Consider the following 122,081-nt stretch of genomic DNA (forward strand, 5'->3'; position numbering starts at 1 on the left):
GCTATATAGGTCTTACCTAGAGCACCTGCAAGAAGTGGCTACCTTTCCTTTACTTGTGACTCAACAGATGGTGACTTGGCTGGGTCACTCACCCTTCTACCATAGGCAAGCTGAGGAAGGTAGCCTCAGGGGTTCAGGGAAAGTAGATTTTTATTAGACACTGTCATTCACTGTAAGGTGGGGTCTGTTTTAAATATGACAGACAGCTCTTTCAAAACAGCTGGAGGTGGAGAGGAAGGTGGAGGAGTACAGGATGAGCTTCTTTCTTCAACAAGAGAGAGGGAGGTGCATGACACTGAATCATATCTACACTCTTTTTGTATTGAAAAATAGACTGAGGAGAGGCTCTTCTACTGACACAGGCCTTCAGCCAGCAGATGCCTGTGGATGTTTAGAGACCATGAAACCACCTCGTGTGACTTGCTGCCATTAGGAGCCTCTCATGAAGCACTTCTGCTGGGTATGTCTGTGTTACATTTTTTTGCTTATTTCAGGTTTAGGAATTGACGCCAGTGAAGACAAGCTGCACTATAATAGGCCTGGGATATACAGGGCTGCTTCACAGCTTTGGTACGTGGCACCTCAGCATTGCAGAGTCTCTAGAGCTGTGCTTCTTCCTACTCTTCTCCTCAAACCCTTTTGATTTAGTAATTAGATTTGAAAATTTTATATCCTTCATATTTATTTTTTGTAGAAATAATCATGAACCAACACAACACTATATCTAACTTTGCCAAGTGTCTGTTGGAGGTGCCTACCAGCTCATTTCTGTTTTCACCCTCCCTCTGATGCATTGTTTAAAGGAGAGATGGCTGGTGTCAATCACCAAGCCCCATCTGATTGAGGGTGTTGTGCTCATATTTTGTTACAACATGTTGGTAAGTGGTTTTTGACCTTTGGGAGGATGCAACTTTTTCTGTTAACAGTATTTAGCAATAAAATGAAGTTTTCTTTACCCTTATCTCATCTCAGGGCAGTCTTTACATTTACTAAGGTAATTATTTAACATAAGAATCTTCAATTAATAAAATCCCAAACAATGCCAAAGCAAACTTTTTTATATTGTGGACTAATGTAACCTCAAAGGGTCAAAAAGGAGCTTTCAGAGGGAAGTCCTGCAGTCACTAGCTGGGGTATAGTGACAAATTAACTCAAAATATATGTGAATTGTATATTGATATTCTGAGAAAACTTCTCTCCATCTCTCATTTCAACCCCTGAATGCTGCCTATTAAACTTCTCTGATTGTCTTGGGAAAGCTGATGGTGCTTGATTCCCTTCCAAGGCCTAATGCAAGGGCTGCAGCAAAGGACCAGAATGGATCAGCAAGGTTCCAAATGGTGCTCTGGTTGATGTGGACATGGGTAGCCTAAAAGGGGCTGCAGAGTCAAGAGGACACAGTTACATTACTGAAATCACAATAGACATTTTGCCTGATGAGCTCTGCACTGGAAGGAAGGAAATCATGAATGCCACACATATCCTTCACTTCCTAGGCCTTGCATATACAATTATCTTTCTTACTACATTTCTTTCACTTGCTTTACTGACCTCTGCTTCAGTTTTCCTAAAAATGTTTTATTCATTACAAATGCCAAAATTTCAAAAGATAGTTTTTGTGGAGGGAGATGAAGGTTAAATAAAGCTTGTTTATATCTTTATTACAAGGGAACTAGAATGCTGCATTTGTGAATAGAGAATACTCATCCAATTATTTAAAATCAAACAGCTTTTGTTCAAGGTGAGAAAATGTAATTTCTCTATCTTTTTTCCACAGTAGAATTCTGCAGACGTCAGTGGAATTATTCTAGTTTATGGTTACCTAAATTTGGAAAGAACAAGACATCCCTTTTTAATTCTTCATTCTTTCTTTTCTGGTACTTGATTCTCACACTGTTTTTCAGTGCATTCTGAGGATGAAGGAGATCTGTTGTGGTGTGTAATAAATTCTGTGCAACCTCTGCTGTTTGTCTGAAAGCTTGCTGAATACAGCTCTGTAATGTCAAATGTCTTTGATTTGATTTGGCCTGGACCAGATGTCAACAAATTGGAATTTAATGTTGTTGAGATAGAGGACAATGTAGGAAGCATAAAGGGTTTCATTACAAATTACAATTAAAGAAAACATTCAGATGCAGTTGTGCATTTTTTTATATACTGCAACTTAGAGCAATTAGGAAAAAAAATCAGAAATCCTGTTTTTCTTTCATTCCTTATGAAGAAGTGAATGGGAATTTAGGACTTGTATCATAAATCATTATCATTGTGGGTTTTGTTTGTTGTCATCATAATTTTTTACTTTTAAAATAACAATTTGTGGTATATAAGGTGACATTCTTCTTTAGCACTTTTAAATTATACATGCTTTGTTAGTCTGGTAGAATATTAGACAGAAACTCAACAAAAGGCCAGTGTTATGGAGCAAAAACCAGACTTTATTATAGTTGCAGACTGATCTGCAGTAGTATGCATAAATTTGGCAATGATCCTTGCTTTCTTCATGCTGCCAGCAGCAAATATATAAACAATGGCATTTTGCATGCAGAAGTGATTGCAAAGCAAGTTCTAAAACTCAGAAATGTACAGAAATTAACTGTTTAGACTGCTTGTGTGAGCATTTGCCAGATGATTATTGCCTGTTGCTTAAGTATCTAGTAGAAAATACAGAAGAACAATGAAGAGGGTGAATTTCCACTGCAACATGGCATCTGCTTCTCTGCAGGAGAAAGTTCCTTTTCTCCAGGTTGTCTGTGGTGAAATAAAGATTTCTTTTTCTAGTTCTGATTTACCTGTAGCATATGTACCTGGTACCTTAGAGACACCTTTCTTCAGCCCACCAGATGTGTCCTCTGATTTTCTTTAGTAGAGCAGGTGGTCTGGCTTTCAGGAAAATGGTTGTAATGGGATGTGGTATTGACTGGTAAATATCAGGAAATTTGAAGGCGTCAGCAAGGGACTGGGACCAGTTTTCTTCAATCCTGAATGGCCACATCTCCATCCTGGTGCAGGCAGTGTGGTGGGAATGGAGAAAGAGAAATCTCCAAAGAGTGGTTTCATATGCAACTGTATAAATATTTCTAGAGGGGGGTTTTGTTGGTTTTGATTTGGTTTTCTTGTTTGTTTGTTTCTTTGGGGGATGGGGGGGGTGTGTTTGGTTTGGGGGTTTTTTTGGTGTTTCGTTGGTTTTTGATTTTTGTTTTCTTTATTTCTGCAAGCTGTGCATACTTCAGATTGCATTAGTTCTGCACACTCTGTTAGGTGCCTAAGGTTCTATGCCTATTTTTGCTGAATTTATATCTGAACCTTTCTGGAGTCTAACCTTAAAAAAATCAGAAATTCAGATTATCTATGTTGCACCCCATTGATGTTGAGGGAGTTTATAAGAAATATTGCTCCTTGGTGGAGATCTCCATGGATCTTCATATGTCTTCAAGAAAATTATTTTACTAGAAGACCACCTACTTCTTCACTTTTTTTTCTTTCAGATGACTGAAAAAGACATTGGCTGATTATAATTTTGATATTTGTGCATCTTCTAATTTTAACTAAATATTGCAAAGCAGTTGATAAATCCTTTAAGAACTTTGTCAAGAACAAATATGTCTAAAAGTGGTTTTCATCAAATTTTTATGTGAAGGATGGGATAATATTAGTTTATAAGTACAAATCTTCCTGATTTCCATAAAATGCTCATTTACCAGGAGTAGGTTTTTCTCTACCGGCATTATGTCTAGTTCTTCTGTTTTCTAGAAATACAAATCTGGCCTGAGAATGATCTTAAAAGTTGACTAGAATAGTAATAGTATCTATTAAATGTCTCTGGTCTGGTAGAATCCACTGCAGATTGACTTCATATCAGACATAAGTGATAAAATCACATAAGTGATAAAGTCACATAAGTGACATTTTTGAGACTAAACTTCTTGAAGTGCATTACTTTATTCAGTGACTGTGATCCTGAATCTAGGAGCAGCAATGCTTGATTTTGCAAGAAAGAACAGTTCTTCTGATGATCCACAGCTAATTTTCTTCCTCCTCAATCTTTTTTCTTATGTTAAATATAACCAAAATGTCTATCTTGATGTAACTAATTTTAAAGGCAATGTTGAAATGATTTAAAGCATATTCTCTCCGTACCAAGGTACAATAGCACCACAATTTTTCTTGCCAATTAAAACCAAAGTTTGAATTGTCTTTCAGATTCCCTTTTTTTCTTTACCTTCCTTTTATCACATTCCCAATGTTTTACAGTAAAATAAAAAGCACATGTTTTATTATTGTTATGATTATTATGATTATTATTTATCTCATGTACATGGAGCAAGCACGACAGAAGATACTAGAAAGAATACAAATAGAGACAGAAATCTACAAATGAGGCTTCATATATACTTCAGAAGAGTGAATGGCTAAGAAATATAATTTGAAAGGAAGGACACATGGCAGTGGAATCTATTGCTACAATTTAATGTTATTCCTTCTCATGATTGAAGCAAAGGGCAGACTATTACCTACTTTTTTGTAAGAGTCTCACAAGTCTGCTCCACTTTATCAATCCCAGGACAATGTGCTTTGGTAACAGCAAAACATTGGTAACTCATGCTAGTTGTTACCTTTTCCACTCTTCAGCTTCTTTTCTGAGAACGTATGGAATCACAAGATAAATTCATCAGGAAGGGATGTGGAGATGTGGGTGTTCAGTCCAACCTCCTGCTCATGGCAGGGTCAGCTGTGTGCTCATCAGGTTGCTCAGTCTTACTGAATTGCTCTGCCCATTATATCTCACCCTCCTGATGCAAAGAGCCTTACTCCATCTTCTCACTTATTTTCCCAGAGGTGCAGGGGAGCTACAGAAAGAAACCCCAAAAAGGAAAGGAACCATTTCTGCTGCAGGCTGAACCAGCCTTGCTTTCTGAGTTTGCCCTCACAGGGTGAATGCTCTGACCTGACCATCTTGGTGGCCCTCCACTAAATCCATGCTAGTTTATTTATGTCTTTCCTGTACTGGGAAGCAGAAAATTAGATGCAGTACTGTAGAAGCAGTACAAGGAATGTTGTGTAAAGGGAGATTATTACTTTGGTCCATCTCTTCTAGTCACACAGCCAAGAATATTGTTCCTCTTTGCTGCCAAGGCACATTGCTGGCTTCTGCTCACTCTGTGTCTGCCAACACACCTTATGTCTTGCCAGCAGTGCTGCTCTCCTCAGTCAAGCCCAGCTGGCAGAACTGCAAGGAGCTCTTACTTTCCAGGTGAAGATCCTTGCACTTGTCCATTTTTAGTTTGTGCTAAATTCAAGGCTGTTTATTAAACACACCTGCATGAGTCAAAGAAATCCTCACTGCAACTTCAGAGTCTGGGTAGAAATATTCTATAAGGAGCAAAAAGCCTATTACAGTGTTTAGAGAAAGAGAAGAACATCTTCAGTGAGCTGGGCATGTATCTTTCGATTAGTAGAGCAAATTTTTCTCTTTCAGTTATCTTTCTCAGAATAAAATCTATGGTCCAGTTGATATATTCAAAGAAAAAAATAATCTTAGAAACATAGAATTATATAATACGCTGAGTTGGAAGGGACCTGCACAGTACAGTTCTCAATTGAGACAATTTTTTTTGTTCTGTGATTTATTTAAAACCATTATGCTAATACTTTCTGGGTAACAGACTACTACATTGGATCATGCACACCCCAAATATAAGGATTTGCTGCAATCACATCCAAGAAATCAGATCTTGCAAAAACCCCAGGACAAACCGACGTTAACATCTTTCCTTCTGTTGTAGAGGTCATTACTGACTCTCTAGGAGAAGAGAATGTTGTCTGAAGACCCCACAGCAGCCACCCAGTATCTGAAGGGGGCCTACAAGGAAGCTGGAGAAGCACACTTCATCAGGAACTGTAGAAACAGGACAATGGGGAATGGCTTAAAACTGAAAAGAGGCGGATTTAGATTAGGTGTTAGGAAGGAATTCTTTACTGGGAAGGTGGTAAGGCACTGGAAGGCACTGGAACAGGTTGCTCAGAGAAGTTGTGGATGCCCCAAATCTGGATGTGTCAAGGCCAGGCTGGATAGGATTTTGAGCACCCTGGTCTGGTGGAAGGTGTTCCAGTCCATGGCAGAGCTGTAGGAACTAGATGGTCTTTAAGATCCCTTCAGACCCAACCATTCTATGATTCCATGATTCTACTACTCTATGACTCCAAATTGGTGTGCAAGCCTGAAATGCTTTATTGATGTGTAAATTCAGTTCTGTGATAGATGCATGGTTTACTTAATAACACCTTGAAATTATTCTCAGACTAGAAGATATGTTCTGATAGCATGAACTTCTCCCAGAAAATTCCTCTATGTCCCTTTGTGCCTATAGTTCTGCTGAGGTTTGGAAGTTGAAATTTACTGAATTATCTAGTTTGTAAATCTCTTTGACCATGCTCATCACCATGGTTTGAAATTTGTTTGATTACCAAAGCTTTATTGTGTTTCACCAGCATATGATAGGGAGAAAACAAGTTATTTCTTATCATCCAAGCTTTAATCTTCAAACAGGATGATAAAACAAGCTATCTGTCTGTTGCCCATCATCTCAAGCCATGAGTACTATATAATGATACTTCAGCTCTCACACCTTTGTGCAGTGTAATTATAATTATATTACTGGAACCTACACAAATGCATTCTAACCTGCCCAAGACAACAAAAGCTTTAATCTTCAGTTATTATTTCCTGTGCTTGTTGCCTTCACGTTTCTTCTGAAGAGTATATTGGATCATTCCAGTATGAAATTTATCTCTTGAAGAAGATAAATGACTTTTTACTTTCCAGTTAAAATATGTTCTTGCTTTTCTATTAATAAACATCTTATTTTAAAGAGATATGTTTTTGTAGAATGACTGCAAGGATTGAATATTTTCAAATAGCTGCCTTTTACACAGACATGTTGGATTAAATGTGCTTTACGTCCTTCTTTGAGTAAGAAATTGGAGAATTTGAGCTCCCTTCTAACCTAAACAATTATGTGGTTAGCCTGCACATCCTTGTTGCAGGAGATATTGTATTTTCGGCTTCAAGAGATATAATAAATCTTTGTTATAGTACAGGGATAATTTTTATTATGAAATCTCTAGATCAGCTCATTGTTAAATTTTACATTCCTGAAGTCCTCAAGAGTCTTTCAAAACTTCCAGAAAATATTGGAAAACATTGAAAGGGGAGATATGAAAAATTAATCCTAGGGGCTGCAATTTCTTTTTTGACCTAATGTTTTCAAAACTATAACTTCAGATTTAGAAGTTGTTTCTTCTGACTGATAAATACATAAGTATTTAGGTATACAAATATTCAGTCTTGTTTGTTTGTGGAATATTTAACTTTTCATTTGTTTAATGGGTTTTTTTTTCCACCCAGGATGATGTCATTATGGAAAAAACCCAACACCTTGACCAAGTTATTTTATCCTGTTGTTAATCAGAACTATAATAATTAAAAGTTCCAAAAGCTAAGAAGCTAAATGACAACTGCTGCTGTTCTTATTCTAGAAGTTACAAAAATCCAAAAGCTATTATGATCAAGATTTTCCTGCTAATAAAAATGGCTTTATGAAAAAAAAATGGTTTATAGTCTCTGTGGCTAGCTTCTGGGAAAAAACAGATTTTTAAATTTTGATTTAAAATGCAAGAGAATGATAAAACTTTAATATTTAATGTTAGTGGGTTAAATCTGTGCTAACCTTAGTAGGGAGTGACCTATAAGTTCAAATGTTATTATAACAAAAAGTAAAGAAATTTTTTCATTATTTTTCTTTCCTCTTTCATCTTACCTTATCTCTACCCCAGCTAGGAGATGAAAGAGGATTCTGAATACTGATAGGTATTCAGTTCATAAGAGAAATACTTTCCTATGAAAAAATTCCACAATTTTTTTTCCTGTTTTCCTCACTTACTATATGGTTTCTTTAGCATATTCCTAATAAGCCTTAAAAATTTAGCATTGATTTTATACTTTTAAAATATGTTTAACAACCATGTATTTTCTAATGGTCTATTGTGCCAAGAAAATATGTCAGAAAGGAAATTTAAAGCACTAAAACCTAGGCTGGAAGTGCCATAGAAGTTGGGAAAATCATATCCAAATTGTTGTAAAACATAGCTAATCACTGTTTGAAGTATAACATGTTGCATTGTTTCAGAGGAAGTTGCAATAGCGTGATTTCAACATATGTTATACATATGGCAAGAGGAATCAGGCAGCATTTTATAGCTCCATGCTTACATTAAACACTAGGTGCTCAATTCATTTGTGTGGACCCAGGTGTTAGTTCCACTTAGGAGATTCTAGGATATCTCACCCAAGGCCCTGAGGAGACCCAGGTCCTCTTGCAGCGGTTGGAGGGATGTGAGGATGTACAAGGCCATGCCCGATGGCACTACCTGCCTCTCTGGGGGCAGCTGCGTGTGGCTGTGCAGGCTCTCAGCCTCTTCCCTGCGGGGTGTTCTCCCTAAGACATCATCCATATGCCAGGTGTGCATGGAGCTGGCACATCCATGGGAAATACCTGTCATTCTGCAGCAGCAGTTAAGAAGCAAGTGAAGGATTGCAGAGTAGCTGAAAAGGCGCTAAATTACCAAGTCTGAGCAGCTGGAGCCTGCCTCAATGGTGCGAGCAGACAAATAAAACATCATTATTAATTCAAACTGTACTTTAATGGAGAAAAAAAAAAGCGTATTCCCATTGATTATACCTTTGCCTTAATTTAGAATTGCCATAAAATAATTTTGTTTCTGAGAATCCAGAGGATTTTTGACAATGACTTTATGCAATATGGAATGAAAAATTAACAGCAACAGAAATCACCTGGTTTATTTCCATGTCTCCTAAGAAGACACACCTGCACCTAAGCTCCTCCTGATGGACATTTGATCTAAAACTTTAAATGACAGAAATGCCATAGGGTATCTATTCTATTAAAAAGATAAATTTCTCCTGCTATAATTTAAAATATTACTTATTATTATATAGAAGTATTATATTATTAATATATTATTATATTATTCAGATCAAGTTAAAAAAACAAAACAGAACTTTTTTTTCTTTTTGTTTTTTCCCTTGAAAAAAATAGTCTAAATATTTGAAAATCTTTCTTAGTAAATGGCATGCTCCAGATGTTTTATTTTCTTCATCTGGTCACATCTTTCAATAAAGCAAACCATACTCTACACAAAGGCTTTTTCTTCCCTGCTACCCTATCCCATCCCTTTACGATGATGATGGTGAGCACTGAATCAGAGATCATCTACATTTAGGAAGAGGCTTTCTCTGCCTTTGTTTTTGATGAACATTCTATGAGATTAAATTCTGACACCTTCAAATTTTCACAGCAATAATTTGTAGTGAGTTGGGCCAGACTTGTATGAGATGCCATCTTCTTCCTCAGGTATTAATGATATTTTCAAGTTTATATCTTGCCTGTTATTTAACAAGGACTAGAAGTATTTTTATTTGAAACTGTTAGTTGTGAAGGTGCTCTAAGTTTGTAGTGCAGTGAGGGAGCAGCAGACTGAAGCACAATACCTCTCTAAATGCTAAGTAGGTGGCCAACAATTTAGTAGGTTTAACCTGACTCTCTTCAGTGTACATAAAAGTTAACTAAACTTGCCTATACTCTTGTTGTCTTGCATATACTGCTGTTGGACAAATATAAATTGGGAATTTAATAAAAATACCTTTCCAATTAAATAAAGAACTTCCGATGCACCACCTACAGAAATGCATGACAGCAGGGGAGCTTGAAAGTCAAATGCTAATGCATTTTGTCACATCCTGCAGAAAGTTATTCTCTTTGAGCTTCCCTGGTGGCAGGCACAAGAATTTTGGCATGGGTGAGTCTCAGAAATGTACCACAGCTTCATCTGGACAGAGACTGGGTCAGACACTCAGTAATGGAATGAGCTTCCCTGGCTGAGGGGACATACACTGTTCAAACCAGCCAACTGCCTGCTGTTCTATGCCCAAACCCAAGGAAACAATTTTGAGGAAGTCTACACAAATCTTTAAAAAAGTTAAAATTCTTAAATCTTTTTAAAAGTTACTATTTCCCCTCCCTATGCCCCCCCCACCCACCCCCTTCTTTCTTACTTTTTCAGTCTCTGGAGCTTAATGTAGAAGACATGAATAGTAGAATGTCACTACAGGACAAATTGGGGGGATCTTGGCTGTAGGGGTAGGTCTGTCACTGCTTTTAAAGTGATCAGATTCCATCATGACTAAACATGATGGGTTTGGGAATACAGCATCACTTTAACAGCTAAAGTGTAGTTAGTGATTGGATGAAGTATTGAATTAATTTGGTGAGCCTGGAATATATAAATCACAAGGAAAATAGACACTTAAAAATAGTTTGTCAAATTATGGATGAAGATCAGATGAAAGAAATAAAAAATAGAAACAGAACAGCCTTTGGGATGTCAGTGGGATCCATCAAAGTCTAATCATTATACAGCTCTGGCATTTAGCTTCAGTGTAGGGGGTCCCCCAAGCACTTCTGGTTGGTGGCTTGCTGAGTAAATGTCAGTTTAATGCTGTTTTCCTGCTTTCATAGAAAACCCCTGTAGGGTCTCTCATCAGCTAACCAGTTAGATTATGTCCCCAACGCCTTTAGTCAAGCATAAATGTTACTTCTAAAAGTAGCTGCTTTCTTACCTTGTTTCTATTTCACTCAGTGACATCAGAATTTTTAGCCATCAAAGGTCCAAGAGCAGCTATTTTTGAACAATGAAGTAGTGGTGGTTTTGATGCTTCTTGCAAACCACATCCCTGGGTGCATGTAACTGAATTTGACACATACACCATTATGACAGTCAGAGTTATTACATAGAGATGATGTTGCCCAGTGAACACACAGGAGACAGGTTCATCTCTGCTTCTTTGTCATAAGCACCAACAAATAGAAAAGTTTGTGTCTCTTCTTGTGTTACATATGGTATGGGGAGAGTAACTCTTGTCACTTTTCTATTTGCAGGATATGCATCTGATCATGATTGCATGCTATATCTCTTTAAACATGCTTCACACAGAACAGGGGGAAAATATTTTTGTTGGTGCTACTTAATTTAGAAAAACATCATCACCTAATAATGAAAGTAATGCAGTCCATTATTCTGTCTAAACCCTGTAAGCATCCACAGTAATTTAGAGTGCCATACAAACAACATAATCCCTGCATCAGCAGGGCATCACAGTCTAAAGACACCCTGAGCAGGCACAGTATAGTAACCTTCCCTTGTACATCTGTTTCATGGACACTTAATTAGCAACATACATATTATATAAAAAATATATGTAGAAGAATCAATGGCATTAGAGGTGGAAAAACCTAGGGGACAGGGCTCATTTACTGCCCTTCTGTTATAATTACTGTTTAATTTGGGGTCAGAGTGGGAACTTTTTCATGGGGCTGTGCAGTCTTTCTGAGATAGAGCATTTAGAGTGGAGAGAGTTTGAGTAATGTTGCCAGACCTGGTAGTTTATATAGTTTATAGCCTCTTTCATGTTTGTTTTCTTGGTTTTTTTAAGAAGTCCCTTGCTAAGGCAAGGCATAGGTATGGCCATGCTTTGACTGACCTGACATCTGTGCGTAGTTCCCTGTCAGGCACTGTGAAAGGCTGAACTGTAAATCTTGGGACTTCGTCCATCTATGAGTCATGGTGGGAGCAGAAGCTCTACATTTAGACAAGTACCAGGTTAGGAGTTAGTGCTTTCATAGGACATCAGCTCAGAGATTTCTGCTAGCAGTTAGCAGAAGCTCAAGTTGCCATAAAATTTCTCCCTTTGCCAAAGAGTGAATCTGATAAAGCAACAGAGCAGCCATATTTAATTTGCAGCCTAATATCTCACCTGCAGAAATTATTTTCATAGCGTAAGAGAGTAAATTTTTAAAAGATGAGAAAGCATAATCACTTTGCATAACTTTGATTTAGTTACAGTCAGATTAATAATGTTTTTATGCTGGGTTTTTATACATAAAATATAAATGAAATCAGCTATGAAGATTCTGCCTTTTTACTGCATCATAATGTGCTGCTATTTTTATATAATCGTCCCTTAATGCATCACATGCTTCATTTTCATTAAATAAACATTTGGAATGTGTAAAATTCATATTCATTAGTATTTTTTAAAATATAAGGTAATGGACATGCCTCTCTATGAATAGATTATATTTTATCTCCTATTTCATGGAAATAATTAGTTATATTAAAATAATGGTTTTTTTCCCATTTAAAAAAATTTCTTCTTCTCCTTTAGTCTTCCATATATGTTAAAGCAATTCAAATACACTTAGTACTTGTCCTATTCTCTCTGTTTCCTCTTGGCTCTAGGGCTCCAGTGAGCTGATCTCAAGTATAGTTTGATCTATACAAACTATACTTGTCACCACACTGCACTGTATATTCCACTTACAGCTTTGCCCATTTTCCATCCTCTACATTTGTTTTTCTTTATGGTACCAGAACCCATGAAATCCAGGCTTTTTGTGGCTTCAAAATTTCTGTAGAACTTGGCATTGATAGCATGCTGCCACTGGGTCTGAGCCAGATGCCAGTGTAGTTGCTGGAAATGCAATGGGAGTTGAATGAAACCCCTCCATAATAATTTTCTGGCCAATGGACTATGCTTATCAAAGGTCTTTCACAGAGAATCACAGAACTCAGTGACTGAATGGCTGACATGGGAAGGGATCTGTGTTGATTGTGCAGTACAAGCCCCTGCTCAAGCAGGGTTACCTATGCCAGATTTCCCGAGGCTGGGTACAATCAGGGTTCAGATATCTTCAATGATGGAATCTCAACAACCTCTCTGAACATCATGTGGACGAGTGGGAGTAGTCTCATTTGGCCTTTGCTCTTTTTAAAAGTGAGACTTATCCCTTCTGCCTGGGGAAGTCCTGGAGCAGACTGGACATGCAGTCTTTAAATTAGGGGAATTCTAGTAAAACAGTAATTGTACTAGGATGTAGCTCAGCAGGGAGGAGCAGGTCTGTACCCAGTGCATCCCTCTGTCTACTTCCCTAGCATGGGATGAAAGCTCCTGGGGCACACACCAGCTCTCTAGTGATGTTGGTGTCATTGAAAAGCAGAGATTTGTAAAGAGAAGTGGAAAATCCCAACAGCAGCCTCTGATAAGTCCTTGTTCAAAGACATTTAAGAGATGCTCTTAGTACCTTCATGGACAAAGAGTGAAAATGGCACAAGGACAGGATGTCCTAGAAAAGTTGAAACAAATAAGGGAGTGTGCCTGTAGTCTATCAGAGACACAGTTAGACAAAAAATATGCTTGATTTCCATTTACTTGAAAAATTAAAATATTTCCAACTATTGTAGCTGGTCACATGGTGAAGAAATACAATGTAAAAAGATTAAGGCAAGTGCTCTAATGAAAAAAGAATCAGAAGCTACAAAAGTTCAGATTTATTTTGTTCTTTCCATAGTCCTATTTTTTCAGGCTTTTGGGATGCTTAATAACTGAGTATAAAAAAGATGCAATGACTGTATTTAATAGTGGATTAAATTAGAGACTGAATTTTGGCTACTTCTGAATAATTATGCAGTCTGATACATATGTGTATTTTCAGGTACTCTTTTCCCAGTATATCTATTCAAAGTACCATGATGTCCTAAAATTATAACAAAATAATTCTGTGATCACATCTGCCAGGGAGTTAAAAACTCAGTTGTGGTCTGGGCTTTGCAGATTGCTTGCAAGGAAGTTGCTAGAGTAGCAGGTAACAAAGCGATGTATTGTCATGGGAACTAGGAAAGCTTCAGTTCACAAGTTGTCCATTGAAGCAACAGAGAAGGCATTCTTCAGGGTTAAGGGTAGTTTGAAGTAACAAAACTTTCTTGCTTAGAAACTAAACATGATGAGACCATTTTTTTTATAGCCACAGATATGGTAAATTTTCATATAAGCCAAAAGTAACCTGAGGAAAAACCTGAGGAATTGCAGTAGACAGAAGTCATGGCTTGTGCTTGAAAGGAAAACACTTGGGTTCACTCAATATGTACACATGACCAATAAATCACTCCCTTGGAATGTCCTCTAAGTTTTCTGCACAATATTTTCAAAGACAACAGACATTACTCTGAGTAGACTATTAATGCTTTTTGGTTTGGGTTTGGTTTGGTTTGATTTTGGTTCTTGACTTAACCCTATAATTGTACAGTCTTTTTTTTCCTCTTCAAATTTACTTCCATTGTGTTTATGAGATTCTTGAAACTCATACTTTTTTTTTTTTTCCATTTCTGGGGACAGAGAGACACTTACCTAAATCTCTCTGAAATGAGAACAGTGACTCTCAGTAGAAAAGTGACTGGGAATTAGACTAGGAGATTAGAAGCCCTGGGCTCTAATATTACCTGTTTTCTAACTTTTACTATGCTTTGAGTCACTTCTCTATATTCTAATTTTTTCGTCAAGTGAATATTTATTCCATTAACAATTAAAACAAATACACTTCCTCATATTGGGGCAATGGTTATACTAAATGAGCCATGACTAGTTCTTATGGCATTTTCCTTTTCATAATTGTAATTCCTTTGTGTGAGTGAATACATAGTAATCAAAATCTCTCATATTTTGTTCTATCGAAACCTGGAAAAAACAAGAAATGCACAAACAGCTGTTTCTGACCCCACTCTAAATGCTTACAAAATACACTTTATGGAACTGTTTAAAACTCTGAAAAAATGAATTTTTCCATTTCATAGAAACATTTTTTTAAATAACATTGTTTTGAAAGCTGTTGTATTCACACAAAAATAAGGATGATTTTGCATGGAACATCGATGATGTAGAAATCATTTCTTCTCAGTATTAGGAACACCTTTGTAGATCTGTGTAGCTTTCCTGCTGTTATCCCTCTTGAGCTCTTCTCTTGTGTATTGATTGCTGACTGATGAGCACACTGCTTCTCATGCTCCTGAGCAAATCTAAATCTTAAGTTTTATTTCTTCAGCTAGGTGTTTCTCAGAAATGCTTCCATATGCCTTGTTACGGTTTGTTGGAGGTTTTTAAAGTTAATTGACTAAATTTGATGCTTTTACTTTCCCTCTTTTTACAGATTCAATATTTACATTGAGAGAGATTCAAATCTCAGAAGTTGTCAAGGACTTGTATTTAGAGCTGGTATGTCCTGAATGTTCACTGTAATTCTCTCTGGTTAAGGTTAGAGTTGTGATGCCCAGTTACCACGATCTACTTCCGGTTTATGTTTTAACATTTTCTCTGTAATTTTTAAAAAGTCTTTCAGGCTTCTCAGTTTTAAGGAAATCAAATACGAAGGCAGATACAAAAAATGAGAGAAGTTAAGATTCGTGCTCAGTGCTAGTCTCTGAAATTGAGGAAACAGGAAATAAAGGAGGAAACTTCTCAACAGTCATTCCTGCTCTGTTTTCCATAGTCAATAATCTGCTAGTGTGTCTTTACAAACCTCCCCAGGAGAGTGGTCACAGCAGCAAGCCTGACAGAGTCCAGGAGGTCTGGTGAGATTCATGTGTTATCCTGTGCTGATCCAGGAGTTGGACCTGATTACCCTGATGAGTCCCTTTCAACTCAGCATATCCTATGACTATATGATTCCAAGTCCAGACTATAAATCTATATAAAATATCAATTGCTCAGCACTACAGGACTCTACAACGGTTTCTACTGCAAAAGGAAATAAAGCAGAGTTGCATGCTTGTGCAGATTTGTTGAACTGATTTTTATTTCCATGCACAGATCCCAAGTGGCCCTGTCATGAACCTGCAACACTTAATTTGACTGCAGAAATCAGCCAGATGTATCAAATGTCTGTTCTGGATTAGTCTGAAATGGAGACTGACTATTCAGCAAGCAGTGAAATCCACTGTAGTATGATAGAAATACTTTGTATATAAACATGGTCTATCTGAAGTAACTAAGTACTAAATATCAGTTCTATTTTTTAAGTATTAAATCTTTGGGAAAAATGGGCAAATTTAATTTAGTTGTATTAATTTAATTATATTTTTAGTCTTTTTACTACAAAGGGAGGCATGTGAAAAAGAAACCTAAATATGTTAGTAAGCTTGATTATTCAGTTAATATTTCTGTTAATGACCAATATTAAAATATAGTATTAAATTTACTAAAAACAGACAAAGATATTCACATTTCTTTTTTATTTTTATACCTTAAAGGGAATATTTGCTTATAGCATAGATATTAATGATCAGGACAAAGTGATGGTAACAACACAGTGGTTTTTTGATTATTTGCTTATTTTCATTTCTCTATTATTTCTTTAGGAAAACCATCTCACTTGATCTTCTTCAGTTATTTCACCTGTAAGTACAGCATCTTTCAATTGACTTTATTTAAAAGTTAGAGAGCTAGTTTGAGCTGTTTGTTTAATTAAAGCTTAAGCTATGCATCTAGCCAACCTTCTTTAACAAAAAAAAGTTTGATTGCTTGAGGACCAAATTCATATAATAATGGAATAAAATTCAAGTAGGTTATATCTTTTTTCAATATGTATGTGTCTCTTCATTGACAATAGAATCAATTCTCAATTGGCTTACCTTAGGATTTAACTTTTATATGGTTAAAATTAGGAAAAAGAAGCCCACTCTAAAATTCCAAAATCTGGGATTTTGGATGATATCCCTGACAATTTTACAATATAAATTCTTCCTCCTCTCTCATTTCTGGGGCACTTGCTTTGTAGTGCTCCATTTTCTTAATCTCTCTATTATTTTTCATGGAGCTGAAGGATAAGACTGCAGGTTTTACTATTAGCCATAAAGAAAAGCAATAATACCTCAAATAATAGATCTCAAAATCTAAGTTTATCTGATTTCTGAAATTGGAAGCTCTAAAATGTTTCTCCAGAAAATGTTCAGTAGCTGGTCTCCTGTTTCAAATAAACTATTCTAGAGAGTATATTTTGCTAACATTTATAGTTTAAAAATAAGTTATCTGATGATTTATTCAGTTGCTAAAAGTGAACATTTAGTTAAAATGTGGTAAAGGAAATATGTATGTTAAAATTTATCATATACTGTATCATATGAGTAATGCTTCATTTGAGATTGACTGATTTTATTATGCTGTGATGAATAACAATGTTCTATTTTAGTTATGTATTTCTACTCTTAACTATATGAAGTTTAGTCATTCACCTTATGTATTTTTCCTCTCCTCTCCTCTCCTCTCCTCTCCTCTCCTCTCCTCTCCTCTCCTCTCCTCTCCTCTCCTCTCCTCTCCTCTCCTCTCCTCTCCTCTCCTCTCCTCTCCTCTCCTCTCCTCTCCTCTCCTCTCCTCTCCTCTCCTCTCCTCTCCTCTCCTCTCCTCTCCTCTCCTCTCCTCTCCTCTCCTCTCCTCTCCTCTCCTCTCCTCTCCTCTCCTCTCCTCTCCTCTCCTCTCCTCTCCTCTCCTCTCCTCTCCTCTCCTCTCCTCTCCCTCTCCTTTTTCCTTTTTTTTTCTTTTTCTCTATATTTTGATTAATTTCTTTCATAAACATGCAGAGAGTCTTTAGGGTGAGATTTGATAAAAATTAGGAATGATTGTAAAGATCCTTCTTATTTTCTAACTTTCACTAAGGTAAATAAGTTATAAAAACTTATAGAGGGAGAAAGACAAGAAAGTGAAGAGCTGTATTTTCTCAATTTCTGAGATCCATCTTGGTTAGATGTGCTTTGTACAAAGCTGGTAAAAGTTACATAAATGTCTTCTTGCCTTTGGGAGCCATCTCTGTCAAGACAGGCAGGTACTCTACGTCTTGCTGTCTCTTTTCTTGTTTTTATTTGGCACTGCACACACCGAAACTGGCCAGTACAATGTTGCTCATGTTTTCTCTGAAGCCCCTGTGTACAAGGTCTGTTCATGCTGCTTACTGAGACCGCTGGAGCTGATGAGAGGATTTGTCTGCAAGAGAGGGCAGCCAGCTTTCTGCTAAGGCTGCTGACAGAAGGGATTGATTTCATAATTAGAGCTAAATGGCACCTCCCTGGCAACAGACACGTTGAGTCACATCTGCTATGCATGTACCTCTAGGCTGTTCTCCTGGAAACTGTCCTGTATGGGATCTGCCTGCCTCTCAAAACCAAGAACAAAAATGACCTTTTTGAACAGTTCATTTCAGCCAGGTTTTCCAGCTACTGAATTTTTATAGCACCTATTGCGCCACTTATTTTTCATGGTTTCCAGATATTCTGTTTTAAGGCAGGTGTCTTCAGTGCATCCCCTAGGCTGAATGGGATGTCATAAACCACTATAAACTCCACAATGTAAATAAATTTACAAGAACCCGATACAGCTTCCTATGCACCTTTGTGATTAACTAGAGCTAAGTGATTTCCCCAAACTTTTTGAAACAATATTTTGTGACCAATTCTTGTACAAGGTAAGGCAATATCTGCTTTCAAAATTTAATGCATACAGGCACATGAAAAAGGTGGAAATTAGCCAGCCAGCTAGATTGAAACAGCAATTAGCTAAGGAGAATCCTATGAGCTGATCTGAACAGGCAAATCAACCTTCACATGTGTCCCCTACATGAAAAATCACTGAAATTTTGTCACTTACCATAATTCCTTCTCTAGACAAGAGATAATTAATCATCCTCTTGCCCTTTATTAGGTAGATGGAGCTGCGATTGAAATTATGCACTCATCAGAGCAATCAGACCTCAGAAAACACTTGACTTAACAAATTATGTAGCTCAGTAGATAGCTTCACTTTTCAGTAACAAAATGGCACATAGCGTAAGAAATTGCAAAGTAATTACCACCTGTATTTTCTTTCCCTACACTCAGTAATTCCACTTTTTGTCTTTTCTCTGTTTTCTTCATGTAATGAAGGTTCTCTTATCTTCCTAAAGAAATCTGTCAAATTGTTTCATATTCAGCATTTGAAAAAAATGTCAAATTATTTTTCCCAGGAGTATAAACAGTGATAACAAAGGAAAAGAAAAATCAAAAGACATAGCCCTGTAGAATTTTTAGTGATGAGCAATAACAAGCGACTTCATTTATTAAAAGGTAGATTCCAAGTGGTGCGGGAAATTATTTGGTGGTTTAAAACAGCAGTGCAGAATTTCCTGTTATTCATGTATTATTTCCTCTCTCCTTCAAATGTAATATTAGTTAAATGATAGCTTGTTTTTTCATTATGTTCAGGAAATATGATTCAACATTTCTGCAATGTTTCTTGTAAATTGAAGTAACTATACTTCTAGAAATTATAACATTCAATATTAATCCCTGTAGATAGCATTTCACTTGGAAAAGTAAGCACAAATGTAAATGGAAAATACTTCCAGCTGATTAGACAAAATGTGAAATCAAAATATTTCCAAATACAATATAATTGCTTCAACAGAAGATTGAGGATAATGAAAAATAATTTTCTGTGAAAGAAACCAAGAGCTCATATTGATGTTAAGTACAACACAATCCCTAGAATATTATTCCATTTTATTTGTTGAGATCAGTCATTTGTATTTACAAAATCATGCCTTTGAAATAGTGTTTAGATATTGAAAGATGAAAAAAAATCTAATTTTGGCTAGTAAACCTCACTATTTAAAATATGTTCTTTATTTCTGCTCTGTCTTTGATAATCTCAGAACAAGTCCATTGAAAGAAAGTTGCTTAGGACTCCATTCAGCTGAGTCTGGTCTGAATATCTTCAAGCGAATTCTGAGCTTATCCAAGGACAAAGAATCCACAGCCTCACTGGGCAACCTGTTCCAGGGCTTGATTATGCCCAAAGATTCATGGTATCTATGGCCTCTCCAAAACATTTTGAAAATATTTCATTAACAGTTATTTCGGATTACTTGAGAAGAGTTTATTACACACAGAATATTTGTGAACAAGATCCAGTGCTATAGAGGACTTTTCAGAAATCAGAATAAAGATTTTTTTCATTGCAATTCTTAGGATACCACCATTCCATGCATAGTAAAGAGATAACTGTGTTATAAAAATCCTTAATGACAAAATTTGCTTTTGAAAAGAATAGATTGAGCTAAACATATTTTAGTTGAGAGTCATCATGAACCTTATAAATCTTAATAGAAAATGACTTTGGTGTGAATTTTGTATTTATGCTACCTTCCCAGGATTGATTAAAATCACTCCCATTGCATACATAAACATATTTCTGTAAAATTATCAAGGACCAGGACCCTATTAGGCATTATAAAGTGGAAAACCTTTCCCTGCATAATCCATATATGGTTTTGTGAAGCAAAACTGAGATCTTTCATAAAGGGTCAAGAATTTGGAAAGCTGAAGAAAATAACAGGATTGTAACTATGGAATTAAATTCAACTTTTTAAATTTTTCTGGAGACATAAGAATTATCTTCCAACCATTAGGGATGCTATATACTTAAAAATCAAGGCAAGATCTGAAGACAAAAAATTTCCTTTATATTTTTCTCCTCAGTGTCTTTTTCCACAAAAAAAGGCATATAAATGCTACTCAGACAGACAGTGCTGCTAATCTAGTGCAAGTTCCTGAGGGAAAGAAGGCAACTATAAGGTTTATGTTTTCTGAGAGCAGGGGAGAGATTGGAAATTATGGACCAGTTATCTTAACTTCAGTTTATGCAATAGTAGCAATATTAAAAGATACATTTTTGTAAACCCCCCAAAAATAGAGTGAGAATGGGTACAAACACATGTAAATTTGACAGGAACAATCATAGCATCTGCATTTCCTTCACTGTTGGTAGGAATTTCTGAATATGCAGAACAGAATATATTGTATATCTTGACCTCACCACTGTCTCTTGTTTTGTGTGACATTTTCACAAAACGGAGATCTTCATGAAATTGCTATGAGGCAGATACATGTTTAGGAAACCATGTTTAGTAGTTATTAATTGTTCTTTGTTTTCTAGCATTACGTATTGAGCAGTGTTCTGCAGAGATCAGTCTTGTGCCCGGTTCTTATCAATGTTCTCATTAGTGACTTGAGTCATTGAGTAGGTAGTCAATGATTAAATAGTGTAGTGTGCTTATTAAATTTCCAATGACATCAAGCTGTGAGGGTCTGTAAACATATATGAGGACAGACTTAAAAAGATCTTGAAAAATTAGGAAAATCATTTAAATAAACTGGATGCAATTCAGTAACAAGAAATGCAGAACACTAAGTTTAAATTATCAAAAATTTCAAGTCATAATACATGAAACAGTAATTTTGCAGATTAGTATCTGAGGCAAACTGAGTTGACTTTTTCCTTAGCACTAGATATCAAATGTTCCAGACATCTATGTCTGATGTATTTATTTTATTATTCCTTTAGACATTGGGAAGAAATACCTTTTCATGGAACCTTAATTGCTCCAAAAATCTTTTTAAGATTCCTTAGAAATGTATATATGTCTCCAAAATTTTCAAAGAAGACCAGGACAGAAGCTGAGATAATGTCCATGTTGCAGAAAGACAAAAACACATCAAGTGTTAGAAACAGATAATTTTCTCTTAAACCAAATGATAAAAATACTCTTTTTTTGAAGCAATTATAAAGGATTCAAAGTGAGTTAAAACCAGGAAGTCCTATATGTAGGTTTACCAAACATAATGAAGGAGCACCACTGGTTCCTATAATTCATTAACCAGCTCCTCTTCACCTACTCTCTGCCAAAATCATACCACCAAAATCTCACTATTCAAGAAAAAAGTATTTGAAGAGCATATGTTCAAAACATTGAGTCAACAAGTCAAACAATGCAATGTTGGTACCACTCATCTGAAGTCTGGCCCAATGCACCAAAGCACTTCATGCTTCTCCATCTAGATCTTATGTCTGGCTGCTAGAAATCACTGTGATTTCTCAGGTCCCTTGAGTCATGCAAGTGTCCATCCTGGCTACTGGCTTTGACAAAAATTTCTTGAAAGGCCTATCCAAATCCTGCCAATAAGCAGCAAGAGCCCAGCTGCTTGGACAGATACAGCCCAGGTTTTATTTAAAATTGTTTCAGTTCTTGTTCTGATCCATAGAATTATTTCAATTACCTTCCACCAAGACCTAATGAACAAGAACTGGTGATAGCTGTATGCTAATGACTTTTTGCATGTTATTCACAAACAATAACCAGGTGTTCAACAATCTTCTGAAAGATATGGATGACCTTCCTGTCCAGTGTTAGGATTTTGGAGTCACTTACATTGGCCTATGGACTATGGATTTGTAAACTGACAAACCTAAAATTTAAAACCTGGGAATAACTGATAAAGCACTGAGAGTCTCTGCTACCCGTTACATGCAACCAGGCTGATTTCAGTTGACTAAAAATGCCTTTCTGCTTTGTGGGCAGAATGTGACAGCCACTTCTGGCTCCCAGCAGGCAGATTTTTTTTTTTTTAACACAATGTCAAAGAAATTTTTTTGAACTTAGAGAAATCTTTATATAGAGTCCTAGGATTGAGTATTGTGTAGTACACAGAAGTCCCAGTGACAGTTTATTTCTCACAAAAGTTTCAGTTTCCACTCTTTCATCCAGAATAAAATTGGGAATGTGCTACAGCTACAACTGAAATTCTCACATCTTCCATGTTTCTTTCCACAATATCAGAGGAGTTAGACAGATAGAACCTGTCAGCAGGAGTTTGCATATACTATTTAGTCCCAGCAATAAATTGTTTTAAAAAGAAAATGCAGACTCAACCAAAATGAACAATGAAAGCAGCAAAACTCACAGGATTTCTTTCTTTAATCTGTTAGTATTTCTCTTGTGAGGATTTGAGCTGCACTAAGCAGTCATATGGACCATATAAGTCAAGTCTGATACCTGCTGTCACTGTCTGCGTCAATCAAGGGACAGTGTTATTTCCATCAGATTTATTAGAGTTGTGTGTCCCTGGACACTGGCTCTGAGAGCTGAACAGCCAGCAGCCTAAACCAGGAAAAGTTCAGTGACATTTGGATGAGAATGATTCAGTGCCTGTTTCTTTATTGAGGAAGGGGATAGGAACAAATAGGTTTACGCATGCAAGGAGCTCTGTGCTCAAGGTCTGTAAACAATGAGAGTCACTATTTCATAAGTGTTCTGTGACACTTTTGTTATGAAGTGGAGAGCACAAGGATGTCCATAAATCAATAGATATAGATGAGGGGTAAATGTGTTGTGGCCAGCAATAAGCAGAAAGGCAAGCACCTTGTGCCCTGTTACAGCCAAAGCAGGTCTCAGCCTGCCACTGTAAGACTGATTCCTTCCTTTTGACTTCTCTCTTCCTCATGTCCTAACAACTCCTGGGATCTGGTCCCTGTCACCTTGAATGTCTTTTTTACACTCTCCAGCTGCAGTTCTCATGCCTGCTGTGCACCCTCAGCCCACAACTAAGTACTGCTATTGCCCTTCTACTCAGACTTTTCTTGATGGACTTGTTTTCCTCCCTAGAGTGAATTTTCACCTGCTAACTTTCATTCTTTCACAGTTTCTTGAAAACAGTTTGTTAAAGCTTTAGAGCATGATAAAGTTGTGGAAACATGGATTTTGCTGACCTCAGTAAGGATTGCTGTGAGAGTTTTGGCAAATGATCTTTGTAAATTATAAAAACCCTTTGAAAATATGTATAAAAACTTCCAGTGGAATACATCTTGACAGATGTCTTTTCAGCTCAAAGAATATTTTTTGTTTTGATAACGTCAAGCTGTTCTATTCTAAGTTTGACTTTTTATGCCCACAAGCCCAAATAAAAATCAGAATTTCTTTCTGGAAGGGAGAAAGTATTTTATAGAAGGAGTTCAATGCCAAAAAGTGGATTGGCATGAACACCTGGGCAGCCAACTTGGTGATCAAATTTGACGTCACAGAAACTAAAGAAAACACAACATTAGTCAAAGAGCATAAGAAATAACCATAGAGGTGAATAAATCTTCACTGTCACTGCCTCAAAATGGGAATTTACTGCATTGTTATCTGAGGAAAGCTGTCTAGACCTTGGAAATTCTTATTCTTATGGAGATTCTCAGAATGGGACATAAGCAAGCTCTTAATCTGCCCAGGTTATATCCTGACAGGCTAAAATGATATAAACTCAGCAATAGTCTGCTTTGCTATGTACTTTCCTCTTTGGAATTATTTGCATTTGTGTATGAAGAACAGTGTCTGTAGAGTTCTTTTATAGCTGTCCTTTGCAGTGAAAAACATATTTAAAAACTTCCTTTGTGTCTGACTGTTATCGAATGACATCCAATCTGAGAAGCCTAACTGCCCAATTTCTATGTGCAACCTTTATTTTCTCATTGTTCTAGGGTGAATTTATGTTTGTGTCAGCAGTCAAGAGGTTCCATTGTTTAACATTATTAATTTTTCTCTATTTGTGAGTATTTTGCTTGTTAAATAAACAGTTTTTTCCTCTTCTCTCAAAGGAGGTTTATGTCTCCCAAACTGGTGTGGGGAGGAGCCAGTTGAATTTCCTTTCTAGAGGGACCCCATTCAGAGGTTTCCTCCTAGATTTGCCCTAAACCAGGACACTCATGCATCTTCAGCCTTATACTTCCATGTCTTTGTGGAACATTATTTCATGCAACCTTAGATCTCAGTATTATAAGTAAAATGTACTCTGATTCTTCAGTGAGGATCCTCTCCCTCATCACAGTCATTTATTCTAGCATAACATTCTCTAGTGTTTTGCACAGATGCAGCATAAATATGCCCTCAGAAAAGAACCATTACAGCTCCGGCCCTTGATCTCAGATCCTCATTATGCAGTCCACCCTTTAATTCACTTGAGGACTTTCGTGATGTCAATTTGCATAATACTTCATTTTGTTAGCTCAATACACAGTGTATTTCCTATCATGAAACAGAGGCATATACAGGAAGCAAGCTTTTCTGTGTAAAGAACCTTATTTAAATAAGAATATGAACTTGCAAACAAAAGGCTAAGTTAAAATTAGGTCTGTTTCTCTGTGGGTGCAAGTGTCTTGCTGATTAGTGTATACAATCTCACTTTTGTTGGAATTTGGATAACTAATAAAATGAGAATATTTTAAGAGTCCAACACTTAAAACACACACTCCAGACTTTGGAAAATCACCCTCCACATCAAAATATGTTTTTTCAAGGGTCCTAAAATATTGCTCTTTGAAAAAGGAACAAATATTTATTCCATAGTTAGAAGCCTTAATAGATGGTTATTAATTGATGGAGTAAAACCACCCAGCTTCTTATGAACAAATATTTATTCCAAAGTTAGAAGCCTTAATGGATGGTTCTTCATTGATGGAATAAAACCACCCTGCTTCTTATAAACCTGAAAGAGTTCTTCCATGACATAGTCTTTCATAAAATATGACAAAGCTGAGGATAAGATACAGACTTCTTATCTTTGTTAATCTAATTGTTAAACTATTACATTAAGAAATAGCCTATTTTTTATCAGCAGAGTTTTCAGAATGACCCTAAATATATAACATTGATAGACTGCATGACCATACTGTATTTACAGTGTTCACATTGTCAGTATGATGGTTGATAGATTGTTTATACTTTCAGTCTTAATATGAAAACATATGTTGTACTCATATTGGAAAAAAGAAATACTGAGATATATTTGCATCTCTTGTAAGGGACATAATGAAAGCTAATGGTTTATTATATATTTTATATGTCCTAACATAGCTTAATTATAGAAGGCATGCTATAATTTTTTCCTAAAATGGGTCTCCTTCCTTGAGACTTGTGGCTGTTGGCAACTGACTGGCAATAACTTTACACTGATATTACATAAAATCAGCCGCTATCATAAGTGATAGTTCAGCATACTAAGTGCTTGTTTGAACTTCTAGTTCTGATTTCTCAGTACCTTAATTTTACATAGCAATGTGTGGTGTATTCTGGTATACACTGACAAACTTGCCCACCTTTGTGAATTGGGACTGAGGAGCTGCCACCCTCCATCCCTGAGCTGCTCCCTCCTTCTTGATATACTTTTTAAGAAATATCTCTGAGTTCAGTTGTAACATGGACACATTTTTCAATATAAAGATGTATTTAGACATGGACTAGCTATTTCATTGAAAAAAAATCCATTAGAAACAGTGAATAGCCACATTTTCATGTTAGGCTTTCTTTGCTCACAGTGGATTACGAAACAAAGAGGTCTGAGATATATCAAAACTTAGCATTGGATTAAATGTTGTTACAGGAAACAATAAACTCAGTTTTCTCTCAACTTGTCATTTTCTCTTTTGTCTTCGTCCTATTTTTTCCCTACCTCATTCACTTAGCAGCCCTTGTATACTTGTCTCTTTCCGCTGCGAATTACGTCAGACAGCGCGCTGGTGCTCACTGAGATGCTGGGCAGAGGTCTCCGAGGGAATGCTGCTCCCACCTCCAGAGCAAAAGAAGCTCTGCATCACAATGCTGCTGTACCCCAAGACAGAGGAAAAACCCCAAGCATTTTATAATAGCCATAAACAGACTATATGAATGATTTTTCAGGCCTCTCTCCTATTAGCTTGTGGGTCAGATGTGGAGTAGCTTTTTCTTTGTTTTATTCTGCACACAGTGTAGTGGCTCTGTAGACAGCAAACATTTTCTTTGAAAAGATTTTAAGCAGTGCAGTCAGAAGCTTGTCATCTATCTTTAATAGTACAAGGATATGACATTAATCAATTTCCAGTAAATCTCTGTTTCATGTCTGAGCATGCAGGTTTTATTCTTCCTGGTAGTTCTAATTGCCCTGCTAAATGCAGCAAATCTGTACCTCTGGGAGCAGTAACACTCCAACACTCTTTCCACAGCTCTGAAATCAGTCAGTGGTTGAACATACTAACTTTAGATGGCCAGATACTCATTTCCTCAGTGTTTTTAGCCTTCCTTCTTAAGGAAATCAAGTATATGTGAAACCATTGTTTCGCTGGCATTCAGCCCAGCTCTTTCCCTAGTAACTTCTAAATATATTTTTGGGCATTTTCAGCTATACTTGACAGTGCTTAGGTAACTCAAAGCTATTTAATTCCTTTGACTTTCGTGAAAGTAGATGGATGTAAATCAGTTTTATCCCTTCAGTCTGATTTCCTAGCTACAAAAACAGAGAGACCCTAAAGCCAGACAGTAACTCATATAAGACAATCAGTCAATCTCCACCACAGCAAATTTTGCTGATGCCCTTGTGGCAGATCATGTATAGACAGAAAATTGAGGAGGCTGTGGGTGGTTTGAGAGAGCCGTACCTAGAAGTGGAAAAGTTTCAGTGATGGCTGCAGCTGAAAAAATTTAGAACACAGAGAAAATTGAATGTAGTTGTGAAAAAGCAAGACTAGGGCTTGAAAATGTAGAGAAATTCCAGGAACACTGTAGAGACTTACGGCTAATACACTTAATCCAGTGCAAGACATACAACACATAAGTATATTGGAGAAAGAAAGCATGGACCAGAGGAGACACCTACATCCCCATGTTGATTGCTTTATTGGTCCTGCAGCTTACAAAAATATAAATACCTGCTTTTGTTTACTGCAGTGTAAAAGATTTGAAACAACTCCAAAAAGGTACTTTGCAAAATTCAGTACAACTGATTTTTACCTTCAGCTATGGAAATTTCTGCCATTTTTTATAGATCAGAGTGTTTCCTAAGCTGAAAAATCAAATGCATTTTCTTTTGCTCTTGTATCATCCTGTAGTGAAGGTTGGATTGTTTTCTGTGCTCTGTCAGAAAATATAGCAAATTTAGCTCCTAGAGCTATATGAGCATATCTCTCCTAAATTAATCTGCATTCATGTTGCTTTCCTTCACTTCTGTTGGTATATTTACCTTTCAGATTGAAAATAAAGCACTCATTGAGTTCTGAACAGTGAAATGATCATTCTTATATTCCAGTTTTAAAACTTCTCTGTTCATTTGAAAACACAAGTAACATAATAAACGAAAATGCCAAGATATTCTTTTCCTCTTACTACTTGTTCCTTTTAATCTCTCTACTTTCTGTAGTTTTATTTAGGAGAGAGAGGGGTTTTCTTTATTTTGCATTACTGTCATAAACTTGATTGAGGACTCTGGAGACTTCATCAGAGACTTAAAATGCTAACTTAAGAGACTTCACAATTGTCCGGATTTAGTCACTGAAATGCCTCTTCTGAACTACATAGCTATGAATTTTGCTTTTGATTTACGATTGAAACAATATCCATTACTTTGGGGTTTCTTCAGTAACTCTTTCCCCAAACAGCACAAAGTAAAGATTTTATTTTTTTTTTAATTATATGCAACTTGTTATTTGGAGTTTTTTGATCCCAATTAATTCATTAAACTTGTTCATCTTTAAAATGAAAATATACTAAATTAATATTTAGTGGTTTTTTTTACTGTGTTTATCAATATTTATGCAAAATCATGATTTTTTTCCTTAATCCAAACTCTTCCCTAAACACATGATTTTAAAATTATTTTTATTCCTCCAGATGTATATCTTTTGATAGACTACATTAAGAAAAATCATCTTTTTTTTTAACTAATATCTATTTCAATTTTCTCTCTCAAACATAATTAAATGGAGAGCTAATGTTAGTCTATCCTTTGTCCTCTTATAAGTGGAACAACATAAATATATCAGTTTAGAATATTGTCACACATGCTGCAAATTTCATGACTTGTAAGGAGAGATAAAAAGCAATCACTTTTCACAAGCTTAATTTCCAAGTTGTTCTAAGTTGTCTCCCATTTTCCTGCTTGCTACCAATGGCTGCAATTTGGTGACCTAGTGTTATTCAGGTTACATGTATAAGAAAGCTTTCTGTACTGTGAGCAATCAGTTCAAATCCAGCACTAGAAAGAAGAGTGGGAAATCCAAAATCTACCCTGCTCCTCTTCTAGGGCTGTGCAAAGCGACAGCGCATCATTGAGGAGCCATCATTCTTGGAGTCCAAAAAGGAAAAAGGTATTTAAATAGTCTCATATAGTTTATTCTTTAGGCTCTCTCTCAAGGAAGGTGGGTCTTTGTGTAATTGTTGCTATCATCTTGAGTTTGCTAGTGATTCCCTTTGTCCGTGTCAGTGTTTGAGGACTAGCTGCTCTCCGCAGGCAGGTGAGCCAGAAGCTGGACCAGCAGTGGCCAGGGGACTAGTTCTGAAGACCCCAAACACAAGGAGAAAATTTGGGAAAATAGGTCCTTTGACAGTCCTAAGGATGAGATCAGCAAGGTGATGAAATGGAGTCTATTCCAGGCAGGGTCTCCAGCCCTGGGAATGGTGCCAGAGAAAGGGCAGGAGACAAGGGCAGATCCAAGGGGTACCTCCACATGACCCCTCACTCGGGGTGTGAGGCCAAGGCTCATCCAGTAGGCAGGGCCAGAGGCAGGGTTGGAGACCTGACAGCTTTCAGCTGGGCTGAAATATTGAAATTTGCTGAAGAGTTTGTCTCATCAGCAAGGCCATTAATTGGAAACATGGGTGGGTGTTTATTCCCTGAGGGATACTCTCAGTAACCAGCTGCCAGCTGGCTTTGTGCTGCTGATTACCACCCTGGAGACCAGCTAACTCCAGCTAACTTTCCACCCACTTTGCAGTCTGTGTTTCAGCCCATATATCACCAATCTGGATATAGGAGCACAGTGGGCGAGTCCTGGATAAAGTCACAGAGAAGAGCTTTCCGTGCCACCTCCGCCGACACAGCCCTGTCAGTACAGAGGGCAAACTCTTTATGACAGAAACTGCCTCAAGATTGCAAAACAGCTTAATTATTTATTTGGTCTGACCATCCTTTCACTAGGAGCTGGATCAGGGCTTTGGCCAAGAAAACACTTGTCTTGTGTTACCTCTCCTGTAAACTTCTTTTTCTTGTAACATAGTGGTGTTTTTCCTTCATACCAGTCACCTGCCTTACAGAAAATACTTGTATTATACACTTAATATGCTGCATAAATAATATCAGGGTTGCCTTCTCCAGGTTTTTCAGGTCATCAGCTTTCAGTTATGGTCACTAATTTACTGAGGTTATTGTCTTGAATATTCTCTCCAAGAACCAGTAATAACATTCACTTACTTCTCTTTTTTGTCTAAAATGCAGGAAAACAATGTTATGACTATTTTCATACACAGTTCACTACTTATAAAAATATTACTTTTATTCTAGTTTTAGTTTCTTCTTCCCTGGTTAATTAACCTCAGGATATTATATGATTTCTACTTCCTCTTTTCATGACTGAAAATAATATCAAGGAAAAAAAGGCTGAGGAAGGAGCACTTTACTTGCATGAGAAAATGTCAGACCACAGTTTTGTGCAGGAAACCTTCTGTCTGAGGTTCTGCAAATCAAGTGATAACACTAATATCCATAAAACAGTCATGCTGCAAATGATGTACTCGTGACAGAATTCCAGGTTTGCACATTTCTAATTCAAATAACCACACTATAATACTGCAAGCTCATTAAGTGGTTCAAACAAGTTGACATACTACCCAGATTTTGCAACCGTTTAAAAATTTTTATGCTTGTGTCTCAAATGGACCAGTTTCAGTTCATTTCCCTTGCCTTCCCATCCCTTCCTTTCTCCAGATGGTTGATTTTGTTTATCTGCTACTGGATCCTTGTGATGTGTACATAACATGCAGTCTTGTGACATGTTCTAATGAAGTCTAAAGGGTGGAACAGCCATGACAGCTACCTCCTAGGATCACCCAAAGAACTAACATGAAGTTTTGAATCAGAAAAGGTCTCTTTTATCAATTATATTTTGATGTCCCAGCAGTCATATGAAACACAGAGAATCCCAAAAGACTCAAAACTGCAGAAACAGAGTGAAGAAAGCAATTTTGAGAATTTAATTGCCTAGATGATGGTAGAGGATGTTGCATTTTGAAAGAAGAAATGCTTTAAATATTTTTCTTATGTTACTTCTTTTTTCTGATTCTTTTATGTGGGTGAAGGTTAACTTTTTCTTTAATTCTTACCTGAATTAAAGCCAAACATTTTGACCCAAGGTCACAAAGGCCATCTACTCAGATGTCTTTTCAGCTTACCTTCAGTTTCAAGTGTTTTGGCCTGGAGGACAAAATATGAGTCTAATTAAGAAATTCTGTTTGGCAATTGTTTCTTTCATAGTTAGATTGGAAAATAAATTAAATTTATTACCTTTGTTATTTTCTCATTTACTTCAGCAGTGCCTCAATCACTCTTCTAAGCTTAGGTCCAATCACTTTTCAAGCCTTATCTGAGCAACTAATATTGATATTTTTGGTAATCATTTAGATATTCTACATACTACTAAAATCCAAATCTAATTTTAATAGTACTTCCATGAAGGTGACAAAGAGTTAACATGAAATAAGATTAAATTAATATTATTTGCTCTTTAATAGTCAGTAAAATGTAAATCTGAATCTGAGATTGTTCCAGCTTTCTTTCCATAATATATATTTGCATTCATATAATAAACCTTGTTTAAATATCAGTTTCTAGTCACAGTTTTAAAGACTACGGAGCTAAAAACTTACAAGAAAGTAAATTATAAGCTTAGGGACCTGGGGATTTTGGTGCCATTTTAGCAGTCCCAGAGACTGAGAGTAGGTGGATTGAGTATGATTTCAACTTTATCTGATTATTAAAGAATTATTTGCTGGTACGGCAGATACTTTTTCTTCCTCTTTAGTAAACTAATGTTCTTTGAGGCGTTTCTAAATTCACCTTCAGCTAACAAAAATACATCCACTGTGTTGCGTCTTACTAAAACTTACACTAGACTCCCTGCTGTATCTAGTTCTATGAGTTAATAAAAAAGGGGGAAATCATAACATTTTAAGGTTAAATTAAAAAAAAAATAAAAACAAAGAAAGGTATTTTAGAATATCCAAAACAACCAAAATAAGCCATTTTTATTCAAAAAGCATTTTCACGAAGTGACATCTTACATCCAGAAAGAAAATTTTCCAACTGAAATAGCTCCAAATCAGGATTCAATGAGAAGTTTACATTCACTGTTAATAGCCTGAGCCCAATTTTTTTAAAATCGGCTTATTCTATTTGATTGTATAGGATAATACATTTACATTAAAGTGGTATTTGCATGCTTATGCTATTTTCATCTATGTATTTTATCATGTTTTTATTGCTTTTGTATAAAATCATGTAGTTAACCAATTAGTAATCCTTGCCAATATTATTGTGACTCACAACAACAATGTGAATCAGCAGCTCTGACTGTTTCTTGAAAGGGCATCCAGCCAGGCCAAAGACCTACATCCCTGGTTGTACAGATAAGTAAAACTTGAGTTGGATTAACCTTTGACTATTTCCCACAGATTGTTGTTTTCCCACAGATTGTTATTTTCCCCTCATCTTTCCTTTCTTTGCAGCTAGGAGAAATCTGTATCAAAATGTCACCTATGGAAAACTGTCACTACAAAATCACAAGCTGGTTTTCCAAATATTTTCTACATTTTGTTGTTTGACAACTGTCATGCTAAGTAAAACTTAGAGTTCTTTCAATCAATGTTTTTTCAACAGAGGGATATTCTAGATATTTCAGAAAAATAATCAACCCCCATATATTAAGTTTCATCATGTTATTTATTATTAGTGAGATACTGGTTTGAGCCCCAAAGCATGTTTTAATATTTCTTTCAGAATATATTTTTAGCAATAACATTAGTAATTCCGGAATTTTTACTCTATGTGTAAATGTGCAATTTCTTTCTACCTCTCACTATTATTTTTTTTTATTTCAGTGCTTCCTTGGGCAATAAGTCATGCAGACCAATTACTGGTATCTTGAGAATGTATTCACATTTATTGAATTTTGAATATGCTACCTGCTAATTTCATGGTGTAATTCTCTGGGGGTGTTTTTTCTTGCAGCTCAGGATGAACAGTAATTCCCAAGAGAAACTCTTTATAGCATGATGTATCTTCTAGTTTTGCACAAATAATTTAAGCTAATTAATATAGTCCTCAAGTACTACTTAAATTAAATTTGTTTGAACCTTTCCCTCTCCTTTTCAGTTTGCTGAACTGACTTGGAGACGAAAGTCAGACAAAAGTTGCAAAATATGTGGTAGGTTATTTTGTACAGACAGGCTGCTGCAAGATTTTCTAGTGCTGGAAAGATAAAAATCAGAGATTCTTAATAAAAAATCCCAAATCGATGGATCTCTGTTTAAAAACTAGGCTTGATCCAGACCATTGTAAGAGTAAACAAAGTATTTTTATTTCACTAAGTTTCAAAGAAACCAGAATGGACCCCTTGTGAAAGCTGCCCTTTATAATTTGCAGCAGCATGATCATAGGCAACCCCTGTTACTACTCACTTTCTCTTGACTTTGTTTTCACAACCAAAGATAGAGTCCTACATGCCCTTGCCAAATAGATCACTTAGAGATTAGATAATTTTGTGAACTAAAGACGCTTTTGTTCACCATTCTGGCTGACTGATGAGTTGTTTGTCCTATATTTTATGACAACATTTAAAAATACACCTGTAGTACAATCGATGTTCCTAAGGAGCATTTTAAGAAGTTAGTAGATAGAAAGTACCATATGTGCAAACCACTGCAGTGAGTTAAGAAGATTCTTATTGAAGATTCAGTTGAGTCTTTTGAACTGAAAAAAATATTTGTGGGGTTTGTTCTGAAACTTACTAAATTGCTTTCATTATATATCTGCAGCTAAAACAGATGTCTTTTGATATTGTGCTATTCATCTGTTATTAATTATCTACTTAGACATATGAACAAACCATTTGAAAACTACAAGCATTAGCAAGCTGAACTCTTCTGTATGGGATACACTCAAAATTTTCCTCTAAACTAAAATGTCCCTCATTAAAGGAAAATATTTAGGTATTGAGACAATATCCGCTGTATTCATAAGCCTATAGTTGAACTTAATAACTAACTTATTTTCTAATGGAAATCTATGTGTGTGTTGCTTGCATATATTGATGTTGCTAACTTGTCTTTCATGGAGAAATTAATTGTCTGCTCTAACAAGCAGGAAAATCATATATATAACATTCTATATATACAGCAAGACAGACCTCAACCTGGGTTCTTTTACCTCAGGTGGGTTCTTAGACATTGGATTAGATATGCTACGTCAATAAATCATCTCTACAACATGCAGAGTAAATTTGTAAAATATTTTGGGTGCCTTGCAGTGCAATTTAACAAGCCCAATAGGCATTTGAATTCATGGCTCTTTCACTTCTTTGAAATTGCTGAAGATCATCAATAAAACTTCTGAAATGCCCATATACTAATTGAGGGGAAAAGAGGGATGGAAAAAGAGAAAAGCATCTCTACTATGGCTCCAGCCCAGGAAAAGAAAATCATACTGCTGAAAATTTTCTCCAAAGAACAAAAATGAGACAAAAACCCACCCCTCTTCAGAAGAGGAGTAGTGTCCCTCTATACTGGGTTTGACTGTTAAATTTGGGTTAAATTTCTTCATAGTAGCTCATGAGGTGCTATGTTTTGGGTTTGTGACCAAACCTGTGTTGATAACATAGGGCTGTTTTAGCTCTTGCTGAGCAGTGCTTGCACGGTGCCGAGGTCTTTTCTGTTCCATCAGTGAGCAGGCTGCAGTGCTCAAGATTTGGAAGTGAACACAGCTGTGAGAGCTGACCCCAGCTGACCCAAGGAATATCCCATATTACATGACACTCTCTCAGGAGAGAAGCTGATGGAAGGAGGTGGAAGGGAAGGTGGAATTTCGAAGTTATGCCCAAGTCACCATTAACTATCAGGCCCTGCTTTCCTGGATGTGGCTGAACATTAGCCTGCCAATGGGAAAAAGGGAGTAAACTCCATGTTTTGCTTTGCTTCTGTGTGGGGCTTTTGCTTTACCTACTTTATCTCAACTCAAGGGTTTCCTCACTTTTTCCTCCTTCCATTTCTCTCCCAGGTCCTGCTGTGAAGCTGGGTGGGACTGAAGTGGCTCAACACAGCACTCTTGGGAACAGCACCTTAGACATGCTGTAATATGCATTCAGTACAGAAGGTATGCTGTCAGTAATTGCTTTTCAGATTGTCACTTCTGATTCCTTAACTGTAGGTCCCTGCTCCCTAAAAACAAACAACTTTCTTTGTCTGAAAACCCCTTCTTCAGAGATAATCCTTAAAATATATTTTGATATGGAAGAAGAGGTGTAAAGTTGGTGAAATAGGTGATACCTTTAAATCATGCAGGCCTGCACAATTAAGCAAAATGTGTATGAGAGAATATTGGGGGTGCATAATATTTTTGCAAATAAGAGAGATTTAAGTTGGTGGGTTGATGCATATCTTTTTAATGATAGAGAATTATTTTAGTTAAAGAGACCCCTTTTAATTCTTCCTGCTTGCTCACTAAGCCATTGTCCAACGCCACTGATTATCATAACAAAACATCAGAGTCAATTATGAGCATTAAAAAAACTGGTACACAAAACCCACTAAATTCAGTTTTGCGGCCTCTAGGTCTCAAAGTACTTTTATAGTTTTTCTTATTTTTTTTAAATCACCACTACTTGCAATAAAGACAACCCAACCAACCAAACACAGGCCTTTCAAAAGTTGGATTTCTAAGGAAGAAAAACTTAATATTTCATATCACTGTAAGAAAATATAGAAGTATGCCCATACAGAATTAGACCAAAGGTCTGCCTTTCTCTGACACCAGATTTAAGAACTTTGTACATTTTAAGACCAGGGTCACCTGCAGTGGTCATTCTCCAAACTATTTCCTTTTCTTTAAAGACTTGCATTTCAGGTGATGCTTTTGCATTTCGTAGTCTTGATAGATTTATTCTATGAATTTGAACAGTTGCATATTTAACCCATGTAAGATTTTAGCCTCAAAGCATCCCATGGTAAAGACTTTGAAATGTTGTTTGCACAGTGTGTAAAAAGTTCTCTCTTTCTGACTGTTTGGAGCTGTCATTCCCAAGGTTGGATGGCAAATTCACAATAATTGGAAATGCAACACTTGTGAAAACAAGACTGGTGAATAATGTGAAGTGGTGCCGCAGTTTCCTGTGGCAGGTGATATCAGATAAGATTATTAAATGGCACAATTGCTCAGATCTTGGCAATATGAAGATGAAGGAAAAGGGCCCCTGTGCCACTTTGTGTGGCTGAAGCTACTGGGGAAAATCTTCTGGCTCACCAGAAAGATCAGATGAACTTGTGGTGAGGGGTTTGCAGAGGCACAAGGTGAAAAGACTGATAAGGAGAGAGAGCAAAAGCAATTCATACGCCTCACATGTCATTGAAGCTATTACAAACCAGCAGTAACGCACAAAGGTCTGTTGATAAATTAACACTTCTTGTTATGAGGACAAAATATATGAATGATGCAATTGAAGTTCTTTATAACTTAGGAGGGCAGGCTTGCAGAAGTAAAATACCAAAGCAATTAAGTATTGTGTCTAGATGAAACAAAATACTAGGAGCTGGACATGGAATAAAGTTAAAGCATAAAGGGAGCATAGGCTGAATATAGAAAAAAAAAAAAAGAAGAAAAATAAAAGATACAATAATAGTGGAATCAGGTGTATCCATTTATGATAGAATTTTGAATATTTCTTCCCACATCCATCCAGAAGGGATCACAAATCTGAGGGTTTCTTGTGTCCCATAATTGATAAATCCATCTTTTTAGTGTCATTTTTTCAGCAATCTGTGTATGCAACCCATGTATGCAAAAGCAGATAATGTGAATTTATTGTTTGATATGCCAATAAGGATTTGGGAACACTGAGGTGAAGTTCTTGATGTTTTTCACAACTAGACTATACAACATTTCACAACATTTGGTTAATTGGAGTACTCCTTTACAATCAGATGTATAACAAAGTGTTCAGGAGATGCTACTCCTTGCTTGCAAACACTCAAGTTTTCATATCTATCACTACAACTGCATTTTTGGTGCAAAAAGCATTTGTACTACTACCTCAAACAATGTGTTTTCTTAACTTCATGGCTACAGCTTTCCTCTCAGTGCAGCTCCTGCTTCAAACTAGGAAACCAAAGAACACTCCTTATGAACCAGTTGAAGATAACACCCTGCCTCTCCCTCAAATTCTCCTATTTGGTCATGAAAAGGGGCCCCAGTTTCTTCCTTTTGTTGTGTATTCTGCTGCCATCCTGTGGCTATTTCTTTTCATTCACATCAAGATTTAATAAAATACTTGGGTTTGCACCTCATGAAAATTGTAGGTTCCACACTCTGTCCTCAAATTTCTACAAAACTTGTCTCTAAGAAGTACACTCCTTAATTTCTTATTTATTGATAAAGTAGGCATCTGGTTGACACTTGCAGAATAAGCATTTCAGAAGTTTGCAGCTGGATTGTGAAAGTAGTTGGGTAAAAATACACATAATTTTCCACAATAAAGAGTAACATTGAGTGCACATATACTTTTACAGTTCTGTGAAAAAAAAACCCAATTTTTCTCACATGATACTTTCCAGTGAGATGACATAAAGTGAATTATTCATAATGGCATCTTGAGTTATCTCAGACAAATTCTACTTTTTTCAATATACTGGGTTTGATTTTGATGTGCAATCATTGAATCATTGAAGAAACCTTCTGGTTTTTATTTTTTCCCTTGAATTATGCATTTAGAGATAGGAAATATTTTTTTTTTTCTCTGAGCCTTTTTCTTCTGGTTTTAGTCTTGAAGGTCTTATGAAGATGATTTGATGGTGGATATGGTGTGGTTCTAGGTTGACAATTGGACTTGATAATCTTAAATGCATTTTCAAAACTATTTGATTATATTATTTTAGGGTGTAATCAGGGTAGAAAACTCTTCCTAGCCTCTAAGATAGCTCATGTAGCTTGTAACATCATCAGTCTTCCTGAATTTCAAAAAATTACTTTAGTAGCCTAATGGGTTTTGGTTTTATTTGGAATCTCCTTTTTGGGGAAAGAATAGGCTTCTAATCTGACCTGTCTAAACTGGAAATAAAAGAACATAATGAATTGCAGTGGACAAGTTCTCTAGCTGTTGACAAAGTCTGCCTGATAATGTTTCTCAACATACACATATGTATGTGAAGCACAGGCAGCCTTGTATTATTTAGAGTGTGCAGACACCATCCCATCGAGTCTGCTTTGTCTATGATGCCTTTTACACACACACTTTGTGTCTCTTTGATGGTGTCTGACTACTGCCCCCTCATCAGGTCAGACACATACTCTGAAAATCTGTGTGGAGGATCAGTATGTGGCTTCTTTGTGGATAATAGGCTTCCATATCTTAGTTCTGTTTAAAGGGGAAGAGGTTATAGGGGGAATTTTCTAACCTTCTGTAGTTGTCAGATTTTTGCCTTAAGTACCAAATGAAATTTTGTGTTACCAAACTCTTCCTCAAACATGAACATATTATGTAACATATCAGTTTTAAAGAGATAAATGATAGTGGTTTAAGCAAATATTAAGATACATAGGGCTGCTAAGAACAATACTCCATGCTAACAGAATTAATATAAATTCCATCCTCCTCTTAACACACTTGGGTATGCTGTAGTGCCTAAGTTTTAATTTATCAATATGCGTAAATGCAAAAATTTCTGCTGTTCTTTCTGCCTAGGAGCATTGCCATCTTGCTGAAGTTCAGCACTGCAGCACCTACTTCATGTCTAACATATTTGGGAATTACAAATTGCCTGACACTCCCCAAGAGCATTGAATGCAGTACAGATCTGGAGGGGAAAGGATGCTTTTCATAATGTGGTAAGCAGAACTTTATAATCCTTACACGTTTGCAGTTCCTAAATTAAGATATAATTGCCTGTTGCTTTACTGTGTCTGACATCTCTGAAGTGGCAAGCAAAAGGAGTGTTGCAGGTTAAAGCTGAGATGCCTATTTCTGCTGTTGCAATGCAACTGTTTTCCTCCCATTTGCTTATAAATCTGCCACATTCCTTAAAGGCATAAATTTTCCACATTTTATGTTAGTTTAGGTGGGAAATTATTTTAAAACTTTAATTTCACACACTTGTCTATCTATATATATGTGCATGAACCACATGAAGAGAATTTGTCCATTTATCATCAATCAGAAACTGCAAGGCAACAGCTGAACTAAATTTTGACAAACTAGCATCTTTGTAGTATTAGCTTGGAATCTAAAGTTGAGTATGAGGGAAAAAAGTGAAGCTGGCAGAATATTAAAATCATATGCATATACAGCAGGATGTTTTCTCATCACACTTGGGAACAACAGCATAACACTCACTGACACAGGAGAATTTTATGGTTTTTTCTGCTCATTTTTAAGTGACTGCAAGTACTGGCTGCTTTGGGAAACATTTTAACTTCTAAGATCTTAGCTTCAGAGCAGAGGGTAAACAGAAGCAAGAAAAGGGAAAAAACTTGCTCCCAAAATTTGAATTGTAGGCTTCCAATACACACTTAGTAATACTTCTAAAATGTAGAGATACTGTGATACTGATACTTTAATACTGTGATACTGAACTTTGTCTGACACAATGGCCTGTTTTTAGCAAAAGAAGACAGATTTGTGTGGACAGCAAATTTTTTTAGAGTCTGGTGAAGCATTTTGTTTGGTTACCTGTTTATTTTTTCCCAGCAAAGCCAAACTCCTGTGTTCTGTCCAGAATAGGTATATGCTAGACAAGCATGATACGGGAAGCCAACATGTCAGACACTGGCTATAAAAGCTGTGGACAGCATTAGAAGGGGTAGGAAATGAAGCTGATGGGTTTTTAAACAACTTTTTTTTGGAAAAGGTATCTTCAATCATTAATAGTTTTCATCCAGTTTTGTTTTGCTTGCATGTGCATAATTTGGAGTGATGAATTTTTTGATAGTTGGAATCCACCAGTCAAAGAAAATGAAATGTTAGCATCCTGAAAATCACTGAAATTTGATTAATATGGAAGGATGAGAAGCAATCAACTTGCTTGACATGGTACTTATTGAAAAGAAAGCTAAAAAGCCCTGTAATTTTGAGTTGTGTAAACTATTTAACTTTCTACTAAGAATTAATTGAAGGAGCAATAGGAAGATGGGATTTTTCCAGTCAGCAGCTCTTTATAATCACTATGTCTTGATAGGTCACACACAGATTCCGTAACAACTTAACTGTGGTATATTAATTTTCTAGCAAGATACTGACTCAGGCAACATAATATTATGATGTTTTTCTGCCTTGATCATAACTCCTCGGTCAAATTTCTTTCCAGAATATTGCATACAACCATAAACTTTTCTCTCTACTGATAATGTGAAGATGAAGGCTAGTGTGAAGTTGAAAATGTACTCATTATTATAGCTGCAGTTAAACAGGAAAGAATTCAAAATTCTTTTAAACAAAATAAGAATGGAAATTGAACTGGGAAGTATTGCTTTACTTCATCACAGTAATTCTTATTACAATAGTAAAGATATTCAAAAGCTGTTTAGAAAAAGCATTTGTCTAAGTTTAAAATCTGTATGTAAAAAGCTGTGTACAGCATGGGGAAGGCAGTATGCCTAATCCTCAGAAACTCATCTTTGTCTTATCAACTGATACATTGAATTACAGGGTAGGAAACTGAGGGAATTTCTCCAATGAAGAATAGTTTTGCAGAGGAAAACATGAGTTTTATTATTTACTGTGGAGACAAGTTCAAATATTAATTGAGCTAGACTGCAATACTGCTTTACCATAGCCCCTGATGTCTTCATTCGAAGATAAGGAAAATGAAGCAGAGGGAGCCAGGCTGCTTCACTTTAGCAAGACTTGCAAAATCTCAGAATTATGTCATATCAGTCCAAGGTCCCACCACAGCCAGTGCATAACCAGTCTGTGACTGCTGGAGCATGGAAAGCCATCCAGCTGGCCCCCAGCTGTACAGCTTGGAGCAGGATGCATCGCTCCACATGTTCCTTTCTGTTGTGTGAGCAGGAGCAGAATGCATTTGCCATTTTAACCTCTCTCATACTGACACCTATGCACTTTTAACAAAGGATGAGCTGTAGCATCAGGCTACTCAGTAATTCTGTGGCCCGCTGAGTACTGAGTTTTTGAGTTTTGAATTGTAGAGTTCTCAATACAAAACTATCCTTGCCTGCTGTATCCAGTTTGGGTTTAGAGAATTCTTTTTCCACAAAAAACGAAAATTTGTTTTTTCTTCTCCATATGTACCAGAAAAAAAGTTATTATGAAAACATTATGACCAAATATCCGTAGGTCCTGGAACTGCAAATGTGAATTTTAAAAAGAGTTTCACGAGATTATTAGGCCTATTCCTGTCTGCATGGGCAAAAAAGCCAGCCCTGTGTCTCTGAGACAGCACATTATCTCTGCAAACACTTGTGAAACTCTCTTCTTTGTGGAGTATACTGGAAACCCACGAGAAAAACCTGTCCTCATTGCCCTCTTTGCAGAGTTCTCAAAGTTCACATTACAGATGATGAGCCACCACTTATGAATTAGCATATTATATAAATCATGCTTGATTATAAGGGTATATTCCCACTCCTTCACCAGCACAATGAAAATAGAACAGGAAAAAAGAACTGTATGACTGTTTTATTTACGTAAAGACATGTCATTAAAATTCTTTTGATTTTCCTGAAGGCAATTTTTTACATTAGTAGGAATACAGATCTGGCCTAATTTCCTATCTGCAAATTAATGAGGACTGGAGATATTTAAATTACAGTCAGTGAACTCAGATATTTAGAAAAGGGAATATCTCTGGTGAAAGAGATGTGTGAGGAAAAATACTGCAATGAAGATGGAAAAGAGAACTTTTTGTGGATTGGATGTATGACAATTTTCAGTATAGAGTGTTTTTTTATTTGGGGAAGGAATTTAAAATAGGTATTGCAAACATAAATGGATGCTTGTCAAAGCTGGGCAGAGTTGGATTTTTTCCCTGAAAACAAGAAGCTATTCTGCTTTTTCTCTTCTTTTGCCTTCATTGCTGTATGTGCTTTTCAGTCAGGGTTATATATCCACCCTAATCTGAGCTGTCACAGACATCAAATCATATGTTTTAATTCCTCAGTAGGGTACTGGACCTGGTATGGCAGAGCTGCACAGAGAAAAGCAAGCTGGTTCCTAGAGGCAGTGTGCAGGTCACAGTAGGAGGTGGTGGAGTTGCAGATCTTGTACAACAGCTGGATCAAGTGCAGCCTCATGCAGATATAGGCCCCCTCCCTAATAACATCAATGTCTACAAATTCTCTGTGCTCCATGGGGAATCATGGAACACACATGCTGCACAAGCACACTTGTGTATTGTGCTTACTCTATCCTTTTTCCTTACAACACATTCTTGAACTTACAGATTTTTTCATTTATAAAAATCAAAATTATTTAATTTTTTCTTTTTCTTCTTTACAATTGTTATAAAGCCTACAAATATTTGAAGTTAGAAATCTCTGACTTTTTTATGTTACAATTTTCAATTTGATAAGGAGAGCTTAAATATTTGACAAAATAAAAAGTGCTGTAATATTATTTTGATTATTTCTTTCATTAGTAATCATATTAATTTAAAGTCTAAATATATCTACTGAGTATGTGTATTTCCTTGGCATTTTTGTTTCTAGTGTTTCAGAGCAGTACCTTGTTGACAGCCCACTTCACACAGTTCAATCATCTACCATTACATTCATCGTGCAAAATAATTGCTACATTCTTGGAAACTGGCTGCAAAGAAGTTGATTGATCAAGTGAAACTTGAGGACTGGATTGGAATGCAGAGAGATTATGACAGAATAAGAAAGTGGATAAAATAATTTTTAATTGTGAACGCAAAAAATAAATGTTTTTGAAATTTTTCCAACTCTGAGTTTCTGCCCAAGGGCCTTGCTGGTGGCTGATCCCATTTCCTGCAGTACTCTGGCCTGTCAGGCAGTGCCCCAGACAGCCACTTACTGCATGGTGGCAAAGCTGGAAAATTTAAACTGGAAACCTAAAACCCCTGTGGACTGAAAGATGCAAGTCTCTTGCAAGACACAAAAGATCCTTCCAGCTCATCTCTTCTAAGGATTTAACAGAAGTTCTGCTGTGGGCAGGCAAGGCACGTGTAGCCACTTACTGGCCATACAGACTGAGTTAGTGCCTTCTGCCAAAGAAAGGTCCCCCAAAGAAGTGTTAGCTACAATCTCGGTGGAGATATGATGCTGTTTCAGTGCACAGGTCTGGAGTAGATGTTCTCTTGAGGTTTAAATTTTTCTTATGAAATACACTGTGTGTGTCTGTACCGATTTTTTTTTTTTTTTCATCTGACCGCTAAAATATTGTAGTACAGCATCTCCATATTGGCAGGTGAGAAGAGGTTTTTATTGAATCATACAAGAAAGCTGACAGCTTTCCTCAGTCTTTAGGAGTGAACTCTCACTAATTAACTGTGGCCTTTGCTGCTGCTGACACGTGGCAGAAAGGTTCTGTGTACATTTTAAGATCAGCGGAAAGAATTGTTGGCAAAGATTTTCTGACCGATACATGCTCAACTTGCCAATTTCAACCTACCAACATCCAAAGAAAATGTAAATAAACCCTTGAAAAGATCATCTCTTTTCAAGCTTGGTCTTAATCCAGATGGTTCTCATAATCCTCCCCATGTGTCAAACTGGTGTTACTATCTTTCCTGGTATCCTCTATTAGAGAAATAATTTGAAAACTACTGAAGTAATAATACTGTATAGTTCCTGCATGCAACAAATATTAATGTAAGGTTAAAAGTAATTAAATAAATTAAATCTGTATTGTTGAGTTTGATACCTATATCACTTTTATCTTTGGAAGCTTAAGCTAGTTTTTTTATTAAGGCTTGATAGTGTTAAGCCAGTAAGAGAGCAGGGAAAATGGGTAAGGGTAAATTAATGCAAACATGCTCTGTTGTATTCATGAAGAATTCACCATGAAGATCTTAAATTTTCTCTAGAGATAAGCTGAACTGGCAAGCATGCTTTTACAGTGGAAATATATTTTTATATTTTTCAGGAAAAATTCTTCCTCAAAATCCATATATATTTAAGAAATGAAAACTGAATGCTGATAAGTTCACCAAGATTTGGGAGACAATCTTTTAATTGTCTATTTAGATTTCTGCTGGCAATAAAATAACCACTGTTATAATCACAGTTCCCAGACATTGAATTATCTGTATATATTTATTTCATGTTTAAAATAATCATTCATGCTACCATGGAGTCCCTAAAAGGTTTGAAGTCATGTTTACATCCATCTTTACCTGGAAATGCAGTTATAGTCACTTAAAATGTATCAGTATATCCTGGTGACAAAGAATCCTTAATTGTTTGCAGAAACCAAGTGTTATAGGAAATTAAAATATATTAAACTGGAAACATTGGTAAGTGGAGACAATAACACATCCAGAGGATTAAAGAGGAATCCTAGAGAGTACTCAAAATAAATCCTGTGAGGAGATCAGCCGGAGGCTGCATCTCCTCCTGCCCAAGGAACCAGCTGCTCACAGACCTCAGAGGTGCTGCTACTGTCCCTGTGCTAAGTCATGTGAGAAAAGTGCTTGGGAAGTGTCAATTTACATATCATGACAAATAAAATTGCAAGTTCAATGCATCTATGGATCTAATTAATCTTGGGTCTCAATCTTCCAGCTTTTCTCTCATAACAGACCCTTTCTGTCTAACTGTAGACAGTAGAAAATGGGGACAGTGCCTATTAGTCAGTGCCTGCCAGTCATCAGCTGAATGGATCCTAACAGAGTTTCAGAATATGTATTTGAAGACACTAGTCTTTTTTCAAGCTCAATTCCTCCAGTGTAAAATTGGATGGATAGTAAAACATGCTTCAGAAAAGCTAAGAAACTGATGGGGTTTTTTTAGATATAAATCCAACAGTTCTTAAAGTAGTTGACTGTAGTAGGTTGACTAATACATAATACTTGTAGATGTTGAGCCACTGAGCTCAATGGTAGTTAGATCTTGGGTGATCATTCTTCACCAGCTGATCTACTTTACCAGCTGATATTTCATAACAGATTGTAGTCCCCTGCATTTCATTAAAAGGAGTTGCAGTTTATGTCCTACATTTACTTCATATCCTGTAGACAGCTCACTGTGAGACTGCACAAACCAAGAGTGAGGGAAGCAGCTGTTATATCTGTCCTTTTCAATGCAGGCAATGTATTTGCAAGCAATTATTTTTCAGCACCTTTTCTGAATTCATGTCCTCTATGCTCATCAGAGAAGACAAATTAATTAGTATAGTGAGCATATTAATGTAATAAGAAACAGAGAACCTTCAAAAACTAGGGCCCAGTTTTGGGGTCTTATGGGGTTTTTTCCCAAATAAAAAATAGCTTTAAAATTACTTCTCCTTCTCTTTATTTTTCTCTAGTATTTTTTTCTTTAAGGACTTCCAATATAAGCTGCCTTTTGGTTTTCTTTCTTTTTATTTCTAAAACATGGAAGGCCAAATGTCCATTCTGGGACAGGAGACATGACCCACCCAGTCATGAAAGCATCACAAGAGCAAGCATAAATCTATTTACCCAAAAATTACTGCTTCCTTTCCCAACTAGTTCTGAATTTCATAAGGTCTTCCTGAAAACTTTTATGTCAGGTTTTTTCTTTCTTGCTATCTTCCTTATCATCTCACCAGCTGGGCCTTGCCATGCTGGGAAAGAGAGGATCTGATACAGGGGCAGGAGTCTTTATGGTTTTCCATAGAAAGAACATAAGTCAGATATTCATCTGATATAGAGTCACATACCTTCACTGACTTTGAATCCATATTTTGTCTCAAAGAAATGAAAAGAAGCACCCCAAAATCTGTCAAGTTGCAGCAGTGTATAGTTAGGGGTATCAAGACTGGTCTTAAGCATTTTTTTCTTGTTCCTGTGGCAACTAACTTCTTCATTGCCTGCTAGGAATCTCAGTATAATACTGCTAACCCTAAAAAGAGCAGCAGAGTCCATCTGCCAAGGCAAATTTTAAAGTAAAGTACCAGGTCTGGGACCTAGATGAGAAATACTCCTAGATGGAAAACTCCTGACCAGAACTTTCCTGGGTTGGCTGTCCAGTCCATCTTTGGGTCATCAAATGTCACAAGGTGCCTTGTTACTCCAATTCAGTCAACTTCAAAAATCTTAGTTGTGGTTGATTCCTTATAATCTCACCACACTCTGGATGCACCCCTTGTCCATCTGCCTTCTTGATGATTATTTAGCTGTTACAATTTGTCACATTATTTCTATGTAATCTAATTACAAACTCTACAACTCAAGAAAATGCACCCTTCCATGTCTTGTTTCATGCTCTAACATACAAAAGTAGCATGCAGATATTTACACATACATGTAATTTTTCTACAGTGTCTCTCAGCAGCAAGATTTGACAACTAGAACAGAAAATTATGACAGTATTCTAAGATTTAGTCTTTGCTTTAAAGTCCTGCCGTTTCATCTTTGTGTTGTGTTTGATCAGTCCTGAAGGTAGTTGCAGATGAAGCCTGTAAGAAAGGCACAATAGAAATTTACCAGCTTTGGATTTGTTTCTGTTACAATTAATGTCAAGACTCTTTCTGGATAGATGCTCTTTCACAGCTAAGTTTTTAGTACATTTTCATCTGATCTTTTTATTGATAATTCTATTGTTTACTTACCCAGAAAATAGTTGCAGTAATCAGAGCCATGATCTCCTCTTTGCTAGTCAGGACTAAGTAGTAAATTATTTTTTATTTTATTTTATTTTATTTTATTTTATTTTATTTTATTTTATTTATTATTTATTTTATTTATTTTTTTTTTTATTTTATTTTATTTTATTTTATTTTATTTTATTTTTCTATTTCCTTGTTCCTCCTTGGATTCCTTAGTTTCTCCCTGTGGATTATTGAGAAAATGTGATATTTAATCACTAAAAAATATACCAACAAAATTTCTAAAAGGAAAACAATGCACACAATTCTATGGATGCTGGTGTGGATGGTAATGAAAACCTTCTTTCATTTAGGTGTAGCATTAATAGCTGAGTACCTAGGTCCTTTCTCAGGGGAAGAATTGAATTACAAAAAACTGAGGAGGTGTGATTTCATTTCCTTCTTCCATCTGCAGAACATTGTGGGGTCAAAAGTCTTTATTTTATTTGCTTAGTGAATGATATAGAAAATGTACTTTTTAAAGAACATGAGCACACCAGAAAAACAAATATCTATACAAACTAAATGAAAGCTTTTTTTCAAAATGAAACACCACTTACTGTTTTTCCTGTTTGGCTAAAATCTGAGTGAGCCATGTCAAAGGTTAGAAATACAAGGAGCAATTAGACATTTATTAGTTTTTGCTTTGTTATATATCATGCAGAATAAAGATGATATCTGCTTTATTTACTACAAATATGCAGACTTCAGACTGCCTTGCTGTTATCCAGCCTGAATGCATGGAGCTAAATCAGAGGAAGCTCTTAGGGAAAAACAACAGGAAACAAAACCATTGCAAATATCAGGTCCTTCAAAGAACAAAGAAGAGCTGCTCTTTATCCTCCAGTGGCACTGGAGAATAGAGGATACAGAAGCAAAATAATCTGTGTCCAAACAAGCTAGTGGCCTGCAGCCTCAACATCAATTAATTTAGAAACAAAACAAATTCTAAAATCTTAGAGATGCTGAGGTTGGCAGAAGTGAGAGTGAGTGGGTTTAAAACACACTGGCAGACACTGGGAGCAAGGGAAAGTCTGCAGCAGTTTGCAGCCAGGCTCACAAGGGCAGGGAAACAAGAAACTGGGTGGACAGAACTTAGAGATACTGGCCAGAAAATAGTGGCGTGCAGGCTGAGTATAAAACCTATTGCTGCTTTAATAATTTTGCTTTATGCACTGCAGACAGAGAGGGACAAAAAACCAACATTCTTACTTTACAGAAACTGGTTGAGACTCTGAAGTCAAATGTTATTTGGTTTATTGAATTTATTTGTCATTGCCACAGTTTTTGGTTGTTTTTTTTTTTTTTTTTTGGTTTGGTTTGGTTTTTTTGTTTGTTTGGTTTTTTTGGGTTTTTTTTTGCATTGTGCAGGAAGCAGAACAGGCTGCATGCAATTCCTTTCCTGCTCTCATCAGGCAGTGTTACCTGAAATTGCACCTATCTGGTTGTGCTCTTGATATAAAGCCCCCAAAGAAGACATAAACCCCTCAAATAACTGCCACTGTTCTCCATATAATCCTTCAGAGGAGTAGTGGTAGAATTCCAGTCCCAGATTTTCTCAGTAGTAAAACCGTCTCTTGGTCCCAGTTATGGATGTTTGGCACCTCATCAGGCCTTTGATGAAAAAAAAAATGCTAGAGTTCAACAAAAACCCAGGTGAACCTTTTTTTAAAAAAAGGACCTAAAGGGTGCTTTTTTAAAGAAAATTGCTAGTGTGTTTGTAGTAACATGTTATTATCATGAATATATTCTAGACTTGGTCCTTTCATATCAAAGGTGAAGTCTCAGTGTTAATAAGACTGTTTGAGTAAATTTTGAACCACTTGAAGGTCTTTAATTGTACTAAACTTTAACTTGCAAGGCAAAAGTGTATTCTAGTCATATCCAGCTTCAGAAAAAAATTGAGCTGGTTCACAAATTGCATGCACAGCATCACAGTAAATTTATGCTATGCTACTTTTATCTGGAAAAATGTATCATAGAACACTGCGCATGTCATTCCTTTAACTGTTTATACACAATGTCCTCTGGAGGAATTTGATATGTTTTTTCACTTAGCCAAGTCATGATTCAATTTCTCACATTCTGAACAGCAGGCACAGATCTATATTTCTTTTCTTTATTTCATTACTGGCTGATAATTTTATTGTATTTCATTTTGAGATTCATCGCATGAACACAGTATGTGTTTTGCATTTAGCTAGATCTTTCTTATTTTTAGATCTTGCCTGATTCACAGTATGCTTAAAAAAATAAAAGAGAGCCACCCAGTAGCTTTTGTTCTTGCAACCATTTAAAATCAATTTGGGAGGCTTTCCACTCAATCTTTTTCTTCAAAACTGCTAAATTTTTCTTCATGAAAAGTTGCTGAGTAGAGAACAATAATATATATTAAAACCATATATGCATTTTTATTTTTAATTTGTTTTATTATATCTATACATTTTCTTATCACCTTCTTCAGAGATGGGGTTGTATTATGAAAAGCTCTGTACAAAAGAATAAATAAAGGGCCCACACATTCCCTCTGTGACTGCACATACTGGAAAAGAGATCTCAGCTTGGGCAGTCATGTGAAAAGCTTTTCATCTTCCCTTTTTCAATCTAAGGTAAAGCCTTGAATTTTGCTCTCTAAGGTTCTGGGAGGAACAGGGGTGAGAAATCTTTTTTTCTTGTTATCTACAACCTGTCAAGGCAATCACTTTGTCTTCTAACTCACAAAGATTTCTCAGTCTTGTCTCCAACAAAGCACTTCAAAACACGGGGCTGGTGAGTGCCCTTTGGGAATTCCTAAACTGGAGCATTACCACTGAGTATCCCATCTGTAACATGCCAGCAACCGTTTGGATCCTACTTTGGGGATATCCCAAAACACACATCTGCAGCAGCCGGAGCAGCCAGATACATGACCCATGATGAAATTTGCTTCCACAAGGACTACTGCCAGAGTGTCTCTGAATTTTGTCTCAATTTGATGCTCATTCCAATACCCAAAGCTCAAAATATTTACTGTTGCAATGGAGGAAAGACAAGATACAACTCTAGAAGTTGAGATGTTTTCTGTTTTTCTCCAACCTGTATTCAGAAAATATTTGGGACTGGAGTAGAAAGTGAACTAGAAATGGAGCCACAAAATTCTCTTTGATTCTCATTCGCATGCAGAAAATTTACATTACAGACAAACATCACAAGAAAATAATACTGATAGGAAACATTTGAAACATTAAAATACAATGCACTTCAAACATATTTTTTATGTCCAGGTATTCTTTTTGTCACACAGCTTGACATTACGATTTATTATTATATGGGAAATGTTTTATTATTTAATATTCTTCAAATACCTGGCAATGATAATTTTTTTTTTTAAGGTTAATATATCAATGTAATCACTGGTGAAAGCATACCTTGGATTTCAGGGTTCTTACCAGTAGCTAAGCTTATGATTCAGAATCATTATATCCTTTCATACTTATACTAATGTCAATCTGATACAACAATTAAACTAGTATACAGAAGTACATTTTTTTAAATGCGTCTTTCCTTACAATTTTTTTTGATTTTTCAGTTTTTCCGTGCAATTCCCCAAACTGTTAACCATTGCTTTTAATCTGCCAGCACACAGTAGTGTATATATGGCTGTGAGGTCTCATGTACATAGAGGCCCTCAAGGTCAAAAATGTAACACTCCTTTGGACAACCTCATGTGCTTTTTCCTGGGTTGAGCATCTGGGACTCTGTGAAAAGTTTACACAATATTTTCAGACCAAGGATACTGGTTTCAAAGTTTGTTTAGCCCTTCCTTACTATGCATATTCATAGTCTTTGAATCCTTTGACATACAAGTACACAGGCAAGCACTCTGCAGAAATAATATAAAGAAACCATGTGTAGGGACAAACAGAGGTCTGATGCTTAAATTCTTCCTCTATTTTATTTAGCGATATACAGAAACAACCTGTACCTCCTGGAGGACCTGGTAAGTGGCTTCAAAGAGTCACTTTGTTTCAGCATAGAAAACAATTTCAACTAACTTGTGGAATGATGACACTGAGTACATTCCCTAGAGTTTATGATTATGACTTTCCCCCTTTTTTTTGGTCTCAAAAGGATAATCTTTCATCTTTCATATATGTAAAAGGACCAAAATGAGATTTTGGTTTCAGAGATAGTGACAGTCATAGGAGTTTGGTTGTCCAGTGTTGCAAATTTTATTGTAGAAAATATGTTTTGATGAAAAAAAAAGATAGAGCAAATTATGTAATCCAAGTTGTCACTTGTTATTCAGGCCTTTGTCTCTATCAGCTGTTATCTGTGGCACCAGTCAGTAAGGATATTTGTAAGCATTTGAAGATGTAAATAATGTAGCCAGTTGCTTCCAAAAGAGAAAAGTTGGGTTTTTTAACTTTCTTGTGGCTGTCTCTAAGACCTGTTGAACTCAAGCTGTGTATCTTGGCTGTTTATACCTAACATACTATACCTGTTTGCTGTAAGCGCATAATAATTTTTAACTCCTGCACAGAGAAGCAGATGTTTTAAAAAATGTTTGAACAGCAAGCTGAGTGCAGCCACATTACTCCATGGCCTTCAGCTGTGTAAGGTTACAGTTATTGATGTGCTGCAAACTGAGAACATAGATTTTCTTTCATATAAAACTTTTGACTTTATCTGTAACAAAGTAAGAAGAAATAACATACTCTGAACCGTTTAAATGTTTCTGTAAAATTCTTGTTTCTGCAGTATTGGGTGTCCCTTTGAGTTTCCTATCAGATGTCAAAGGAATTTAAAATTAAAGAAAACCTTGAGTAAAAGAAAGTTCTAGAACAGATTTTTGTTATAGAATTTTTCTATGTTAATTCTACTTAATTTGACTTCTTAATGTTAGTGCAAGGCCTCAGTAGAAAAAAAAATTCAATGTTATGGGGAAAATAGTAGAAATATGAGTTAATGTTATAACTGAGAAAGAGGGGAAGTTCTCCTAGTGAAGGAAAATCAGTAGCTCTCAGATCCTCAATCTCCTAGTGAATGAGCTCTGTTCAAAATTCTTCTGGAGTACCAATGGTACTAGGATTTGTTTATTTACAAGTAGTGTATGTGCACTTTACTAAACATGCAATGCTGTGAGAGGGACCTGTCATTTTGTGACAATGGGAACAGTGAACAGAGAATTTCCTGAGAATAACCAGAGGAAAATCTTGATCTCATACAGTAAAATGTAGTGAACATTGAGCATTTTGAGAAGACTGCTTAATAAAGTGGGTCTTTTGGAAGCTTTCCTTGCCTTTCATTACCTTAAAAAGTATTTAGTTTCAGGATTTTTTACTATTTTTTTTAATTTTAAACACAGTTATCAGTGTTTTACATCAGTCTCTAATCTGGATTATGCCTTCCAGGCGATGTTAGAGCATAAGTGCTAAATAGAAATTATACAGAAATAATATCTTTCTCAAATACTACTTAAGATAAAAGAATATGGTATATGCAGATGGGCCATCGTATCTCTGGGGAGATTTCTAGTTTATTGCTTTGGTTGATATTTCCCATTGATATAAAGGACACAGTTTACATATATGAAATGTGGCATGGACACGTGAATTCTGAGCATGAATCGCCTATATCAAATTTTAAAAAGAGCCTTAGTCTAGCCTACATTTCATCTTCAAGTATATTGTCCTAGGCCAGTAATTACAGTCTTTTATACAAGACCTATTTTAAGATACTGTTTTTATATAATGTATATTTTTATCTTGACTTTGAAAGATCAGATCCTGTTTGTCATGTAAATTCTGCCTTGTGAATGCTTCAGTGGCTTAAAGGAACATATCATCTTCCAAGATATTGAAGCAGCAGTATTTTTGCTGTGATTGCCATGTATGGGCCGTTTTCTTCCAAATTCTTCTGACTGAAATTAAGGTGATGGGGGAGGTGGAAGAAGAAGTTATGGCACATTTAAAATACATTTCACTCACAAATGAAACAACTAAAATAGATTGTATTTAGTTCTACTTGGAGTCAAAATGAACAAAATAAACAATTTAAAGTTTTTAAAAAAAGCCAATCAAGTATTTATAATATGCAGGCTGAATGCTCAGTTCCAACACAAAAGTTAGTGGAGGTCCTCTTCCTTTTTCTTATTCTGCTCAGTCTTCCACCTGGGTAAACTTGAGTACAGGAAGCTTAACTGAGGTATCCTATGCTGAGTCACGGGTACACGTCCCCCTGCCCAGAATCCCCTTGGTTTTTAGGAATCTTGCTTCAGTACTGTTGTGATCACCCAGGTCTGTTGTCTGCAATTGGTATTAAAAAACCTCAAATAAGTGATATTTTAAACAGTTGCTTTAAAATCAAGCAACTTGAATATCTAAGATCGTGCTGAAAAGAAATTGTTTAAGAGGGAGGAATTCTCATCAGTTTTGCCAGTTGTTACCAACTGCAAATCTAAGTGAGGGTATTCTTTTTTATACTGGTAGGGGTGCTGGATGTAATAGACATTTTTAATGTCTTCCAGTAATCTAGCCTTTTTTCCTTTCACTCTGCATATAGTATCTGCTTGGAATAACAAAGATGTGACCATTGCAGAAGCCCTGGTGTTCCTAAGTCCAGCAGCTGTCTTGAGATGTATACTCATTGCTTATTTTTAAACATGCAAAACTACTGGGAGGAGAGAAGAGGAAAATGAAGAATTCAAAGTGATTACCAGAGTATGTTATAAATAATATGTAAAACAATGGTATGTAAATGTACCATGGTGTAGCTAGAATACATTGCCACAAAAACTTTTTATTTAATTACAGACCATGGAAAATGAGCCTCCAGAACAGGGCAAAGTTTTAGGCAAAGCTAAATAATGCTATAATGTTTCAAAAAGGGGGCAACTGCATCCTCACTTCCTGTTATGGAGGCAAACTTAAGGCTAATAAACGACATTAGAATAACAAAATTTATCCACTAGTGAACAAAGCAATGAGTCTGGACAAAAATCACATCATTTTCTCTGCATTTCCAGGATTTAGGATCTGTCTCTTGGTTTTAGGAAGACTGGTCAGTTCCTGAAATAAATTACTACTTTTCTCAGAAACCTATAGGATTATATGTATTCATATTTCAGGCTGATGGTAATGTCTTTGTAAGGATCATCCAGCAGCAACTGTATTATTGAAAGTAATCTGCTGAAGCGATAAAAAAATTCAAGATGTCAACAATTTGGCCACGACATTTACATGATCCAGGCTGAGCTTGCACACATCTTAAATTATATGGCCGGGTAACTCAGAAAACATAATCTGTATAAAGAGAAGATTACTCTGATATCATCTATGCAAAGTAAAACAATGTGAAAGACTCATATATTGGTATCAGAATGAAAGTACAATAGTTTTTGTCTCATGAAATATAACTCAACAAGCATATGGTTGCTATTTCACATATGCCTCTTAGTTCTCTTCTAGTTTAGGAAAAGTGATTTGAAATATGGGTGATACTACTTATACAATCTTGTGTCCATCTATTAATTCATTAGTGTTCCTATTTATGTTATTTTTCAATGGAAAACCATCAGAATGGATTAAGTTTTTCAGAAGATGAAATCCAAATGTTGGTAAATGAGGCTGTTACATTTTCTACTTCTTCAGAGTTAATTACTGGTCAATTCATATGGCAGAATTAAAACTAACAATGAAGATGATAAACTTGTGCCTCAGCAACTCTCAGTAAATTTGAAATATAAAGTGTGGGAGTAGGCATTGTCTCAATAATTTTTTATATTGTTAGTATCACTCAATATTTATGTTGATGGCTAATAATCTTTTATTTCTCTTTCTTTATCTTTTTTTGCCTCTCTTGTAGGACATGAACACTTCTGAATACTCAGACAGAAAGCCTGTCTCTGTATGAAGGAGAGGAATCCTTTTCATTAGCACATTTAAGTACAGACTTACCCCAGCAGTCAGATCACTGCCCTGCCACACTTCACATTTTAAAGACCATGTAGGATATGCTAGCATGATATTACTATAGTTTTTTTTTGAAGAAGATTTTCTTCCTGTGGTCCATTTTATCTTTGCCAGTTATAAGTTGTTTCAATCTGGAGTTGACTGACTGCAGCTCCTGAGGCACACCAGCTGCCATGCTGCAGTGCAGCACCGACCTCTGTGTTCTGGATGACTCCAACAGAACTGTTTGAGTAATTTGACATTAAAATAATGTTCAGTGACTCTGTCATTTTCAACCAATTTCCTGAATAATTTCAAATCTATTAATATACAGGAAACTGCTGCTTGACAAAGGTTGGATTCTGTGAATGCAGGAGTGCCAGTTAATTTTTAACTTCCCTTATTATCTGAAATGAAACCTGATATGACAGACTCATTTTCAGTACCAGATAGTGAGGAAGATGGAAGCAGTGGACACAACTGACATCCTTGTCTGAAAAATTTCAGTAATCTTTTATTTTCCTTGTAGTCCTATTTTTACATGAAAAAAAGAAAGCTAAGCTAAAAATATAATGCTACTGCACCAGGCTTAGGAGACTTTTCTCCAAAAACTCACAGAAATTCAGGAGAAGAAATCTGATTTTGAACAGGAATTTTGCCTTTACATTTATAGTTTATTAACTGAGCCTGTTGATTACAGTTACAAAAAGCCCAGCAATATTTTCTTTCTTTATCAGGTTTGGCTGGAATTAAAACAAAAGAGCTAACTGATCTGTAATAGTCACAATCTAGATCTTGTTACTGCTTCTTTTAATGTTGTCTCCATTTTTGTTTTCATGGTTTTACCTAATGACAACATTGAATAACAAAAACAGCCAATGTATAGCCTGACACTTTAAGGTGCTGAACTCCCTTAAAAATTATGCCAAATAAGTTCTTAATTTACCTGTTACAGTTTGGACAGCTAACAATTCTGGCTGTGAAGTTTACACCTGATTACATTTTTCATGGTGTCTTAGAGTGCATGCACTAAAGGGTGTTGGTGCCAAGCTACTTAAAGCTTGGTGAAAAGATCATTGCTCTGCTGCAGTGACTGACTGCATATTATGAGGCAGTAAGAACTGAATCATTAAAGAGTTTATTTTCAGCAGACAGAAAAAGGAATGATGTTGTCAGATTGAAATATATGACATATTGTTTTACTTTGATGAATACCAAAGATTGTGTCTCAAAGAAAAATTGAAGACCGCAGGTCCTCACATGTCAAAAAAATAGATAAGCCCAAGGGGAAAAAGGAAAGGGAACCACAAGCTAAAAATTGAGCTGTTGAAATGTGGTGATTATTGTAGTCGTTATACTACTGTCAATTAGATTAGCAAGTAGCTCTGGAAATGTTGGATGACAAAGTAATGGAAAACTTATTTTGACTGCAACCAATTGGCTTACAGAAAATTAGTTAATGAGTGACTTGAGTTTTCAACTCCAAGGTGGATTTCTCAAACTCAATCTTCTGGATAAATACCTAAAATAAATCAGATCATTATCTTCTTACAAGCAATATCTCTGGAATACAGAAAACAAACAACTCTCATTGAATTTTCCCCAAATACTTCTGAAGAAATGGAAAATATGCATATCTCTATTTCTTTGAAATAGGAAGACTCTGAATATACTCCTTTCTGTCAATCCAGCCTTCATAGAGGAACTCACAGAAAGGCAACAGGCCTCTCTGGACTGGAGAAGTGCAAGTAAGTGACAAATTTTCTTTGTGGCCTTCAAATCATGTCCTATCTCTTTCTTTGCTCTCTGTACATGCTGGGTGGAGCTTGGTTTCTGGAAGGAGCTAGACATTATGTTTCCATTCTGTTTTAACTGCCTGATCCTTTATTTTTAATCTAGTGAAAAAAAGATAATTTCCATGTAATACTGCTAAACAAAATATGGTAGTTTGTCAGTATAGGTAGTTAATGTTAGGTATTCAAGAAGTGCAAAAATGTGCCAAAGATATAGAAAAGCTGTTAAAGTATAACTTAATTCCTCATCTCTAGTCAGAATTGAGACAATCTACATAAAATTTATGCCATGACTTCAAAAAAGTTAGTGCTTTTGGGTATATTCTTAATCTAGTCACAACATGACAAATATGAAGGTCCATTAGCAACATTATTTATTTATAATTAATTGATATAAACAAGTCTGAAATTTAAACATGTGTATCCTTACACAGGCTCTTTATATGAGCACCAGAAATATTTTTCAAGTAATATAAGTTAAATTGACACATCTTTTAATACAAGAAAACCTTACTTTGCAGTTTGAGGCATTGAATGGCTGAATTTCTGTGCATTTGTCTCACACAGAGTAGGAAAGGAAATCAGTAATAATAGCCATGAGTCAAAGCTGTGGTAGCAGGTTTCAAACTGTAACATTGGTATATGTTCACTAAAAATATGGCTCTAATAACTGCAAGATCGTTCTGTCCAGTATTTATTACAGTGATGATGTACTGATGACACAGTATGGTTTCATAAAACCCAGACTCTTTAATCCATTTTTCTTGTCTCTTTGGATGCTGGCCATACCTCAGATGCACTGCACTGCTGACAAATGAGTGAAGAATGCAGAATGCCTTTTCTGTCAGGATCTTTGCAGCAGGATTTTCTAGTTCTTACTGTAGATTAAAACAAACAAAAAAACAAAAAACAATGCATGAATGTGCAGCCATGCTGGAGACAGGAAACCTGAAATGCTTTCCTATATCTTGCATGAGACTAATTCAGTTAGGTGACAAAGAGTTTCATTTCATTTATCTCAGTTTTGAGTATTCCACTTATTATTTAAAAATGCATTCTTGATATATAAATACTGAGATAAGAGAAGCAGAAGAATTTGTTTGGAATATAAACCCATTTAATCTGTGAATTCTCAACTTATTTTTGACCATTCTGATTTTTATTTTTTGTAAGCATTTTTTCTGTCCTCTTATTTCACTTTTTTTCTTACTACTTCAGTTTATTTTTTTAAGAAAACATTAAGAAAATATATTTTTTGGATAATCTATCCTAAAGTACCCCAAATCCTCAGCAGGCAAGAATTAGGTGCACTAAGGTCACTAGCAGTCTTGCTGAGCAGCTTTTCAAATTCTCTGTGTCATCGGGGGTGAGAAGTGCCTTTTTATTCGACATAATTCTGAACAATATTTAGGACACCTAGCAGCACCTAGCAGAAAAGTCCTATAAAATATGAAGACTAATAATATATAAATTTGTATATATATCTATATTTAAAATAAACATATAATATCTATACATATAGAGAACAGCAATATTGTGATCATCTGTAATAAAAATATAGGAATTTTGATTAGAAACAAAGAATACCTACAGTTATGTCTTGATTATCTGTACAAATAAAAAGGGTGATAATAATCATATTTGGTATGAAAAGGCTGATAAAGGAAACAGTTTTCTTTTCCATCTTTTATGGAATGAAAAACATGCCATTATTGCTGGCAAATGAAAAGGTCCTTCACAGGAGAAGAGTAGTTGGTCTTCAAGAACAAGTTAAGGAGAACATTGCCCTTTATTCTACATGGAATGACTTGCACAAAAATTACTTTTTACTGATGAATTCAGACAAGTTAATACTAGTAATATACAATTCTTAAAAGAATATTAACATGTTAACATGAAGGCAATAAAACATATACCCTAACATATGATTCAATCCAATTCCAACTGAAAGGATTAGAAAGTCTACCACTTACAAAACATTCACTCAAGTCATTGTTATTAGAATGAAATTTTCAAACCATTCCTAAAAACAAAGAAAAACAACACAACAGCAACAACAAAAAACCCACCAAAAAAAAAACCAAAACACCAAAAAAATCCAGCAGTTAAGTGAACAGCAGAAAACCTGAAGCAAATTGGTAATCTGAGGGCAATTTTTAAAATCACATTTCACTGTAACAGATAACGCAATTGATGAAACACAGCCCATCATATAATTATCTCATATTATTGATATGGTTGAAACAGGACAGTAACTATATCCTTCTGCCACTTCTCAGTTAAAACACTGTCTCTAAAATACTATGGACTTATAACACAGACTACTTACCTTTAGCCAGACAGGTTGTTGAAATTCTGGAGCTGCCCAAACAGAGCAGTTTATCTATGCAGCCACTAATGATGGCATATATATGATTAGGGGAAGACAGTCTGCTTCCACTGCTTGGTGGTGCTTCTGGTCCAAATTGCACAAACAGTTGGATTGCATGAATTCCTTTTCAGATGAAAAGGGAATTATTTGATCTATTTCCTGAAAACAGTCATCATCTTAAAATAGCACCAGAAACTGGCTTGAAGTGTCCAGAGCATTAAGTCAGGATCTCTTCAAATATTTCTCTTTAACACAAAATTTCATTTCTATAAGGCTATTATCTAGCAGCTAGATAATGGAAAACAACTGTTTGTGCAAAAACTGAAAAGTTAGTGGTGAAACTACTTATTTAATAAATTATTAATTATAATAATGATCTATACAAAAACTAGCCAGTATAACAAATCATAAAACTATTCATTGATTAAACTTTTTTCAGGGAGAGGTTTTCAGCAAAATGCAATTGTATTTTCCTGAACCAGTAAGAGTTCCTCATTCTGCAAGGAGTGTGGGAGAGCAAAACTGCATCTCAGAGAGAGGAAAAATATTCACTTGTTCTGGATTTATACCTGGCTAAAATTTTTCAAAAGGCAAGATATTGAGTTCTTGCTGATGCTCTTAATAAGAACTTTCCTAATAGCCCCAATATCTTTCCATTTGTAGGAACTCTGAGTATGTATAGCGTGCAATCAAATTAATTGGATAGTCAGTTTCTCTTAATGGTCTTGATGGTAATGATTGTAGTGACTGAAGATTCAGATGCTTTCAAATACTCTACGTGTTTGGTTTGTGGTATAAAGATAGTAGGCACAGGCTTCTTCAGACTGTTCCAAGGATGAAAACATGGCATAGGTTTGGCATACTTCCCAGATTTAACTTGATCTATAGCAGTTTTTCATCATGTAGGTACTGAAAGGATAGGGGAAGTGGGGAGGGTGCCAACGCATTTCTTTAAAAAAATGGTGAGGAATAAACCTGTATGATATGATTTACTCAGTTATTTTGTCCTACCATTCCATTTCTGTGCTCAGCACTTCAAACTGATTATTCCCCAAATTAAGCTAATAGGCCAATTAGCTGAAAGTAAAGGTAAATTAGACATTGTAAATATAGCATAATTAGATTTATTGACAATTAATGAACTGCTGCAGATACAGCACATCCACAAAGGAATATCAGGAAGAGCAGCAAAAAAGACTGATCTAAAAGTATAATTTGTTAAAAACTTTTATGCTAGAAAATATTTATTTTATTCCTCTCTCTTTTGATTGCTCTCAGCACTGCTTTATTATCATCAAAAATAATTAGTATATAAGTAACAAATTATTATATTTTCTAAAACATGGAGGATAGACAATCTTGCTGAGCAGCAGACCTTTACCACTGATAACTTCAGTATTGTACTCTGTTGACACCATTAGATCTATCCAGTAGTTAACAGCCATTGTGAAGGTCAAAGTGGAAAATTTAAAGTCCTTCCTTTCATCCCTTTCTCTTCTCCACCCTCATTCCTCTCAGCTTTTAGCAAAAAAGCCATCAAACATCCTGGATCTAACCCTACTGCTCTTGAAACATTGAATGCTTACTAGGTAAAGAACTTGGATGACAGATGGAATCCAATAAACATAGGGATCTTGTTGCCATTTTAGATGCCGAGGTGTCATTTGAATTGGATCATAAGTGGATGTAGAAGCTATATAAGAAAACTCATGGTGCTTAAAATGGCACCAAATCCTTTTTATAGGCAACTGAATCCAACATCATATCACTTCATGCATCTATGAATATGAATCCAGTTTGAAGTTAAGGTGGGATTAAAATTTTGTGGCTAGAGTCAGAATTCTAAGTGAGTGTCAGATGCTCTAGCTCCCTTTTCAGTCACTGGGCTTGGCTTAGCTGCCAGTATGCCAGCTCTTTGTGCTATGGCAGGTACTCTGAGATGTTAAGTCCTGGCCTCCATCTGCTGCTCCAAAAGATGTGTATCTCACCTAGGTCCTGCTGCAATTATTTGTCGGTGCTGAGCAGTGGTATAAAGCTGTATAGAATGCCACAGACATTTCAAATTATAGAAAGTGGGTAAATACATGGACAGCTGAGCTGGACATTAGCTGGCCTTTTCACATAGAGATGTAGTCAGATCAGCTACTTTGAACTGAATCCCACTGTTAGAACCCGTATGAAATAACTCTGTTCCTCCTAAAGTTAGCAAGAAAATGGTTCATGAAAATTTAACTTCAGATCATAAGCATTACTTCTCACTTTGAGAAGGACCCAGTTCTGAAGAAGACTTCAGCTCCTGTGCTGAAGCTGACAGCCCCAATGGGTGTCTCAGGTGGCACATGGGTCTAGACACACCTGCATGATCAACTCAGTCATGGAGTGCCCCAACCTAACAATGAGCAGGCAGCAGGAGACAGACACACACATAAGCAGTGGCTGAGATTGGGAGAAGGTCCAAAGCTCATGAGAATCTATAGGTTGTAGCCTTACACAGACAAGGTGCCTCCCCAGCTGAGCAGTGTTCTCAGCCATGAGTAGTAGAAAGGATGTGATGACATAAAATATTTTGATATTTTGTACCCTCCTCTGTGAGACTGCCCTGAGCCATTGTCCGGTCAGCAATAGCAGCTCTTGCCTACTCAGGGACTTGGGAAGGACATTTAATTAATTCTAAATTTTGAACAATCAGAGCAGCTCCTGTGATGGAATGTAATTCCAGTAGGAATTAGAAGCTTAGGTTGTAAAGCTAAGACAGAAGTTTGGCTTCAACAGGTCAACATTACCTATGCATTGCCATAGGTATTCAGGGTTGGGCAAATTTTATAAAGGTACATAGTGGCTTAATGTGAATACAACATCCTAAAATATTTTAGTGGATTTTGTTTAATCTGCATCCCACAAAGCCATTGAAAATTTTACCATATACCATTCAAAATGAAGTTTTCAATTAATGTGATAGGACATAGCCACACCTTTTGCCTTTACAGGATGTTCTTTGTGGATAAATACATTAAAGATTGTGAAGTTAGCCATATTGTATATTTTACAATTATCATTGTTATTGACTGAATGCATATGCATTTCCTTGAGAAACTCATATTATCAGAGTACACTTTCAATCTTCATAGTGTTCAAATGGGAAAAAAAAAAGACAACAAAGGAACCCTAGTATTCCACTAGTCTAATATTATTGCTGCAACAAGACTGTTTCTTGCTCCTTTTAGTGTCATCCACCAGTTCAAGAATTAATATATTTCCTAGTAATTTCAGAAATTCTCATTAGCTCTCATGGTGCTATTTAAAAATATAGATTACAATGTTTGAATACCTGAACCTCATAATTATATTCTCTTAATGTAAAGCACTTGTATTACATATATTGTGGGAGACTGAGCAAATTCTAAAATTAACATTATGTCAGTGTAAAGGCCCCTTTCCCCAAAGACAAATTCCTGTCTATATTTAGTATTATCTGGAGATATCTCCAAATGTCATATATGACCTTCTGTTTTTACTTGACCACTTCACGCTACATACAAGGTAAACATTTAACTAGACTTTTCCACTTTTATGAATCCAAACCATTTCCTGCCCAAAGCCCACCTTGAAGTCTCTGCAAATATTTCCCTGTCTGGCTGTGCAAAGAGCTTTACCTGACTGCAGTTTAATAAAATTTTACTCACCTCTTTCAAAACATAAAGGTCATTAGTGTGCTCTTTCTTCTTTTCCCTCCTGAGATAAAAATTATTCTGAGGACAAATTTAAACCAAAACCAAAAGAATAATATGACTTAGGGTTCTAATATTTAGCTAAGGCTATTAAACATTTTTTGTTCCACCCAGCCCAGTATTTTAGATATAGAGTGAATTCTATCCAGCAGATGGTGAACTCTGATGTCACTGTCTAAAACCAAGAGGCGTTTTAGGACCACAGGAAAATTCGATATGGAAGGGATCTCAGGAGGCCTTGCAGTTCAATATTCTCAGAGTAGGGTCAGCTGTGACACTTTTCCCCTGGTGAGGACTTTCTGTTCCAGATCATAGCTGACTGGTTCAAGAAGGGGTCAGCCTTCTGAAAATCCAAGCTACACAAATTCCTTTTGAAATGAGCTGGTGGTAAAGAATTTCTACGAGCCCTCACAGATTTCAATAGGGAATTAAAGGTACTCAGCTGCTTACTGGCTCAACCCAGATAAAAGAATAAAGCATAGCATCTGTATGGGAGAAGTTTCTTACAAGAGAATTACTATTTTTTTTTGTACACTCACTGATTAAAGAGCTCTCCCCTGGGCTACCAGAAGCACTGGAAACCTTGTGAGCCTGTGTCCTTTCAGCAAATGAAGAAATACATAGGGGGCTTGCTCAAGAAGGCCAAATCAATTTCAAACTTAGTGACTCATGAGCCGTGTTGAATTTAGTGCAAGAACAAACAGTTGTTTCAAAGAAATAAACAGCACAATTGAAAGTCCAAACCTTAAATCATTAAAAAGAAAAAAAAGTTTTCTCTCAGCATGATTTTTTTAAAATTTTGATTCTTTAAAATCATAGCATAAGAGTTTAGAAGATGATAATGTGAGGGCCTGGACTCTGTTGTGCCTCCATGAGCTGTGCAGATTTGAATCTACACAACTCTTAATCTAATCACCAGCTAGAGATACCCAGTGCCTTTTTTTGATTCCACTGAAACTGATGCTAGCATATGATTACACCAGCAAAGACCAGGTACCTCAACAGCAAGACACTGAACAGAATAATTTCTGAATAGTCACCTTCATTTTATAATGTAAAAAGGACCTGGTTTTATATCCTTTAATGAATTTTACTAGAAAATAAAGCAGTTGTAATATATGCTACTCCTAGAATAAATATATAAAATCCCATTGAAAATTCCCTTCCTTAGAATAAAAAAAAAATGTTCTCTTATGCCTTCCAGAATTCAATAAAATATTCATTGCTGTTGAAAGGGTGGAAAGGAAAATCTTATCACTTGTGTTTGCTCTTTTTCTTTAACTCTTACTTCTCATACTCTTTTCTCAAATATAAAGAACACTTATACTGATTATTTTATTTAATTTGAGCCTTTAAAAATGAATTTACTTGCCTTTTATAAGAAATATATTGTCTGAATTCTTGTTTTTGCTCTCTATCCATAGACTTTTGATGTCTTGATACAGTTTGCAAATGAAAGACTCCAGGATAGCTTTGTAAAAAAGCAGTGGAGAGTAATTCACTGAATATTCTGAGTTAAAAGGGACATACAAGGATCATTGATTCCAGCTCTTACTTGAATGGCCTATAACTAAGCTAGGACTGTGGGAAAATGTGATATGATGTAATCACGACAGAACGATATGTTAGAATTGAGTGAATCTCTACAAAAGCAAAATTAAATTGATTTTACCCACAGTCGAGTAGGAAGAAATTAATACCTTTGCCTGAAAAGTTAGTGGAAGACATCTGAAGACAAGCAGAGTGGCTCTTCATCTCTAATCTGACATCTAATGTACTCAATAATTCTTCAGAAATAAATATTTTGGTCCCGGATTTATTGTATTTTCCCTTGAAATACAGTGTCTGTATCCAGATATTTTGATTGAGCAGACAACTAACACAAGTGCCATGAGTTGTGTCTGTTTATGATCTCTGTTGCAAGACCTGATCCCACAATTAGATCTGTGTGGGTAGATCCATTCTATGTAGCCCAGTTGGCTTAATCCATGACACACAGTTGTGAGCAAGAAGAGAATTAGAGTCTAGATCAGATTTGTATGGGATTTGGTGAGATAGAACATACAATTTCTTCTAGAAAGCATTCCTTTCCCTAACTGGACTGACCTTGAATTTATGTACTTGCTTTAAAATGTAGCAATTTTTAATTTTACATCCACATTATCTTTTAGCATGCAATAATATTGAAATGGTAGAGGGAAATATATGTGTTAAAAGGCTTGAATGGACTAATCTAGTGCTTTCCCTTCAATAACTATACTTAGATAGAATTCTTAAGTAAGCAAATTTCTGTACTTTTCCAGGCAACAAAGAAAATATGTTCTATTTATGACTCTATGGAATATTTGTGATTCTTCCAGTTTTACTCTCTATCCTTTACCATATGGCCATACAAAATTATGATTTTAGTCCTAGTAAACCTTGTGGAGTTTTCACATTAGATTTCATGATAAATTTATCAAGTGATTTATGACAAAATGTGGAAGATGATTATCTGTTTTGGATTTCTAGCAGAAACATTTGTAGAGAGTGATTTTAGCTTTAACTCATTTTTGCAATAAGTGGAGAATCCTATGAGAAGCACTAGGGGGTGGGTGGGTGCATCTGCTTCCAGCCAGGTGGAAGAGAGGGAAGGGAAAACCAGTTTTGCTGTACTGTGTGGAGCATACAGCACATTGGCACATAGGGCCCACATGAGTGTAAGTATCTAGGAGATGGAGGTGCACAGTGTACCCTAATGCCATTAAGTCATGCAGGGGAAGAACTCACTTTATTTCTGGCATGGGAAGAGGATCCCAACAGCTGACTGTTTTGGAGTCTGAAGTCAGCCTGACCAGGAATAAGTAACAAAAAACCCCTATGAAGACCAGCTCAGAGCTTCTGTGCATTCATAGGATCATAGAATCATAGACTGTGCTGAGTTGGAAGGGGACCATCAAGTCCAACTCCTGGCTCTGTGCAGGACATCTCAAGAGTCACATGCCTAAAAGTGGTGTCTAAATGCTTCTTCAGCTCAGACAGGCTTGGTGCTGTAACTACTTCCCTGCAGAGCCTTTTCCAGTGCTCTAACATTCTTTGGATGAAAAACCTTCTCCTGACATCCAGCTTAAACCTGCCCAGACTCAGTTTCAGGACATTCCCTCAGGTCCTGTCACTGGTGACAAGAGTGAAGAGATCAGTGCCTGCCTCTCCTCTTCCCCTTATGAGGAAATTATATCTGCACTGAGGTCTCCTCTTCTCCAAGCTGAACAGACCAAGTGACCTCAGCCATTCCTCACAAGGCTTCACCTCCAGAACCTTCACTATACTTGTGGCCTCCTTTGGATGGTCTTTCAGTTTCATGTCTTTCTTATATTGTGGCATACAAAAATGCCCCCAGCACTGGAGGTGAGGTCGTCCATTGCAGAGCAGAGAGGGACAATCCTGTCCCTTGCCTGGCTGGCAATGCTGTGCACGATGGCCCCCAGGACAGGGTTGGCTTCCAGGGCACTGCTGACTCCTGCTCAACTTGCCATTGACCAGGATCCCCAGGTCCCTTTCTTCAGTGCTGCACTCCAGCCTCTCATTCCCCAGTCTGACTGTACATTGTACATTGTCTGTCTGTGCTGGGAAAGGCTGACCTTTTCCAGTCACAGAATCTGGAGCTTGACCTTGTTAAACTCCATACTGTTGGAGATTGCCCAGTTGGTGATTGCTGAGATCTCCCTGCAGGGTGTCCTTGGCACAGACAATCTCAGGAGAGGATATTTCAGGGACCCATGATGGTACTGGTCACCTTTCAGTGTAGCTGCCTTGGAGAAAATTAGGCAGCTGTGTACCTTGTCCAGTCTCTCAGAGGAATCTTTTGTAGTGGGATTTGTGAAGGCTGGAGAATGATAGATCATGATTGTTACCAACAATATCACATTAACTGAGACTCCCCTGTTCCCATCCATAAGCTGATGTGTCGGCTGCAGAGCCAAGGGGTGATCAACAGGACTCACTTGGCCTTTAGTATTCCCATGTGGCCAGTGCAAAATTCTAATGGAGAATGGAGACTAACAATAGATTACTGTGGACTGAATGAAGCCATGGCAGAGCTGGGTGCTGCTGTGCCAGGCACACTACAACTTCCATATGAATTGGAGTCAAAGGCAGCCAAGTATATGCCACAATTTATATCACTAATGTGTTTTTCTCAATTCCTTTGGAAGCAGACCACAGTTTGCTTTCCCCTAGAGCAGCACCCAGTAAACCTGGAGATGATTGCCCCAGGGATAGAAGCAGAGCCCTGCTGTCTGCCATGGACTGATCCAGACTGCACTGGATCAGGGTGAAGCTCCAGAACACCTGTGATAAGCTGATGACATCACTGTGTGCAACAATCCAGAAGAAGTAGTTCAGAAAGGGAAGCAAATAGTCAAAATCCATATGAAAGCTGATTTTTAAATACATTTTTTTTAAAAAAAAGCAAGCAGGAGATATACTTTTTAGGAATAAAATGTTGAGATGAACATCATCAAATCCCAATGGATGTGATCAACAAAACAAAAACTACATTTTCATCAACAAACAGAATGCTTTCTTAAGCATTGTGGGTTTTTAGAGAATGCAGGTTCCAAATGACAGTCTGATGGCTAGCCCTCTCTGTCAAGTGATCTGGAAGAAGAATGATTTTCAAATAGGGCCCTGAGCAATGACAAGCCTTTGAACAAATCAGACAAGAGATAGTTCAGCTCAGGTGAAGCCTTGCTGAAGAGGCCTCAGTGCATAATAAATTACCAGAAAGTGAGAAACAATATGCCTTGTTTACTGATAGTTTCCTACTGCCATGTTGTAGGAAAGCCTTGGAGATAGAGGCCATCTGTACCGAGTCCTCTATGACAAGTCTGGAGACTGCTGAAGCAGAAGGGAAAATCAAGTCAGTTTGCAGAGGTGAATGCTATCCACCTAGATTAGACATTGATGAAGGAGGAAAATGGCCAATATGTTATCTATATACTGACTTCAAGGAGGAGATGCAACATATAGATAGGCTCATGATTGAGGCAAGGACTTGATGTGAATGTGAAATGTGCTGCTATTACCAAAGCAATCAGTTAAAGCCTATGTGGCATGAAGGACAATGGCTGAAATGCAAGTATGGGGAGGTCTGGAAGATTGACTCTATCACACTACCACAAGCCTGCTAAGTCTTGGGGTGTGTCTCTGCCACTTTGGATCTGGGGATCTCAATCCAACTGCAGGATCAAGGATATGACAGTAAAAGCCACCCAGATTAATCAAGAATGAATTTTGATGAAATCACACAATCTCAGAGGAGATGGAATCAGATTTGACTTCAGCATGCTACAGTCCAATACCACAATCAATCTTTCCTGCTCTGAAAGACTGTTATGACTGATGGTGCCCCAAATCATGGACAAAAATTCTCATTATATATTTTATAGAGATTTGCTCATAGCCTCATTTAAATCTGTGTGTGTATATATATATCACAATACAGGAAAGGTGATGGTTAACTTGGATGTATTAGAAACTGTGGCACCTGGGCATGACTTAAATGCTATAGAACAGCAGGTGAATATTGTCCTGATTTTGACTGGGATAGAGCTATTTTTCCTCCTAGGAGCAGATACTATGTGGTCCATTTAGGTTATGAGGTAATTGTTGATAGCACACTGATGTTTCAGTGGTTGCTGGCTAGTACATACCTTAAGTCAAGCACATTTCAATTTCCCATGCTCTGGTGGTGATGACATGCACAAAAAACTAGGAGGAAGCACAGTCAGGAAAGCTAAATCAAATGGTTCTAAGGGATATTCCATACCATAAAACATCATGTGCAGCATGATGGGGGTAATTGACAGGGAGGGGTTAATCTCTGCTCAGTAACAGGCTGGACATCAGTCAGCAGGCGGTGAGCAATTGCATTTTGCATCACTTGTTTTTGTTTTTGTTTGTTTGTTTGTTTTGTTCTTGTTTCTCTTCTTAATCATTATTATGAATATATCTCACTTTATTTCAATTATTAAACTGTGCTTATCTCAATCCATGTGTTTTTCTTTTTTCCAGTTCTCTTCCCCATATCACTGGGGTGGGGTGTGGAGGGCAGTGAGCAAGTGTAGTACTTATCTGCTGTCTGGCATTAAGCCATGACAGGAGACAATCCTGTAAAAGAGAGTGCTTGAAGTATACAGAGGACATGGGAAAATAAATTTAACCATTTAAAATAAAATTTAGAAAAAGTAAGCTTAAATTTTGTTGATTTAAATTTTGGTAATCACAGTAATATATTATTGCTATCACAATTTCATAGAATCAAGTAAGTGCTCTCCAAGCATAGTATGGAAATAAAATAATTGAAATTTGATTGAGCTTTGTTCTGCACAATGAGAGCACAAACACACCTCTTTCTGGTGCTCTTGAATGTGAATCTGTTTTCATTTGACTGATGAAATTGTCCAGTTTACTCTGAATAAAGCTGATTTCCTGGTTACCTGGTATACCTAAAATATGTGTTGGGAAAACACATTTCAGGAGAACTATTGTAGGAAAATTTATAGCTTAATATCTGATTTTTTTTCCATTTTATAAGATCTTTGCAACTTTAAATGTGAAGGGGAAATAATTTCTAGTGTATTTTACATCAAATAGATTAATGTTATTTACATAGTGCTGTAAGTTATTCTTCTAATACCAGGTATTGCAGAGGGTAGAAGTTTATATTAATTCATAAAAGCACTCAAAAGCTTTAACAAAATTTCGCCTACTACAGCAGTGGTACCAGATATACAAAGTACCTGTAGCCCCATGGAATTGCCCAATACATTATGAGGTTTCCATTTCTTTATAATTCTCTATAAATGTTCATATTGCACTGCCACATTTTGGTGATCTTTCTAACACTTTTCGTGGTGCATTCTGATGATCTTTCACCTCAGTGAAATAGCCTGATGGTCTTAAATTGTATCTATTTACAAATTTATCAAATTCATTTAAATTGTCAGAGATATCAGGAAACATTTACTACCTTATATTAGCTGTGAAAAAAATGTCTTAATATTCCAAGCAAAGCTCAGTTTTGCAGCTTTTGTGTTTCCATATATCTTCAAAGCCACCTCTTTTTTTTCTGTGAGCACTCTGTAGATATTTATTTGTTATAACATTCTCATTAATGTGTCACCAGAGCAGTAGTTGCATGAGAATGTGTCTCTTGTGATACACTGAAATACTTAAAAGAGTATTGTTTTAGGCCCTAGATAGATGGGAAGTATTTCCGCTTATTACTTGTTTAAATTAATGTATAAATAAACTAATATTTTATATTTTATATTTTATATTTTTATTCACTAGGAAGAAATTATAACTGAAATTCCTGTATTTTAATAAAAATATTTTGGTTAAATCAATGTTCCATACTTTTTCAGGGTGAATCTTTCACAATCTGCTTTCACTTCCTCAGTCTGCATAAACAAGAGGTGAACACTAGAGAAATACTCCTAAAGTGTTGGTCAAAAGCAGAAATGTTGCTAAACTTGGTATCTGCCTTACTAAAAGAGCAATAACAACCCTCTCAAAACAAGGATAGAGACTCTGAATGTGTAACTCATCTCAAAGAGTTAGTTATTCACTCTGTGAAATCAGCAGCTAACAGCAGCTAACAGGAGCCTGTAACATCTCATGGCTCATGAACAAACAGCTGGATTCCATGATTTATGAAAGATGTGTCACTAGGATGGAAAATTAAAGAAAGGCAAGCAGCAGGGATTAGAGAGGTTAAAACTCTCTCTTCCCATTAAGATACCCTTTAGAAGGAATACCTCTGGAGGGATCATCTGGAAGGATGAAGAAACTCTACAAACCTCAGACAAGTTTAGAAACTGAAGTAGGAAAACATTTTATTAACAATATAATTCCAAATGAATTCTACATTTTTATTTTATTTTTATTGATCTGAAAAACTATACTGGGTTTTTTTCTGCTCACATATCTCATTTGCCAAAACAATTAAATAAATCTGTATGATTTTGCATTTTGGAAGTGGACCTTCCTGCATACTAAAGGATTCACATCTTTGTGACACAGCCTGAATGATCAGGGAGGTGACGACCCAAGATATTCCTACACATGACTGAGATCTGTTCTTTCCAGTGATTGTAGGAGTCTCTTCCTTTCTTATACGGTACAGTATAAAAATCATGTGGAATTTGTTTTTTGTGAAAGCAAGGATGCTTGTATGGCTCAGAGCAGGCTTTTCATATCACTATGATGCAACTATTCAGGGAATGCTTAAATTTAGAAATTTCCTAAATTTGTTTCTATATCAAACTGTTAGCATTCTTTCAAATGCCCACAGAACAGCTGATCCCCAGAGGTCAGTCAGCTGAGGAGTATTTTAAGTGATATTGAAGGGTGAAGAACAAGTGTAACTACATAAAAAAAACTGACTCAAAAGAAGAGAATGGTTTTCAATCCACATTTGAGCCATGTGTCACCCACTGTTCTTGCACTGTCAACACCTGAAGAAGTGTTTACCTACTCTTGTCCAGCTGTTGGTAATTGCAAGACATCTGAAATCAAATTATGGACACTTAACATAATCTTAATCTTACTAGAAAAATAAAAAGCTGTTTCTTCTTAAAAAGCTTCTGGCTGAGAAATTTATTTTTTATATCCTTTTTTCAAATCCTTTTCTCATATATAAATGCACACTCACACAAAGTTCAGGGAGAAATCCCTGCAATATAACCTAAATTGTTGTAGTCTCTACATTCCAAAGTGGAGGGGTCGCCAGAGAAATTCCCTACTTTTATTTTATACTTATATATCTGTAAAACATAAATCTGTCTTTAAGCCCAAGATTTTGCAATGCATCATTTAAAATTTGTCTTCACAGGTGACTTTACACAAGTTAAATGAGTAACATAGAAGGCAAAGAAAAAGAACAAATAATTTATAGTAACGATTATTAATATTAGCAATGATTCTTCATATTTTAAACCTCACATATCATAGAATTACAGAATTCTTAAGGTTGGAAGGAGCCTTTGGAGATAATATAAATCCAACACCCTTGCCAAGGCAGGGTCACCTAGAGCAGGTGACACAAAAACGCATCCAGGTGGGTTTTGATTGTCATCAGAGGGGGGGAATTCACAACTCCTTTGGGCAGCCTATTTCAGTAGTCTGCCACCTTCAATGTTAAAAGATTCTTCTTGAGCTAAAACCTCTTACATTTAATTTATGGCCACTGCTCCTCATCCTGTCACTGGGCCCAACCCACTTGGCACCTGCCTTTGAGATATTTACATGCATTGATGAGAACCCATTCCAATTTTTAACCAAGACTAAGTAAGCCCAGCTTTCACCTCATAAGAGGGATGCTCCAGATCCCTAATCATCTTTGTAGCCCTCCACTGGATCCTCATCAGTAGGTCATTCTCTTTCTTGCATTGAGCAGGCCAAAACTGGACACAGCACTCCAGATGTGGCCTCACTAGGGTCAAGTGGATGGGGAGGATCACCTCCCTCAGCCTGCTGGCCCCACTCTCCTCTATACACTCCAGGATACCACTGCCACTTGTGGTCCATAATCCACCAAGGCTCCCAGGTTCTTTTCCAAAGAACGGCTCTGTAGTAGGTTCTTTCCCAGCCTGTGCTGGTACTTGGGGCTATTCCTCCCCAGGTGCAGGACTCTGCATTTGGCCTTGTTGAACCTCATTAGGTTTCTCTCAGCCCAACTCTGCAGCTTGTCAAAGCCCCATTGAATGGTAGCACAGCCTTCAAGTGTATCAGCCATTCCCCCAGTTTGTATCAACAAACTTGACAACAGTCCATTCTATCTATTCATCCAGGTGATTGATAAAAAAGTTGAATAAAGCTGAATTTTAAATAAACATTGTTCCCTGGGGAATGTCACTGACTAAAGGCCTTCATCTGGATTTTACTCCTCTGATCATGACCCTCTGAGCTTTGCCATTCATCCAGTTCTTGATCTACCTCACTGTCCTTTCATGTAACACATATTTCCTGAGCTTACCTATAAGGATAGTATGGGGGACACAATGTCAAAAGCCTTGCTGAAATCAAGGTAGACAACATCCACTCCCTCCACTTGTTGACCTGTCCTGCCATGCTATCGCAGAAAGCTGTCAGATTGGTCAAGCATGACTTGGTGTATCTATGCTAACTATGCCTGATGACCTTTTCTTCTTCATGCGTGGTGAAAGCCTCCAGAATGACCCATCCCATCACCTTTTTGGGGATCAAGGTGAAGCTGACTGGTGGGTATTTTCCTGGGTCCTCCTTCTTACCCTATCAAGCCAGTCTTTATTAAGCTGAGCCTTGTAAGCAGTGATGCCTAAAGTAACAGAAGAGTTCATAGCTTTTAAATCTTATTAGATGAAAAGTGAAAAATGCACAGCTAATACTTTATCAGAAGCGTGCAGAGCTAATGTTTATCAGAAGAAAGTAGGTGTTGTGGTGAACAGTGAAAAATGCAGGAAGAACATGCAACCAAGGGTAATTAATGGCTACATGAAAATATGTGCTTTGTGTAACTGGGGTGTGTGAGTGCATAGGAAGGCATATTAGCCATTTTCAGTCTGGTTAGTACCTGTACAAAATACAGCCATGCCATGGGTCCCAGATTTAGTGCAAGATAGCAAGAAGCATGCAGATGCAAGTTCTCCAAACCCATCCTGAAAGTGACTTCATTGCTTTTGCACTGTGCTTAACTGTAGAGCTAATGTGGCAGTTCTCCTCTGGTGTTATTCATGCCCACAGCTGAAGATATGCTCTTATGATAAGCCTTACGCATTATTGCAACTGAACCTCAGGATTTAATCACAGACATACCTTAACACTGACAATCAGCACTTTCAGTGAGACTGCCTGACATGCCAAGAGGCTGGGCAGAAACTCGTTGCCTCAGGTGTTGCACTGAACTTGATTCCTCCAGGAATCCGCCTCTTTTTCTGCAATTCCATGTGTTTACTTACAGTTAGCAATTCCTAATGGTGGAATATGATCTCCTCTCACAAGGGTAGTCAGCCTTGTTAATGTATTTTATTTGTACCATCTGGATTTGTAGCTTTATCTGAGAAACATATGGGCAACTTCAGAACAAGTGAAAATAAAACGTGTGCAAGAGGCTGTGGAAGCAATCTGCCACTCTTACTTGGCAGATCCTTCCCACGAGTAAATTCATTCAGGAGTGTAGCTGTCAAGTCAAATGGTGTCCCATGCAGCCTCAGGTGCCAGGCACTGACCATATTTCTGGATGTCAGGAAATGTGCTGTGAGGGTGTGCTGTGCAGCTGCTTCCAGATCAGCTGCTGGAGCAGCTTCTCTGTCCTGAGAGGTCACTGTGAATTGCAGGATTGTCTTTGCTTTGGAGAGAATAACAGGTGGGGGAAAACTGGGATACTAGCAAAATTCAGCTTCCTCATAAATCTTTCTGAACTGATGCACAAATGTTATCCAGACTTATTCCCTGAAGCCTGTTATTAAACTCTGTGTGAATAATTAAGTTTTTCAGCAATAGGTAAACAATTACCACACTTCTGAGGTCTGTTTCTGAAAACATCTGTAAGAGACGTCAGCAGGAGTGCAGGATGAAACTCTTAGCTTGGTTCTTATCTCAGAAAGCTTGAAAGGCAAAAGCAGTGTTACAGATTCATACATGGTTTTGTTTACATATACATGAACTTATTACATTTGTAATGTAATAATAACAAATGTACAAATAACTGCCAAGACAGATGAGGGAGCAAAGGTGAAAATAGTCCTTCACTCTTTTGTTGGAACAAGACTGTGGCTGAAGATGAAAAATTTTGTATACTTTCCCTTTCTAGCTAAGATTTGGCAGGTGCTGCCCTTGGGGCAGTAGTGGTGAAGCTGGTTATCACTGACCTATTTTCTTCCTTTCCTGGGACAAGAAAACATTTGGAATTCTTTTGCTTCGACTCCAGGGCACTGCATGAGAAGTCCTGCTAATTCTTTTTCCTGGTCTCAGGGACAGCAGCCGTGCCTGAATTTCTTGCACTTCCTCATGAGCCTCTGGCATCTTGACATTTATTCAGAGTTTGGTTGACCTCTGCTGCCTTTATGTATCTTTAAAGTTCATTCCTGTGCATCTGTCAATACATCTATTTTGTAGCTTTGAAATAAGAAGCTTTAGGGTGACTAAAAGGACACTTGTAACTGTTCAGTCAAGTGTGGTTATGATTTTAAAGACCTTGCTGCTTTCGGTTGACTTTTTACTGATATCGTATCTATTTTCATCAACATCTTTGGAAAATATGTTACATTTTCTAACCACTTTACCTTGTGTTTCATGAAGCAAGCTATAAGGTAGAAACAGAAGTGGTTTTGGGATCAACATTTATCCCAAAAATTATTCCCTGGAGCAAATTTTTGTTTACCCTTCAATCCTTTATAGTCGTAAAATCAGGTTTTCCCAGAATGATTAAAGTGGTGTTACCATAAAGCAGAAAGTAGACTTTGAGTAGTATAAAATATTTTAACATGATACTGAAACAGAAGAAGTGTAGGCTATATAAAATGTACCAGTAATTGAGCACTAAGATTGAGATTAGGTTCTAGAAGAGCTCCCAATGAAATAAATGGATACAATGGCTCAGTTTAATTCTTTGCTGAAAAGAGACATGGCTGTTATCTAATTTGTTACATTATATGTGACATTCTTATCTGGATAGAGCTGCAGGAGCTGTAGCACCAGCTCTATTTCTGTTTGCCCATTATATGTCAGTGCAATAGTGTGCAAACATTTCAGGGTGTCTTTTCCAGTTTAGGACAATAAAAAACCCACTGTGCTTTACTTTTTCAGTCCCATGCAAGAAGTAAGTCAATTGGCAACTTCAGGAAGGCTGTAGAAAGCTCATCTTAACTTAAGTTCTCACTTATAGCAAGCTGCACTTTGTTCTCTAGTCTATGGCATGAGATACATATATATACATATACATATTTTCATGCACAGAGACCATTAAAAAAATGACAGTGAGGTATTTGCTGCATAAAATGACAATTTTATCCTCAGAAACCCTTGACTTTCAAAGCTTTGTTTATAATGTAAAGCATATTGGTTTCCATCTCCTTGGGTGATTTTTACTGTTAGGGGAGTCAAAGGACCCAGTGTAACCTATTTGACAATCCACAAAAATATTTTTTGCCCATCTGGAAACATAGCTCTGTTGTGGGCAGCTGTGCTCTGCAGCAGCAGGAGGTGGCTGAGGTGTGTCTCATAGGAAACTGCGATACTCAAACCTGGAGAAGGTGTAGTCACAAGTTTCATTGCTAACTTGGGAGAGTCACAGTCTTCACTCTGAAATGAAAAAAAAAAAAAATGCTATCCCAATGACTTGTGCTAGCTGGTTGCTGCAAGTTCCAGGGACCAAGCTGGTGTCTCAGGAGATTCAGCTGACCAGGACCAGGCCAGCAGCTCCTTCTTACAAGAAGGCATGCCTCAGTGATATTTCCTATTGTACTAGGCTCTGTAGACTACCAGTGCTGGGTCTATCCACCAACCACATTAATCTTTTTTAAACCAGAGTATCTCTACTGACATTCTCATACATGTATTTTGTTAAGTATATGGGTTTTCCACCTCCTTTGCCTGCTCATATTACTTCATGAATTTCATGCCTTCTGATTTCTGTATCATTTTGTATCATAGACAATTTCCTTTGGTGTTTTCTCTTTCTCTCTGGTATTAAATCTGACTTTTTTTCTTCTAATCTTTGTTTATGTTCACAAGTCCCCTTATCCTTTTTTATATTTCCATTCTCCTCTTTTCCTGTTTCTATGCCTGCATTCTCACAATTCTCTTTGCATCCTTCTCTTTTCTACGTCCTTTACTTTCTCTCATTTCTCAAGGAAAGGGGCTCAAGGGTGACTTTTTCAGTCTCTGCTCCCAAGTAAAAATGAGATCACGATATTAAATAGCCTCAAGTTGCATATGAGGAGGTATAGATTGGGTATTAGGGGAAAATTTCTTCACTGAAAGAGTTGTCAACCATTGGAACAGGCTTCCCAGTGAAGTATTTGAATCCATACCTCTGGAGGTTATAAAAAAGGTGTAGATGTGTGAAGAAAATAGCACAGATGTGGTGCTTAGGGATGTTGTATAGTGATTAGGGACATAGTTTAGACTTGACAGTGTTGGGTTAATGGTTGGACTCAATGATCTTAGTGTTCTTTTCCAACTTACATGATTCAATGATTAATAATTTCTTGTGTCTTTCTTCTTGATCTGATTGTTAGCACTACATTGTGGTGTTGGATTAATCTATTTTTCAGTGACATTTACAGGCTGAGAATTTAAATAAAACTAATTCATCTCTATGAATATAAATCTGGGATTTATAAAAAGACTTCCTAGTCTTTTGTATGAAAACCTGAAGGAACCCAGTTTTCAAATCCAACTTTAGTTAAAGGCAAATGCTGAATTTTCAATTAATCCCTTCCCACTCATATATCCCTCTTCATCAAACACCTTTCCTTTGCTATAAGGTCACCACAATAGTTTTGTTCCTGAACTTCACAGTCCTGAGTCTAGAACTATTGCTTTTTGGATTTTTTTTCCTACTCCTGAAGAGCTGTGTAGCTTGTGAACAATATGTTTTTTGGCTAATAGAAGAAGGATATTTTTTTGCATCATATGGTAGTTGTGCAATCTCTCAGTCAGAATCAAACAAACCAGAAATTTAGAGTTCATTAAAGTTGTTTAAAACTTACTCAGTTTTGAAAGCCCTTTACAAAAAAACAAAAAACAAATATACAAACAAATATATTTTCCTTTCTCTTGGAAAAAGCAAAACACTAGCAACAGTCAGGTAGATGTCAAGTTTAATACTGGTTTTCAGTTTTCTGACATCAATGATTTAAAGAGGATATTGCATTTCTGTGGTTTTAGTGGGATCTCTGAAGGACTTAGCAAATAGATGGTGATCAAAAAAGCTGCATTTTACAGCCTAAGCTCATGTGAATGACAAATCTGGTTTTCTGTGTCCTTTCAGAAACCCTCAAAGTCCTCATCTGACAGGAGTGAGATTAGCTGTCATCTTTAAATCATCAAAGCCTGAGATCAAGCAAGGCTTCTAATCTTAACAATTCTTTTCCTGCATATCGTGGTGTAGCCATCAAGGTCAGAACCTGCAGCGACAGTGCTTGCTCCTAATACGGTGGTGAAGGAAGTTGCAAATGGATGGGCAGTGCAGACCGGGCAATGGGGAGAGAAATCTGAGTCTCACCAAACAGGGAACATAAATCTTCAGATATTCCATATATTTTGCATGTGGAAAACGGAGTTGAAATTTCATCCAAGTACTGAGTAACAAATCAAAGCTTTTTTTTTCCTTCTATCAAAATTTCTTAACATATTGGCCTACACTGGTTTATACCTACTTTTGCTAGACGAAGATTTTCTCTTATCTTGTTCACTTTTACTATATTGTGTTTTATTATAAACTACATAGCACAATGAGGGGCAATTACAATTAAATTATTACCTTTATTACCAATGTCTGTTTGTCACAGTGAGAATTGCTTTCTGATAGCTCAGGTCTGTGCAAATGTCTCTAGCCCTCACTCTGAGCAGAGGCTGGCTGTGACTGAGCCAGTTCCCAGAGCAGCTGGGGGAAGGAAGAGGACTTACATGTCATTATAGGTTGAAACAGCTCTTCAACTTCAAAACAGACTTCAAAACTCGTATTTCCAGTTTTGAAGTCTCCAATATTGAAGGGGAAGGGCTGGGTCAGGTTTTATACGTCTAAATCGTGAGTTTGAAGTAGAATAACTGCTCAAAATAAAACAAAAACAAATTTCCTGCTGCAGAGGTCAAGCCTGGCATAAATTTACTGTAACTCTTTTGTTGAATGAATATTGAACTGAATATTTGGCTGGAGATCATAGTAGTCTTTATAGTACAGCTATTTCAAAACATTTTTGGTCAAGGAAAAAATTTAGAACACACATCCACATACCTACAGTTATTTATTTATAAATTATGTGCATGCACAATGTACTATTTACAATTCACAATCTAAATTGTACCAAAGAACAGCATTTTTAACAAGGATGATATAATGAGAAAATAAGTCTTATTTTCAATTTTTAAAATCTTCTATCTTTCTTATAATCACACAAAAATATTTTCTTCTTGTACATCCCCTAGGTTTTATGCACCTCACCACACTTTGGAGACCATTGTTTAAATTGATGTGCTATAGTGGACTAAGCACGTCCTCAGTAGCAGTAGTAACACTAGCAGTGTAATCTGTCCACAGACCAGAAACTTGATTTTAACACCATATTCACATGAATATTTCAGTCTTTCAAATCTAAGTCATCTTCTGCTTTGAGCCTTCTGGAATATATGTGTCTGATTTGTGTGAAAAACAGTTATTATGGTATTAGGAAATGATGAATTAACATCACATTCAAATAAATTTTTCAATCTTTCAAGTCTAATTCATCTTCTGCTTTGTGTATTCTGGAATATCTGTGGCTGGCTTGAGTTAAAAGCACAGTTATAATGGTATTAGGAGGTGGTGAAGACTTGACCATAGCTGTCTGCTCACTTCCTTTGAACAGAATCACAGAAAATAAATAAGAAAGTGTTTGTCATTTATTTAATTGTTTGGAAATGACTCTTTATTAACAAGTAGGGAAGGATGGCTGATGTATTTCCAGTATTGGTTTCAGTATCTGAATCAACATTGTAACCTAAACCCGTTGCATTTAGACCTGAATTAACGATATATAATTTATTTAGGAGCCTAGCAAAAACATTACCATTAATTAAAATTCATGAAATTAATTAATTAATCCAAGTTCTGAAAATATTTTAAAATTTTCTTTGAACTTCCAACTTTAGATATTTATGTAAATGCTGTAAAGCATGGTTTCTTTTTTGTTTGTTTTTATGAAGGTCAAATATCTGAATGCCACAATTTAGAAAATAGCAGAATACAGAAGGAAAGTAACCACTTCCTGAACTCTTCTGTCCCAAAACAAGACTCTGAGAGTGACCTGGGATGGCCTGAACTGCTACTGTAAAGAACAGACTTCAGCCCTCTGATCTGCTGTCTCTGACATACACATCACTGTAGCAGCAATCTTCCACAAAAACTCCAACCTCAGAACTTTGCTTTTCCAGAAAAAAGACCTTTAACATTAATTCCAAATAATTAAAATTGTAACCAATACATTTTTTAAGTCTAATGTTTTAAACTGATTTTTCTGATTTTGATCCCTCAGAAAATCAAATATATTCAGCTTACTATTTTTCCACTGGAACAGCTGAATCTCCATCTCCACACATCTTGCCAAGTTGTAATGGTCTGGAGAGTGCCACAGCTGCCTTAAAGTATTATTAGGGAGTTGTTGAACCCCAGCATGTGAAAAAACATGGATAGCATTGAAGTTCATTGAAAATCCCCTTCCCAGTTAGAACCAAGTAACATGGAAACCATGTAAATCACTTGTATGTAACTGCTCTGATTATGCCACATTTCTGCCACTGTTGGTTTTTACTTCCACAGTTTAAATCTGTTAAAGGCATAATCATACACTATCTCTTGCTTGCAATAGCAACACTGCCCCTCACTTAAAGCTAGAAGCTATTATCTTTCCAAATTAAGGAAACCTCCTTATGATTTCAGGATGGATATTTATTCATTCCTGTCTTGATTTTTGTCAGTGTCACAATGTCAGTGTCAGTTCATGCTTCTCTAGAGCCTCTTCAACAGCAAGAACCTGCTCATATTCAGGTAAAAAAGTTCCCACAGAGCTAATTGGAAATGGAGAGTAGACCGTGGTCAAAAGTACTGTAGTATACAGACATCATAGCAGCACCTAGCTGGCAAGAAGATTAGCAAGCACATCTGTTCTGAACCATTAAAATGATATAAAGAAATTGCCTTTAAACCACCTGCAGGACCGTAATTTCATACAATCATTACAGAGTCATTAAAAGTTAATGTAGAAAAAACACCACTGTGGGAAATGCAATCTTCTTCTGTGTTCACTAGGTACTCTAAAAATGCAAGCAGAGAGCAGTCTGAAAATGATTGTGTCAGATGATTATGCCTTATCTCCAGAACATATTGTCTCAGATATGTCCTTTACCACAGATTAGTCTAGACTACTTTCTATATTTTCAAGCCATACAGAGAATTTTCATGTTGAACATGACACGCACATGGCAGCAAGATTTTGGAACCCTTTTGAGAAGATATTCTTGAATTCCAAAAGTGGTATAGGGATCTGAATTTCAGTTTATAAAATTCTTTTATTCAAAATAGAAACACCAGGATGGATATAAGCAATATGGGCATAAAGAAAGATGTGCCAAAACTCAAAAGGGGACATAGTTATTATGCTAGAATCAAAGCATGACTGGAGAGAAAAAAAGCAATGAAGTGTGAAAAAGGAACCTAATGTTTTAGATCAAGACAAGAGAAAGGCATTAAATGGTGTAACAATAAACATTGTGGTTATATACTGGAATATTTTCCTATAATCCTTGTTACATAGATAACATGATTGTGAAGGAAGACATATATGGAAAGCACTACATGTTAACTTTGTTAGGACTTTGGTGTTGTTCGCCACAACATTCTTGTAAATAAACTATGGAAATACAAGTTCAGACAAATCCATTGGGGTCAGGAAAGATCCATGCACAAGGAAGATATTATATAATGTAGAATCATGAGTGTACCCTTATTACTTCAATTGTGTGGAGTATTTTCTTTAATGAATAAAAGAAGAGAATAGAAAATCTGATTAATTGCAAATAGGATTAGAGGCGAAAAACTGCCTGCATTTGGAAGGAGAAAAAAAAGGGAACGCAAAATTAACTGGGCAGATTGGAGGAAAGTTTGAAATCAAGAGTATGAAATTTAAGTTTATCTGGATATTGTAATGATTTAATTTAAAAAGCAGATGGTATTGAGATGTGTAAGGAAGTAAATTCTATCTGTATAAACATACAGTATGAAAAATGCATGAAGTAGTATTTCCACCTGGGTTACTTTTTCTTTACTTCAAGAAAGATTTATTAGAGGTGCAATCTCTACCAAAAATAAACCAAAAAACCAACCAAACCAAACCAACAAACAAACCACAAAAACAAACAAACAAAACAAACAAACAAGCAACAAATAACAAATTTTTTAAAAAAACACTAAAACAGAGCAAAAAGTGTGGTTAGAAATATTGAAAATATGATTGACAGAGAAAAACAAGGACACCTTGTATGGAAAAAAACTGAAGGGTAATGAAACACAATCTATATGATTTAAATGATGATTTTGAAAAATTCAAATGCAATAAAACATTCCCCACATCTACTGGGGAGGATACAAGAAAGTAAACCTCACTTGCAGCAAAAAATGGTGAGGTTGACTATTTGGAAAAAAAATCCAATAAGACAGTGGAGTAACAGCAGATGCTTTGCAGGATCTCCCATCACTTGAATTTTTAAGACATTGTTTTGTCAAATATCAATCAGAGAAATACTGATGTAATTGACTCCTTGTCCAGTCATAATCATGGATGATGTCTCAGGATCCTTCATCTACCATCCTATGGTGTGGCAACTGAAATAAAGTAATTTGTCCAATCCATAACTAAATTAAGAGGAACACAATTTTGCTATGGCTGCTGAAAAGTGGGGAGGACTGGAGTGGGAGGAGGAGTAGAAGAAGGGCTGGAAATGGCCTGGTAAGCAAAGTGCAATATAATCAAAAAGATAATTTAAAAATGTGCAATTTAAAATATGTCAGTAAAAGGTAAATTTACAAATGCAATAAAATAATCAAAGGAAATAGACAGTTCTGTAGCAAAAATATGGTCTTATGTCATTTAAATACACAAGAAAAAAGCCAATCAAGTATTCTGTGAAGCCACTGAGGGATATACAGAAAGTGGGAAGTAAGTTAATGACGTTAGTATTGCTCTGAGCCTGAATAAATTCTCTGCTTTCGTCTTCATGAAATAAGCCAAAGGTCAGATTCTGAGGATTGGGATATTTTCCCAAGTGGGAGGGAAGGGAATGGAAGCGTTGAAAGACTTTATGAGTACATCAAAGCAGAGAGGCAATTAGAGCTGATAAAAGTTCACACAGAAGCAGATAGAGATAAATTGCATTCCAGATTTTTTTTAACCTAGCAGGTTGTAGAAAGATGTAGAGGTTTCCAGCTCATAAGCTCTAAGAAAGCATAATAAGATTCAAGAGAACAGAGATTCAAGAGTCAAGTTGGGGCAGCCATGACACTAAAGTTTATTTATTTGATTATTTATATTTTTGTTTACTTATTGTCTCAGCGACACACAAGGGAAAGACTTTATAATGAGACTCAGTGAAGTGACTTAGACATTGACAAAGGAATAAGATATCAGTAAGCATTGATCTGAAATCACCACTGTGATGTTTTCAAAGTAATTTGCACTTTGCAGTCTCAGGTGTTTGCTGCTATTTAAGTTATTTTCTTAACATCTCATATTTCAATCAAACATATGAGTTATGTGCTATAGAATTATGACAGAAGATAATTCACTGATATTCTGTTATGATGATCTCAAATGTAATTTGTTGGTATCTTCTTAGCTGTCTTGAGTGAATGAGTTAAATAACATTATCTGTCTTCTTCAGCCTGCTCCATCTTTGCTCAGTTGGATCACCCTGTACAGAATATTACAGTGTTCTTATATAAACCAAAACCAGGGAGAGCAGTTAATAGGAGAGAGTTAAAAAAAAGTGTGCAGTTTCCCAGATAACATGACTTACTGTACTGCCCAATGCATCCAGAAAAGGGGACTGCTCTGATTTAGAGAAAGAAACTGGGAAACCTATAGCATCTACTGATGTTTTTATGCTTTCATGCAGAGACACTTGTGTGCTTCTTTTTACGTAAGGGGCTTACTGTATAGCTCATAAATGTGTTTCATATTTTCAGTATCATTCATAATTTTTTTGGTCTTTCTGCTCCCTCCTCTATGGCATCCTATAACCTGCTGGAAACAACTTTGCATAAGAAAGTTGTAAAGTGGTTTTCTTCGATCAGTTAAAAGCCAAGGTTCATCAGATGTTTAGATTCAGTTATATGTTTTACTACAAAATATTAGAACAAACATAATCATTAAAGATTTCTATTACTAACTGGTCTTCTAAATATGTTAAACACAAAATACCAAAACCAAAAGAACATTAGCATCTCAGTCAAAATCTGCCTTGTAGTGCATAAGCACTTAGTTTAAGTTTAGTAACAGAAGTAGTAGACAGCAAGCTGAAAAATTCTTAACAGGAGATCCCTTTTCCACAAAACTGTTACCATACACCAAAAAGCAGCTTCCAGTGAAAATGGAAAAAGGAAAGATAAAAGCCAAGGAAAACTTTAATCCCTCTGTCACAAATTGCTTCAGACAATCCTTGCAAGTGTAAAAAATTGTTGCCAGTTAGAGCCAATAACTGTCAGCTCTTGTGTTTTCAGAAGTGCTAATAAAAATTCCTAATTGAGAGAAAAATACTTTTTAAACATTCTCTTTTCAAGAGAAAAAATATCAAGTATAATTAATGTTAAATAAAGATGTTTAAAAAGCTCTATATAAATATGATCTATGTGATTATGAAAAATAGATGTTAAATACATGAAGAAATGCTATATAGCTCTTTGTGTGTGATTTATTGGAATAAACATTCCCATTTAAAATGCAACTTTAATACAAACCAAAAAAGGATTTTATTCAGAATACCATTCTGAAGTTGTGTCTTATAGCTTTCAAAAGACATTTTTGGTAGACTTTAAATCACTGTTAGTTGCACGCATTTGAAATCATTTTATTGAAAGTGTAGTTTTGAACAGAAAACATAAGCCATAATAAATACAAGGAATAAATACAAGGTTTTATAAGGAAATTGAAATACATTAAATCCAGTGCGGAGGAATTTAATTCTAAATTCTGGCTATCAAATACAATTCCTATATTAATCCATTAGGTTTTTGTTCGATGACTTTTCAGCCCTTTCCACTCAGAGAGTTAAACAATTTCGGGGTTTTTCTGTAGCAGCTGCAAGTCATCTTTAGACGTGGAAAGTGACCCATGTTCCCTATACTAAGCATATGAGCACGAAGTGAAGTATCCTTATTGATTAATAACTAAATTAAGCATTTTAGTAAGCAATTTAGTATTTCAGTAAGTGTAGTGCCTTGCATCTCAAACCCTGACACATACATTTGATGAGGAACAGGCATTTTATGGATTATTTTATCTTTTCTTGTGGCTAGAGAAGGGGATGTGAGTCACAGGACATGTCTCCATTATTGACACCAGGCACTGCTCTGCAGGACCTGTCCACCTGCATTCTAATTTAAGCAGTAAGGCTTTTTGTGGGGACATTTTCCATCTCTTAATATATTTTATATGCAAAAGGCTGGTACCCAGCAACGAAAACAATGAATTGATGACTGGGGGTATTGGATTTAGTTTCTGGTTTTGCAGAGATATCAAATACGTTGCTTATATTCTCTACAGCACAGTTTCTCCTTCTCTGTCAGATGATTTTAATCATTCTAGCTCTGCTTCCGAGGAGTGTTCTTGATGAGCTTTAATTAATATCTTTAAAGTGTTCTGAGCTCCTTACCTATGCACTATAATATCAACATGAAATATGATTAGATTTCAGAAACAATGACTATCCCAAAGGTTAATAATAACAATATTAATAGTGTGTTGAATTTTATGACATCTGTTAGCAGCTTGCATGTCAGATATTATAGTTTATACTTGTACCTGCCTAGAGGAAAAGAGTTTTTGACTGAAGAGTTTTTTCCTATTTTTACATATAATGTCTAAACCAGCTCTGGTAAAAAGTCTCTGTTCCTTTCAGAGATTTCAGTAGGCATCAGAGATTTTCTTTTTAATAAGTAAAATCACTGAGGTAGGGACCAAAAAAAACCTCCCACTCCCACACAGGAAAAGTGAATTTCATGCTCCTCAGAAAACTTCATGTCAATTAAGGCCTTCTTCCTACTTACACAGGCAAGTTTACTCAGTACATTTCTCACTGTTTACAGATTTAAAATGTAATTGCGTGGCTTCCCTCAAATTCTAATTTTGAGGCTAATTCACATCTAATTTGGCCAAAAATCTTGTCATCTGACAGCCATTCAGGGTAGTGTTGAAGGTATTTTGATTGCCACAGTCTTGTACTTTTAATTTCAGAGGACTACTTGTCACAAATGTGCTAAATCCTCCTTCTCAGAACTCTCTCAGATGTTACGAGCAGTCACAGAAAGAAAACCAATCTTGTCATGTTTTGAATAAAGGGAGGCACACTGTTAGATGGTACTGAAAGTCTTTTGCTTCCACTGTTGCTCTTTGATTGAAAAGCAAGGCCTTTAGCAAGATTACATAGAGCTGGACATCCAAAAATTGCTGGCAGTGAGTGCCAGTGCTTCCTGTCCACAGCAGGATTCCCAACAGAGCATCTGCAAACCTTGCATGTGCTGACCCAGCCAGTTCCTAATCTAGGCCATCCTGATTCAGCAGGATATCTCAAGGGCTAGGTTTCTGAACACTATTAGGATTGATTTTCTTTTTCTTTTTTTTTTAATATTCTTTATATTCCAGGATATAGGTGCCAGTACAATTCCCTTTCTTAAAAAAATCTTTACCTTTATTCAAAGCCCATGAGATAAATACAGTATTTTTGTAAGGGTACTGAGAATCCATGCTTCTCCCAGCCTCATTAATTTTTGCTGTTTTTCTGGCATCATGAAGGGGGTTTTTTGGCCATTTATAATGAGGCATTTTCAACAGAAGGGCTCAAGGACATTCCATTCTGGCCATTTTCTGAATGCATATATCCCTTTGGTTAGCACAAAGCTGAGCTTGAATCTGTTCTGGCAGTAGCTGACATTTGTAGAGTATTACCAAAGAAGGAATGTTACCACTCCTTGGGGATGTAGGATAACTAATGAGATCCTGATGTGTAGGTGAGTTCAGAGACCAGCCCCAGTCCAACACATGTGGATGCAACAGGCAGCAGCACCTCTGCTCTGTGGATATTTATGAGATACCAGCATCAAATCTGTTGCAACTGGAGAGGCTTCTTGGATTCATCCAGTATCAGAATTTTAGACAAGAGGAAATGTAATAGTTTGAATAACTTGGGGTGTCATTAGGTTTCTTCAGGGTCAGACAATGGAATATGTCTCTTTTCTCTGCCCCTTTCCCTTTTTTGTTTATGACTACTTCCTTATGTGCACTTTTTTGCCCAGGTACCAATGAAATTTTGAGACTTAAATCCAAGTTTAAAAACCACTGAATAATACAGTGAGCTCCCTATTTACCACCATTGTTTCATGCAGTTTCATGCAGTCTTAACTGCCTTACAGTCTTTTGAATTTTTAAATAAGACTTGATGTACTCTATTATTTTACCTTTGCTTCCTATGTTGTATAAATAACCATGTGTCATACATAATTATTATACAAATTATTATACATTACACATGTATGTAATAATTCCTGCTGTTAAGGATTCTAAACTGACAATATTTTACTCTCACAATATCTCTCACTTATTTTTCCCTCTTAAAATGAAAAACATAGGATACCTATCTTGTTTTCAGCTAAAGCATTCATTTCACATCAGACTTTCAGTGCCTATTGATAGTTTCATTGCTTGTTTTTAATTAATATTATATGTCATCCAGCCTATGACATTCAAAGTAAATGTTAAACCTCTAGCAGAAAAAAAATCCAATTGGCACTTTGTATGCCTCAATAAAATGGCAGGCAACAGTTGGCACTGTTCTGCAAAAGGAGTGCTTTGCTGGAAAACAGAGCATGATGAACATGTCTTCTTACCCTGAAAAACTTAAGAGTCACAGGGCTTATGACACTGACCCCAGGGAGCTAAAGAAAAAGTAGGTCCAACATGCCTGTAGGGACAGCAGCATTGCTGCACCACTGCTTCATCCCTGGGATAAACCAGAGTATAGGACTCAGACTCTCATTGCTCAGGACCTGCAGATGAGTTATGAGATATACTTTGGCCTCTCCTAAAACAGATGTCATACACATGTGTTTGTGATAGGAAATTATTTTATGGATAATCAAGCAGTATTATTATCAGTCATTGTTTTCTGATGTAGAGCTGAACATTATAAATTCAACTCAGTGATTACTATGACTCTTACGACCGGTCATTTTCTCAGGCCGTACAGTTAACAGGGAGCTGCATCTATAATGAAGGTGCAAGCAGGAACAAAGATTTATTCTATGGCTAACCCAGGCTGCCTCTGTGTCTTTGTCACTCAATCACACTTCTCTGTTTTCTGGAACAAATGCACATATCTGTAGAAAACAATAAAGGTACACCCTGGCAAACACACTCACCAGGATTTGTAGGTTGCTGAGATCCTGTGCTGGGAATAGAACATAAGAAATGTTGCAGACATTCTGCCCTGGCAGGGTCCATGAAAGCTGCCTCGTCCCCTTCACTGCCACCACCTTGGCAATGAGCACATCCCCTTGAAACGTGTGATCAGTCCAAGAACCAGTTTACATCAAGCTCCCTAATCTTGTGTAGTGTCACCAGTGGCCACAAACAATAGGGTTTGATTGAGATTTCATCTCTTCTGAAGGAATCAAATTGCAGTTTTGTCTCCCATGAAATAAGGCTCACTGGTTTGTGATTAAGGCGTATTATATATCATCATTTGTTTCCTTGTTTGCATGCCTATATATGTATGATGTGCTCAGCCAACATTGTGATAAATAGATTTCTTTCAAGAAAAATCTTTCATGATTTGAGGTCATACGTCCTTACATTACTTTTTGGCAACTGGAAATAACATTACCTCTTGTGTAAAGTTTAATATTAAGATTCACTTCCATACTGTTAGTGACTGGCAGGAAACACTTGTTTATAAGAAAATCTTATTTCCATGCAAATATTTTTTCTAGCTTTTCTATGCAAGTACAATTCATCACAGAGAAGATACTAAAGGATGTACAGTTGCAAAATGGAGGTCTAATGGTGTGAAATTGATTTCAGTAGGCTGAGGGTATTTTGTTTAGTTACAACTCACCATGACACAGACCAAACTATTTTTGCATATATTAAAATTAATGTAAGATGGCACAGTAACACCTCATCAAGGTTCTGGTTTGGGTATAGACACCAACCATGTTCAAACAATTCATCATTTCACAAATAACCAAAAGAGCTGTGTGATACCTTTTCTTCTAGGATAAAATAGACAGGGGAGTTGAATAAGATAATCTTTAAAGGTCTCTTAGAACAAAAAACATCCTATAGTTCTGTGATTCTATGAATGGAAGGTTATTTTTCTATGAAGGTAATAAACATCTTTATATTAAAACACAAATACTTCACCCACCCAAATAATACACAGAATAATATGCAAAAAAACTATATCAAATATTAATTCCAGAAGGGATATATACACCTAACTTTATCTCCATTCTAATGAAACTGAGGGAGAAGAAATATATTTCCTTTTCCCAGTTGAAACTGACATAGATTTCCCATATCAAACTAAATATCAAAGTTCAGCTATCAATACTGCTACTCCTATTTGTTCTTTGACTTTTTAATATACCCTCCACTTGCAGTGTAAACACCACCAATATGCTGAATGTACAAAAGCAATTAGTTATGAATTACATAATAATGGGTTTTACCATGATTATTCCAAATTATGGCATAGACATTGAAAAGGTAAAAAGAATCATGGTTCCTTCCCCAGCTGAATATGTATTAAAAAGCTGAATACCATTTAATATACACAAATCCATTTTTTATTTGTGATACCAGAAAGATAAATCATAATCATTGTTTCAGAGATATATATTTGGCTTGTATCCTTTCAAATTGGACTCTTTTGACTGTATTATGTTACTTTACACTGGGGAAAAAACCAAACAACCAAAAAACACCAAACAAAAAACCAAAAACAAAAACAAAAAATAAACAAACCCAAACACCAAAATAACAGAAAACAAATCAATCCACAAACAAACAGTATAAGACTGAAATTTTCTATCATCTCCTTGATACCTGTAATTTTTTTTTAAATTAAGACTAGCAAAAACTTAAAGCTGTAGAAGAGATAGAATAGATCAAAAACCCTGAAGCTGTTGAAAATATTCCAAGAATCTGACCCATTACTACTGGGTTTATATTTCTGCTGGTTATGATGGGCATAAAGAATAAATTTGAAATTTGCCTGTGATTTACTTAGCTCGATGGAACCCAACCACAACTAGTTTCACACAGGTATCATTTCTTTAAAACCATTGGTGTTAAACAAGCATAAAACTGCAGTTTTAAACCAAAGTTTTAATTGCAATGATGTATTGAGACAAGCAGGGAATAAAGGTAGAATAAGTGCTAGAAAGCCTCCTGCGACAAAGCAACTGTTGGAAAGAAAACTAATCAGACACAGTTGGAAACAGTTGGCTTTGATAGACTGTAAACAGTAAAAGTCATGATTTCTCTCCAAGTCATCTGACACCTTCATTACTGCAATTACTTATTTAATGTCTCTCACATCAAGAAGCAAACACAGCTTTATTAGCTCACGCAAGCTTATTTTTTAATCTGTATTCTTCACCAGTACTTACCAATTAACACTGTGCATCAACAACCGCATCTGTAGCAGCTGCTCAGCTAAAAATGTATTCAGATAGTAGGACAGTATTCATAAGTGTCATACTCCTTCTAGGAACAAGACTAAGTGAAGTCAATATTATAAAATACATTTTGAATTACAGCTTTTTGATACCTGAAAGGGAAATATTAATCTGTACATTTATCATAGCTGTCCAGTTTAGCAAACATCAAACATTACATTTCACTCTGTATATTCTTGGTCCTACTTTACAGAAGTTCAACCAAGAAAATATCTTGGGTTTTGCCCACAGGCATCTTTCCAAATATTTAACTTAAATCTCAACTTCTCATGCTACATTTGTTAACTTATCTGCAGAATCTTGGTATCAGGGTTGTTGAGACCAAAACAGACTCAGGAAGGTCTGTGAGGAGAAACAATACCCTTTAACATATCAAATGCTACACTTTCCATGGAAATGCATTCAGACTCAAGATTTTCTTAAAGTAAGAACCAGAAATAACTAAGAAACTTTTGGGATCTTGTAATCTCATTTTGTAAAAATAGGAAATTCCTGGATTCTGGGCGCAGAGTTTTGACAATTTTCAGACATCACTTCCACAGAGTTTTTGTAACAGCTGTAGTGAGGTTTTATTTAGCCAAATGACTGTAACATGTTTATCTCCCTTGCAGTACTGAGCCAGATGTCAAGTGGAAGGCTTGAAGTGATTTTTTTTCAGTTGTTAGATTGATTGAAGGTTTTTTCTGTCTTTCCAGTATGCTGGTACAGGTAAGAATACACTTGTAATACTTACAAAATACCAGTGAATCTGAATAAGTGACTACAGTTAGAAAGGAGGGTTGATGAAGAAATATCACAAGAAATATTATGAGCGTATTTTAGCATCATCAAGTATTTCCACCCTTTAAACAAAGAATTTCATTGAAAATGCTATAATGTGACTTCAAAATATATGTCATGAACTGAAAAGGCAAATAACTGTATCTTCATCTTTTTGTTAATTTCCTTGTTATTAGGTTGGCTGAAGAAAAGGTAGATATATTTTCTATAGAACTGAAGTGTGTTCCTTAATGCCTCTTTGCAACATGCAGAAATCATTGACCTGCACTTTGAGATTAATGGGAAGAGCTCAGATGAAGCTAGGGGCTTAAATAGAGGTAATGGAGATCAACCTTCCATTTTTTTTTCTGAACACAATCTTGCATACAAAAATATAGATCATGTTGCAAAACGCAAAAACTGAATCTAGTGCATGATGCTCTGTTCTTTTATTTTTTGATATTCCATATTTCAGATTCCTTTTAAGGTTTTTCCTTCTTGAACTGAAATTTTAGTACATGACTTGGTACAATAAAAGCTGCTTCTGCAAAGAATCATCATGGAGTAGGTAATGTTATATGTGCAAACTGAGTTGTAGTAATTTCTTCTGTACCTTGAAAGTGTAAAATTCTTGTACTTTGTGATCTCTGAAGAGGCAAGCAGCCCTTCTGTTCCAAGTCAGACTCCATTAAAGTCCTGTAATGCACATTAATGCAGTGTTCCTAAGGGAATGCCATGGTGATATTTATCCTTGCTTGCCTACTAAGAAAATCCCTGCCAAGCAGGAGAGGAAGCATCTGTATGCGTGGTTGAGTGACATTTTTATGCTAGCAGATATTCAAGGGCTCTGAAAAGATTCAGATTCTGTAGGAAATGAATTTGAAAAAAACACCTGAGGAAAGGCCATTTGACTTTTTTTTCCCATTTAGTTTGGGGGCTTACCTTGACATTTAAAGTAATAACACCATCTGCAAACTCCTGTCTTGTCCAGGAGTGCCATTATAACAAGTTGAACTCTTCCAGATTGGATGAAATAACAACTTAATTGTGGTCTTAATAGATCTCCCAGTTGCTTGCTGCAATCAGACCTACCTTTTTAACAGTCCTCCTTGCTCATTAATTACATTTCCTCTCTTAATTTCTCTATTTCTTTCCTATTCCTTGAGGAGTATGAAAACCAGTACAACTAATCACCTCTGAATTATGTATGTGAATCATCCCAGAAACACGTGGTTGGGATCTTTCTCTAGGTCAAGAGGCTATTTTAGATACAGAATAATTTCTCATCTTGTGGTAGGGACTTATTGTGAACTTCAGTTCATCCAGCGGATGTGTTAACAACTGGCTCTTAGGCAGGAATTTTCATTCTAAAATAATTAACATGTCCTAAATCTTTAACTACTATAAATGAGAAATAATTTGAGATGACTGACTCACCTGATCATTCTTTTCTTTCCGATTAAATGCATTTAAACTCTCTGAGCGCTCTACCAAATGGACTTCAATTAACCTAACACCCTGACTGCTATGATTAAATGGATGTGGATACTTTTCTTATACAATGTTGCATTTTGAAATAAGTTTCAAGATGTTACCAGGCACAATGCATTATTTATGTGATTGTAACAGAGTTGATATGCAAATACAAAAGAAGCAGAACAATGCTTAAAACAGGTATCTGTTTTTTTCTAATAAACTAATTCAATGCAATAGTTTAGCAAATTATTTCTGAGTAGCACTATACATAAGGATCTCAAAATATCAAAATGTCGCATTTCTATCCTAATCCACAGTATTTTTCATTGTCTTGAATGGGATTCAATTCAGACTTTCTCCTTATACAGGTGCTTCTTTGGCTGACCCATAAAAACAATGATATAGTCCATTTTCATATCTATCTCCAGCAGCTAAGAGTCAGAGGGTCTTTGGGTGCACAAGAACAAGATTATATGTGATCTTGATATATCATTTTTTGTAGATCTATAGAGCCAGTCAAGTAACTATGGGTTTGCAAACATTTGCAAAGTTCACAGAGAATCCAGGCCTCAAGTGCTGCATTCCTTCCTATGGAACACAAAACCAAATTGAAAAGTAAATTTTTTCAATAAGAAATCTTCTGAAGAGCCATGAAAGCTGGATTCCAATGACTCACTTTGATGATACAACAAACCTGAAGGTGATAGGAAACAAAGCTTTGATTGACCATGTTTATGCTTTATGCTGCATGGTTTCCTTCAAATTGTCATTTTACCTGCCAAAAATTAGAAAGACAACTATGGATACAAAGGTGTGTTAGAATCTTGAGTAAATTAATAAACATGCAGCAAAGCATATTTTCCCAATTGTATTTTATTTATCATGCAACATTAAAAATGGTAACATATGCTATATTTTTCTACCTAAAAATGTAGACTTCCTTAGTTCTGAGTGACATTTTTATATGTATGGAATTTCACAGTCTCTGGGAGTCTTTTGTGACCCAAAATATTAATTATTCTCTACATATCTGCATTTACTGATTTATTTTAAAAAGTAAAATCTGTATATGTGCAATATTGTCAACCATCTAAGTTTCTTTCAATTTCCATTAGTTTGACAAATAAACACAGTGAAAAGCTTTACTATTTGCTGATATGTGATTTTCTTGTATGTTGATTTGGAATAGAGCACTCAGATCCCTTGGATATTTGAGACCTACTCCTTACTATTACAGAAGAACCATATCAAATTACCAGTTTCATAAATGCACTAAATTTATGAAGTAGCAACTTAAAATTAAAATTGGAACATGTTTACATAATTTCAGCTCTGTGATATTGAGAAACTTCATCTCATTTCTCACCTAATTTACACAAACTTGTCTTCCACAATCATTATGTTCTTTGTTTATATTTTCTTTCTCCTATGTATTTATTCTTAATGAAATAAAAAAGAACTTATTAAAATTATGGAAAGAAATTATATCAACAGTGAGGTGTTGTTTCATTTTGAAGTTATATTTAAAATAAAAATCCAATTCACCAAGCTACTGTTTTGTAGTACCTATACTCTATATACTAAATATAAGACTATATAAGTCAATGAACAAATGCAAAAATGGTGGTTTTAATTACATTCTACAGCTATAGTAGAAGGTCTTTATGTCTACATGATTAAGGAAATACTTTTATGATCTTCATAACTAAAAGAAATTTAACCTTGAATATGAAGTATCAGGAAACCCATGAAATCACAATCCTCACAGTAATTAAATGTAATTCTACACAATTACTTTTGACAAAACTAATAAATGTGAGCTCCATCCAAGATGTGGCTACAGCAGTCACATTCCTGTAAGCCACAATAATTCAGAGAAGTCATAGACATGCTGGCTCCTTCATCAAAATACAAGGATAATGTAATTGAAGAGTACATTGCTTTCAAATTTTCTCCAAATATTTTGTCCAGAGATGAGCAGTTCATTAATTAAATAGTCTCCTAACTAAATCAAGTTATTTGAGACACTCTTCAAAATCCAGTTTCTTGGAATTCTTGTTTGCTAGCAATGAATACCAGCAGAAGGAAAACAGGATTAAAAACATTCATCTGCCTCTGTTCCTGATCTTATCTCACAGCACTCATTTGGGGGAAGGTGCATTTTCATGGGGGCACTGGCATTGCACCAGTGTCAAACCATGACAATGTCCAGTAAAAAAAAGCCTAAAATAATAGTAGGTACTCAGGGAAATGCACACTAGAAAAAAAATGCTTGACCAGTCAGAGCTAGCCATAAAGAATGCTCTTTACTCAGTATCTATGTAATGAGCTGAATTTGGAAGAGTGTAGTTCCTGAGCCTGTCAAACTCCTCTATTGATACACAGGTCTTGAAAAATATAATCACACAATGTAGGTTATAACAGCTGAAAATCTGCTTTAAATTATTCCATAAAGAGAGTAGAAGTCATTGAAACCATAACATTTTCTGTTGTGGTCTACCGTTGCAGCTACAGAGTAAAGCTGGGGCAGGAAAAGTTCTCCTTCATTGATTTCTCCACTTTTTAACATGAAATAATTTAATAGTCTGTATGCATTATAATTATGTAGCATGCTGTTTTTACACTGAGGAGCATCATTCAACAAACAAAAATTCATATAAAACCTAATGTATCTTTGAAGCAGAATTTCTGATAGATTTCTCTCAGGGAATTGTTGAGGTAATGTAATTAGAAATATAACATAGAACATTTATATGGATTAGTTCTTTTTACAGGGATAAGTTTTTTGTGGCCATGGTCTTTCTTACTAATCAGATCCTACAAACCTATTTATAAAGCATAGCCCAGAAAAAGTCCCATTGAAATGTCATTCTGACTTTACCAGGTAAAGTTCTGTTTGTTCCAACACCAAAAAGCAATCTAATTACCTCATATATGATTCCAGAACACTTCAGAACATTGTAAATCTGAAAAAGCTATTCAACAGTACTAAGGCTAGGGAAATGAAATTTTGAATTAGCCATTCTTTGGGAAAATACATTTAAATTGAACCTGAAAGTTACCAAATGTGCAATACCCAATTAAATTTGGTCTTTACAGAATTAAACCCCTTCTCTATGAAAGTAGGGTACATTGAGCACTTGTATTCTCACCTGCACTGAACAGAGTATGAATCATAGATCAAAGAGCGATGACCCAAGTAGTCCGCTCAGCTGGATTTCTTTATTCCTGCACAGCAGTAGACTAATGATCCAGAAGGTAATCCCTGTTGTAATCCTTTAGCTATGGATGAAAGGAGAGGCTCAGCCCCTTAGCATAACTAGCATTATATTTTAGAATGATATTTTAATATACATGACATAAATACACAAATGAGTGCTTGTCTGGCTTTCTTCCATCTTCCTTTTGAAGAATTAATGTGGGCGACAAGCCAGTGTGTGAGCTATACTACTTACTACTTCCAGGGCAAGTCAGAGGACACAGAGCTGTTTTTACCCTAATCTCCCTGACAGTGTACTAGGGCTTTGTTGTGAACTGATCTCCGTTTTCCCTTCCTTAGGCTGCCAAAAGTCAGCAAAGAACCAGGGATGCTCCTGCTGCCACCCATCTGTGCAGTATCACAGAGGATGGAAGGGAAACATGAGAGCTGCATTTGTCATTTCCCTTGGCTGCAGGTTAAGGAAGTTGAATTAAAAATATAGGGTATAGCCATGTAAAAAGGATGGAGAGATCTAGGTGAAGCTACCCAGTAATCTGGGCAGTTGCCTTTTTAAAAATGGAGTTTTGCTTTACATGCATTTTAGATTGAATTGAGTGTCTCCCACTCCACTCACTCCAAAAAAAAGATACCCTATATCACGTGCTCAGTGGTTCTGTTTTCTCAGCTTCAGAAAACTCAAAATATTTGAGAAGCAACAACAAAAAAATAGTCAGACTGAAAAATCAGCTCGTCCAAGATCTTCAAGACAGACCTGCACAACCACTAATCTTTTCCTAAATGTCTGCAATAAAGAAGAAACTTTCAGATTCAGTTAGCAAACAGTCAATTAGGAGTGTTCAAGTCATTACAGAACATGAGCCCACTGGGCATGGGGCTCCAGCAAAGTCTTGGAAACACGGATTAATACATAATATTAGACAAGACAAACTGTTTCTTCAGCCTAACAAACCAGGACTGGAAGGGAAAAGCAGTCGAAAAATACATCTAGGAACACAGGTCCCTGAGAAGAGTAATGGTACTCCTGCAACGGGGAGATTAGGATGGTAAGAAATGTTTGAAAAGATGTGGGTCAGTTTAGGCTGCCAGTAAAAAGAAAGTTCCCAACAAATACAGCTGCTAGATCTGTGCAGCAGCAGAATTAGGGGACAAACAACCCAGCTGTGTTCCTGAGGGAGTTTGCTAAGTTAATGAGTGAACTTACATAATGTGAGGTCCTCTGACAGCAAGAGATGGCTATTTCTTCTCAAAGCAAGAGAACAGGGAACAAACAGTCCTATATAAACTAAGTTTAACACCAGGTACTTTTCTGAAGACATAGTCTTCATCTGTTCTACCTCAACATTTACCAGTTTCTTTTTTCTTACTACAAGCTCAAGACCAAAGCTCTGACACCAGCTTTGGAACTCCAAATATGATGCACTGCTGTGGAAGGAATCACCAGATGGGACTGAAACTATTGACACTAAATCTTGAATTTTTCAAACTCTTCTTTCTTTTTAACCAAGACTCGGTCTTTCTGCATAAATCATATATCCTTAGCCTTTTAATGAAGTACAATGCAGTAGTTTGCTAGAATGCTTCCTAGTTGCTTCCTAGAATGCAGTAGTTTGATTTCTATACTCCCTAATAAGAGAAAATTGCTTGCTTAAACCAGTGTGCAGATGTTCTGGCTGTGATTATGGGAAGAAGGACTGCCTGAAAAACAAAGATTAAGAACTGTGTTAGAATAGAAACAAATGGTGATAAGACATCTGTCAAACATACTTGTGACCACTTTCTGTGAAAAGCAATTCAATAGTATATAAAACAAGCAAACAGCTAGAAGCCTCCCAGGCTACATATAAATGAATTCTTCTCTATCAAAAAGATGATGTGTCACAACTTGACACCTCCCAGTCAACAGCTTTGCTATTTCATAAGATAGTGACAAAAGTTGGTGCTCTGAGTACATTTCCTAAGTAGAAAGTTCTTCAGAGATATATCTCATCTAACAGAAGATGGTGACTATTTTTAATTTTCTTTTGCTTTCCCGCCATTCCAAAAACAGGATATATGTTGGATAAATTCTGACTAGAAAACTATTAAATTACTGAATCTACATACTAAAAGCATTACTATCTCATGTTTAGAAATAACTTAAGCTATTAGATGCTGTGGTCTCATTGAAATGTTCGGACCACTTCTAGAAAAGGATAAAGCAAATAGATCTTGTGCACCTTTATCATGTACATTTTTCTAAGCATATTATCCTACGCAAAAGTTGATCTAATACTAAATAAACTGTTCAATGGGGAAGAACAAGACAATTTTACTCTTTTTTTCATGTCATTATGGAAACCCCCATTCTTTCTCAAATATATACTCTATTGAAAATATTGTTCTTACCATGATAATGTTGATATTTAGATATGTATCTCTTTTTATTGTATCATTATGATTTATGTCACTTTCAGTTTAATTTTGAATAGTCAGTCTAATTATTATTTACAAATGTTGATTAATTAAGTTTTTGAAAATATTTATCCTCACAAATAAATTGGGGTTTTTCCCCCCCTCCCTAAGTGGCCTGCATGTATCTGTGTGCAAAACTGAAATAAAACCTTTTCTGTTTATTTACATCAGAAGAAGAATATGCATCAAATTATTCTTTGGACTTTTTAAAGACTGGTGTAAAAGATGGATGTCTAGTTTCCTACTTTCAGTTCTAAACCAGTTTGACAAGCAATTTATCTGTGACTGCTTCAGATCAGAAAAGCTGAAAATATTGTAGTTGCCTGAGCCAGCACAAGCCCCAGGAGGACACGTGTTCTGTTTGATGTATCCAAGGAGAGGTCAGTTTTCTCTGCCAGTCACACAGCAAATGGGAAGTCTCCAGCGGTAAGTCAGGGACTGTCTGTGAGCAAGACAGGCTGCTCCTGCAAATCTGGTTATGCCAGATCCTCTGTAGTACTCCTCACCAACAGCAAGGCTGGTAGCTCTTCAGCTGCGGCACTCTAAACTTAAATTGTGCTCTAATTGGTCTTCTCCAAAGGAAATGCATACAGTGAGGTTATTAAAGTATGGGAAAGCCCATGGTAAGTGGGAGGAGGGTGAGAAAAAATTAGGAAAAATAAAAGAGGTAGTCAAAAGCATAAATAGCATCACTAAAGGCAGCTGGCAGCCTTTTCAATCTCCCTGCCCCAAATATCTTGCAAGCAAATAAATTGTTCTGTATGCATACATCTCTTTCCAAAAGGTCTGTCTTTGGGAAGAATTCAATGTGCCTATACACAAAATGGTATCCATGCTTTGGATCAAAGCTATAAATTTCCATAGTTTTAAACAGAATTTTTTTCTCAGACTTCCAGGTGGAACAAACACTCATAGCCTCAAATCCATTTAAAATATCAGAGGAGCAGTTAGGGTTTTATTAGTTTTTAATGTGTTTTACTGTCTGTAATCTTAAATTGTTTTGTCAACTTTTGTAATTCTCATGGTGTTATACACAATTCTGACTGTTCTTGAATGGATGATGAATGCACAGATGCACACAAGCATGCAAATCCTCTCTATGGATTTAGGACCAAAAAAGATCCTCTTCTAGAGCTGGTGAAGATGCACTTAAAGGTGATTCTGCACCTTTCTTTAAGAGCTCCAGAGGGAAGCTTTAAAAAGCAAACCCCATTTGATAAACCAAAACCTAATTAATTCCATCCTGAGACCACAGGTATTCCTACTGTGTATTAGAAGTGAAATTCTGAAGAAATATTGTGAGATCTTCCTTTAATATACACCCCAATAGCCCATCACAGTCTTATTCCTTCCCCAGTGGTTGAATTTTCTCTGTCAGTGGTGGTCTTCTAAATCTCCTGGGTATTTTTTCCCTCCTAGCAGTTCTCCTGACACTCCCTTTGGAACTGACGTGTTCATTCTCCTAATTGAAATGTTTTGATTCCACTCTTAAGACATTTTTCAGATGGGCTTTGGGATTGATGGGATGTATCAAATCGTTGATAGAATGAAAATTTGTGTCATTCAGTGAAATGTTACAATTTCTCTTCAATTTTATCATTTAACCTTACCGTGATCCCTTGCCAGTGGGCTTGAGGTGAACAGTGTCACCTCTTCCTCAATTAACTACTCTCACTGCATTAATTGGGCTTTAGATCTCCTATGAGAAGTCAAAGGTTGCTATAACAAGTTGAAAGCCATTCTTTAACACAAATACCAAGACAAAGATATTATTCTGTATGTGAGTGCCTCCCCTGTCAATGCTAGGTTTTTCTACAATATACACAAAATTCAGCATGCTTCTTAGACTGTCACTATTTGCTAACCCTCAAGGGAAGCTACCATGGTATTATTGAATTATCACAATGTGTGTGTGTGTCTGTGTGTGTGTGTGTATAGATATACATATATATGGTTTCCTAATCAGTGTCTCTGTTTTTCTTCTCCATCTTCATGTAGCAGAGAAAATACGGGTTCCAGATTCTGCAGTTTTACATGGAGAACAAAATATCAGGAATATCAGGAAGATAATACATTGGGCATGGAAGACAAGTTCTTCCATCAGATGCTTTATTGGTAAACTGGAAATAAAAAGTAATTAAAAGAAAAATTTAGGAAAAAATTATTTCTGGAATTGTGTATTCAAAAGTTTGATTACTCCAATTTTTGTTACTTTAAATTGAGTGAATTACATACATTTAAAAAGAATTATGTGTATAAAGACCATATGTAGCTTTGTTGGGTTTTTTTCACTTATTTTTTAATGATTGCATCTCACAAAAATACTAACATTATTCAAACTACACTGAGGAAGATTTCTAAGAATGTATTATAGCATGTCTCTTAGTATCTTTCAAGTATTTACAAAGATGTTTTTGCTTTCAGATGTTCATAGTATGATAGGAATTGGGGGTGGAAAACAACTTTTCAAGAGAAGACTTCAAAATCGTGTCTTTTGTGAAAATAGAACTTTTGTGAAACACTCATTGGCTTAGGCTAAAATAGATTCTGTCAAGGCTAGATAGAAATAGCAATATTAGCACCTGATCTGTGAAAGCTGGTTTTCATTTGACATGTAGTTGCCAATATTCAAAAAATATTCCAAATTGGAGGGCTACATATTTATGAGAACCAGTCTCCATAAATCTCAGATTTTATCATGTTAGAAGTTTCTTTCTAAATGAGAACAGTAAACTTGTAAGTGAAACTTGCAAATCAGTTTTATCACTGTCTATGTGTGCATATGTATGTTTTATAAATATACTTGAAATTCAAAATTGAACTTGTAAGTAGGTCTGATAAGTTTTTCTACTTTCTGCATCAGTGCTGTGAATCAAACAGCTGCAAATTTTCACTTCCATGGTCATCTACCACAATAGAAAGCTACAGAAAAGGAGACTGTAGGTTTATTTAGCTGTCTTTCTAAAATAATATAGCATAAATCAGTTAAAAATATTCTCTTCCCCTATTACTTCAGTACAGACAGCACTTACAGGAACCTCTGTTTTTCCAGGTAGCTGTAGCACTGATTTAAACCAGTAATAGCTTGCCATGATAATAAAATGATTTATTGTCTGCATATTCTGTAAATTACATTCATTCTGAAAAAATAGTAAACTGTCTTCAGGTCTATTTTATATATAAGCAATAGTTTTATCATCAAAGCTACAGACAATTAAATATAGAATAACTGATGACTTTAGGCATCAAACAAGTCAAGAGATTGCAATCTTTTAAGTGCTTTGTCAGCTCTAGAGCATCTGAAACACAACTGAAAATAAAGGAGATATTTCTGGTTTTAGCATAATTTATATGTTGTGCAATTTTAAAATGTGAACCAGAAGTAAAGGTACTACTGGAGGTCAAAACATTTTTAATTCCTATTAATTTTTTTCTAATTGCCTGGTAAACTGCTAGAAAAGCATTCACTTTTGCTGGGCAATAACCTTCAGCAATCTTTTAAAGCAGTTTTACACACTTTGGACATTCTTCCCCTCATGTTGCATGTTCTTTATGAGGCTATCTAGAAATGTTTCCTTACTATTACATTTGTCTGAAGTTGTAACACACCTAAAATAAGCCAATTAATTAGTCATGATGGGCTCTTTTCAGCTGCACACTCATTTTCAAATGAATTTATTGAAGTAAAGATTTACAGCATATGGACTCACAGACTTCTCATGAGTTAAACTGGCATCCATATGTACAGCTTTCAGTAGGGAATGCTAGAGTAATATTTACAATGTAAATATCAACTTTTATTACGTAAGAAACAAATATATCACAACTTTCACTTCACAACATATTTGTTCTGGTTTGATGACTAAAGTCATCTCTTTGAAATACTATGTGGAACTCAAAAATAGCTTGTTCTTGTCATAGACTTTACCAGGTGTCCTTCAGAGGTCCTGAAAAGCAAAGGAGAGATGTGCTTTAGAAGTCACTTTTGCAAGCAATTGCATCATGAGGTGTATGAGGGCAGAGAGCAGGCATTGAGTAACACTTCATACAAAACAATTGCTGTGCTTGGGACTGACAAATGGAGAAGTGGCTGCTCACAGGAGTTTGCTGGGCATTACACTCAGACCAGACCATGGGATGAGTTGCAGCAGATTAGCCTACAGCACAGAACTGCTCACTTTGAAAAAACCTGTATCCTTGAAATAGATGCACAAATTCGGATTGCTCATTCCTACATTAGCAACTGGGCACTGCAATAAAATGACAAGTAACAGATTCACCTACAGGCAGACCTGCCTCCTCAGTAAAGTCAATAAAAATGGAAAGGACTGAAAATGTTTTCAGGAAGATATCAGTGACCTGCTGGACCACTACTCTTTCTCCCTTAGTTAATGCCATAATTTTGAGAAGGTGCAAAATACAAGAGCAGCTATTTTTTACATTAATCTTGTCCAGAAAGAGCATTTCTTTCCAGAATCATGTTGCTTACAAATTACATAATTCCTCAATGCATAAGAAGCTTATGTCCTTTCTAACGTTCAGGAACTTTAGAGGAATTACCACACTTGTGGAAAAGAACATTTTCTCATTTTATTTCAGCCTTGCAAGGAAACAATGTATTTTCTGGGGCAGCGGGATGGGCGGATGGGGATGATACAAGAAAAGACATTTCTCCAAATTCTATCTTCAAGAATAGCCTTTTAATCTTTTAGCTTACTTTTTTGGATACACCTGAATGCCAAAAACTATCCCATCATCAACTTTATAATACATTTTCAACAATACCAAATTTGCTTCTACCCTACTTTTTCAATATTATATTCCTGCAAGTGTTGATGTTTCAGTAAACCAAAGGGAAAATAATTGTGAATGACTTTAGAAAAAATAGCAGTGGCTATATGGGAAACAGTAACTGCAAGATTTGCACGTCAAGTATTTTCTTAATGCATGAGGTTCATCTTGCTGATGCTCTTAGTTCTAGGGGTAATTTCTTTCTAATCAAAAAGACGTTAACCAAAATCTGCAGCATTTTTTTTAATTAAAAGAAATATCCTCAAGTTTGTTCTCTGAAGAAATAATGATCTTTGTAATTAAAAATTAGTCACTTCTGATTTCATGCTGTACTGCACACTGGGTGAAACACCCAAGTGAGTTAGGTGCATTATGAACAGTGCCATTTAATTAGGAATTTTCAATAGCAGCGATCATGTGATAAAATAAAGCTTATTATTAAAATTATTATTTTATTCTGACACAATGAGTGAATAAACATTAGAAACGTAAAGCTTTTCATGGAAAATTACTCCCTTTCCTAGAATATCCTGATTTTCTGATAGGCGATACTCCACATACAATTAATGTCACTTTATGGGTAACAGATAGCAAGAAAAAAGACGATTTTGGCATCTTACCAGTGGGAGGTGGCTCAGCAGCTCATCTACAGCATCGTAGTTTTCTGAAAAGGATGGTTCAAGATGTTCTGCTTCATCTCGAAGTTTAGCAGGATTTAGCTCTTCCTGGCTGTTGTGAATCAGAAAAAAAATTTAATTGCTCTCAGAAGAAAAAGCAAAGAAAGTAAAGCGTTCTTCTAACTGTAGCTTCTGCACGTTTCCTTACACTTAAACCAAAGTGTTACAGAACTTATGAAATAGCATGTTTAATGAATAATGAGACATGATATTTAAAAGCAGTTGTCTAAATGAGTGAATATACAAACACAATACAAGGTCTACAAACATGTATGCTGGCATGTCTCACCTATACTGATTAGGACATATAGTCCTCAGTAATCCCTCAGGGATTTTCAAATTTTTATTCCACGTGTTCACAGAGAGGCAAATTTTCAACATATTTCTTTATAAAATTGTTCATGTTCCATAGCTCTGTGGGTTTTTTCCTTAAGAAGATTTTTTTCTAAATAAAAACTATTTAAGTTGGAAGATTTTTTAAATTGCCAGATGTCATCTCCTCTTTATTCTTCTATTCCAATTGTAGTGTCTGTTCCAGTCATGGAAGAAATGTCTGTATTTGAAAACCATGTCAGAAACTATGCTATGATATTAATGCTCAGTGCCTTTTGCATGTCCTCTCTGTATACATACATGGATGTAAACCTTTTCTGTCTTAATGCCATAGAAGTATGGAAAGAACACACATGTGCTTTCTTGTAGTACCTTCTTTTTCCAGTTAAAACTGAGTTTAAGTATTTCTTCACAGCCATCTGCTTTCGAAAGCGGCTGTAGTTGTCAGTGAAGACAGCATCAGAGTGGCGTTTGACAGGACTGTCCTGGGAGCTGGCAATAAACAATTACAGAGGAAAAGTTAAGAGACAATATCTGTTTAAAAAAAATACCATTAAATTAGTGAAATAAGCTTTATGCTATTGATTAGCCTAATAAAATCAAATTGTCATTTCAGCTTTCATTTTCATCCATGACTTTGGATATTTCTTCTGCTGAAAAGAAGCCACTGCTTCCACTGCTTACTATGTATTCTAATAACAAGGATCAAATCCCAAAGATTGTTATTCAGCCTTTTAGGGAACACCCTTCACCGATTGTTTTCTCATCTCAGTTTTGCCTGGCCTATGCAATTAAGATACATAGTCAATGATTTCTGGAGTCCTTGTCCCAGGAGTTCTGCAAGATCAAGTGTTTAAGTGTGGATTTCATTACTCCTGCTTGTTCTCACACCCCAGGTTGCACCTTTGAATAAACAGATTTTATTCTGATTTCTATAATTTGCATGAATATATTTCAGTACAATGCCAAGGTACAGGCTGGTTTAAGTTGCAATAAGCTCTTAAAGGACCTCATCACTGTTCAGAGTGAACTCAGTGGAGGTGGAGTCTGCCTCTGACGAAATTTAAGAGTGCAGCATCACATAAGTAGCTGTAAATGCTTGTTCTAAGGTTGCAGAAGACAAAACACACCTTGTGAAAGCCAAACCTGGAGGTCTTTTCTTCGTGCACAATATTGGGAAATGGCAGGTGTTCTATTTTAAATAGTCCATTTTAGTTTACAGCATATGAGAAACTGGAACTGCATGTTCTGGATCAAAGGCAGCACTGACATAAATGGAGGACTTAATTTTTACTCAGCTTTTCAGCATATGAAGTAGGCACTCAGTGGTATCGTCACAGTGCCTCACAGCTGCTGCTTATGGATTTGAAAACAAGGGAAGTATACCGTGATCCTACCCAAGAACCCTGTGCTCATCAGTTTATTAATGTATTGATTTGGAAGTTGCATCCAGACCCCTAGTCTATGAATTTGCCTCATTCTTTTTTTTGAATTCTGCTGCAATACAGATCTCACAAACATCTGCCAATGTGTTTTCTAGCAGGAAAAAGCTATACCTTTACATTTTCATTATAAACCAATCATTTCTTGATTTCATTGTGTATTTCCCTATTGTTAAGTACTAAGTAATCAATCACTTTGTATTTACTTTTGCCACTCATCCACCAAGATAGTAAAAACACTACCAAAAAAAAAGAATTAGCAATTCGGCACAATAATCATGATAAGATTTCCAGTACACATTATCCTGCTTTGTGCAGTGTCCGTTGCTCTACCTCTCACAGCTGTGTCAGGAATAAATAGTAACATGCTCATTTAGTAATATCACTAAATACTTATATAGGATTTTCATCTCCCCCATAATTATATAAGCTTCTCTTTCAGTATCTCTGAATCACAAAAAGGAGACCTTGCATACAGAAGGGTAAAAAATTTGCCAATAAAGCCAGCTAGGAAAAAAAAATCTACCTAATGTAAGTGTCACCTCACCTAACTCGTTTTCTAATAAGCGAATGCAGATATCTCTTCACAGCAAGTTTAGCCAAAAGATGGCTGTAGACACTGGTGAAAATTCCATCAGCATGCCTTGCATTTCTGAAATGGACAATAAATAAACTCTACAATACAGTCTGGGCTCATATAATTTTGATAATGTTCATTTTGCAAATATACTGCTTTCCTTAGTTTAACTATTGTACATCTTAAAGGGAACTAATTTCATAAAATAACTTCCAGATTTTCACAATATACTTTTTACTCCTTCTTGGAAAGTGAATGCATTCATCATGCCAGAATGGCAATACAAGCAGCATTTCTGCCTACATCCCTACTGCTACCACTATTCAAGCAGCGGCTGTGGGATTTTCTTCTGTAATTGAGTCTTGCTTTCCTAATCCCAGTTTGATTTTTTTGCAGAAATCAAGCAGAAATCTATGATCTTTTGTATTTATGATAATAAAGAAACTCACCTATCAATAATTCTGGAGAGATCAAAATAGAATTTCTCATTTTCAGGTAGTGTGTTCTGCAAAATATCTGATTCTGACTTTAATGACCCACGGGCATGGTCAGGTTCACTGGCTCCATCAAATGGCATTCTGTTTCCCAATCTGTTGGAGAAAGAAACCGTGTAAAGTATAGAGCTAGCTGAGGACATGCGACACTTTACTAAAGATAACATTCTGGTTTGTGTCAAAATGTACATCTACCTACTTTCATTGGTTAGGCATTTAAAATAAATCTGGATAAATCAAAAATCACTTTTAGGTAGAATCCATGCTTAATTGTAGACTAATTGACATAACAGATCCTTCTCTCAAATTCATATTTTCTAGATAGATATTGTCACTGGATACAATTTATTCCAGTGCATAATGTATGACAATCACAACACAAGTGACAACTGTGAAGCTTTTCCTATCAACTGTATTTTGTATATATTATGGATGAAATTAACAGCCTCCACCCAAGCAAAGTGAAAACTGCTCCTGTGACGTACTTACTTCCCAGTTAAGATATAAAATGTAAATTGAAATGCAGAATGAAACAGTTCTTAGGCATTCTCCAAAGAAAGCAAATATACCAAGAACTTCAAACTAAATAAAAAGTGCAGTCATGTATCTCTACATGTTTTTAGTCTCTCCTGCTAGAAGCCAAAAAATCTTTTAATCTCTTCAAATGAATAATGGCAATTGCCCTGTATAAACTTGTGTACAGCGCACATTTTCGTAAACTGCAGCTTCTTATAAAGTGTCATATTTTATCAAGGACAGTCTGACTGCATAGCAGCAGTTTGGCATCATTCCTTGTGGCTGCTCTGATATTCTGTGGCAGACAAGGAAATCATTGTAGGAAACCCCTGTGCGTGATGACATGCAAAAGTCACATACTAAAACTAAGATAGACTTATGTGACTTAGTAATTTTAAAGTCACTTTTAGCACAATTTATATGTCTGATTCATATAAGTCTTCTGTCTGGTAAAAAAACGTGCAAAGTTGCTGGGTAAAACGAACCGGCTCAAGTCACACCTTTTGGAAGACCGTCACTGTGCTTTTTTGTCTGTTTTTCACTGGTCCTTCTACACTTTATGTTCCTCTTCCCTAAATGGCAAACCGTACCGTTCTGCCATCTGATTTCATTTAGCTGGACCACAAACAGCAACTTCAACCGGCCGAAGCATGCAGAGGTACAAAACCTGCCCTCCGCTCTGTCCCCGTGGACCCGTTCACGTCCCAGGGATTACCGGGGCCCACATCCCATCCGCCCCCCATCCGCACACCCCGCGGTCACCGCCACCCAGCCCGTGGGGCAGCGCTGCTGCAGCCGCCCCGGGAGGAGCGTGCGTGTCCCGGGGCCTCCGGCCGGGACCGCCTGACCGCAGCCTCGCCGCGGGGACCCGGCGCACCCGACGGCAAGCGCCGCGCTGCGCGCTCCTCGGGAGGGCGCAGCGGAGGAGAGGCGCTTCTCACAGCCGGGGCTGGGCAGGTCCCCGCGGGCGGAGGAGCGCGGCGGAGCGCGGCGGAGCGCGGCGGAGCGCGGAGCGCGGAGCGCGGCCTTACCGCGGGACGGGAGGGAAGGCGGCGCCCCGCGGGGGCAGCGCCCGCGCCCGCCAGCAGAGGGCGCTGAGGAGGGCGAGGGCGAGGAGGAGCGGGGAGGCGCCGCGGTGCTCCATGGCCGCCACCTGCGGAGGGAAGAGCGCAGCCGTCACCCTCCGACCCGGCCCGCCCGCACCCGCTGGCCCCGCGCCGGGGCACCGGGACTTCGCCTCGGGCCGCCGAGCGACCGCCCCGGTCCCGCTCCCAACTCCGGACCCCGTCCCGAAAGACGCCGCCGGCCAGCAGGGTCGCGATGGCGGGGGAGCTGCCCGCGGCCAGGGAGAGCTGGCATTTCCGAAGGCGACCCCCGGCCCGGTGCGAGGGGCAGCGGTGCCCGGGGCTCAGCGACTTAAGCGGTAACAAGAGAGGGTCCCGCCCCGGCTGCCCTGGGCATTCAGAATCTCTCCCCGCTCCCCGACGGCCGGGATGGCTTCCCTGCAGGTCCGGGAGGAGCGAAGTGGAGCGAGGGTACGGGAGGGGACATCCTTCTTCATGCGCTGGGAAGTTGCCGCTGTGGCGGGGAGAAAGTTACTCACGGAGCCGCGAGTCCGTCGGTGGGTCTGGCTGGGCGGGCGCGGAGCGGAGCGGTGCTGGGGCAGTGAGCCCTGCTCCGCTGCGCGGCTGCCGGGGCGGCGGCAGCAGAGGGTGAGGAGGAGGAGGAGGATGAAGAGGAGGGCTCCGTCTCGCCGCACGCTCTGAGCTGCCCGCCGCGCCACCGCGTTTTATAGCGTTTACACGTTTCTGCTTCCGAAGAAGCAATCACGTTACTGGAGAGACGTCACCCATCCCAAGGGGACGGTCGCTTTGCTCAGGACAGTCAGAGACTTATATTTAACACATGAGCGGTCGCGTACCTCCTTCCCCTCCCCCTCACCCCCTCGGCCATTATTTGATTTATGTTAATGACATAGTTTTGGAGGAGCGGAGCCCCGTCGGAGGGATGATTCCGCCTCTCCAGGCGGGAGAGCAGGCGGCCGTCGGGGTCTGCTGGCACGCCGCACCGCGCATCCCTGCCCGCACCCGGGATAGCTGGAGCGAAGGCGGCTGCACTCTCTGGGACCTCCGCCCCCAGCCCGCACTCCTCCAGCCCCCGTGCTTCCCTGAGGAGCCCCTTCCGCGCCGCGGGGTTGCTCCCTTCCCTAGCTCTTGGGCTTTCCGTGCTAATTCCTCTCCGTCCCCGGCACATGCAAGTCCCTGACGGGGGTTCCCGCCGGATGTGCGCGGGGAAGTGGTCTGAAAAAATTCCACTGCGGGTTTTAGTTTGATTTTAGCAGGTGTCGGGGTGTTTTCTACTCTATTTTGTTTAAACTGCGTGCATGTTCGTGGAACACTGATTAACCCGCACATCCAAGGGCCTCTTGGTGTAGCCAAGCACAGCGGGAGCTTGTGACGGTTCCGCGGATCCCAGCGCCGGGACGCGCTGCACGGGCGCGCAGGGAGCGAGGCTGGAGCGTATGTTAAACCCCCTGAGCAGGAGGGGCATCAGCTCTTCCTTCTAAAGTGTCTTAAGCCCAAACCTCGGGGATGCCACAGCACGGGAGAATCGGTTTCAAGCCTTTGATTTTTTTCCCTTCAAAAGTTCCCTGCCTCAGAGAGATCTGTGGGCGGCAGAGAAAGAAACACAGGGGAAGTGGGCGTGGGACCCGCGGGCGGGCCAGCAGGACGGCGCTGCTCCAGCAAGCACCTCTTCAGTATAGCACCGTGTCTATTCGGTGCCTGCCCTGAAGTATTTGCCAAACAATCGCGGAAGAATTTCAGCTGTAAAGATCATCACCATCCTCCTTTTTTTTCTTTTTCTTTTTCTTTTTTTTTCTTTTTTTCTTTTTTCTTGAGCTTTTGTGCCTTCAATCCTCCTACTCAATCGGTAACGATTGTGCCAAATCCATACAGACGATTTCACCATTTTTTCTTACTTCTAATAAGTTTTTCTGTTTCATGTTTCACTAAAGGTTAGGCAGGCTCAATGCCGAAGACTCTGCGATGCTTAATCACATTTTCTAATTCAGTTACATAAAGAATAAGTGAATTAGATTAAAAATGCCTGGAAATTTGTTTCTCGGATGACAGCTGTGACTAAAACCAGAGTTCCTGCAGTAGTCTAATTTCAGGAAATTTTCCCCTTGTTACTACATAACTAGGGGTCGAAGGAGCTAGTCTGGCGGGATGAGCATCCATTGATGCACCGTATTCCCCTCACCTCGGAAATATCCCGGCTAGGGCCCCAGGTTGTGCCGTGTGCACGACCTGGGGGAGTGCGATGGTCTTCACTGAACTAGGAGTTCAGTGCAAGAGGAGAGGGGAAGGAGAAAGCCATCTCCTGGGTGGCGTAGGGACGCGTGGCTGGGGCGCTGCCAAGTCTGCGGTTGCCCGGTCTCCTGGCCTGGAGCGGCGAGCGACGAGGGGATGCTGCACTGGGGACCCCGCGGCCAGGGCGGGTTCGGGGGGCCGCGGCTGCCCCCGCTCCCGGTCCACAGCCCCAGTTCCCAGCCCCTCTCCTCCTCCTCAGTCCCCTCCCGCCGGGGGCGCCGCTGCGGGAAAAGCCAAACGCTGCTGGCAGCAGGGAGCGAAGAAAAAAGTTTCCTTCTAGCGCTAGCAAGTATGAGCTAGCGCAGCCTGTAGAGGGGGTCTCGCAGGAGTGCTGCGGACTGCGGTCCCTGCCAGGGAAGAGGGGAACAGCCAACTTAGTCCAAGGGATACGTGAAAAACAGGTCTGCTGTCAGTTGCTGTCTATGTGCGGTATGGGTGGCTGCGTGCTCTGAGGAGATGTATATAGGCTAAAAATTGGAGAATCACTGACAAATCAGGGCTTTCTTACCATGCTGAACCATTTGGGGCTGTGATGTACCGCACTGCACCGTCCCATACCGTACCGTGGTTTGCTGTAACTTTGTTTCCTTTCTTTTCAGGTTGGACAACATGCCTAAAGCGGCCTCAGAACCTATCTAGGGATGACAGTGTTGATAAGGAAACCTCTCCAGGGCTTCCTTAACGATCTGAGAAACCTGTAGTGCATCTAATCTTACAAAACCACCTATTTTCCCTATTCTATAGACAAGAAACCGAGCCATAGGAGATCAAGTGGTTCCTCTTGTTGACTCAGGAAGTCTCCAGTGGAGCTTTGAATTGACCCCAAATGCCCCAAACACTCTTCAGTTGCACTAACACTGCCTGCATTTCCCTTCAGCATCCTGTTGCAAGCCACCATCTCCTCTTAAAGACAAACTGAAGAAGAAATGCCACCTCCTCCTTTCCCTCTTCCTTTCTCCTTGGTCCTTCCTCACATTTCTCGAGAGGATTTTCAAGGAGATTGGTTTGGGGTGACTAGCAAGGGTTTGGGAAGGCAATCCAAAATCTATGTTTTACAACTTTTCACCCCCAAAGCTTACATATGCTATTTCCACATTTGAGTAAGTTTTAATAAGAGTAAGTCATTAAAAGAAAAAGAATTCTTTAGAAACAGACAGATGGAGAAAAGACCCTTTTTCACTGACATCCTAAGTGAGTCCTCTAAAATCTAGGCAGATTAACCCTTTTCAGATGGTAGCGCCCACTGTGTTGTACTGGAAAATCTGCGCCTTTTCAGGAAAGTGCCACTTGGGAGAAAATAGTGCTTGGGAGCTTCTCCAGGATAATAATTAAACACAGGCAACTCCTGGAAAATCAAGTATTTTTCAGTGTTTTTACAGGAATCCTGGTGCACAGCACCCTCACATTCACTGAACCTTTTACCTTTATTTTATGTGTTATCAAATATCTTTTGGTTTCTCTCCATTTTTGCTTCAATTTCTTCTTTAATGTTCCACTTGATAAGCCAAAAAAAAAAAAAGGCAAAAAAGTTACAATTATATTAAAATTTAAAAAGTTACAATTATAAAATTGCAATATTTAGGAATGAGAATTATGGGAAAACAGTTAGATAAGATGGACCAAAAAGCAAAAATTTTCTGAATGGTTGTCTTACCATTTGTATACACACCTGTGCAATGTACAAAAATCAAGTAATAACATATAGCTAAATCATCTGGAGTAAGAAAATTGGGAGTTTTAAGGTTTGTTAGTTAGATTTGCTTACTATTTTTAGCATGTAAATCTGTTCTGAAATTGATGGGCTAAAAATCTCTTAAAGCCAATTCCTTAGATGAGAGAAATCTGCTTAGTTCCATGAAGGACCTGCTTAGCATTTACCAAATTTATCATGTAATTGTATTTTAAAAAGAGAACTACATCAGAAATAGAATTAACTTTTTTTTTTTTTTTTTAAAAAAAAAAAAAAAAAAGATAAAAATACTAAGAGACTTGTTTTAGGACTTTCTTATTCTATCAGAAAAGGAAACTTCTACTGACTCATGAGCTCTTTCTTACGAATCATTGGGTTAGCAGAATGTCCCTTGTGCATTACAGCTCATGTTGCTGTGGATGAGTTGAGAATTTCTGCCTTTGATCCCATAGCCATAGCACATTGATCCATGAGTTTTTAGAGCTTACAGAGCAGATTGATAGTCAGCAGCTAACAGAACAGATTTTTCAACTTTCACAAAAGAGATAACAGATGAAAATTCAAGAAACTCTATATGAAGAAAAAAAAATACAACTAAAAATTGATAATCTAACCTGCCCTTCTCTAATCAGACTGTGGGAGGGTCACGCAGGTGGAACAGGGGAGCCTTCATTTCCTCTCTCACCCTCTTTGAGTCATGCTTTCAGGTCAAAAGTGTGGATCCTCAGAGCAAAGTTATCAACTGAAGCACACTTCCACAACATGTAAATTGTATTAACAGACATGATACTATCTACACCACTTGAACAAGTTCCTCCTGTTCCTGGTGGTACCTTTGCATTATTAATCTGTGGGGGTTAACAATTTTAAAAACCAGCTTTCAAAAACCACTGGAACATTTGGATTATGCCCATGACTCCCAGACTTCCACCGCTTGCATTCATATGTCTGGGGATGTCACCAGCATCCATGTCAGAGACCTGCTTGATTAAAACTTCTGAGTAGGTGTAATGATGAGCAAAAGGCATGCAAGAGAGCTGCTGATTCCTGTGATACTTCCAAGGTTCTTTCCCCCTTGCCTGGGATGTTATCTGGGAAAGCTCGTAATGCTTCTAGTATAGTTCTGTGTTTTCATATCCCTGCTCCTTCACCCCAAAATGCAGTTTCAGCTTCTCTAAAAGACTCCAGAGCAGTTTGGGATAGATATTTCTTTCTCCATATATTTGTATGTGTTTCTCTAGTATGTGTGTGGACTACTACTTCATGTCCATCTGTTTCATGATATACAACTGTCCTAAAAGTGTCGGTCCAAATTCCTTTCATTCTTTAGTATGGATGTGATGTTTTTGCCATTCCCCTCTCACTATCAGACACATGTATTCTGCACTCATACCACAGGAGGATCTGTGACTATGCAAGCTTTAACAGGAGCTTTAATAGATCTGACTTTCTTTCAAAACAGTTTCCTTCTAATGTTTCACCTACTTTTACCTTAAAGCCCAGAAAACCACATGGTAATCCAAAGTTTGTCAGAAAGAAAAGTAGTTTCTGATTTGGTTGTGTTGTATTCTTTATTTTTAACAAGATCTGAAATATGCCCTATATCTACCAGTACAGTTATAATCTTCAAGCTTCAGCTAAGGATCAGATGATTCTTTTATCACCAGATATGTTTCCTTCCTCCTGCAGCACCTCCAACCCAATCCTCTTCTTGTCAAATCTAAAATGACCTCTGTATATGACAAGAATGTGTATTTTAGATGTCATAACATTCGGTCTGAATTTCCCATTCATTATCACCTAGCTCTTTTCTTCATGGTTTTGGATATACAAAACTGGATTTTCTATGGTGAACCTTTGAAAAATCACTTTATTTTTTATGATGTTCTTGCATGTGTAAATATCTCTAAGCTAATATCTAATTATCTAAACAGATAGTAATAACAATCTTTCAAATTCATGTAGAGTTCTACATTTTCCCCACTCTCCGAGGCCTGTCACCTGTCCTACAGGATAGGACCTTATGGACATCCTTTTGTCTCTACCTGCACAAAAGAAATGAAATAGAAATAATAGAAATAACCTCTAAAATCCGTTTGGATTATCTGTTAAAATTAAAACCCATAAACAGTGCCATAATGGAGGTCAAAATTTAGAAATCTGAGACCAAACCTGCCTAGGGTGCCTTATCTCACTGTGGTTCACTATTAACACTCACCTTATGAAGTCTGCAAGTTTATTGGAATCTTGGGGAATCCAAGCTTGCTTGGAAACTAATGATGGTAATGACAAGGAGCACATCTGCAGATGCAGGCAAGCTGTTAGAAGTCCTTTTGCCTCCTTAACTAATTCCTATACAGATGTCTTAGGTTTTAGATCTTATATTTTATAGATTCTGTACTGCTTTAATGTGTAGTTCTGAGCTTCATATTAGGGGCTGGTAAGCTCTTTTCACAGAGTAGGTAGGCAAAACAATTCCTTCTCTAGCTTGGAACTCAAGAATAACTGATCCAAATTTCAGGCCCAAGAGCATAAACAATGGTGGACTGAAGAGAGAAAAACAAGAAGGATGGGACTTTATGGGCTAAGCTGTAATTGGACAATTAACACCAATATGCTAGACCAGAACTTATAAAAGTGAGAGACCCTGTGACTGGTCGTGCATTTTGTGACCATTTTGTGTTCATCTTGGGTGTAGCCCTGGCTGGGGCCTTGTACTGCCCAAGGTGTATCCATTGAGTCCTTTTAATAAATACCTACTCTATTCTTTAGCTCTGTCTACCCTCTGTTCTAGGTCAGCCTTCTCAAGGCATCAGTTTTGCAAAAGAACCCATGAGGTATGAGAGAATTTAGTCCATTTACACACATTTGTAACTATATGATAGGAATCTTTCATGGGTTGTGATTGTAACATCTGTACTGAAAACACTGGTATACTTCCCCAGTTTTGCATTGATTTGTTTTCCCGTGTATAATACAAGATACTGGTTCTAGGCTGCGTGGCCAAATTCTTTTTTTCTTCCTCAGTGAATACTGCTACTATTGCACTGTCTGGAAGCTTGTGAGAGCAGACATACCAGCTCAGGATATAAAAAACCCACGTCAGTCGGGCTGGAAGGCTCATCTTAAGATGCTAATTATGCCAAGATAACTTTATCCCTTGAACTGACCTAATCATCACAAGTTCTTTATTTACCAAGCTGAAAAAGGAAACCATCTAAAAGCTAGAGCAGAAACAAGCTAAAAATGCTTCAGTCTCAAGCAATTACCACTATTGTCTTCATGGAAAAAGAGCTGAGAGAGGTTTTCTAAAACTGTCCATGTGTATAAAGAGCATAGTGTAACGTGCTGTCTCTTAGCACTACTCTAAGCCTAATGTACATTATTATGGCTGTGGAAATCTAGATTCACATTTAGTTGCCACAAAGAAGCCATAGAGAAGAAAGTATCAATTTGTTAGTTTATCATCCTTAATAAATGATATAATTTGAACTTGACTGTTTTGGAAAGAGTTTCTGTAGTCTTCATGGACAATAGAGATACAGTTCCAAATTAATCATTTAGTTCAACTCCACAGGTCACTTGAAAAAACAATAACTTCCTACATCTTGTTTAATTGGCTTCTTGGCCAATACATCAATGGCTAATTACACTTTCCCTCTTACATGAAGCATTAAGAGTGCTCCAGTAAACATAGCACCACAGTCAATATATTCCCCCTTATTAATTAAATGTGAATAGATGCAATACTAATAAGTTTCTAAGAGATTTTAGGAAATGACAATCATCACAAAGATAAAAGACATTAATAGGCACAGAAACACTTTTGATAGTCATCCTGGGTGCTGTCATTGTGTATGTGTATAATTATATTCTGCAGTTTGTTTGCATTTTTGAATGTGACAAATGAATTAAAGTGCTTTCTGCAGAAAGAAGTGAAACATTCAGCACCAGAATCAGTACTATTGAATGTCAGTATTAAAATTTTGCTAATTGCTATACTTAAGCCCTGGACCTTAGCACCTTACAATTTGCTAAACTTTCTGTTCAAATTGTACTAAATCATGAATTCATAAATTATTAATATAGTTTTGAATCTTGCTCCTGGTGACTCTGTGTCAATCATCTGGTTACATTGATAGCTGCACAGTAAAAATAACTGTGTAACTATTTTCCAGCATGTAACTACAGGATTTTCAAGTATTATTTCATGTAGTAGATAAGTATTCTGTGCACTTCCAGCAGTCCAAGCCACAGGTAATTTTTTTGTCTGGCCTGAGATATTATCTGGTTTAATAGAAAAATTTTCCATAGATATGAAATCACACAATATCACAATAGAAAATTATATCACAGACACACACAACACTAGGTGTGAAAAGGAAAGAAGAGGTCATATGTTGCAGGTATTCTTCCTGGTTTATTTCCAGAGATGCTCTCAGGTTGCTTCTAGTAGCTTCAGCTTGGAAAGAGCAGAGAGGATCTTTCAGAATGGTTAGAAGACTATCCAGGTAGGGCTTCTTTGTCTATTGACATTACTCAATAACTGTTGTAATTTTGAACACAGGGTTCAAAGATTTCCAGAGTGAAATAGTGGCAGAACAATTGGCTCAAGGAGGTTTACCCTTTCCTCAGATCTTGAAACAAATATGTTGAATAGTATAGCTTGCTTTTAAAGACAGAAGGTAGTTTAAACTGAAGCTGAACCCACAGTCCTGTCTTGGCCTCTATTCCCTTATGCACATTGCTCCATCCAAAATCTCTGCTGGAGAGCCAGAATTTTATGGCTCAGAAAGCTCATCCTTAGCACAACTTGTGGTTCAGGTGTCTGTGACTACACAAGATCAAGAATCAGCTTCTCCCAAGTAGAAACAAGGGCTGCATCTCCCATCTTGACTACACTGGCTGGCTAGGAAAAACTTAGTGATTTTCAGCTTGGAGGCTGAGGAGCATGGTAATGTGCAGTGTAGTCATATTTTAGCTACCTACTATGTACACTGCCCAGGATATAACTGCTTTCTAATATGGTTGCATACAATTCTTCATGGAGAATTTGTGCACGAAGTAAAAAATAGCTGAATAAAATTGTCCTAATAGAAAAAAGCTTACTCAGGGTCAGTCAGAAATGCATGTCATGTACAAATTTAAGAGCATGAAAATAAGCCAGAAACTGGAGTAATTTTAAAAAAAATTACACTCCTTTTTGCCTTGTCCTCCAGAAAGCTCCAGACAAAGATGAACCCAAAAGGACATCTCTCAGGATCTATCAGAATAATGCATTTTGTCAATTTCTCATGGTGTCTAGAGTCAGTAAAGATTAAAAACCATCTTTTCACAAGCCTGTAAGAGACTGTTCTGCTGGGGACAGTTTGTCTTCAGACAATCTTGATTACAAGCAGGACTATTGTAATGTTTGCCTCAACAGTCAGGGGAGAGACCGACTGATGCTAGAACTGTCTTTGCTCTTCTTTGCTTTCCAAACCCACCTCTAAAATACCCCTCCAGAGGTGATCTTTACCAGAGTGAGACTCTAGAAAAACTTCTCTTTAGTCTTTCTTGCTGTCAACCAATTTCATAGGCACATAATACAGAGAGATAAGATAATGCAAAAACCTCTGTCAAGCAACAGAACTACCAAGACTCAAACAAAGCTGTAATGCAGAGGTTCTTAACCCTGCTCTCACATCAGATAATAGAAAGGAATAGCCAAGTGTTGATTCACCATGTCCTTCATTGTCAGCCTCTCATGTGTCTGCATAAGGATGTAAGGATCACCCTTATATCCCTACAGAAATTTTTACATTTTACATTTTTACATTTTACTCTCTCAGAGAAAGACTGGGCAGGCAAAATGAGCAGAGTAGTCATGTGTTTTAACAGGGAAGAAACTTTCAAGAAACAGAAGTCATTTGACACATAAATATTCTGTTCCTAAATTATCACCAAACTAAACTGAATTCCTAAACTGGAATGATGTGCTTTATGAAATTATATTCTGATTCAACAGAGTTATTAAATATATGAGTAATCTCACTGCAGCCAATAATAGAGCAATATAGATTAAACTACCAGCAGTCAGCCAGAGCATTTGGAAAGTTCAGGGTAGATTGTGAACAAGTTTTTTCTAGACTGGTCTTGTGCAGTAAGGCCCTCAGTTGTGTGTCTAGTGTGTCCCATTTGCAAACTTACCCCTTAAGTAAGCAATATATAATACAGTATATTTCTTATTTTCTTTTGATCCACTATTTTGGTTTAACCCAGACAGCAACCAAGGCCCACTCAGCCCCTCACTCACTCCTGCAGCAGCAGGTTCAGGGAGAAAATCTGAAGGGCAAATGGTAGAAAACTCATTGGTTGAGATAAAAAACAGTTTAATAGGAAAAGCACAAACTGTGCACAAAAGCAAAGCAAAACAGGCATTTGATCCATGGTTTCCCATGCACAGGCAGGTGTCCAGGAGAGCAGGGCCCCATCACAGGTAAGAGTTACTGGAGAACACAGATCATCACTCCAAATTTCCTCCTTTCCTCCTTCTTCCCTGAACGTTATACATTCTGAGCATGGCCTAATGTGGTCTGCAATATCCCTTTGGTCAGCTTGGGTCACCTGTCCCTGCTGTGCCTCCTCCAAACCTCCTGTGCATCCCCAGCTTCCCTTACCATGTGGCAGAAAGAGAAGCAGAAAAGGCCTTGGCTCTGCAATAAGCCCTGGTCAGCAGTAACAAAAACATCTCTCTATCAACCCTGTGTTCAGCACAAATCCAAAAAATATCCCTGTCGCTGTGGGACACGTGAAAGCACAACGCGGACCACCTGCTGCTTGCAAGGTAAAAAAGGAACGTTTATTATCTGACTCTGTCTTTTATACCTTCCCAAGGGTGACATTGGATTGGAGAGTGAATGGGCCACCTCTCCAAAGACATTGGACAAACCACCAGTACATCAAGTGTTCTCCACCCCCATAAAAGAATGTAAATGATATGTTGTTTACAGAAATTGTGTGGGAAAGTTCTCCAAAGGAATGTAAACTCAGAAGGCTTTAGGAAGTCTTAAGAATCAGGGTGACATATCCCTGTGCTCCTGTACTAGTACTGTGAAGACAATTAACCAGCCCCAGCCAAAAACACCACAACTGTTAAATAAGCAGTTACCTTGAAACTTTTTCATTGCTAGTGACTCAGATTTTGAGTATAAGCACAACAACACTGTCTGAAGCATCATTGGTTTATTTTTAAAACTTTGTAACGCCCAGCACTGGAAGCAGATTTTAAATCACCTAGCCCTTTAATATCTTACAGGTGCTTTGAATGAAGCAGGAACATCTGCTTACACCTCTGTGAACTGAGAAAATGCACTCAAAGGTATGTGATTCTAGCCTTCAGTATCTATAAAATGTCTATGAGAAGGCATGCAGATGCATATGCTGTGTTTTGGATCAGGGAACGATCATTTCAGGCATCTTTCAGGAACTTTGTCAGGACATCAAACACACACACTTCTCTTATTTTGCGAAGTCATGGTAAATCTGCCATTCTCCGATGCATTTGGATTAGTTGAATCCTGTCAATCTACACTGAGTTTTCACAGTGTTCTTATTTCTCTCCTATATATTTTTGGTTTTATTGGGAATATCTCTGCCCTAGAGCAGGTTCCATGTATTGGTGAAAGAGATAAAAAATTTGAAAATGCTTAACTTTGGTGTCTCAGAGACAGTTTAAATTTTTTTTAAGCTAATACATTTCAAACATGATGGGAAAATGTATTTAATGTTCAGTTTCCTTATCAGAAGTGATTCAATGCCTAGAAGCATTTAGATGCTTTGAAAGATTTAATTTAGTGTATATACAAGTACCCAAAAATGTGTTCTTGTGCATGCAGGAATTTTTATAGAAGTAAGTTTTATATTACCCAATATGATCCAAAAATATCTTCATCGTGACTTAGTGCATTGTGGAGTTATGAGAATTTTGCAAGGCAATTCAAAATTTTGCTAAATGTTGTCTGCCACTCAGTACTGACAAAAAGGTGTCTGTATCTTTCCATGACATTTGCCCAAGGGATTAGGGGGAAAAAAAAGAAAAAAGATCATTGCTTTGATGCTGGCAAACTAGTGCTGGCAAGCTTATCACACACAAACCAATCAATCCCTCAAAGTGATTTTCTATATAAGAAAGCTCTGGCAGAACAACAAAAGAATGGGACAGAGTGTAGATTTGTGTATTTTTATCATCATACTTATCCACAGATAGGTACTCTGGAACTAAACAGAGAAGCACTAAAGGAGAAAAGAAAATCTACAATCTGTCTAGAAAAGGCTTAAATGGAATTCTTCCCTCTTATTAAAAAAAAAAAAAAAAAACAACAACTTTAGAAGATCACCAGGATATACAGTAGAGGAACAGAGCACAGGCAAAAAAAATGGGACTCCTGCTTGCTTCTCCATGTACTCAAGCATTAGACTGATCAGTCTAGGAGATTCATCCCATTTTAATGTGCAATTAATCATGAGCAACTTCTCCATACATATCAAAGAAATGCATATCACTGCCAGCTGTGGTTTGTGCTCTTCTTAAGTTAGAACAAGGGAGTAGCATCAGCCTTCCTTCATACAGATCAATATGTTGCTATAAAATAAAGTGGATTGATATGGATGCAGATCCAGCATGAACTAGACAGGAATAATTTTACATTCCAGTGCCTTTCCATACTGTTCCTAGTCATAGGCACATCAGATGATTATGCCCTAAATCAGCAAATCCAATTTCCTGCTATCTCAGTCCCATCACTGTGCGTAATCCCTTTCATGATTAAGCTACTCTTGTTTAAAAGAACTCCTTGCTCTAAAATAGGGCAACTGCTCCTTCACAGCCCTCAGCACACAATCACTTGATTCTGCTGCTAAATAGATGAAAACATGTCTCTGATGCAGAATGTCTCCGGGAATGCAGACAGGAAACATGTTCACTGAAATAGCTCCTCAATCCAGTCCATGCCCATCAGGCGTTGCCACAGTCATGCACCAGTGTCGTCAGAAACCTGATGGAAGCCAAAAGCTTTCACAGAAGTCAAAAGCAGAAACAAGACTCACAAACCAGATTCCTCCAGAGTTGTTTCCTTAACCTGCAAACTGTTTGAGGGCAAAAGCATGGAATAATGCACAGACCCCACTTGGCACAGTGAGGCCAGAGATCTTTAGTAGAGTCACTGCTGTTGCTGCTGCTACATGTGAGGCAGTTTGTTCTTTGTGCACTCCAAAAAGAGCTGCTGCCAGCAGTAGTTCACCTATTGAGTGCTGCAGTACTTATCTCAGAACTCTCTAGACCAGCTGATTGAAAAATACTGAGTCAATTGTAGCCAATATTAATATTAGATTGAAAAAGAGATTAGGATCTTGTCATCCTTTTTGGCATTCGGAAAAGTAATTATCCAAAGTCATACAGGACATCAAAATACTCAAGCCCTTTAACAATTCACTGTTGTTAAGAGTCCCAAATGAAGATACAGGCATTTTCCTTGAGTTTTAAGACTTCGTAAGTTTAGTTTCTAAAATACTGTTCTCAGTATTTTGAAGTAATATTATTTTGAAGCCTTTTTCTTTAGTCTGCTCGGGACTTGGCAGAGGTACATTTCTAACTAGTATCTTTAGTATCTTCTTTCTTTTTTTTTTTTTTTTTGTTGTTGTTGTTGTTCTAGAAGCTGTACTGCATCATAGACATCATCTAATTTTATCAAGTGCTTATAGGTTAGGGATCTGGCATGTGTCATTTCACCTCCAAGAGGATATTTCTAGTGAGCATAGCTTTCAGTTTAAACTTAAGAATGGATTTTGAGATGATTCAAAAGCTTCATGATAAATTACAAGTGAAGTTTAAAATGTGATTTGGCAAAAACACTGCATATTCAGTGTGTTACAGTATGGTCATCAGCAGCTGTCTGAAGAGGTGGCCAGCAGCTCTTCAGTGGGGAAAGGTCAAGGAATATAGCATGAGCTACTTTTGTAAATAAGATGGAACATAAATATTCTCTGACAAAGAGCTATCAAGTTTTGCCTTCTGTATGAACCCATAACTGGAGTGCCTTTTTGCGAACATGAAAAATAACAGGATAGCATTTC

General features: G+C 37.0%; 1 protein-coding gene and 2 long non-coding RNA genes across 4 annotated transcripts; 2 read left to right on the plus strand and 1 right to left on the minus strand.

Moving 5' to 3' along the window:
* Positions 1-349: 349 nt before the first annotated feature.
* Positions 350-54,789, plus strand: LOC110476005 (uncharacterized). Its single transcript, XR_013339603.1, has 8 exons — positions 350-460; positions 15,117-15,181; positions 16,324-16,362; positions 32,706-32,743; positions 34,879-34,974; positions 38,555-38,697; positions 53,156-53,342; positions 54,458-54,789. It is a non-coding gene; the product is annotated as an uncharacterized LOC110476005 (long non-coding RNA).
* Positions 54,790-56,178: 1,389 nt separating this feature from the next.
* LOC110476006 (uncharacterized) lies at positions 56,179-79,387 on the plus strand. Its single transcript, XR_002466351.1, has 3 exons — positions 56,179-56,291; positions 77,455-77,582; positions 79,368-79,387. It is a non-coding gene; the product is annotated as an uncharacterized LOC110476006 (long non-coding RNA).
* A 21,772-nt stretch (positions 79,388-101,159) lies between these two features.
* VIP (vasoactive intestinal peptide) lies at positions 101,160-108,703 on the minus strand. 2 transcript variants are annotated; one of them, XM_021540543.1, is made up of 7 exons: positions 108,508-108,703; positions 107,936-108,057; positions 106,344-106,484; positions 105,865-105,969; positions 104,248-104,367; positions 103,486-103,594; positions 101,160-102,021 (listed from the first exon to the last, which is right to left on the minus strand). In XM_021540543.1, the coding sequence occupies exons 2-7, from the start codon at positions 108,046-108,048 to the stop codon at positions 102,013-102,015; spliced, it is 597 nt and encodes a 198-aa protein (XP_021396218.1). In that variant the 5' UTR covers positions 108,049-108,057; positions 108,508-108,703; the 3' UTR covers positions 101,160-102,012. The 2 variants fall into 2 exon arrangements, with proteins under 2 accessions (XP_021396218.1, XP_021396217.1); XM_021540542.2 differs by lacking the exon at positions 105,865-105,969 and having other exon boundaries at positions 108,508-108,699.
* Positions 108,704-122,081: the final 13,378 nt, after the last annotated feature.

The sequence above is a fragment of the Lonchura striata genome, chromosome 3, assembly GCF_046129695.1.
Source record: "Lonchura striata isolate bLonStr1 chromosome 3, bLonStr1.mat, whole genome shotgun sequence".
Classification (NCBI taxonomy): domain Eukaryota; kingdom Metazoa; phylum Chordata; class Aves; order Passeriformes; family Estrildidae; genus Lonchura; species Lonchura striata.

Coding starts and splice junctions, on each gene's coding strand:
- VIP (XM_021540543.1), bottom strand. CDS start 108,048: ATGGAGCACCGCGGCGCCTCCCCGCTCCTCCTCGCCCTCGCCCTCCTC. Junction 105,970..106,343: donor CTCTCCAGAATTATTGATAG/GTGAGTTTCTTT, acceptor TGTCCATTTCAG/AAATGCAAGGCATGCTGATG. Junction 103,595..104,247: donor GTTTTAACTGGAAAAAGAAG/GTACTACAAGAA, acceptor GATTCACAACAG/CCAGGAAGAGCTAAATCCTG.